General features: G+C 41.1%; 2 protein-coding genes across 3 annotated transcripts; one reads left to right on the top strand and one right to left on the bottom strand.

Moving 5' to 3' along the window:
• Nucleotides 1–5,950: 5,950 nt before the first annotated feature.
• On the bottom strand, nucleotides 5,951–67,081 carry gabrb1 (gamma-aminobutyric acid type A receptor subunit beta1). Of its 2 annotated transcripts, none has more exons than XM_071927378.1 (9): nucleotides 67,002–67,081; nucleotides 66,827–66,918; nucleotides 66,634–66,701; nucleotides 41,524–41,744; nucleotides 17,907–17,989; nucleotides 15,038–15,172; nucleotides 14,266–14,418; nucleotides 7,333–7,586; nucleotides 5,951–6,292 (listed from the first exon to the last, which is right to left on the bottom strand). In XM_071927378.1, exons 1-9 carry the CDS (start codon nucleotides 67,079–67,081, stop codon nucleotides 5,951–5,953), a joined length of 1,428 nt encoding a protein of 475 aa, XP_071783479.1. The 2 variants fall into 2 exon arrangements, with proteins under 2 accessions (XP_071783479.1, XP_071783480.1); XM_071927379.1 differs by having other exon boundaries at nucleotides 7,339–7,586; nucleotides 67,002–67,027.
• A 29,580-nt stretch (nucleotides 67,082–96,661) lies between these two features.
• Nucleotides 96,662–132,098, top strand: gabra2a (gamma-aminobutyric acid type A receptor subunit alpha2a). The gene is made up of 9 exons (XM_071927377.2): nucleotides 96,662–96,729; nucleotides 98,099–98,211; nucleotides 105,907–105,974; nucleotides 111,332–111,552; nucleotides 112,904–112,986; nucleotides 113,491–113,634; nucleotides 114,977–115,129; nucleotides 126,628–126,830; nucleotides 131,796–132,098. The coding sequence occupies exons 1-9, from the start codon at nucleotides 96,662–96,664 to the stop codon at nucleotides 132,096–132,098; spliced, it is 1,356 nt and encodes a 451-aa protein (XP_071783478.1).
• The last annotated feature ends 12,081 nt before the right edge of the window (nucleotides 132,099–144,179 follow it).

Genomic DNA, 144,179 nt, shown 5'->3' on the forward strand with positions numbered 1-144,179 from the left:
GCGCTGGTTTCCTCCTTGAGTATATACAAAACAGATGTTAAAAATAGACATTAAAAGTTCTACTTTGTTGTTAAAACCCACGTTGAACATCTCAGAAAGGGACAACTTCATGTCCAAGTTCTGAGGAAGTCCGGGCATCCCAGAACCGCCCCTCTCGACACCCAATCTCAACGCTATCAAAACTAGACTCATTTACGCTACCTTGTATACACTTTGGTCTCAACAATAATAGGTCTCAACAATAACAATAGGCCAAAGGGACGGTTGACACTTATGGGCACATATGGGCACATCTTGGGTCTTGGGTCTTGAGGCTCAGGTCATTCAATATAACAGACGACTCCACAATCTCCTACCACAATCAGTGGTGGCCAGCACACTGTTCTTTGCTGTTATGTGCTGGGGAGGTAACATCAAGGTGGGGGACGCCAACAAACTGGTAAAAAAAAAAGGCTGGAGGAAGTGGCAGATGGGAGGATGAGGTCCAAACTGAACAAATAGCCCACTCTCTCTCCAATGAGCTGACGCAGCTGCAGAGCACCTTTAGCCTCTCACTCATGCCCCCCAAGGTGAACCAAAGAGCACTTCAAGCACTCATTCGTGCCAGCTGCCATCTGGTTACACAATGCTTCCTGCCTCTACAGCCCCAGTGTCAGTCAAGTAGGAGGGTGCTGATGCCTGGTCACACTGCACCGCCTCTATGAACTGCTCTGGAGTGTTTTTCTTTGTTACTATGCCCTGGAATACTCTGTACATCTGGCCCATTTGCACAATTATGATCTGCATCTATGCATGTGATGGGTACAAAATCCTGTACATATCTGTATATGAGCTGATGCTTATTTCTGGACACATCTCTGTATGTATGCTACTTCCAGCAAGTGTGAATACTAACGATGCACATTTGCACATCCAGACTTTTCTCCATATACCTTACCTCTATCTGTAAAAGTGACAAGGTGATAGCTAACAGTGCACATATGCATATTCTGCACCAGTAAAATTGTAAATGCACATTTAACTCTGAAAGTGTTAAAATCAAGACTGCCAGTGTTTATGAGTCCAATCAATACTTAACACTCAACACTTGCTGTGCATATTTCGCTAAGTTACCTCCATCTGTAAATCTGATGTGACATCTGTTTCATGATGTGAGTTTTGAACAGTAAACATGAATATTTGATATGTTATGAGGTTATGCAAGGATGAAGTTGCAGAAAAACGGTGACACATCTTGTGTCACTGTACGACATATTGCCATTGTTGGGTCCCAATTTTGGTTTATTCTTATGTTTTAACTTTAATTGAAGCAAATCCTTCAAAAGTCCTACAATCCTTGGTCTTATGAAACCCATTCCAAACCCATTGGATAAACTAAAAAATGCATGGTGGACAAACTAAAAACAAGGCTGTTTCTCTTAATTCCTCAAAAGTTGACATTTTGGAGATACTGAGATATTCACACAATAACAGCAAGATGTTAGCATTGTGTTGATGTAACATACTGTTGTTATTAATGTGTTGTGCTTAAAATTATGACAAGGTGTGCTGATCCAAACTCATGCATGGATTGAAAATGACACATCCTTTTTAAAGGATAAGTTTGGTGATTTTGGACCTATATATAATTTGTCTCTTCTGGAACGCCAGGACCTCCTGTTGCTCATCATGGCTCTAATTCAATGGAACATCTGTGATGGGAAGAAACCCACTTGATAACCCTAATGACATATCAGCTGTCACCCACCTCTGAGATTTCTACATGCATACATGGCTCTCCAAAAATAGAGACAGAGACCAGGGATAGTGCCATCAGATCCTGTGTGCTGGTAAATGTTGAAACCATAATTATTCTAGGCTGGGTCCTTTCAGTGAAGGAGTGTTGGCAAACCAAGGATCCGTATCTCCACTCTTGACCGGCCCAGATATGAGCAGTGAGGAAATATTTTGTCAACTGTTCATTCAAATGAGATGCACATCGCTGTGCCCAGTTGGTAGAGATGTCAGTAATTTTATTTGAATTCTATTCTTTGAAGTCCTTACAATTTCAAACAAAGAATTTGTATTTTTGTGTCCTCTCCCTCTTACACGCGTACATATGCTCCCATTCGCGGCCCACATACACATTCGCGCGTCCATTCACGCATAGTCTCTCACGTTTGCTTGCAGACATCCCCAAGCAGAAAGACACACACACATACACACACACACACCCCATTATACATGAGAGCACATATAGAGCATGAGAGAAAAATTGTACAGTAATTTTACACAATAGAGTTCAGCACATGTCCTCTCCCCTCCAGAGCCTTCAGGGGAAACCAGTTGTTCAGGGCTTCCATTTGCTCCTCTGTCCGAAGAAAACGTGTCCCATCTGCTTTGGGAGTCTTTTGTTGTGAAGAAAGCCAAGCCGTTTTTTTTTTGTTTGTTTTTTTTTTTCACCTGTCCGTCCGTCCTGCTCCGCTCTGCCCGTAAACGGCAACGCCGACAGCGTGGAAACCAATCTCGCAGGAGATTTTTTCAGCATTAAATTCAAAGATTGTCATCGTAATGCTGGAATGTCTTACTACAATCTACTCTTAGATATGATACTTTACTTTTAGAGCCTCGGAAAAGATCTCAAGAGTCCGCCGCTGTTATGTTTCTTGTTCTTCTTTTTTCTTCGTCGTCTAAAAAAGTACAAGTCGATTTGTTTTAAATTCTACTCACTAGATATAAGTTAAGTTAAACCCTGTGAAAATATTGAGATTCTTGTTAAAGGCACAATATTCAGCCATGAGGAAAGAGCACACTGCTACTATTGTGTCCTGTAGAAGCCTATCTGGTTATGCTTTTTTTTTTTTTTTTGCTTTTTTTTTTTTTTTTGGTTAAGCCCTGATAACACAGGCGGTCCATATTCGTACTTGGCATCAAGCCACTATTACTACACCACAACATTTTTGGCATCCATTGGAGAATCATAGAGGAAGAGAAAATCAGGTACTTTACACAATCACATTGCATATATAATTCGGTTTCTTCATGATTGAAAATACTGGTAATAATTTGGGTACCACCTGTGCTGGTGGCCATATTTGTGGCATATCCGGCCATAAAGTGACTGTAATGAATGTCATAGTTGTGCTCATAGTTTAAGACAGTGGTTCTCAACGCGGGGTCCGGAGACTACCAGGGGTCCTTGAGGGGCTTCCAGGGGGTCCCCAGCAAATTGGTTAATCTCACCATTATTTCATTACACAACACAATTAGAGAATGTAGAAGAATTGCTATTTTGGTCTTAGTTTCACTGTTATCTCTCTACTTATAATACAGATAGTCATGGAATTCAGGACAAAATCATATCTAACAATAAAAATATTCTCAGATTTGGGTCCAAGAGACAAAATCTCATCATCTGTGGCTCTAATGTGGAGTAAATTTGGGGTCCTTGATATGAAAAAGGTTGAGAATCACTGGTTTAAGACAGCAATATGACATCATTATACACACTTGGAGGACATGTAGGCATTTTAAGCCCTGTTGGCAAGAGCAGAACTCAACTGTCGATCATACTGATATCCCATTGCATACACACACAAACAAAGTCCAATCCAGAAAATCCACACTGCATTTGGCAAATAGATGTCGATGTTCCTAAAGGGAGAAAAATGTTCTCATCAGATAATATTAGAAATGGACAATCATGGACTGTCACAGATTATGATAGTATGCAATGGGAAAGCAATGGGATTGTCTCTCTGTCAATATACATGAATTATGCTTCTACCTCTCTTACACTGTAATCAGCCAGTATGTAGGCGTGCCACCCCTTCCTCTTCATTTAGTTGTCCCATGCAGAAAAGCAAGCTCACTACACTTTGGTTTCTCAGAACTGTTCAAAGGCTTTTCCCCTTTCCTTCCAGCTACAGACCTAACTAGCAGAAAGTACATACACCTATTGTGACGCTAATTGTTGCTCTTTTGCCTTGGCAAAATTACAGCTTTACTACTCCAGCTGTCCTCACTACTTATTTGTCTTGATAAAATAATATATTAGAGACGGCTGTTTTAACAGTTAGGGAAGTTAGAGTTAGAGCCGGTGAAAATTATAGCGTGGGACTTATAATTGATCACCAGGCTTGACAACATAAGCATTAATAATAGGTAGTAGAAAGGCAATCTATTGAAATCCAACACTGCAAAAACTGACAGACTTGTTATTTTATCCTGTATCCAGACTTTATATATGATTTTAGGATTTTTTGTGTGAAATCGTCTTACTGCACTGCAGATAATTTTACCGGTTTCAACAAATTTGACTTTTTTTTTTCAGGATAATGTAACTTGTTTCAGGACATTTACTTGGTAAAAGTGAAATTGTCTTGGAGAAATTTTATTGTTACAAGATTTTCTTCATCGTTTTATGATGATTTCTTGAAAGAAGTCATTTTGGCATGTATCAAGTGAAATGTATTGAAACCAGCAAGATGATCTGCCAGTGCAGTGAGATAATTTGACAAAAAATATCACAAAATAAGCTTGATAGGTCTGGAAACAAGATAAAATCAGTGAAGCAGTGAAAGAAGGGGAAACTGACCTCCTTCCATATCTTGCCAACCGCTCTTTTATAAACTCAATCAGGTCAGCGAAGCTCTATGTAATGCTAACAGATGCCTCCTTGCAACAGTTTCATATAACTTCATTTATCCGACACCGATTCTGCAATAGTTTCTATAATTTCGGCCTGTTTCACAAGGATGCCCGCTCTCTCACTTTAAGCTGCACCAAAAGTTTCAACACCCACAGCGTGTATTATCAGGGCTTGAAATTTTAAATGTGGTTTTCGAAAGCATGGTGACATCATAGGTCATTCTTTACCTGATTTCTTTTAAAGAAAATTACATTTTACATGCTCACAGACGCTGTGAGAATATTGTAGATACAAATTTAGAAGAAATTTCGTTTTTGTGAGATTTGTCGAGATCCAATTAACATCTGTCCTGTACTTACCTTAAATGCAATGATTGTTCGAAAGCATACAGTATAATGATTATAATACAGGGAGGCTCAACAGAGCCCTGCAAAGCTTTTTACAGAAAGGAAAGAAAACAGACTTTGTTTTACAGTGCAGAAAGCAGGTAAATGCACATGCACTCAGCGTAATCCGAACAAAATCATGTCATTTATGAAGAGCAGTGTAAGCTGTTCTTCAGCATATAGAAGACTGTCAGAGGAGGGTTTGAACACAATGAACAACTGCCCACCTCCACAAGAATAAACTTAGTCATAGCATTGAGCTGAACCAAATGAGGACTACCATATTAGGATGGAATTCAACCAGATGTCTTCCCGTTAAGTCACCAGATGAGGTTTCATTCGGCAGAAACTGCTTCAATCGCAAGATCAGTTTGAACCAAGTGAAAACCGTTTTAGATACCCACTGTTTTTGCACTGGGCTTTTTTCTCTTCGTTGTTTTTTTTTTAACCTTATAAGCAAATAAAAGTTGTGTTCAGTTCACATGCAAAAAGTGAGATAAAATAAGGTGAGAAAAGGAGATACAATAAATGAAAGATCATTGCCTATAGTAATGTTGGAGTCACCAAAGTCCATTTGGCACAAAGTTCAGACTTAGAAATGCCATACCTTAACCGTGTCTTAAATTCCATATTAATTTTGTCTAGTTCTATTTTGTATGGATGAGTACAGCAAAAAGTGAGAGAATTTATTAAATTATACTTCTCTTTTATATATATATATATATATATATATATATATATATTTATTTATATGTTGTATATTAAATTGTATTTACATTGAAAAGACATCCAGGACTCCTCTCATTCCGCGATAGAATTTATACAAATGGGCTGAATAGAATGCCCTTCCATTGCCCTCACTGTACAAGACCTAGCTAGCTTGATAAACAAATTGCTAGCAGCGGTGTTGCCACGCAGGCTCGCTATCGCCGCCCTAGTGGACATAGTAAAGCCAGTAGACCAGGTTGAAGAAGGTGAACGTGATGGGAAAGATGACACGAGACCACTTGTCTATGGCATTGACGTCTGTGAGGTCGGGGATCTTGACTTTGAGCTGCGAGGCCCTCCTCCTCAAGCGGCCCTTCTTGTGGCCCATGGGGCGGTCGATGGCCGGCCGGCCGTACAGGTCTCGGCTGGTCATCGGCTTGCGGTACTGTATGCTGGCGCTGTCGTAGGAGAACATGGTGGCCCGGGGGTCGTTGAGAGCGCCCATCATATCCGCTCCGCTCATCTCATTGGTTAGGTTGGTCAGGAGGATGTTGCCGTGAGCGTCGACCTGAGAAGAGACGTGGTCAGATGTCAGCGAAACCCCAACAGACTGCAAACGTCAATACATCACCCGCACATTTCTAAACGCACTCAGCTTCACTGCGTGCTTAGCGTTATGCCAGTGGTTTTCAGTCATGTACCATCATGACCCAAGATGATGCAGGTTCCATTCCAACCAACCACTACAGCAGTGGATTTCACTGACTAACACGCCTTAATTAATCAGTGAAAACTGCCAGTGTTTCCCATACATAGACTCAACTGTAGTCCACAATATCGGCACAAAATCAAAACTTAGTCAATGTATAGAAATTGATCTAAATCAATCTATAATGTGCCTAATGTGCGCATCACATCATGTCTCCCTTTGTGAAAACGAAAGTGAAACTTAAAATTCCACAATTTACTCCAAACTCGCATGTGTTAGTAACAGGATTTGTAAACATACTTTTTAATCACACTACTCAAAGTTAACATGAGTGCAGTGCAGAGATTCATTGCATATTGCCTCTGATCACCAGTTGGATTCCACTGGACACACCGCTCTCACTGTAGGTAAAGACAAGTAATTCATCCTAAACAACCACCGTCAACCTGTGGGGAACACTGCTGCTGCTGTAGTGTTTGGTTGGAATTAAAACCTGTATACTCATGGGTCACAGTGACACATGATTGAGAACCACTGTACTATGCTAATCTAAATGTAATTTCCTTTATTTTCTTATTCGTGAAAGGCAGACGTTATAGAGAAAACAATTCCCTTGTTGAGATCACATTGGACATTGGTTGAGGATATCTCCAGCAGACACGAGTCTCCAGTTTATGGTTACATTTAGCCAAGTGATGCATTAACTGTCATGGTTATAGATATAATAATAAAGATTAATACATTCAACACTTAAATCATGCACAGCTGCAGAAGAATGTATTATTCGTACTTCCTCTTTCTTCTGTTTACCAGAATCTGTATTTTCTTCCCACACAAAAGTTGAGTTGGAGATTACTGAGATATATATATAGCAGTGTACCATAAAGCCCCTGTCCCACCTGCACTTTGTTGCTTTCCAATCTGCTCTTATTCTCATTGTTGGATTTAGCCGCCTTCTCCGCCACCTTCTTCTGCAAGTGAGGACCTCGACCGAAGAAGATGTAGTTGACGAAGGCGTACTCCAGCAAGGCCAGGAAGACGAAGACGAAGCAGCCCATGAGGTAAATGTCGATGGCCTTGACGTACGGGATCTTGGGTAGGGTCTCCCTCAGGTGGGTGTTGATGGTGGTCATGGTCAGCACCGTGGTTATACCTGAAGGAAGGGAAGAGAGAGGGAAGAAGTGGAAAGACAAGAGGGGAAAGTTAGAAGAAAGTCCTGAGCATTAACAACCGCATAGCAGAGGGAACACCATGTGAACTACTTCTTAGAGGTGCAATAAGTACGATTTTCCTGTCCCATAGCATGAATGACCATAATATAACTGCGGGGGATTGTTAGGGTTGTTGACCAATACCAATGACTCAACGATTACTTGGCCAGGTGCTGAGATTTCTGGCTTTCAAAACTCACTTTCCAGTATGTTCCATGTTCAACTGTTCACCGATGGAGGACGGTGCTACGAGCGAGTGACCAGCATCACAACACATTCCATTCTCAAGTAAATATATTATGTTCTTCACTAGACATTTTGGTTCGATCTCTGCTAATTAGCTGGCTTACTCGTCTCGATTGTGAAAATTTGACTTTATTATGTGAGACTTGATGTTGCAGTAGCCAGAACAAAATTCTCCATTCAAACCAACAATAGGCATTTCTTTCCACACTCATCACAGCTAATAGCAGTAATTTAGCTTTTACATAAATTTACAGATTTTAGATTGAATCACAGTGTTGTTATATAAGTTACGTAAGTTTATGATATCAGACTTTAGCAATTGCCAATGTCTAACAAACAAATTTTGTGGCATTTTAAGGCGTCATCACATAGCGTGCTTCTGTCTCTAGTGCAGTGATCGGTGAAATTGTCTGACCACTAGAGGGTGACAGAAACAGCAACACATTTGTAAAACTCATAGCAAAGCCACTTCACTACAGAGGCCAGCAAAGGACAAACACTGCAAACACTGGATGCCCCGGGAGGAGCTTCATTCAGGACCATAATTTGACAACAAGCTTTAGAAAAGAGGTGAAAACAGCAACACAGCTGGCTGCTGTGTGGATATTGGTTTATATCATTATGTCTCAATGAAATCTCTACATAGCACATGTTAGTTTCAGGACTGAAATTGTTTTAGAAATAGAAATAGTTTTTTTTGGAGAATATCATAGTCTTTTATTTATTATTCTTCATATTGTATGTTTATCCAGTGGATAAACCAGAAACAATCTGCACCGGTACCGAACAAAACTAGAGTAGCTGTGGACAACATGAATGTTTATGAGGAGTTTACCTTGGGGATTTACTTCTGGCACCAGCAGGGGGGAGTGATTATGTAGGCTCTCCCCTTCCCTATTGCTATGGTCTCAGGTCATAGATTACTTAATGCCCCTTTAATGTACCATTACTGCTACCACACATAGAGAACAACACAACGAAACACTGATCATTAAGTTAACAGATCTAGGGTCCAGTAGCAATAGTTCTTGAAGTAGTAGAATAAAACGTGCATTTTTCCTTTAAAACAAATTTAACGTGTTAATGTGTTATACAAGCTATAGATAGAAGCAACTGTAGTGCACTCTTGCTCACCTCTGCTTCACACACAGATGTGACCCGTGTAATGGAAGACTAATGGATATTATAAACACTGGAATGGACGGGCCATTGACTTGATATGCCTCTCTCGCCTCAATAATTCAGCTCCTTCCAGAGGGCTAGCTCATAGCTAATGCACTCTATTGCCTTTGCTGCGGAATGGAGACTAATGATCACTCTCCGACTTCAGCGCTGTGCCACATCTGTGCTTCATCTAAGGTTTTGTGACCGCAGGATGGCCACGTGGTTAGAGCAGGGCTGCGTAAAGTGGGGTACACAGACCAAATATGGCCCTCCAAAGGTGCCCAGATGGTGAAAATATAGGTTACTGTACATATGGACTCATTTAGTTTATGATTTTTATGTAAAAATCCTGCCAACTTATCACAAGGTGCGGCTGTAAAGTCAGAATAAGAGTTGGACTAAGGTTGGTCATTTTTCTTTCTTTTCACCACTCAGCTTTCTCTCACACTGCTTCTCATGAGACTTAGAGATATGATAATGTGAGCCTAGCTTTCATATGACCATGATTATGACTGCAGTATGACCAAACTAGGCAACCAACTGAGTTTTTTGAGCGAGAGAGAGAGAGAGAGAGAGAGAGAGAGAGAGAGAGAGAGAGAGAGAGAGAGAGAAATACACTGTTTTATAATGTAGTTTTAAAATTCAAATTAGGGGCGCACTCCAAAATTAGGTGCTCACTTCCCCTGCGGTGAGACCCCTATCCACGCCTGGAATTGCCAAGGTGGCTTTTGCATTATGACAAGGCGCTTTCTGCCTAATATCAGTGAGGATCAGTCAAGAGTCTTAGCTCAGCAACTATGCATTTCCCAAGGGCGTGTGGTATATACGATTCAGAAAGCACGAGGGGTTCACAACAAGGTTACTACATAGAGTAAAACACACACACATTTATGCTGTCACGCATATTCAATTTCACATGGACAACAACACATCATATTCTGCGCTTCTATCCAAGAATGCCATATACTGTTATAGAAGAAGTGTGGAGTTACACGCTCCAGTGGCGTAAAGCCCACCCCAGGCGTCGCACCATCACTGTTCCCCAGTAAAGTGTGATGGACTGCATAGCGTAAACACTGAGCATTAAACGTGACAGCAACAAAGGGCTAAATGTTTGGCAAATGCCATGAAAGCACACATCAGAACCCACATGAGCCATTTTGCTCTATACGGCTATATCATCAAAAGATGCTAGGCCCTTTACATGGCTGGCCGTACTTCCACAGGGTATAGCTCACCATTGCCAGCAATGTTAAAAAGCCCATAACTCTGGTTTTTGTCATTTTGTGTTTCAGCATAATAATACAGGTGTTGTCACTGACATATCTTTCTGTTTTTGTTGTCAGACGACTGCGCAAGTAACTGTGATTGAGGATGACAAAATGCTAACAGTACAAAAATTAGCATTAGCCTTGGTTAGCCAGTTAGCATTTTGTGACCCTCGATCAAATCACTTTTTTTTATAGTTGCGCAGTCGTCTGACAACAGAAACAGAAAGATAGGTCTGTGACAACACCTGTATTGTGTTATACATTGTGTTGAAACACAAAATAAGTGATAACAGACAGAGTTATGGGCGACAGAAAGTTGGCTTTTTAACATTGCTGGCAATGGTGAGAACCGAGCTATACCCTGCGGAAGTATGGCAGCCATGTTTGTGAAAAAGGTCTATATGGGTGTGTCTAAAACACTATAAAAATGTCTTTGTTTGCATTTGAGGAGATGACTTGTATGGAGAGATGTGAGAGAAATTGATGCAGCTCATTGAAGGCTCTGACCTCACGCTCAAGTTTGGGATGCACACCATGAATCAGAGGCCTCATCCGCTGGTAAAAAAGGATACGAGCTGCCTGAAGCCGAGGCCACATATTGAGGAGCACAAGGACGCTGAGGTGTGTGTGTGTTCATGCATACACACAAGCTCGCTCATGTTGGCATTACTACACTTGTGAGGGCATTCCACTGACCTAACCTATAACCTCTAACATTAAAAGAAAATTCCAACCTACAGCACTATAACACTGTTAAAAAAAACAGCTGTTGGTGATGTGCCTTGAATTCCTGGGTCCATTTTGTTGTTTGATGGTGTATTTTTCTTATTCCTGTGGATAAGCGGCCAGACATAGATAAAGTGAAGTCACGTCGAGACATTTCCAGTGCAGCTACAATGGGCTTCTTTCTAGAGCCGCCATTTTGCACCAATGTTCAACAGTCATACAGGGAGAAATCCATCGACATTGACTATGTATGATTATTCTTCTCTTCACCTACATGTAAAACCAACAGCTGGATGCAACACGTTCAGGCATGTTCTCTGGGGGTTGTTGAAAGGCATTTTGGGAAATGTAGGAATGCACTAACTGAAGTAGAACTAGACAAAGCAGGTTGAGGGAAAGTGTGTTCACCAACAAAGTAAACCACAACACTTCCTCACAAAATAATTCCTGGAATGCATTGAACATCACAGACTGATGATATGTAGCAGTGTAAGAGTATCCAAGGATGCGTTTTACCTTTGACATTACAACTACATGCCCGACTGTACTCTTAATCTAACCACAATATCCCTAGTGGCTTCAAGATGTCGCTGCGATTAATGTGGATTTACTTGGATCTTGAGTCCTAACGTGACCCATTCAGCAAAGCCTGACAACATGCTGTGCATCAAGAAGCAGCTGGTCAAAGACGGTTTTCTGTTCTGAGACATTCAGAGTTGATTTTAACAACAAAATCAAACTTTTAAGTGTTTATTTTTCACATCTATCCATACTGTATATACCCAAGGAGGGAGCCATCTCATCAGAACCCATCTCTGACCTGCTGCTTCTTGACACACAGGAGGTGGTCAAGATTTCTTCTAAGGTTTTGAATGGGTCATGTTCAGACTCAAGATGCAAGTAAATACAAATAAACTGCAGCAACATCTTGAGGCTGTTTGGGCTACTTTAACCCAATCCTTGAAATAGGCTTTTTCCCTTGAGAGGTCAAAATGTTTAAAATGGCACACCATGTTTCTTAAGTCATTTTGTAGCAAATGTACTATGTACTACTATATACTATACTATTCTATACTATACTATTCGCAGAAGATTCTACTTGTATATTATAGGATATAATGAGGTAAATATTTGACTTTTGGACCCACAGTGCAATCGTTTGGCAATAAAGCACCTGGATTATGCTGCATGAGCTGTTTGGAGAAATCTGATGGACATTTTCTGCTTTTTTTGGAGCTGTAAAAACGACCCAATTAACTTCAATAGTTGCCACTGACATGGGGTGAGCAGATAATGACTGAATTTTCATTTTGGGGTGAACTATTCCTTTCTATGTGGAGTTGACATGTTCTCCAGACTCTAAATTACACATAGGTACCAATGTGAGCGTGAGTGTGTTTGTCTGTGTGTGTTTGTCTGTCTGTTTGTCTGCCGTGTGATGGACTGGAGACCTGTCCAGGGTATTTCCTTGCCTTCTGCCCAATGCATGCTGGGAGAAGCTGCGAGAGAAGATTTTGTAAAGCATGTTTTTATCCAATTCATGTCCCAAGGACATGTTGCCAATTCAATCTTTGTGCACTATTGTTCTAAACGAAACACAATCAAAGGTGTACTGTGTTTAAAGGCAATGCTTCAGCAGAAAGACATGAGAAGTTGAAAAGTCCATGGCCCCGATTTGCCACCATTTTGATGGGGAGCACCAAAGAAACAAGGATTTGAATAAACTCATGCACAAATGGAGGCACGGCCAAAATCCTCACTGTGCACATCGATTAGTCCAACAACTCAAACATGCAGATCTCAATCCATGTAAAACCCATGTAACTTTACACAGTCTGAATTGGGCCCTTTGAGAATAAAATGTCCCACTACCACTCTTTATTTTTTAATATGTGAATTGTGATTTGGGGATTTCTTGGGAATTACTTTTTACAGTCGGTGTATGAAGGTGTGTGATAATGTCGATCCTCTGTACCCATCCAGAGTGGTGAGCGCTACATAACACTATCAAGGGGAATTCACTCTGCCTTGAGGGCGTTTGGTTGGTACACACTCTGCCCTGAGGGTGTGTGCAAATGAACATTCAGTCAAGGCAGGCAATGTTTACAAGTCAATACTCCCCCTAGAAGGCTGTGTGTGCATGTGCATTTGGAGGTGAGTGTACAGTAAGTGCCAAAGAGCTATGCGTAAGCATGTGATGGCTATAGGGACTGGAATGTGAATTGGGCATTTTGCTCAAACACCCCCGGAACTGTACATAAAGCAATATTCCACTTCGTTTTAACATGGGGGTTATTTGACACCTGACCACTATGAAAACCAGAACTACTCACCAAGATCACCCCAATGTTAAAACTAAGTGGAATATTGCTTAACAATGTGGTCTATGAGCCTTAAACACAGCACTATTATGTTGGTTGGCTGACGCAGAGAGTTTGCAAGAAGCAGAATCATCATCAGAATCATCTTCTAAAATGTATAAGCTTTAAAAATTCCACTTCAAGAACCAAAAAAACCCCCCAAAAAACAAGACAGTCCACATTTGTGTAATTGTAAACTCATAATGAACTGACTCCAGTTGTTTTTAACTTCAGTAGGTTTTCGCATAATTGTCCTATTCCCACCTATTCCTATTCAGGGTCACAGGGAAGGCAGGGAGACACCCTGGACAGGTCTCCAGTACAGATAGACAGACACTCACATCCCTACCTATGGGTCATTTAGAGTCTCCAGTCCAGCTGACTGTGGAAGGAAACCCAGGAGAACATGGGGCGATCGCGCAAATTCCACACAGAAAGGACCGGAGCTGGGAATCAAACCAGGGACCTTCTTGCCTTTTTTTTCTCATTTTGACACTTAAAAAATTGATGTTTTTCAATGAAATTTTCAACAGTTAGGTCAACATGGGTGTCAAAGCCATGCTCAGGAGGACTTCCTGGTGTTCCAAACCAAGTATTTTTTTTCTATTTAAGATGGGGGTGAGTAGATAAAGGTATATAAAGATGACAGTAGACGCTGATTGGGGACAATCACATTCAGATATTAGCTCTCAAATTGCCCCCTGCTCTTCCTCAAGAGGCCTTTTAACGCTTGCCAGGCCATTATTGGAAACAGATGTTTTTCCTTAATCGGCTGCCTAATTCAATGAAGATCAAGCCAACAAACAAAAAAATAGACTGATATCCCCGATTGAAGAATTTAAAAGGCCACTGACCCAAGGCCACTCTGGCAGCCGAGGCATCATAGTTGATCCAGAAGGAGACCCAGGACAGGATGGTGATCAGGGTGGAGGGCATGTAGGTTTGCAGAATGAAGTAACCGATGTTCCTCTTTAGCTTGAAGCTCAGCGACAACCGCGGATAGGAGCCTGTGAAAGGCAACACAAAGCACTGGACAGCTGAAGACGACTGGTCATGACTGAGCTCACTTCTACGGAAGAGGATTAGGGGCGACATGTGAAAAATGTATTTGAGTTCTGAGGTTAAAGTCAGAATTCTGAGTTTAAAGTCAGAAGTCTGACATTCTGTGATTGAAATTAGAATTCTGAGTTTATTCTCAGAATTCTGACTTTAAACTCAAATCTCAAATATATTTTTCACATGTGGCCCTAATCCTCTTCCGTACACTTCAGTCAATATACCAGTAGATTAACATTTCTGAGAATTGAAAAATGGATGTTTAACAGTCTATAATGATGAAGTAAGGCAAATTTGAAATTAACTTAAATTACTTAAAGGTATACCTTGGCATTTTCAATTTTAGTCTCTTTTTCTTAACCAGGAACTTGTCATATTAAGTTGAAAAATGTTCTGTATTGGCATTTCAGTGAAAAATAAAAATAAAAAATCACATCCAGGGCTACTAGCAGCAAGCTGGCCCAATTTAGAAACTTTCTCCTACATTGTGACAAGAGCCTGCGGGAAAAAAATGACTAAACTTCAAAATGTCAAAAGGATATGCCAAATGACACTGTAAGACACCGCTACCTGTCGCAAACACAGCTTTCTTGGAGAGGGTTTGGTAGTCTATGATGGAGAACTGTGGTAGCTCGATGTTCTCCACCCCGGTGACCGAGCTTCCTCCCTGCCAGTAGAACTCGATGTCATCGGTGGTGTATCCGTCTGGGGAGAGCAGGGAAACACAACGCATATGGCCTCAAATGGTAGCAGAGACAAGGATCCATGCATTTTTCACAATATAAGAGTTTTGACTTTATAGTGAAAATGTTTGTACATTTTTGCACAATTTGTTGGGCTTCAAAATGATTTTAAAATGAAATTATTTGAAATGTTTTGTCTGAATGAATTTTTTTCTGTCTGAATACAATGTTTTCTCTTACAAGTAATGAGAAAATTTTATATATTTTTATGAAGCTATAAAATTAAAATAAATGAAAAATAGGGTGTGCAAAAGTAAGTATGCTCTTTAAGCTAAATTGTGTCGCTGACAATATTTGATCACCATGTCATATCTTATGCTGCTCAGTTTTATTACCATTCAAAATTGTACTTATTCTGCCTTTTTAGCCAACAAAAGCTGATAACAGGTTTCAATGGAATCTCAATGGATTTTAGGGTGTGGGATGGATTCAATGTCAGAAAACATGAGTGGAATGTGGAATGTGAGGTTCACTCATGGATGGCATTGGGGTCCGGGTCTTCATGTTTCAAAGAAAAAAGAAAAAAAATATATAGAATAGAATTCAACCCACTTTTGTTGACTTATGATTGTCGGCTGAAATTCACTAACAAATCATGGCTCCGTCCTCAAAAGGGAACAAAAACTAGCATGACATTGGTAGTTGAAACCTTTTGAAAATAGGTCCAATACTAAATATAATAAAATCCCATGTCATGACTAATATCCTCCAAGTGTAAAAAGGGAAGAAATATTGGTAGATTCTTTCTCAGAAAATCATAATCTGGAGTAGGACAGTTTCTCTGTTGTCTGAGAGCATCTTCCATTTTCCCATTGGCTGAACTGGAACAGCAGTAAAGCATTCCCTTTACTGTTTTTTCTGGCTAGTCTCTGAGCTATGTCTACAGCCTGAACCAGTATGAAACAGGCCTTCGCTGCCCTTTCAGTAATTAGACCAACTTAATTGGACGGGGCTCGTCTTCCTCCCCTCAGTTCCCCATCTTATCTGAAGGGAGCTGCAGGATTTCAGGGAATTAGCTCCTTCTCATTACTGGATGGACTTCATCATGTTTTTGCCTTATTTTTTCTCATCCATTTAATGTACGTGTGAGAAGACCGCGCAGATATCAAATCAGCCAGCAAGCTGTGGAGAATGACTTGTGAATAGGAGGATACGCTTTGAATAGTGAGGTACACAATCATAATCGTGAGAGCTAGCAGTAATTTAGCTTTGGAAATGCTTTAAGATTAACTTCTTCCAAGGGGTTGTGTTAAAGGATAAGTTCGTCAATTTTGGACCTATATATAATTTGTCTCTTACATACCTGTAGTACTTGGACCCACAGAGAATACTGGCTCCAGAGTCAACTGTTGGTTGAAACAGCGAGCTTTGTTGCCTCTTGCTGCTAACAATGAGTCCAAAGGGGGTTGTCAAAATATCTCCAAGTACTACAGGTATGTAAGAGACAAATTATATATAGGACCAAAATTGCCGAACTTATCCTTTAAGAGGAAGACAAGACACCTTTTTCCCAATGTTCATAGAGTGTTGACTTGCAGAGAGCAGACATTGCACGTCACCATTCTTCAGATAGCCTATACTTTTGGTCAGTTGATCCTCAGGAAAAGACTACTGTAAATCCAGTGGGCACCAGGACAAAAACTCAAATTGCCTTGAAGCCTTCAATTTAAGGATTCCCTGCCCCCCATAATAATGGCTTTAATGTCCTAAACCGAGCAGGGACCAAACACACCTTGGATCTGCCTTGGGCCCTGGTAACCATGAAGAGGATAAGTAATAGCACACTGTGATGCAAAGAGTGACCTCGACACAACAAGTATTACACTCACTCATTACACACTAATCTCCCAATATATTATTGTTTTTATTATGAGTGCAATTACAGTTTAAGCTAAAAGAATGCACAGGTATTTCCCATGGTGTCTGTGAATACAACGTGATGTTTCATCACAATCTAGTCGTCCAGAGGGCACACAATACTTGAGTGTGTGTGTGTGTGTGTGTGTCTCGACTGTGCGGGGTTGATTTAACTATGCATGCAGGTAGTATCTATTATTCAACTGAGGCACTCCGGCCAAGTCTGATTGAACAAGAAATGCCAGTTTGCATTAGTTGGCGTAAAGTGCTACGTGACCTCAGCGTCTCCGAGTCTTTTCTGCAGAGACTTTGAGGAAAGCGTATTCTTCTTACCTGAAGTCACTGCTGTGCGGACGAGGACAATAGGTGGAATAGGTTCGTGGAAAGGCGGGATCATGTGAAGCTATTAAAACCTAGATGGAAAATTCCAACAACCCCCAGTGTGGCTGATTAAGTCTGCGCGCTTAAGCTGCGTGTTAATTAGTAATCATATTAAAATACAATGGGCCAATCAACGCGAGGCGTACAGTGTCACTGGCTTCGAGATAAACCTTCAGTGTGACGTCACCTCTCTCTCACTTTCTCACATACGCACGCACATACACACTTGCGGCACGGTGAAAATTCATATTAAAACAGCTCTGGTTTTGAACTGATGTCAGAAAGATATTTAGGTCTAAACTTTAATTTTTGGCGCTATATTTACACGGGTTTTCAATGTTGGTGGAGGACGTTACAGAATGTTTGGTGCTCAAGGCAAGAGTTTGGACTAGGACTATGGTTGTCCATGCACACACACGCACACATATGCATACTCACACACTCACACTTGCACTCACAGCTTTCTATTTCCAAGGTACAGTTCTGCTCATCCAGCGGATATCGGCGCAGGTCCATCATGCAGGCGGCCGTAGTCGTGATCCTGAGAAAGACAAAGGGTTCATGTTCAAGATCTGAAATACATCCCAATTCATCACACAGAAAATAACATTTCACAATTAAAGCAATATTCCACTTAGTTTCAACATGGGGGTTATTCGGTACTTGACCGCCATGAAAACCAGAATATAAACTACTCACCAAGATCAGATGCAGCTGGACGAGTTTGTAGCATTCAGCTTTTTACTTTTACTATATGAAAATAGACTGAAAACTGTCATTTAACACATTTGTGAACAGATTCAACAACACATCCCGCTACTGTGATTTTCAGTTGACTGTGCGTCCAATGTTTTAGAACATAATTTCACCAAATAGCATTTTTATTGATAGAAGAGAACATAGCGGAGGGATACCATTTAGGAGAGATAGTTCCTGTTTGGGAGACCAGATCTACTTTTATTCTTAAATACTAATTTTAGTGTAAACCAAGAATAAAAATGCAAAATGATGACGGACCCAGGACTGTTTTATTGTCTAAAATGTGAGATCTGTTGTTGAATCTGTTCACAAACGTGTTAAATGTCAGTTTTCTGGTTATTTTCGTGGCTCTTTCAAATGAATGGGAAGTAAAAATCTGAACGCTACAAACTCGTCCAGCTGCATCTAATCTTGGAGATTAGTTTATATTCTGGTTAAGATAAAACTGGTTATGTTATATGGTATAAATTCTGGTTATGTTAAAAGTAAGTGGAATATTGCTTTAAGTATGCCGTTAGATTACATCCAGAAGAAGTGTAACTAAATCATAACACGCACTATAATATAATACACACAATTCAGATGGACTGTAGGAGTAATTCAGTACACAACGTGACATCTCCAGCAATCAAGTTTCAAAATAGAAAGAAACACTCATTTCCTTGTGATTAGGGGAAAAAGGTTGACTTTGTAAAAGCAGGAAAAAATGAACAATACTGTCTAACCCCTCATACACACTCGTTGAATCCCAAAGCACACGTCGTACCTCCTCAGCCTTCAATCACCCAAATCCCTTTACGCCTCAACTGGAACCGAACTCTCTGTTTCTCTCCCATAATTGCCTTCGTACCGCTTAAGTCATGACTGTGCACCCCCCCCCCCCCCCCCCCCCCTTTTGAAATTCTCCATGTTTCTATCTTAATTACAACTACGAGTAATTAAGAATTAATGCTAAAATCCAGGCAATCGGACGACTGGCAAATCCGTGACTTCTCCACTTTGAGGTCTTACGTTTGAAGGAGCGCACTTCAATTTGACGATTTAGGATTGAATTAGCGGTTAGAGTGATTTCATTTTTTTTTTTTGCATTGGTGAAAGCCACCAACAGTTCCTGGCAAGGCATGAGAGGCTGTGGTCATGTACTATATCCCAGTGATTCTCAACCTTTTTCATATCAAGGACCCCACATTAGAGCCACAGACCCCCATTTGATGAGATTTTGTCTCTTGGACCCAAATCTGAGAATATTTTTATTGTTAGATATGATTTTGTCCAGAATTCCATGACTATCTGTATTGTAGGTAGAGAGATAACAGAGAAACTATGATCAAACAGTCATTCTTCTACATTCTCTAATTGTGTTAACTTCTTGTAAATGAAATAATGGTGAAATTTAACAATTCATCAGTTTGCTGGGGACATCCTGGAACCCCCTAAAGGACCCCTGGTGGTCCCCGGACCCCACATTGAGAACCACCGCTATATCCATCCCATTCATTTGGCCCCCCTGGACAGAATAAGCTCAAGGTTATGGCCACATACAGCTGCATGTGGATTATGGGTTTGTTGCATCGTGAGAGGGTCGGTCACATCCATCATCATTTGTTTAAAACAGCAAACACAATAAAACCTCATCCCCAGCTAATCACTGTGAATAACCCTTTGGGCATATTAACTTTAATGTGCAGTGATGGGAAAATATGTTCTAGTGTTTATGGACAAGGAATTTACTTGTTGACATGCAATTACAGGCATTTAAACTGCAAATTTGGCAGCACAGAGGATACAGAAACAAGTCTTTGCACATCCATCATACAATAAGAGATATGCATGCACACCAAAATGCTCTGTACAATTTACTTTGCAATGAAATCACAGGGAACTTTGACATGTGATCTTTTGCAGAACTGTTGGAATTTTATTTTCTATATTTGAGGTTCATCTGGGGCCACAGTGCAATATGTCACAATAGATGAAAGTGACATGAAAGATGGGAAAGAGAGAAGGGATGAACTGCAGTGAAGTACATAATCCTGATTTGAAACATCAGTGTCAGTGTGTACTATAAACTGTATCTTACATGTCTACATATTAATATAACTAGATCATAAATATCAATAGATTTGAATTAGAATAAACCCCTGCTCCAAATTTCCACCACCGTTCCAATTCCACGTTCTGACACTGCTGTAATTAAAGGGATATTAAGTGATATATGACTTTTAGCAACATCTAGTTTAGCCTACAATAACCTGTGATGGACAGAAATATTAAAGTCACATTTTCACAACAGAATATGCATATCACCATGCATAAATAGCACTGCTTTGACATTTGCTTTTTTTTTTGGCTTGAGAAAGAAATGTGTTGCGACGCCTAATTCTAAAATTAGAAAAGACCCCACACATGCACATAGGCACACACACATCCTATATATACAGAGGAAGAAGAGAAAGCTAATGAGTGTGTGTGTATGTGAGTTGTAGTCTACAATGAATTCCCCAAACCAGAACGGGACCCTCTAGCTGTTAGAAGCACTTCCAGGGATCCTCTGCACCTTTTCCCATTATTCGCTCACTTCCCCAGCCACAAAATGTCATGCCTCACTGAGCTCCAAAACATTCACTCAAGCTGTCACCTGTTTAATTTAGGCAAAGAGCCTCCCACTGCTCTACCTGGAAAGCGGACTACACAAGTCTGTTTAGGGTTACAAAATGCATGTAGCATCTCCCTCTGGCAGAGACCTGCAGTATCACTCGGAAGACAAAATGAGTAGTCTTGTGTTGCAACTGTTTGTTTCTTGAGAGGTCCGGGTGTTGCACTTGCTTTCTGGTAGAAGAGACAGGATGTCTTTAGCCCGCCAGTAACACTTATCAATTTAATATTCCAATTCTAAATGGAAAATAGAAAAATAGAAAATTGTGAGCACAAGTCTCAATTCGTCGCTCCATGGATTCATGCAAAATTGGGATTAATCGGGATTAGGGGCTCATTCACAACATGCCATGGTTGACTGGCATGGTAGGACCAAAGTGAGGGCTGGGAACATTTGCATAAAGCTAGTTTAAGACTAGTCTAAGCCTTAGACTGGTCTTAGATTCCCAGGTTGTACTAGGCTAATTAAGACTGTCTGTTACTTAAATATTACGATTGATTTATTTTGAGGTAGGAAAGTTAGCCCCTCCCCCCTGGCTAATGTTGAGAACTTTGTTGTTACGGCAATGAGTCGGCCTAACTGTCAGAGTGGGAAGTTTAAATACTGTAGCTATTTCATACAAGATAGCAAATCTTTGGTTTTGGAAAGAAGAGAGTAAGACTTTAGAGACAGAAACAACCCATTAGAGATCTACAGCAATCAAGAAGTAGTAGGAAGAGGAAAATATAAGTTTGACTTAGGGTCACATTTAAATCTAAGGCTAGGTCTATCTTTATGCAACTCGCCCCTGGACTTGTATCTTATTGGTCAGTGGGGCCAACTTCTTGTGCATCACTACCAGTCTCACACTTCATGATTCAGTCATGGTTGCTCACAGTAGCACTATTTACAAAATGTATACTATGGATGTATTTTGTTCTACTAAAAATGAATTGTATTATTTAGCTTGTGCGTCTCTGTTTACAGATCTGGACTTCTGGAAAGCCCTCAGTAATAAGAGTACAAGGCGATTCTACCATAACACAGGGTTTGTTATAAGACAAGGAGTCAATCACATAAATGTGACTCCAGTTATTTCAAAATGCCTTCAAAAAGCCATCAGACTCACAACTAGAACTATAAATATGAGTACATTACTTCTATGCTGTCATTCCTTCACTGGCCTCCTGTTAAATATAGCAGATTATAAAGTACTACTTCTAACATATAAATCACTGCATGAACCAGCTCCGACCTACATAGCTGATGTGCTGCACACCTACCAGCCCACACTAACATGAACGTCACAAGATTCTGGCGTACTATAATGTTAAATCAATGGGTGATCGGACACCTGTGTGTGAAGTGACCTTTAAATGCAGATATAATGATTAAAGGCCCAGTTCAGGCCTTTACTTAAGCAATACAAGGTCTCCAAGTTATGACAAGAGCAAACACAAACAGAAAGAGACATCATTTCCCTGGAAGCAGGCGTCACCTCTCGACAAAACAGAGCTTGTCTGTCTCCGGAGTTCACCCCGTCATTCCTCAGAGATGACCCTAAGCTGCACCGACGCTCACCCCCTGATGACCACAGATCAACATTCCACCAAAGAGACAGGAGGCAACTCAGTCCACCACACCACCAGCAACCACTACTGAAGTTCAACCCACCACCTCATTCAACTTTGCTCCTCGGACATTTGTTTCCCAGTTATAAAATCACACTAAAAATAGAACATCTACATAGTACTACCAGAACAAAAAAAAACAAAAAACAGAACACACACATAGCTACAGCCAGACAAATCAAGAGGGCTTAAAAGCGAGGCAATAAAAGTGAGTTAAAGTGAGTAAAAAAGAGTCAACGGAGATGGCAGATATTTGCCACCAAGAGATTTAGGGTTTCTTACAAAGTGCCAGCTGGAGTTTGGAGGGCAGAGCAAGTTTGACAATTGGCCAGAGACTTACTTGAGCTGGAAATCCACTTTCCTAAGTACCGTCACTGGCATAGACCTAAATACAAATGAAGAGATGAACCTATTCATCGAGTGGCTGGGCTAAAAGTCTGTGGAACATGCCAGAGGGATCAAAGCGGTGACACCCATCATCCGTCTGTGGGCCTGGGCGCGATCTACGGTGACCTTGTTCTTCGAGAAAGAAACATTTTCTGAGCTGTCCAGCAAGAAGTTCCATGAGCTGGGAGATCTGCTGCCTGAACTGGCAGCTGTGAAGCTGGTATGGATGTAACGAAAGTTCACACAAAATCACAAAATCTCGCTATACAAAAATTTGACAATATGCTGAGTAAGATTTCAGCTGCAGTCTAATGTCTAAGAAATGACATTCAGAATGGTGTTTTCTCTTTTGCATTGTTTGAGAGTGCAAGGGTAGCAAATTTTAGCTTGTGTCATCACACTTCCAGTAAGTGCAGCTGAGCTATGTAGATGACTTAATTCATCAAGATGAACTCAGGGGAATATGGAATTGAGGACAGTCCATTAAAGATGAACAACAGAGTTTTCGGCCACTAGTAGCGCTAGTGAGCAAAGTGGGTTGTCGTGGAACCCTTCAAGAACCACTTGGTGGACTGCTGTTGATTATGCTTTATTTTACGTGCACGGGAGAAGACCATTGCCGTAGCAACTAAATGAATCTCTCTCCCAACTCAAGGCGGAGGTATCTTCATCAGAATCAGTATCAGCTTTTACGAAGGCTAGACTGGGGTAAATGCCATTGTCGCCATTGTTCTGTTGTTTTTGTTTCTTGTCACATGCCACCACACCATTTTCTACCTTACTCAGTCCTTCTAATGTTTTACTGACCAACTTTTCGGCTTCTTCTCTTTTTCTATTAGCATTTCTACACTCTATCTCCACTTGCCATAACCTCAAGGCCAATTTTATTCCTTCCTCATCTTTTGCACTTAGCCTTTTTTCTTGCACTTCCCTTTTTAATGCTTTCAGTTTGTCATTATTAAAACTACCATCTGATGGCCAATACCCATTTGTCCACGCAGTCCATTGTGCCATGTATTTCACCGAAACCGCGCCATATTTATCCTCCATAAGCCTATATGGTGAGCCGACATGCGGCCCCTTGTGCGTAGGCCTGCTCTTTATCAACCCCATTGTCTACTACTACTCTAACCATGTGGGTGTTACAACCCCTACAGGCCGATAACTACGAGGTTCTTTTGTTCTAAAGAACCTACCTTTCCGGCGCACCACGCCAGCTCACCACAATACACTCAAACACACTAAACAACAAAACAACTATGGCAACCATACAAAGAATACCACTAGACAAACATGAATGACAAACAAAAGACAAATTGCTGATCTGTATAAGACCTAGTAATCCAATAATTCACACAGCCGGCTTCTCGTTGCTTCAGCGCAACTACAGTGGGACTCCCGGAGCCCACGACAATACCCCTATTATTGCTTCAAGCAACTGATGGCTCTGCCACCCATTATGCCTCCCGGAGACACAATGCGTCCTCAGCGACGGGTCCTCAGCGACCAGGGCATGTCTACGTACGTTTATATATTTTTTTTCAATTCAGTGCTCCTCAAGTGGAATTACTCATACAAATACAAACTGTAAAACTCCACAGAGGTAAAACAATGCTACCCCTATGACATGATCAGCGGTTAAACAGAATCGACAGCAGTATTTAATCATTTATCTCACCTCAATCAGAGATCCACCCGTCTTCTTCCCTTCAATCACTACAGAAAATGGGGAAGAGCGAATGGCTCTTACCTTGGTGTTTCAGTCGACAGTTTAAACCGCATTCTCTGCAGTGACGAAAAGGAGAGCCGGTTGGATCCTGCCGACAACGCCAAATATTGTCGTGGAACCCTTCAAGAACCACTCAATGGACTGCTGTTGATTATGCTTCATTTTACATGCACGGGAGAAGACCATTGCCGTAGCAACTAAATGAATCTCTCTCACCGGACGCTAGACACCGATCAGTATTTATACTTGCTCGGGGGTGGAGCTAGTAGAGGAAGTAGAATCTTACATACAACCAGCCTGCAGTGACACCTACAGGCAGAGTGGCGCACTGCATATATATACACACAATTCTTCCACAGGGTCCACATACAACAACAAAAGCACTTATCACATGGTTTTCAAGAACGCGCACAAGGACGTACAAACACGCTACGAGCACGGAGGTGACATAGTACACAATATTATGTGGAGAGGGAGGGCTTAGGTTGTTGTTCCTCTCTGCTCACTCAGTAGCCTAACCATGTCAGCAGCGGAAAGAGACACAACTGAGTTTGGGAGAGCAAAGAAACGGAAACCTGATCGTAATGTTGAGTGGAGAAAACCCATGGATACAATGAGACACCGTATTAATACTGGAGAAGCTTTTGATCGATGGAGAAAAGTTAGAGAAGTTAGAGAAAGCATTTTCTACCGATGCGGACATAGCATTCTTCTTACCTAATTGGTAAGTTAGCTTGCTAGCTAGTCTAGCTATGTTACTTGTGTTACAATCCAATATTGAGCTGGAAATTCTAGTAAATGATATGCTGAGGGGTGAAGTTGTTGGTATGGTTACTTGAAACGCAAATGAAGGAGTGGAAGCTTCCTCGCCAAGCTGCCGCACTGAGATCCAGATGTAAACATTGTAGCCTTGCAAACATTAAAAATTAAGACTTTCCAAACATCTTTGAAGGTAATGAATTATTCCAACATAGCCATTAGGGTCTAACAACATACTCTATGTCATAACTATGTCTGTACGAGTGAAATTATGAATGTAAAAAAATCCATGTTGTTTACATGGAAAAATCTGCATCTTTAAGTTTAAGGTCTGCTGTGTAGCAGGTTTTTAGGTTGCCAGTTAAGGAAGAAAATAGCAACTGACAAGACAAGGACTGTTTGCAAGTATAATAACAGAGCCTTGCCTTAAATGTTGTGTTTGAGTCTTAAATATGGTTTCATAGGTCTTCAAAACTTAACTGTTTCTCTTTGCACTAGTGAGTGAGAAATTTCCCTGGTTGAGCAGGTGTATACTGAACTGTTTTTTTTTTTAAATATTCAGGCATATTTGGGGATGAAATTGGTCTTAAATTTTATTTGAACTGCCATTATAAATGTCTTAAGTTTTAAATTGAACTTACAGAATCCTGCAGTCACCCTTAAGGCTGGGCATTGTTAGGATTTTACCGATTCTGGTGCCATTTTCGATTCTTATCTTATCAGCACTCTGACAATTTTGTGGTACAGTACGGATCCACCACAAAAGCTTCTCCCAAGAGGAAACTGATGTCCTTGTTCAGGAGGTGCTACAGGCAAATATACGGCACCTTCAATTAAATTAGACTGGGAGTAGATAACACATTTGGTTACTGTGTTGCTCTGGTCCTAGGAGAACCGTTGCCCAATGTAGGAAACGGTTCAATGATATTAGGTGAAGAGCCAAACAGAAGTTGGCAGCGAAGCACAGGGACAGTTTGGCTATGGGAGGGGGGCATCCACCAGTCGTCCCTGATATCCATAGAGGATGAAGCCACCTCCACAATCTCCACTCTGTGCATCATGACGCATACTATCAGTTATATGTCCTGCTTGAGGGGGTCAAATTGGCCAACATATAATCCACAGAAAGGGTTGGTAAGCTTTTGAATAGGATCTGTTCATGCAAGCATTGCTTGGTAAATCCACGAAAATAGCACATGAAAACGACTACGCCTTATGGCTTTTTGACCTGGTCTGAGAAGGCGGGCGGGGCAAGCGCAAATCAGGGTATTGTGTGAAACCAAAATTGCACACACACACACACACACACACACACACACACACTGTGCCTCTCCTCCCACTTCGGCAAGTCACCAAAATACCAAAGGGGCACAAGTGACAAAAAAACCTGTGTACGTCCAACAAAATGCCACTTTGCCAGCACAAAGCCCCACTATCCGCCATGCACCATCACGAAAAGAGAGCCCCTTATTTTTGGTGCATTGGAGATCACTGCAATGTGTACCAATGGTGGACAAACCAAAAGCAAAAGATGAAAACAGTGTTGTTCACTTCCATTTCCATTAAAACAGTGAAAACAGCAGCGCCACATTTGTTAACATGTAATTTACGTCCTCCAAGTTCTGGTGACATCAGTAAAAAATGAAAAAGAAAATTATCTTATCTATATCTGCAGAGATGCACCTGGGTTTTTTAAATGCTCCACACTTCCCACACTTGGAGCTTGGGAGCATACAATTGGGATGGTGCACCATCCAAGACTCTATGCTCCCAGAAGCTGGACACTAAAAGATGATTCATGAGGTCTTGAGGCAGATTTTTCCTGAAGAATTCCCCAATGGCAACATGTTCAAGAACCAGTAGAAGAGGGTTTGAGTTCTGCAAATTCCAGGATCAGTAGAGCAAAAAGTATCTCCACACACTCCAGTCATCAGAAATGGTAAAGCAAAAAACTGGATCTGAAAGAGGCAGATGTTCTGATGACGGACAATCAAGCAAGAAGAAACAGCTGGCTTGATGGGAGTCTTTGTTAAGGCTTCCAACAGAGATGGAGTGGTCATGCAAGAAGCCAAGATGAAAAGCTTTTCAAGGTTCATCTCAGAAGCTATTCTCCCCCTGTCCAATGAAAATTAGGAGATATAAGGCGAGTATGTCAAAAGGAAAAGAGTAGTGTGGTGTCAGGATTTTAATGCTCACAGAGAACTCTGGGGCAAGACTAGGAGGGCCCGTGTGCCTTAATGACAGTAATAGTACAAGGATTGATGTTGCAACAGGAAAATGAGTCAGCTCTGGATGCTACTCTTACCTCTAACACAATAGCAGGATTCTGTGAGTGGAAGGTATTGAGGGGGACAACAGTTGGGAGTGTTCATTACCCTATAGTGCGTTGTAGGTCTGAGGCTATCTCCATTAGAGAGAATGGGGAAGCAGATATTTGGGGGAGTAGACTGGGACGACTACCAAGTATTAGTGTGAACAGGAATTGGCTAGAGTTGATATCCGTAGAGATGTGGACAGTATAAATGAGAGCAGCAATAATTGGGGGAGCTTCAGATTCAATCCCTAAGAGCACAAGAAGGAGGAAAAGGAAGCCAGTGCTGTGGTGGACAGAAGAGTGGAGGCAGGCGGTGAGGAAAAGGAATGGGGCCTTCAGTTTTGTGAAAAGAACGTGTAACTTTCAGCACTTGATAGATTATAAGATGGCACAGGCAGTAGCAAGGAGGACCATCAGGCTTGCGAAAAGAGGCATGTCTGCAATTCTATTGGCAGATAGTCTCCTGTGGAAGAGGTGTGGGGGATAATTAAAAAGATGAATGGCATCAGACGGAAGTGGGACTATCCAGTGTTAGTGAGACAGGGGGATGTGGAGGTGACAGACAAGGAGAAACACAGAAATGATGGCCAAAACATTCGTTCAAGTACATAGAGAGGAGAGGAAAGGACCAAGGGAGAGGGGAAAGATGCACTGAGCACCCCCTTTACCTTATCAGAAATGAGGAGGGTGATCATTCTAGCTGAAACTGTAGGGAGCAAACAGTGTGAAATATTGAGCACCTGAGGTGATGAAGAGGCAGGTACAGGTGCAAGAGCTTCGAACTGTAAAAACTGTAAATCTTATGCTGAGGCAGGAAATAAGGCAAGGAATGAGAGCTGTGAACCGGTGATGGTATGGCAAGCACACAAAGGCACGGTATACATAGATGAAGAATAAACTTGTGACATTCATAAGAGGTGATAATAAATTCATCTGGGTGTTATGGGCTTTATCTCAATTCACCCAGATGAATTCACTGCCTGGGAGCAAGAGAAGCTTGGGGTGGATATGTGATTAAATAGAAAAAGAGATTAGGCTGGAAGGTATGGTGTTCAATTCAAAGGTTGTGGTACCAGTGAGGCCCCCATGGACTCTGGTGCAGCCAGATGTTGATCTTGAACTATTAAACTGAAAGGAAAGTAGTGAGGTGGATGAGAACAGTGTATAGGGGATATGTATAGATCAGGAATGGCCATAGAGATTGAACAGTAGAGGGGACATATCATAAATAATTCATATTCTGGCACGGAACCATATGGCAGCCATCCTACCTGAGGCCAGTTCTTAATTTGCTGTAATTGGAACCTATGGTGAAAGTGGCATATTAGTGCCTTAATAGTGCAAACATTTATTTTTTACCAACATGACTACTATTTTTAACGTGTGTAAGACAACTGTAACTGTAACTCTAAAAGGATTATGTTGGCAGCAACGGTATATCACAAAAACACATAATGATACACAGTCACAATGCTTTTCCTCTCATGGCACACTTGTTTTGCCTTTGCTTTGCTTTTTTTGCATATCATGCAGCTTGTAGGCTGCTAAACTTGTCTGGTAATGTTATCAAATGGGATTTGTCACTGACATTAACTTCTCTGAATTCGCCATCTCTGATGGTCAAATGTTAGCTAGTTGTTATAAAATCAGCTGTATACATACTGTTATGTACTGTGTGCTAATTGTTCTCAGAAACACCAGTGTTTCTATGCTAACAACATACGGTTTCAAAGCGGTTTGAAATCTAGCTTGGCAAATGACTACTAACAGCTAGCCATTTTGTAGTTGCCTCTGTTATAGGCTAGTATATAAAACAGTCTCTCCCATCTACTCTACTGATGTGTTGAAAGTGATGCCAGCCTCTCTGGTCACTTTGGTCCTTTTAGTGCAGTAGGTGCTGCACAAGTGGCAACCATAGTTGCTGCTCATAGTTCGCTGTTGTCGTCATAGGTAAACTGTACCCAGGTAAGATGGTGGACGGTTATCTCGCGGCCTTTGATTTAATGTCACCTCTACTGTTCTATATCTGTCGGGATAGGCAACCATATGTGCCATGGAGGGCCAAGAATATGCATGTTTTTATTCCAATCAAACATTACACCAGGTGATTTCGTTGTTCCTCCTCTCTGGTTGAAGGTGTGCGACTGTTGACCCTCCATAACACATGGTTGCCCATCCTTGGTATAAATATATACAGATGGATCAAAGGAGTGCCAGAGCTGGGGATCTTGGTCAGGAAAAGATTCAGAGACAATCCTGCTTTATTTACAGTGGAGCTGATGGCAACAGGCGTAGTGTTACAGTGGGTGGAAGAGAGACAGCCGTGTAGAGCGGTGATTTGTTCACACTCAAGTTCAGTTTTAAAATGATTAGAAACGTACACATCTTAAAGTAGGCAAGATGTACTGTGTGAAGTCCTGCAGTCACTCAGCCGAATATTACAGTTACAGAGTACAAGTGAGATTCACCTGGGTGCCAGCACATTCAGGGCGGTAGGGAAGGAAGATGTAGATGCTCTGGCCAAACAGGCACTGCAACGGGGAAAGTCAAAATTGAGGTACCATTAATTAAGACTGAGGCCAAAGCTATCATTTGGAAAGAGATGGCAGGAGAGATGGGAGATGGAGGAGAAGGCCAGACCGTTATATCATAATATTCAAAGGAGAGTTGAGCCAGGGAGAATAGCAGGGCAGAACAGATGGGAAGAGGCCATATACACCAGGCGGAGGGGAGAGCATAACTTAACAAGATGCTAACAAAATTCTATCTGTTATAAGGAAACATACCACAGAAAGATGTGATTTCTGAGAAGGAGATGGTAAGCTTGTGTTACTACAGTGTGCACCATATGAGGGGAGAGATAAAAAAAAAAAGAGAGTTTGAGGGAAAAGGAAATCAATAAGATCAATACAAATATTTTTTGCCAGGAGCATCATCTGATGCAATTGCAGGTGAAAATGTCGTTTTCACATTGGAAATGGAAAATTCACATGTTCATGGTCTTTCTCAATATACATTCTTGTCCTTTATGACACATTTGACGTGATATCTAACCACTCAAGTGCAATTCCTAAACAAAAGAATGCAGAGGACGGACAGCGGATCGATAAAGATCCTGGAAGTTTAATTGACCGATGAGAACAAATGGGAAACCCCAAGATTTATTGCAAAAACGTCACATCATGTCCTAACAGCACTATAGTCTTTGGCACAGAGCCGGTTTAAACAGCCCATTTCAAAACTATAAAAATGTTGTTCAGAAGTTCATTCTCTCCAAAACCACTTGAGAAGAATGTTCTTCACAAGAACGCAAGTATCACTTTGGCATTCTTGGATTTCATAATCACCTTAAATTAGGAAGAAAAAATGCTCTTTTCAACAGCATGACAGACCATTGTTTGTATTGTGAGGATAATCCATTGTCACTATGTTTCTGGACATTATGTCTAAGTTGTGGAGCTGTTCTTTAGTGCATTAATTTCATTGTTTAACTTTGTCAAAAACCTACCTGACATGCTTAACCTTTGTGCTTAACTGTTATACTTACTTGAATGTTACCTGTAAAGAAAGAAATGACATGTTAATTTATCTATCTCTAACACTCACCTGTGCAGAACCTAACTAACTGCTAAATTTACTTGCCTGCCAAAGTTCTTTCTGAGCTATAAACTCATGTTTTCAGGTTTTTACTGAACTGTATTTTTCCAGTTTTACGCTTCATAGCACTAAAAATAGCATTAAAAAGTGCCTGAGAGAACACTTGCCTGTTCCTTGGAGGCTAGTGTGATAAAGAATTTAGCTGGCTGCTAAAATTCATTGTAGTCACAAACATTTTTAGATATTATCTCTGGTAATATAACTTGTTTCTTGAACTCTTGTTTTCACTGACTATAAATGTGTGCTTGAAAGATATGCCTGCATGGGCCAGGAAGGGGGTGGAGGTGGGTCTGCAAATCAGTGCTGAGAATGGTGGAGGGGGAAGGTTGGAGATCTCTGAAAATCTCTTTGGGTAACTTTGGAAGCTGTGAGAAGGTCCACTAATGCTAGTCCCACTCCTTATCCTTGTGAAAACCATCCGTCTTCACTCTGCTGAGAGTGAGTGTCCAGTTATACCCACATCTGTCCATATTCAGCTGTTACAATGTTGAGACATAAAAACCCCTCAAGGCATTAATATTCATCATTTTCTTACCCTGCTGAATATTCTGGGACTGTCGACCCATGTCTTGGACACACTGAATGCATTAGGCAGCACTAGATGAATTATAAAGCAGGTGCAGAGAGCGTGGACGGACAGTGCGGGGGTAAAAATAGAGAGCGTCAGGCCTGTAACCTGTCATGAAGGGTTGGTACCCTGTTGCAGTCCTCTCCACCCATTCCATAATGTCAATCATCACTCCTGGATGCATATATGATGCATACATGGTTGAATAAACAATCAATAAATCAGTAGGATTGACCAAAGCAACCAGATTGAGGCAATCTGACATGACACAAAAAATGTTTTGTGCCCTAATTTTTTAGATGTTTCAACAAAAACTCAAACTAGGTCTAAACCTTTTACTGTGCAATAAACCTAGTTTTTTGCAGATTGGAGTTCTAGCTTTAGTTTTTAGGAATAGCTTGTCTGGAGGCAGAAATAATCTCATTGGTTGAGTTAAACCTCAATGAGCAGAGCCAAAGAACCACAGTTTTTCTGGCTAGGTAACGTTAGACCAGTGAAAAAGGCAAGGTAAGAGAGGAGGTGGCTAATATTATGAAGCCTAGAATTTTTGCTACTAACTGAAAATAATGCAGTCTAGCCAAACTAGTTATCTAGGTTAGCTAGTTTGCCTAGCTGCCCTTCCAAGTTCAAACTAGCCATACTAGCCTATCTAGGTAAGCTAGTTAGCTAGGCTGACGACCAAGGCCAGTTAGCAAAATTGGACTCTGAAAAAGTGTTTGGTTCCACCCATTGAGATTTAACCATAGGCTGTTTTTTTTTCTTGAGATGAGTTTAGCTAAGCTCTGTTTCTAAAAATAGCTGTTGATTTTATTTGTCCTGTGAAAATAAATGCATTGGAGCATATATGCTCCAAATCCAATTGACCTGTGAGACCTTCCTGAACTATATAGTTCAGGAAGGTCTCACAGGTCAATTGGATTTGCATCAACTCTTACTGTCCCTCTACCAGTGGTGACTTGGATCAGACATAGACTGTCATGGTCATTAGTATAAAACTATAATAATCAACCATGAAAGCAACAGTATCCTCTAAGCAGCATTGATCAGACTTAATGCAGACAATTATCTAGAGTGCCTATGCAGTACATCAGGTTTCAATTCCACAACAAACACCATTATGATATAATTTCCTGTGTCTGAGGGCCCTGTTACTGGCAACATGAGCCCTCTCTGAATCTGAATCCACTTTGGGCTCCTCCGTTTCTTTGCACAGGACTCGCGGAAAAAAAAAGGAGCAGCTAAATAAACTGTGCATCTGCAAGGGCCCAGCAGCACGGACTAAAGCCTGCCCCTCTGTCACCACTACTTTTTCATCCTTTCTTCCAATGAGGCCAACCATCCTCCATCAATCACTAGTGAGCAGAGCTAATGCTGCCCTGATGTGGAGCAGTGACTATAGAGAGAAGAGACCATATGTGTGTTCTTCGCTGAAGGAAGGTGTTGAACCACTAACAACCAACATGTGTACATGCCAGTCACTGGTGAGGTCACTTTAGGCAGCCTAAATATAGCCCCTCTGTCAGCAGCAAGCACACTGGATGAATAATTGTGGGAGTCTGCAGGGGATAATGATTCTGCAGCATGCCAGTGTGAAAGAAATCTTCCCAGCTCCGTGTGAAACTGTGAGAATCTGTCTGCAAAGTGGTGGAAGAAAGTGAAAAGTTGTCAAAATGGCATCAAAATTATTTTCAGGGCTGAGGGGAAATTGGATGGAGATTGGAAGGAAGAGAAAGCGGTATGCTCATTACACCTACTTAATGAATGCTCTCAAAATGTAATCGGTGACAGGTTATATACTAATTACCTGCTAAATTTTATCTGCAAATTTAGTGCACTGGACTACTCAAACTCAATAATGTAATCTGATTGTTGCTTTTGGAACATCATGCATCACGAATCAATACAATTTAAATCATAAGGATTAACACCAGTTCACAAACATGTTCATCAAAATGTGCGCAACCATTATGAGCATTTGTGATATTCAAATGTCTAAAATTATGCTTGGGTTTAATTTTTTTTATGAAAAACATACCTCTTTTAAGTAATCCAACAAGTACTTTTCATACTTTTTCCCCCCACAAAATCCATAATCTGATAGCTATGCTTTTAGTTTCCTATTTTTTTTTTAATCAGATTTCACTAATCCCATTACATGTAATCCATTGCTACCTATTCCTTCACACATGTACCACTGCCATATAAATATAGATATAGATGGATATTGCTGTAAAAGAGAGTGGCACTGAACAACATCATATAACAGTTCTATGCAAATGACACACTGTTGCTACACCCCAGGGCATTAAAAGTACTTAACACAAGTGTAATTGGGATAGTCATGTTCATATCAGTCATAACCGTTTTAAGCAGGAGACTCAAGGTCAAAGAAAATGACAGAGCCAATAGCTAGAATCACAAATAGCAGAACATGAAGTGTCATGAAAAAGAGCATAATTCAGTTTTATATTCATGAACAATGCTGTATGGATCAGAACATGTCGGCACGTCATGGGTGTCACTGGAAATGACACGACCCTGCTCTGTCATGATTTGTTAGGCAGAGATATACTGTAGATGGATAGCATCAAGCAGACAATGAACCCAAAAAGGCAAGTGGAATTCAGCATTGACAGGGATGCTGCATGCTTTCTGCATTCTCATCACTATAATGTTCTCTCCCCATTTGGGAACAGCCTCCTCAGTGGAATGAAAATTCAAGGGCAGCGTTATTGCGAAAAAAACATATCGGCTGTGTGCGTGTGGAGGAGGGTGGGGTGGGGTGGGGTGGGGTGGGGGGGGGGGTGGGGGGTCAGACCGACAGAAAGAGAAAAATAGAGAGAGATTTGGAAGAGGCATAGGGGATATGCTGTGTGCGAACTGACTTAGGGGGAATAAGCTCCTGGTTAAATGGACACACAGAGAAGTGTTTACCTTGGAGGAGTCGGGGAATGATGAGGACAGCCCAAAAGGCCTGTGTCCACTCAGCCGTGAAGGCAGGGAAAGCCAGTGTTGTTTTTGGACAAATCTAGGCAGTGCTCCCTGTCCTTTTCAGCATGTTCTTTCCTGTTTGGTGCCTAAATGGAACGCACCTCAGATCTGGTATATTGCTCTGTGTGTATGTGTGTGTGTGTGTGTGTGTGTGTGCCCGGGCTGAGCTCGTCTGGTGAAGACTGGCTCTTAGCTGCCACTTTCAGCAGGGTGACTCACCTGATCCTTACAGCCATGTAGCTCTCACCAGGGCAATACCAACCCAGTACCAACCTATAATACCACATATAGGGCAATACCAACCTAGTACAACTTAAAATACCACATATAGGGCCAGCAACTTAATTACCATTACATTTTACTATTACCATTTTATTTTTTTTTTTTTTAACTTTTTGATCACCTTACTGTTGTGCCATGAGAAGTCCATTTCACCTCTGCGTATCCAGTATTTATGTAGTGTGCCATGATGTATTTGTAACACACTACACACTACATATATTTAGTTGAAAATACAAGCTATCTTAGCATCAGGAAAAAGCATAATCGTACATAAAATAGGCTACTAAACATACAGAGGTGAAATCACATCTAATCTTCTCATTGCACAAACACATGCTGGGCAAAGAGCTGATTTGCCAAACAAAAAAAAGAAAAAAAAAGGCGGCATTAGTCCTTTAATCAAAGTGTTTTTGACCCATGGGGTCTCACTCTATGTTTGTCCTACCTTGTCAGGAGCCTAATTAAAACTTTCAGCTATGTTTTCTGTGAGGAACCGTAGGGCATAAGCAACATCATTAAAATTAGAGATACAGTCGTTTGATGCTGAATCATATTGGCAAAAACACTAATCCAGGGATCAAGTATTTGTATTTCAACCATTTTTGGAGTACTATTTCAAGAAGCTAATTTATTTTCATAATTTTGAGATGTTATGACAATTTGGGTGATAATATCGGATGTGTTGGAAAATATACTTTAAAAAAAAAAGATAATTTTGGTTTGTCCATTGTTAAATTCATTATCCAAAAAATATTTTTAGAAAAAAAATGTGTCTCCCATTAAAATCCACTACTCACATCCTGACCAGTATATCAATTTATGGGGCTATTATACAAATATATGGGCACTGGGCCTTTAAATGTTTAAACAGTTTGGAGGGTATGTGCACTAGTACTTGACCTCTAAGAATCATTACATTATACACAAGTATGCAGAATATGATATCACTTATGATATCCATATCTGTGGTCCAAATAATAATCTATTGCACCCTCTCTACCCTAGAGTTATAATTTTCTGTCCTAAGATGCTGTGACAGGTGTTGTATGGAGTAGTATTCACAGTCACCACAGTGTCTCATTCTAAATCGAGCGTTGCCATGATAATCAAGCCTGTATTGTTTTTGTGCCGGTAAACTATCGGAGGCATGCTGCTCAGCCACCTGCCACACAATAACCAAATCCTGTGGATCGTGATGGTGCTGACCAAGGCAAGCCAAAACCAGCAAAATATTCAACACAGACTGTTCATGTTTACCAAAAATAGATAGGCCTACTGAAACACAAATACAGAGGGCTTTCTGGTGACACACAATTCTAAACATACAATTTGGCCATCTCAACAAAATTCAATAAACATGGTTAATTTTTGTGCTGTTTTTGACTGGACGTGGATAATTTTCCGCTGATAAATGTGACTGATTTTGCATTTAGATTATGTCAGCAAGTTACCTAGGCAAACATAGTATCTGGTCAGCTAATCATCACTGGGACATATTTACAAAGCACTTGCGGTGGCACTACATGTGCATAAAAAGTGCCATTTCTAATCTGCTAGCCTGTGTGCACAAGCATGTTGCATGTGGAAATGTGGTAGGCTATACACCTGCAGGAGACTTTTAGTGCACTTGACCCAATTAATATATACAGTACATGGCCAAAAGTAATTAGTGGATTCGGCTATTTCAGCCACACCCATTGCTGACAGGTACTGCATATGAAATCACGCACACAGCCATGCAATCTCCATAGACAAACATTGGCAGTAGAATGGGCCGTACTGAAGAGCTCAGTGACTTTCAGCATGGCACTGTCATAGGATGCCACCTTTCAAACAAGTCAGTTCGTCAAATCTCTGCCCTGCTAGAGCTGCCCTGGTCAACTGTAAGTGCTGAAGTGGAAACTTCTAGGAGCAACAACAGCTCAAGCGCGAAGTGTTAGGCCACACAAGCCCTCAGAACGGGACTGCCGAGTGCTGAAGCGCGTAGTGCGAACAAATCATCTGTCCGCGGTTGCAACACTCAGTACTGAGTTCCAAACTGCCTCTGGAAGCAACGTCAGCTCAAGGACTGTTCGTCGGGAGCTTTGTAAAAAGGGTTTCCATGGGCGAGCAGCTGCACACAAGCCTAAGATCACCATGTGCAATGCCAAGCATCAGCTGGAGTGGTGGAAAGATTGCTGCCATCGGACTCTGCAGCAGTGGAAGCGTGTTCTCTGGAGTGATGAATCACACCATCTGGCGGTCCGACGGGCAAATCTGGGTTTGGCGGATGCCAGGGAACGCTACCTGCACGAATGTATAGTGCCAACTGTAAACAGAGCCCTGACCTCAACCCCATCCAACACCTTTGGGATGAATTAGAACACTGACTGGCCTAATCTCCCAACATCAGTGCTCAACCTCACTAATGTTCTTGTGGCTGAATGGAAGCAAATCCCTGCAGTAATGTTCCACCATCTAGTGGAAAGCCTATCCAGAATGTTCCAGAGCGTTATAGCAACAAAGGGGGGGTTCAAATCCATGTTAATGCCCATGATTTTGGAATAAGATGTTCGACAAGCAGGTGTCCACATACTTTTGGCCATGTAGTGAATTTTGAGGAGTGGCAATGTAAGGGCATAAAAATGGAGGAGGAAATTACTGAAATTGATCACTCCCTTCAATGAACTAAACTAAAACACACATAAATGCACATGGTATTTAACAGTCAGAGGAAGCATGTCCTAACTTCTCACACTGAGAAATGGTTGCTGTAAAGGCACATTAGGCAGAGGGGACAACAAATAAGAGAGGGTGTTCCATGTGAGAATTATCCTCTTTCAAATGTCGGAGGATGAGATTAAAATTATTACAAATTATAGATCGCCAAGTCATATAATAATAATAATATTTATAGTATTTTTTCACTGCTTCATGAAAAAAAAAAAATGAACTGGAACGTCAGACCAAGAGGAGTCACGCCATGCCCATATTGACAAAACTGGCAACCTGTTATCATGGCCTATGGCTCAGCTACAGTGGGGAATTACAGTCCATTCTATCACCTGTGCAATGTTAAAACTGCTTGCCATTCATTTTTGATCTGGTAGACATACACACTCGTACATCTCTGGTATTCTAATTGGAAAATTGTGACTGACTTGATTTGCATAAGTGGTCTTAATAAATCATGTGCTAAACTGGAGAAAGCACAGCTTTCTCTAGTTTTTCTTCAGAGTTTTTGCGCACAGTAGTAATTACCTTGCCTGTTAGTCTTGTTGTAAACACATCTGACTTGCGCATACATATCTAGTAGAAGCTTACTGTTAGCAGTGGCTAGCATTAACAATGGCTGCTTTGCTACATAAGCTTGCGGGCTAGTTAGCTAGCTAATAAAGCCAATAAAGTTTATTATTATTTATTGTGTCATAGTAGCCTACAAACAAATCTAGCTTATCTGACTTTTCACTTTTACTCATAACATCACTGAATGGATCTACAGCCCCACCACAATAACCTTTTGCAGATATTTCTCTTTTTCTAGCCTGGTTATATATTTAGACATTAACAGCCAACTCTCCAGTGGACCTCCGTAATGGAGCCAGACATGGTTGCTGGGAGAGCTGTGACACAATAACTGCAAAGCCTCTATTAACTTGAGCACATAAAGCAGTAACATTTCCCAAGTGTGGACATTAGACTCCTACGCACATGCAAACATGCTCTTAGCCACAATTAGCGATGTCCAAACCTACTGCATCCCTCCACAAGGACAGCAGCAATAACGAATCAGCCTTACCCAACCATTGTCAAATCACATGCTACTGTTGCTAATGAGCTTGTTTGCTTAGCTATCATCAGCCTCTGCTGTGGTGTAACTTAGCCCCAGACCTGGAGACAGCTGTTGGCTCCAGATGTTAGCCTCAGAGCAAATGGCTAGGTTGCAGATTTAGCACCACTCTGTTCGATAGAGTCAATGCCATCGCTGTAAATCCTTATTGGTTACGTTGTGAAAGTGACTCATGACTTCCTGAGTGTGGGCGATAAAATGCATAGAAATGTCAAAGTAGAGTAAACTTAGACGTGTGGGTGAGAATGCCGAGAGTGTGTCCTCCGTTTAACGATGCCATTTTGCCTGAGCGTTTGAGCCAGATGTGCTAAAGGTAACACTCTAGCCATTAGTCCAGGAAGGTAATGAGCCAAAACCACTATCAAAATGAACAGCATTTATGCATCTCATTCCTCACTCTCATTTGGCAAATGGGGAAACTCATTTAATATTTCTGAGTCAAGATATAAACGCCTTAACTACACAGTAAATCCTTTTGATTGTAACTACTGCACGTTACATTCATTAATTCATTTTCTTTACCCGCTTATTCCTGTTCAGGGTCAGGGGAGGCTGGAGTCTATCCCAGCATGCATTTGGTGGAAGGCAGAGACCCCCTGGACAGGTCTCCAGTCCATCACAGGGCCAACACAGATAGACAAACACTTACATACATTACACTTACATTCATACCTATGTGTAATTTAGAGTCTCTAATCCACCTGACTTGCATTGTTTGGACTGTGGCAAACATGCAAACTCCACACAGAAAGGACCGGGAATCAAACCCACAACCTTACTGTAAGGTGACAGTGCTAAACTAAACTGGGATACCATGTTACAGTGTTTAGAAATATCATGATCAGGTGCCAATCCAGGACAAACCTTGCCGCACTGCAATGTGAGCACCTTATCAAAATGTGCAGCTTTGCCTCAAAGCAAAAAAAAAAAAAAAAGTGTCTCTCAGCTGAAAACTGTCAAGTCATCATTCCTCTCCCACCAAAGCGTAGAATCCCTTTGAACTGGGAAAGCTGCATTATTGACAGTGACCAGCCCACAGTTTCCTTAGTTAGCTCAGCGCAACTCACTTCATCACAGCTTTGCTCTGCTGCAGAGGCCACGGCCGTGTGTACACTGCACCGACGGGCCAGGAGAGGCTCCATAAATGATTCACCACCTGGTTCTCCCTTGTACGCTCCAGAGAGCCGGCAGAAAGAGCGATGCTGACTGGCTGATGGAAGCCTTTGAGAAATGTTCTCCATGCAAATCATGTACTACAAAGTGATTTCCATGATGTTTTTCTATGCAAGCATGGCCAACTGACATACTCAAATTAGGGTTGATTGGTGTTGAGAAAATAGGACTAGAAAAGCGACGCACACACACGTCAAGTGGGAAATAATGGTCTGTCATTGCCACTGGTCTGTCATTTGGACAAGCCAATAAGCTTTAAAATGTTCAGCAATCCTTATGTGATTAATGAGGCAAATGTGTTTGCTGGATCTGTGATTTAATATTGTTGCTTGAAAGCAAGTCACTACATTTTAGGATTTACTGTTCATTATTTAAAAATAAAAACAACAGCAATTTCAATGTTTCAGAAGAGCTTCATGCAGAGTGTGCAGAATAGGTGGGATTACAGATGTACCACTCGACAGTTTGAAAGTTGAAAGTCATCATCAGGAGCTTTTGAATAATGAACATTGGGTTGTCATGCAGAGCTCTTTGCACTTCACTATGCCCTATATGCAATTTTAAAGGGAAGGGTTAGGATTTTTATTCCCCATGGAGTCGCTCTAGCATTGCTAAAAAACATAACAGGCTCACCTGAGTACAAAACATACCTGATGCCCACTCATAAATGTAAGTAATGATAATCTGTGACATTTTCACATAAATGTCACAGATTATCCCCGGGAAACATCTTTCCCGGGGAAAAATCCTCTGGTTCACAGGAAGATTTATGTTTCCGCTTTATTTGGAAAAAATAGAAGAAGAACTGGGTAGTTAGCATGAGCAGTGATAGCCACCATGGCTGAACGGACAAAGAAAAGAGCGCCACCTACAGAAACGCAAACTGCATCGACGGAAAATCCAAGGAAAAAGAGTCACAATAGCGGCAACACTGATTGACACCACAGCAATGATCACTTAGATGGAGACAAAATAAAAAAAAAACCAAAGCAATGAGCACTTAGTACCAAAGATAGAGACAAAATAAAACAAGAGGCACTTGAGTCACCTTATGTCCCGCCATAATCACCATGATATATTAAACATAATGAGTTATGCCAACATGGTCATTTATTAAGCTAATTAATGCATTAATTCATCATCTGCTCTATAGAGGGAACCTGTGGTGTCAGTATGAAGTTTCTATCATGGATGAGTTACTGTGTTCACAAGAATGTGTCTGCACACAGACAAAATAAGACATAATGTCCCACATACATGTACCATGTACCAATTACATACTTGTCCCCAGGTTACAGTACCTGGGGACACCTGGGAACCACCTGAAAGATGTGACGGTAAAAAGTGAAAACCCCTCTCACCTGAGACCATACAGCACAGTTCCGTCCGGGTGCAGTCGGATCATTCGGTTCTTGACCGTCACCCCGTGGACGAAGGACTTCTTGTCATTAATGAAGTAGGTGTCGGGGACCCACAGTTGGTCCGCCACCCGGTTGTCCAGGGTCAGATTGAGAGGAATGCCGGTGTAGGAGAGGCGCTTGTCCCGCCATGACTGCTGGAAGTACATGGTGATAGTGTAGTCCTGCGGGAAAGGCAGAGAGGAAGGTTAGCCGCACGACATCAACCTCAACATGGATCGGGCATTCGGCTTTGTTTGCATGACTCATGGATTGCTCTTGCCCTGTGCAATTTCCTGCGCATGCAAGCATGTTCGTGGACTTCTGTCCTTGTGAGAACCGGTTTGAGTTTTTGACCTTCGAAGTGAGGTCATTTTGGTCGCTCCTCACTTCAAGGGGTTAGTTTAGAATTTGGATTGGGTTTAGGTTAAGGTAAAGATTAAGGTTCAGGTTAGTTGCTTACTTGGGTTTAGGGTTAGGTTTAGACTCAGGATTAGGTTTAGGTTACCCTTACTTTACTGGTTTGGTTAGGGTTAGGGTTAAGGTTGCGGTTAACCATGACAGATTTTTGAACAGTCCCGCCCTTCCACCCCTCCCATCAAATAAAACTGCCTTTCTCTACCTGACTGATATTCCATTGGTTTATACTTTTCAATGATCCTTCCTTGTGTTATGTCCCTCCCGAACATCCTGTTTCAACAGGATATACATCAAATCAAGGAAGTAAAGATGCCGTTTCACGGGGTCTTCAAGGGTTTGGGAATGAATTTCGTCAATGAAAGGTCTTCACAAGTATAGTAAGACAAGTGTGTGTGTGTGTGTGTGTGTGTGCGTTGCTTTGTGATTGTGCATGAATCTTTATCAAAGGGCACATGGGTTTGACCGTGTAAGTGTGTGTGAGTGAGGGGGAACAGCGAGGAGGAGGAGAGAGAGAGAGAGAGAGAGAGAGAGAGAGAGAGAATGCATGTGTACAGACAAGTTGTAAACCGTGATTCAGAGTCTCGGCTGTCGGAGGGGCCGCTGCCACCTTTTCAAAAATAACTCGGCACAACCACAGCCTCGGCAATAAAGCCACATACTGCTGAGGTGGATTATGTTGCGTAACGTCAGTTCTTATTAAGCAGCGGGAACGAGTCGCTCGCCTGTTCGCTCCACTTCTTCTCCGCTCGTCCTCGGAGAGGTTGAGCTCGTGCCTTCACCTGCCCTGCAAGACGCTCCTGTCACGCCATCAGGCCTTTACCCTTCAACGCCACCTCCTCTCCCTCCCACTTTTTTCTGCTGTATCCCTATGGTCAGCAATTCCACGCCAATCCCGAACTCCTCTTTGAACTTCTTGCTCCTCCTCCTCCATCTTAATCTCTTTAATAATTTACACAGCACATGCCATGAGCAGACAAGGGATTTGGCATTAGCATCTTATGGACTTTTTCCAGTCCTTATGTCTTCTGCCTTTACCATTTTTTAATTTAGTACTCGTGACAGTGACAGCTGTCTTCTGTTTGCACAACATGCGTCATCAAACTACAACCACTAATCAGAAATGCATGGATATATATGAATGTTGTCCACTTTATAAATTCAACAAACATGTGACATGTTAAAAATTGAAACACCACTGATTTGTCTCATTCTTCCCAAAATAACCATATTTGTATATTTACAAAGCAAGCAAATAAACATGTATGTATTTTACTATGATGTCATGATGATTATCAGGATGATGTTGATGGTGGTGATGATGATGATGATGTTAATAGTGTCATTGCTGTTAATAATGATGATGAAGGAAGGTTAGGTTGGATTGCCTATGTATATAAATACTTTACCAAGAGCTTAAAGCATTTGTATTTGAGAGTAGTAATATAATCCATAATAACCCTCACCCCCAGGTACTGTAGCGGTGCTAAATTGCATTGCATGTGTCACATTCCACAACCATGGCAATAGCATCCTTACAGTAACAATCCACAACATTTGCATATAAAGTGTCAATTTTACTACTCTTCTATCCGATCGATACAGCACAAGAGTGATTCAACCTACTTCCAGTTCATGAAAGCTTTTACATTTCCTGTTCTAAACAGCCGGTGTCTGGTAGCTCTTTCCAGGGAAAAATCCTCTGCCGCACAGCGAGTGATGCACTTTCTGTTTCCGCTTTGTTTGCAATAAAAAGAACTGGGTAGTTAGCATGAGCAGCGATAGCCACCATGGCTGAACAGACAAAGAAAAGAGCGCCACCTACAGAAACTCAAACTGCATCAACAGAAAGTCCAAGCTCCGCCCACACTGTTTGATTGACAGGTGATCTCTGGGAAGTGCAGTGCAGAAACACCACAGTAATGAGCGCTTGGCACCAAAGATGGAGACTAAATATGAATAAGGATCTTGAGGACCACTTAAACATGTTGAATTTTTTTTTGTGCTTATTTATATTATCAGTCTATCCATTCTATTTTCTCCCTTTTGTCCTAATGCTAGCTGATGTGTGATGTCGGAGCCTTGCGGGGTCATGTATTTCTGCTGCTGTCCCTTGGGCTTGTGAGACATGCAAACAATTTATCCGCTTCAGTCCAACAATAACATTGTATAGTATAAAATACACTGTGTCACAGCAGATTAGGATGCCTTGCATACGCTCAACATCATGGATCCACATCAAGTGCATGCTTTCTCTCTCTCTCTCTCTTCCCAGTCCTTCTCCACCCCACATTGTCCAATAAAGGAATTCTTGTGATGTTCCATGCACTTCCCACAATTACAATGCCTTGCCAGTTTATTGGCTGTATAGTACTGTTATAGTAATAGTGTATTATGATGTTCCAATCGGAAACCCAGAGATGAATTTAGATCTGAGAAGTAAACTGTACTTTTGATCATAGCCTGGAAAAGGGCCTTTTTTACTAAGTTTTTGTACCAACTAATGACTCAGGTTATTTCACAAATGTATAGGTGCCAGCAAATGTTTTTTCTTACATTCAGTGTACAAAGACTAATGGTGAAGGGCATACATATGGTGGTCTAGAGGTGAAGCTAAGCAGCTAGTAAAGTCGTGGTGTGAACAGGCTCTCTCAGCTCTCTCGTATTCCCCAGGACCAGGGACATGATCCAAACAGCAAACTAAATCACAATTTTTCCATTTTTGAGGCTCATACTTATGACTATGAAGCTTGCGACGCCTCTCTTCAATCAGTCTGTGGTACATAACACTGTCCACGGCAAAGGGTGGAAAAGGTGGATCCAGTTGATCAGTCAGAGATAGATGGCTAGATCCAAGGTGCAATGAGAAGACCTATGATTTTCAGCGTCAGCCCGTAAGCACACTGTCCAATATCCCAGGCTGACTTCCCTTGCATATCGATCGGTTTGGATCAGGGTGTAAGAGAGGAAGAGAGGTGTAGAATAGCAATAGCAAAGCTGATCATTAGCTAACAGAACTGGTTGCCAAGGTAGTCGAGGTCTTCAAAATCCGCTCAAGGTCATTGGGAAAAAGATAGACAACAAATCGATTCGGGAAACGTGAACATTCTAGACTTATTTCTGCGAACATTTTAATTCCAGATGTACTCTTTACTTTTCGTTAACGTCTACAGAACTGTATAGCTCTTTTTCAAAGTTAATTATGTACATAATAATCTACAATTCCCTTTGATGGTAATAATAGTAATTTATTATAAGTTATTATAGTTCACTCTTTTTCGATGTGTTATGTGATGTCAAGTGAGAGGGGTTCCCCAGGGCACGCTCCTCAGCTGTCTTTAGTTTCGCCGCCTTCTGATACCATACTGCGGTTTGATTCAAATGACAGCACTGCGGCATCTTTTTTTCCCCTCTTCTCCAACTTAAAGACTTGAGAAGTAAGCAAAAAACAAGAGACAAACAAAAAACAACCAAAGAATTAAAAATGAATGGAGATCATTTACTGTATATCAGCCGTCCCCCCCGAAAGCCTCGCAGGCATTTTGATGAACCGCTCTTCAAAACGCTTCACTTGACTGCTGGTAACCTTCTCGGAGAGAGCGAGAGAGAGAGAGAGAGGGCTGGCAGGGGAAGGTTGCACCGCTGCCGCTCTATCGGGCTAATCTGAGTTGCAAAGCTGCAGTTAAGATTCCACTCACAGCGCCCTGGCTTTCCAGCATTCGTTGCAGTTTGCAAAGATGCTTATGCGTGCATTTCCGCACACGCTGGAGGGAAATAAACTTTCTGGAAAAAAAAGGGCAGGCTGTATTTGAGGTACATTTTTAATGTTTTCCTTTTGTAGAACAATAGGGTGACAAAGACAAGGTGGCCGCCTTTAGATACTTATTTAGCCAGATGGAATTTAAAAGGTTATATGATATTTACCAATATGGGGACAATCAAAGCCTTTGTCTTAAATCAAGGAGGGCAGATTAGACATTTGGCCACAGATTTTCAGATTCTGAATCACCTGAATTCACAAGTGTGGAAGTTGGGAGTGGACATTCCGGCCTCTCCTTTGCCCTCTGGACTTAAACCCTTATTCCATGTTGATGGCATTGTATGCTATACACTTGTTTATCTCTGTTCCTTAATGTGATTATTTACACTTTACACTACGTATTTTTCATTTGGAATACATGTGAAACTCTGTAGGACCGTGTCAGAAAAGGACCTGCTTATCGCAAAAAGAAAAAGCTGAAAAAGACTCGGGCCTCCAAATCCAATAAGTCCTCGCAGTAACAGTCGGAAGACAAGTTGGATCCAAGCGGTCTCGCTCTCTGTACAGTAGCGGTGGGGCACTGAATAATAAGACAGCAGGATTAGCCATTTAGCCAGCCACTGGAACTGTTAGTGGCCAATATTAAACCGGAGATGACATCGCTCCGAGTGAGAAACTGCAGCCTCATAAAACTGGGAACAGCGGAGAGGAGGAAGGGGGACGACGCAAGTGTGTGTGTGTGTGTGTGGCGGTTGGTGGGGTGTAGGTGGTGGGGGGGGTTGGTTGCAGCCTCATTGGGGGATGAACGCTTTCCTCGGAGCCTATTATTAGAAACAGCTGTCCCCCCTCGATGCCCGCTTCACCGTCATCGCTGTGGCACCTCAGCGTTTTCCACGGCGGAAAGGTGGCCTTAACGTGAGCCGAATACCGTTATGCATATGAGCTGCGCTAAAGCATGAACGCCAGGCTGAGAGGCTTCGGCGCCGCTGCTGCTGCAGCAGCAGCACACTGCACCGCGCTCTCCACATGCGGACAGAAGGGAAACAGGGGCAGGCGATGCCCTTGGCTTTGTTTTCCTTTTTTCCCTCCAATTTTCTTTGTTGATGTGCGATAGGCGATCTCCACTCTGCCGCTATTCTCCCCCCTTACGTCTTTGTGTCTTCTCTCTCTCTCTTTCTCTCTGCCTCTCTCTCTCTCTCTCTCACTCCCGCTCTCTCTATCTAACTATCTATCTCTCTCTCCATATTTTACTGCAGCAAACAAGCGAGCAGCGCGACAAAACGTGGGCACCTACGCACGCCGGCGCCATGCTAGCCCCCACTGCAGTGTGCTGCTGCCTGACCTAATTCTTCCCCCGATCCATAGCCATCTATGGGTGCAGCCTCGAAGACATCATAGGACGGAGGGAGGGAGGGAGGGAAGGAGGGAGGGGGAGGAGGAGGAGGAGGGGGGGGTAGCAGTGCAGTCCTTCTCCAGCCTAGTTAAACTTCTGATCTGAGGAAATCGCAGGCAGCAGTCAGGTTTGCGGTGCTCCGCCACTGACTGGGCTATTTTGTGGAGATTGCCTGAACACATGCTTGCAACCTGAAATGACTGAGCAAAATACATATTATGTATGTGTGCGTGCATACACACACAGTCAAACAAAATTCCTCTAAAATTCCTTCAAAAGAGCATTCCCTTTAGTCTGTGCTATATCGTTTCTGAAGCAAGTGTGTGTGTGTGTGTGAGTGTGTGCATGCGCATCCATCTGTCCAGTCAGAGTGTGTTTATGTGGCAATTTTTAGATACCAAGACTAGTTTGCCTCAAACGTTGCACCAGTAAAACTGCAAAGCAAGTGGGATCATTTTCCTTTTTTCTTCCTTCATTCTGTTTACTTCCAGGCCAAAGTGTTTAGATGAGCTTACACCGCTTTGTTTGCTTGAATGTCTGACAAATTGATACAGCAATGAGACATTAGATGACAGTAAGACAAGATGGGAGATCAAGAGGTCGGGGTCTTTAAAAAGCTAACATGGTTTCAATGTACAGCGCAACCATGAGTCAGAGCTCAGCCAAAGACAATGTGAAGGGTTGAAGAACAGAAATCAAGGGAGAGACACATTTTATCACTTGACAGTGAAAGGAATCCCACACTGCTGATTTCAAAGTGGCTTTAATAAACATCAAGATCACACACTGGTAAGTCTGTTCTTAATAGTTTGACAAACCCTGAGTCAGATCTGCTCTTACTTTGAATCGTACGCAAAACTGTGCTCATGAACTTGCAGGCCGTAGCTTCTCATCCATTTAATGCATGTTCAGAAAACCTGTTTTGGCGTAAACATATAGAAGTCTTACTTCAATAACAATTAGTGAGACAGATGGAAAATGAAAAATTTATTAATTCTTGCTTGCAGTAAGGTGTACAGAAAACAGATTATAAAAATAAAAATAAATAAATTATAAACATAAAAAGATCACTTTTGTACACGTGAAACAAGTACAAAAATATAAAGATGAAAAAGAAATTAAGAATGTAATTTTAAGAAGTATTTGTACATATAAGATTACTAAGAATAAGTGTAGCACAGACTATATTTTAAACATGATTAAGCCTTTAGGGAACTGTTCTAAAGGAGGAAAAAAAACACAATTGTGTATGTAGAACAGCAGATTAATTGGATGGACAAAACTGTGTATATAATTGTACAGTTTTGTGTGTGTAAGCACAAGATGAAGATCAAATTTCTCTCAACCTAAAACAATTGAGGAATTTCATTGGTCAAGAGGCTTGTAGCAAATGATAACTACTGGATAATGTAATAACATGGGAAAATGAAATGTCCCGCTGAATGAGTCGTAATAAAACCTGTTAATGTGATAGAATCCAGTATTATGCAATAACATCACAATATTACATTAATCAGAAATGATTTTAAGGGATGTAACATATTTTCCGCTGATAATGTAATATTATATGTAATAATAATGTATTAACTCTTAAGAACACAGATGCTTGTCCTCCGCCAATCAGGCCTTTCTCTCCGGTTCCTCCTTCTGATGCCAAACCAACCGCCACGCTCCCATCCCTCCCCTTGTTTCCATGCCAACCCACTCGCATACAGGTAAGAAAGTGACAATTCAATACAAGTCAAGGTGCTGGCAGGGATGTGCGGCAAGACAAGAGGGATGACTCTCTTTCTCTCTTTCTCTCTCTAACTCTCTTCCCCTGTTCCTTTAATGGGATTTTATTACATTGTCTGGGAATTTGTTACATTAACAGGCTTTATTACATTTTCAAGTCATTCAGAGGGATATTTTATTACATTTTCACATGTTATTACATTATCCAGTCGTCCTCCTGACCATTTCAATTCCTCAATTGTTTTAAGTTGAGAGGAATTTGATCTCCATCTTGCACTTATACACACAATACTGTACAATTACATATAGCTGGAAAAGCTTGTTTTTATTATTCTTATTCAAGGAATTATTCTTATACAATTTTATCAATCCCCTCCACTCCAACTCCCTGTGCAATTATTCTGCTGTTCCACATTTGAAATTATATTTATTATAATTCTGTTGAATGAATTTGCCATTTGACTTGTGATACTCTGAAGTAAGACCTCTGTCTGATTACGGCAACACAGGTTTTGTGAATATGCATCTAAAATGGATGGAGGTTAAAATTCAAATGAGTGTATAACACCTAAAGGGTAAATTTAGAGCAATGTTGCACAAAGCCCACGATGCAATGATTAAAACAGAGTGAGCAAGCTGCTAGTTAATATGAGCACAATTTTGCGTATGATTCAAAGTAAGAGCAGATCTGACTCAAGGTTTGTCACACCATTAAGAACAGATGTACCAGTAAGCGATCTTGATGCTTGAAATAAGCAGTTTGTGGGATTCTTTTCACTGTCAGGAGATAAAACGCATCTCTCCCTCCATTACTCTTACCAGCCGAAACACGTCGACTTTTAATATTAAAGCTTTGTCAGTTGTTCTGCTGCATTCTTTTCATTCTTTGGTTCTTTTTGATTCATGCACCTTGCAGGAGCTGCAACGTTGCGACAGATTTTTTTTTTTTGGTGGATTCCCACAGAGAGCAGGAGAGCATTCACTGTCAGCGCTGCCTGGCCGGCTGGCTAACCCCCAACCCGGGTCAGCCCCGCTCCTCATCTCTCTTCTAGGAAATGCCATCATTGGCCACGTGATCGGATGGAGCTCCATTAACCTCCTGTCTAATGGCCCTGTCTGTCTGGACGAGCTAACGACTGGGAGTCAGAGATGTTAAAAGGCCCGAGCAAGACTAGCCGCTCCCAGATGGGAGACAAACTGCTGGCTGGCACATTTCAACCAGTAAACCCAAGCCTAAAGTGCTGCTAAAAAGAAAGAAACCTTGCAACGTCCGTTAACGTTTCTTTAAATCATGTTTTCTACATTTGTTTTGAATGTAAAAATTCTGTTACTCTTGGAGAGCAATTTATGAAGCTTTAATATTAAAGGTCCCATATTCTATACTTTCCAGTGTTTTATTTTATGATTGAGGTCCATTCAAAGCTGTGTGTGTGGTGTTATGTACCAAAAACACTCTCAATCCATTTTTACATGTTCATTTTCCAGCATCTCTCTGAGCCTTACCAAGAACAGGCTGTTTCTGTCACCGTGTCTTTAAGGCTCATTAATATTAACGACCCCTCTGTTCTGATTGGCTAACCGTTTCAAGAGTGAAACGTGAGACACCGCAGCCCGGCAGCTACAGGTAGGGAAAACTCTCCGGTAATAAACAATGACAACCGCTCAACCGCTTTGAAAAAAACACTTTGTTAGTCTATTATTTCTTACAAATATGATAATGAGTGAACCTTTGTGACGCCACAAAGTTACAGAAGTCCAAACGGCTCGTTTAGAGGCTCGCTTTTCTAATGTGGATTGTGTGGATTTAGTTGGCGACCGTGCATTTTGATACTTTCACCATGTTTAGATAGCACATCCAACTCCTTTATGATCACAGAGGCAAGGGAAATCCTGTTTTACACCATATGGGACCTTTAAAAACCAGTGCCTTTTGGCTGCAATAGTAACCTTGACAAAGAATATTGCAGCCGAAACATGTTGGTTTTTAATATTAAATCTTTGTCATTTGATCGCCAAGAGTAGCTGAATTTTTTCACTGCTTCGGTTCTATTTGATTTGGAAGAACTGCAAGGTTGCGATCCAATTTTTTTGCTTTTTCCATATTGAAACACTAAACAACACCAGCCTGGAATCCCAATTTAAAAGGCAACCTGAGGAAAAAAGCCAGACTAGGTTGTAAAAGTGAAAAAAAACCCACTAAAGTGGTTTGGCTGAGGACACAGCAAGGGTTAAGCAAATGAAAGATCCCGCTTTAGATTCATCTCACAATGCTCTTAGCGCACGACTGTCCTCACTCATCTCTCTTCTCTTTTTTCCTCCAGCCGTGAATGGTGAGCAAACACAAAGAGAGACAGCAGCTTCATTGCTGCAGTGCTCCTTCTGTTGGAAAGAGGTATAGGGGATGGGGAGGTCACATGGCCTGGCCTTCGACATACATATTGCTGAAACCCCCAGCACACTGGAACACCACCACCCATGACAAAGAATATGAATTTGTGGCTGTTGAAAAAAATTAATGACATAGCTCTCCTGGAGACAGAAGGACTTGGAAATCTGCAGAGGATGTATGATTGGTGCAAACCTTTCAAAGTGACAATGTAGTACCTTGACTGCATATATTTGTTGCATTTACCCTAACTGATCACAAGCAAACAAGACTACTGTAAAATGATGGTCATACACAAAGTACACTCATACCCACCAAATATTTCCAACTTCAAGTTCAAGTTTCAACTTTATTCGTTCCAATGGGCAACTGATTTTGCAGCAAGTATTAAAAACATCATATAAAAACATAAGAAAACTTGAAAACTTCTGCGCCAAAATGAAAGTTGAGACGACGTCCGTAGTCGTCCATAGCTGCTACCTGCATCAGGACCTAAATATCTTTGTAAGATCACTTCAAAACAGTCTCCAAAGCTGTTTAATATCATTTTCTACTGTGCCATAATATCATAGTGTGATAATTTTGTGCTCGTTTTGGTTGAAGTTGAACCATGCACATCATGTAAACCCTAAGGGGGTTGAACTTGAACTTCCTACACATCACTGCGGTCCGTCAAATGCTTGTTGGTAAGTCTAAATGAAGGTGTTACACTTGTAAACATGCAGTCTGTGCCCTTTCTCGTCCTCTGTCGGCATTTGTAAAAGCAGTGTGCTCCAGAAGCTCATATCTCCTTGTTGTGGATCTGAGCGGAACTGAAGCACGTGAAACTGTACAACACACAGCATCTGGGCACAATACTTTTGTTCAATATTACAGCTTTGTCTGTTCATCTGCAGTTATTTAATTCCATCTTCATTCACGAAAATACAATTGCTTAGGGTAATTCCATATTATTGTTTATCGTCTTTCAGTGGAATCGTATCGTGATGATATGGTGATTTTGGGATATCGTGCCACAATTCTGCTGTCTAAATTACTGATAAAAGGCAAATTTTATGTAAAAACTGACAGAATGAGGTGTGGTCAGAATATTATTTGAAAATTTCAGTTTTGTTTGACATCACACCTAGAACGTTACCCTTGGGTTCAATGGGATGAACATAAATTGTATTATTTAAAATGTGATTTTGCATACGTGAGCCATATCATGTATATATATTGATATCGAAAAAAATCATGATGATTATGGTGATATTGATTTCAACCATATCGCCCATGAACAAACATGACTTTGACTCTAGCTGCTCCAGCAACTGGTGGAAACGTGTCACTTCAATGCAGAGTGTCTTGTTCATTTGGTCTCAAACTTTTCCAATGCAAATGATGTCAAGCCGCAAGTCAAACACCCAAGTGTAAGGTTTGTAGAGGCCTATAGCATAATAACTGCCAACAATGTAAGAAAAGTAATAATAATAATATAATAGCACTCTGAAATCTCTTTAAATGTCTTTTCCACATCAAATAAGAATCAGAATATTCACAGTAACATTCAATTGGACTAATGTTTCTATTTAGAGAAAACAACCTGATATTCGCTCTACTGTTCTAAAATGGGCTGCATATGACTTTTTCTCTTTGCTAAGAAAAGGTTTCTTACATCAACAAACCATCATCCAGTTCATCTTGGCTGATGTCAAAAAGTTATCACCGTTAATGTAATTCTATTACGTTATTGCTGCAAGTTTTTATGACATTATTGGCTTTTCATTACGTCACAGGCTTTGCTACATTTAGTTTTATTACATTATTGGCATTTGTGACAGTATAGGCAGTTCTAGGCCTCGACAAAGTTAAACTGTCCATATTTCTGTGCTGCATTAGAGCTTTGTGATAGCTCGACGGACAATGCTCCCCAGGTCTAAATGAGTTGTTTGAAACCAGAACGTATCATGACACCTTGATCTTTTCTCAGCGCTGAGATGAAGCGCTATCGGCCGAGCCTCACATAAATCCTAATCCTAAGGAGGTGCCGGACACATCACTCTCCCGGGGCAATCAATAGCCCCTGACCACCAGCCGCTATGAGGGCTTCATAAGGCGCTCAATACTACAGCTGCCGGGAAGACACACACAACACATGCAAGTTCGCAATATATCCCTGAGAGAGTTTTTTCAAATACAGTACTGTGCAAAAGTCTTAGGGACATGTAAACAAATCCATAGATTCTAAGATGCTTTCCAAAATAATGAAATGAAAAGTTGCTAAATATCAAAAAACACACTCATGCAGAAAACAAATAAATAAACATCTAAGACAAAATTTATATAAAAAATCTAGGTTGCCTAAGACTTTTGCACAGTACTGTATAAGTCCCTAAAATTTCAAGATTCAAATGCCTCCATCAATATTCTGTTGCCAAACCCTTCCCAAGTCTGTGCAAAATAAGATAGAGTGAATAAAATGCTGCAGGATAACAAGTTAACTGTCTAACACAATAGCCTGTAAAATTTGTGTTAATTTGAGAAAAATAATACTATCATTTGTCTCCTGTGGAAAAGTTTAATAACCACTGTGCTAAAGCATTCACATGGTAGTTGCTAGCTGTTATTACACTGGATTAAATGACTGCTAATAGACAAAGCTATCAAATCCATTGACTAGCATGTAATCTGATTAGTTTGCTGGCCAGCGTAATGCACAGATACATGTTGATGGGAGTGAGGGCGGTGCACGCATTTTCATTAACAGCTGATGAGCTACTTATTGCCTGTCTGCTGATGCTGTCGATTGATTCTGGCAGCAGCAAGCGTTTCAGAGCCTCGGGGAAAGGGTTTCCTATGAGAAGAAGGCTTACATCATTATGTCACATACGTGGCTTTGTGCTTTATTTACATTGTTAAAGCGCAATTATGCATTTGCGTAGAGCACCATCATGCAAAGATGGTGTGAACGTTGAGATGAATGTGCGTTCATACAAAGAGAAAGAAGAGGGAGAAGGAGAGAGAGTCTAACCTTGAGAAACGGCACTGCTGCTTTCAAATGTGCGCAGAAATCACCAAGGAAATACATTGTGACACTGAGTCAAAGCAATTTCATTGTGGTTGCCATGATAACAAAACTGCTTTTGCACATCACCAGCAAAGCACAACTTAAATTTGCCATCTGGACAGCGGCAACTATCACCAACATCTGTACTAGCAGCAATGTGTGAGCTCAGAGAGTACACCCATAAGTAGGCCCCAAAGCAACGGACTGGGCAGGGCTGTGTAGGAAGGGGGGGTCAGAAAAGACAGAGACAAATTCCCAGACCAGTTCATTCTGGTGTATGAAGAAGGTGTAAGAAGGCCAAGCCAGCCACCAGGATGGAGTGACCTGCTATTTTCGTTAAGCCCCATACAGAGTCTTAAAGTAGAACGCCGGGTTCCTGAAATCTCCCTGATGATGCAGTCCCGAAGAAATCGCACCTTCAAATTGTCTAGAGAGTAGAGACAGGACCAGCACCATTTTGTCCAGTAGAAAAGAAGTCTATTTTTTTCTCCAGTAAAAAACATAAACTCAAAATAGAATTCAGATATACTATTGCTGTGATCTTGGATATTATAGTCAAGTTTTGTGTAAAAACCTCTTGAAGTCTTTCCTAAAGCTAGAAACAAGAGAGCAGAAACAAGGTTCTTATTTCTGATGTCATTAAGCAAGCAATTTCTGGAGCTGCCCAAGGGAAATAAATACAAGACTGCTAAAAAAAAAAGTACTTTCTATCACCGATTGCTATAACACAGTAGTGATTCAACCTATAGCCAGTTCATGAAAGCTTTTCCATTTGCTGTTCTAAACACCTGGTATCTGGTAGGTCTTTTACGGGAAAAATCCTCTTGTGCACAGGAAATGATGCGTTTTACATTTGTGGTGTGTTTGAAATAAACAGAAGAAGAACTGGGTAGTTAGCATGAGCAGCAATAGCCACCATGGCTGAACAGACAAAGAAAAGAGCGCCACCTACAGAAACTCAAACGTCATCAGCAGAAGATCCAAGAAAAAAAGACGTCACAGCACTGGACACACTGTTTGACCAAGTGATCTCTAGGAAGTGCAGTGCAGAAACACCACAGCAATGAGCGCTGAGTACCAAAGATGGAGATAAAATAAAAGATGGATTTTGCAGATTACCACTTTAATCAAACCTATGTCGATGCATATTAGCTTATGCAAATGGTTATGCCATATCTGAGGAAACATCACGGTGCCATTTGGCCCGCTGCGAGAACGGCTTTAATCGGCCCATCTTTAGATGAGTCTGATCCAGAGCGTGCTGGGATAGTACATGGACGAACTACTGCTGCACTGCCAGCGTTTGACATCCGCAAGACAAACAACAATGTATCTCCAGACACGAATACATGCAGTAGCCCTTTTTGCAATGAGTGCTGTGCATCACTCAGGCAGAAACGTCGCCACAGCCGATCACTCAGCATGGCGAAAGGGAGAATAGGAGTTGAACCCCGGCGACCAAGCGGCAAAGCCTCACGTCGCATCACTGTCGCCTTGCCTCACCAGCTGCTTGCCTCTGACAGCACAGCATGTCTGATGACTAAGGCCAGTACGGGCCTGACAATGATCTGAAATCTCCCTGTAATCTGCTCGCTAACTGCCAAGTTCACTAGCGCCTCACGAGCATACAGGCCCCGTCTGCCAGCCTCGTGTCAATGTCAAACACAAGGTCGGATGATTTGTCGCCAAAGTGACATGGGAAATCTCCTCGGAGAAGTCTAAAGGAGGCCGCTTGTCCCATCTGACTCTTTGTCCGTGTTTTAACAGGTAGAAGCTAACGTTCTCAGGGACATCTCAAGCAATCAACTTGTTTGCAGCATGGTATTGTGGGAACATGACGTTGTCGGTTTACATTCTTTGGAAATCTTTTTTTAAAGGTGCTACATGCATTTTACCTTGGTATAATTACCATAAACAAATCAGACCATGGTGGAGACGATTGGTAGCCTCTATCTCACCCCAGTGGGACTGGTGTGAGACCCCACTGCTTCCTGTCCCCCCGACCTCTCCCTGGCATCTATGACTTTACTGAAGAGGATCAAGAGGTTCATGTTGGAAATTATTTTTTCATCAGCCTTTCTCTCCTTCCACCATCTACCATCGCCAGAAACTCTGAAAGCTTTAGCTCTGTTTGCTCTAGAAGAACAACGCTCTCTTCCTGCTTTGTGCTGTAAAGCAATCCAGCAGATTTACCACCAAAATCCGACCCTGTGGCTCACAATGTAAAATGTAGCATAGAAGCCGGTAGAGGCTGACCATCTTCACAGCGATGGTCTCATTTGTTTACAGTAATTATACTAATGTCTCAAGATTAATGTGGTGATGATTTATTGATGTTAAAATGCTCCACGTAGCACCTTTAATCTTGGAGGATTGTCAGAGGTCTGAGTCAGTTTAAATGCACATTAATATTCTGAACATGAGCCTTATAAGGTCTTGTGGGCTTATTCCGGTTATTGTAAACAGGATATGGAGTCTACAAGTACCAACTCATAAATGGAAGATTTGAGTATCCCAAATACATACACTCATTTTGTATTATGAAAAGGCTTAGGAATGAGGTAGCTTTTTGATCTAATATCTAGTATATCTGATACAAAGATGGGACACTACTGACAGAGAGTTGGAGGTTGGATGGTCCTACAGTGTATAGAGAATAAAGTTCTGCATGTGCAGAGGAAACATTACAAAGATAAACTTACATAATGAAAAAGTTTTAAATGAGGCTGACCTATTAGGCCTTGTGGTACAACTCGGCCACTAATTCCGCAAATTTTCTATCAGTAATGTCGCTAGTGACAGTAACCGATCGCAACCGGGTGACTAGTTTTGATGTTCCTTCCACCGCTTGGACATGACCAAAGTAGAGTGCTGGCAGAGCCGGGGGAGCAGCTTCAGCTCCGGAGCCCGAGCACTAATCTAATGGGTTGTGAAGTCTGTCTGCTGATATTGGACAAACATGAAGGAAGGAGGCTTTCATTTGAAAGAACATCCTCTGTGACTGTGCCTTCATTTTCATAGCACCTCCAAAACTCCACCAGTCCTCCACCACTTAGAACATCACAGAAAGACCAGCTGATAAAGAACCCAGAAAAATGGATCTGCTTTTGGCTACGTTCGCACTGCAGCTGAAAGTGTCCCAATTCAGATTTTTCCCTTCACATAACCAGTGACATTTTTTTTCAATTCCGATCTAGACCACATGGATATGTGTCACAAAATCGTATCCCGAGGCATGCAAGCTACATGTAACTTGTATTTAAATGCTCAAATCAGAATTTGTCAGCGCTGCCACGACAATAAGTAAATCTGATGTCATTCACGCGAGACAACTGTCATAATTTTGGCCCCATGGTAGCTTCGCTGAGCCAGCATTTCCATGGAGGACAACAAGACACAAGAAAGAGCCAACTTGATTGGTATTTGGGGAGACGCCTCAATTCAGTCAACAGTTGAAGGCACATGCCATAACTTGAAATGTGTTGGAAACACATTTGTGACGTCTTATTCTGGTTGACATTTATGGCATCAGAGACCAGTAAGAAGGTAACACTACAGCCCATCATGTTACCCACAAGCTCTTCCTTCCAAACCTTTTGTTGTCAGAAAGATTGTGCATTTCATCACCTCTACTGGACCGCTGAAGCAGGCAGCCAAAGCCCATGTCCCATGGCCATGTTACTAATAGCACAGTATCTGACCTCCAAGTCAACTCCCTGTCAGAAGCATGACACACCCTGTGAGAGGCGAGCGAGAAAGATCGGTCCTCGGGTCAGAACAGAGGGAAGGGAGCGAGGAGAGCCGAGTCAGTTTGTCAGGTGAGTGAGTTAGTCATGTTTTCTTGTATATGATAAAGGTGCTATGAACTGAGCAGGAATTGTGTGAGGGCGATGGAAACACAGCTTCTCCAGTCGGAGGTGAGGAGAATGAAGTGTACCCCATCAAAGGAGGAGTGTAAAGAAAGGTGAGAAAAAATGATTGCGGCGTGTCCTACTAGATGCGAGGGGACTGAGAAACGGCCTATCACGGGACAGATAACGGAAGACTGTCCTGTCTGGGATCTCCAGTTAGAGGAGACGTAGGAGCAGAAGGGAGGGAGATGCCAGCCGATCTCTCTGGATCCCACATGACCTACAAACGCTCTTCCATTAACTTCACAAAGCATGCGTCTCTTTTGACGATAGAAAAATCATTCTACAATCCACAGTCACGTCTGTCTTTGATTATCGAGACGTTTGCACATGCTGCCTCTTCTACTCTGAAGCCATTGGACGCAGTTCACCACAGTGCCTTGCGTTTTATTACAGGAGATAAATTTTACGCTCGCCATTGTGATCAATATGAGAAAATTGGCTGGTCTTTAACACTATAAAGGCAAATGTATTTTGGCACTCTAAGAGAAGACCAAGAAACTGTCAATTTAAGGGAGTACATATATTATAGCTATTATTTCCTTGCATGATTTTGGAAATCTAACCACACTGGTTTGTACAGAAAATGGGTGTTGGAAAAGTCATGGAGGGACATTTTGAAAATTTAGATATTTCAGTTCTAAAACACAAAGCGGCAGTCAATTGACTGTCGTTTTACCTTATTACTGTTAACAGCAAGAACGGAAATGCATTATATTATATTTATCCAGAAGGCTTAATGTACCTCATATCTAGTCTATAAATGTTCTTACTTCTAAATCCAGTAAATATGCTATCAGATCACAGGACCAACCCAGTCTCGTTAAATTTTGTGAAATGAGCACGAACTCTGAAATGCAAATTATGTGTTGTGGAAAGAAATTCTGTGAACATTATGTTCCTAGCCCACATACTGAATTATGTGACAATAGCACTAATTAGCACAAAGTAAAACAACTTTGGTTAAGGTTATGGTTAAGGTTAGGCAACTAAATCAGTTTGGCTAAGGGTAAGGTTTTGGTCATGGTTAAATAAGAAAAACGCTGAAAATGAAGGCTTCACTCTGTAGAAATCCTCTTCACGAGTTGGGAATTGAAGATTTCTCACACTTTTCGTGCATGTATTTGTATTTTATGAGATCATGCTCCTTTCATGACATTGCAGGAGATCAGGCTCACAGGACCGGTTAGTTTAGTTAGATGATTTCTGCTATGATGCACCTTAGAATTTCTTGTCCCCCTCAATAATTTTAAAACAATTCTCATTTTCTTTGAAGTCTGCAATTACTTTTCATAATGTTTGTCCCTGTATGTTGCTGACTGTTGCTGACACTGTACTGAAAATTAACATGTCATGTTCCATCAATACCAAATTGTATTTTCTTGGGTAATTTTCGGAATATTTTTCGCTCTCTCGATAAGGAGATTATCTAAATGAGAATACCTGATTAAATAAAGGATAAATTAAAATAGCTGAAAAATTATCTAATGTACTCCATTTTAAATAGTTCCATTTGTCAAACAAATAATAACCTGTATATATCTAAAGTACTTTGTGTCAAAGATAACATAACTTAAAAATATAAACAGTGCTACACTGTTCTGTTCGTTGCTTGCTTTTGTCTACAAGGTGAAGAATAGAAATGAGACTCCTTTTACAGAGAAATCAGCTGTTCTGCCCCTCTGCCCTGCTGCATCTCTCTGTGCTGTCAGTCTCACCTGTATCTTTACATCTTTACATTGAGGGAGCAAACATTCAGAGTCAGAGTTAAAAAGTTAATATTAACGTTATCAGTCCACTCAGTGGATACTGACTAGCAGCTAGGCTATACAGCGTGCTAATCTCGGAAACTCAGCTGTATTCCGAGTAACATTAACTGGTAGTTCTTCTTTTCGGGAATTCAGTCGGCCGTCTTCTTGGCATGGAAAAAAAATATCCCTCACGTGTGTGCAGTGGGAGGCGAACAGACGGGTCCGGTGAGAAAGCGAGTGAGCGAGAGAGAGAGAGAGAGAGAGAAAGAAAGAGAGAGAGCGAGAGAGAGAGGTCGCGTGGAGCAATTAGGGGCTGAGCGAATCAATGCGCTACACGCAGTTTTACGATTATGTAGTTTCATATAAAGTTTTCTGTGTGTGGGAAACCCTGGAGGGGTAACTTAGAGTGAGGGGAGATTGTCCACTAGTTAATCGATCGCGGATGGCGTCGTTCTCTCGGACGGATAAAAAAATAAAAATAAAAAATGCTAAAATGGGTCGCCAAATATACTTTGGCGGCCGTTAATATACCTGAGCGGCCCGCCCAAGTAAAGTCTATGTGTGGGAAACACTGTAAACATTTAGCATTTCACAGATACAAATTGAAAAACATATTAGAAATAGGAGGGATATAAGTTCACAATTCAATATATTTGGCCCATTATTGCTAGCTAAGTCTAACGTATGCATAGTAGCTTACTAACTAGCTAACTAACTTTATTGCTCGCTAATTTGATAACTGTTCGGTCAATCTGAAGTCCTCACTTGTGTGTTGAAGTAACGCTAGTTTTATATATATGCCAATCTTCCCAGGTATATGTTTTCCATCCATTTCCCAGTGTTCAATGGCCTCTGTGTGAATAAGGTCAATACTGACAATCTTCTGGGCCTTTTGTGTTCATGTGCCTCATGGCATGTAGCCAGCATGCCCACATGCTAATCTATGCTTGCATTTGGGCCAGAGGTTTTACAGATAATGACTGGTGCCTTTAAGCCAGAGATACAAATTAATTTCAAAAGTAATGTAAGGACTGCTCACATTACAAGACTTCATTGTTCTCATTGTTGCTAAGATGTAAGGACGGCTGCCCATTGAAACAAGTTTTGGTCATAATGTCAGTTTCTATGCTCTTTTCAGCCAATGAGAAGCCAGTGAACTTGTGAAAACAACAATTTAAGTGTGTGATTTGTGTTACAAATTAAATAATTAAATCAACTAAAGCAAACTTAAAACTTAAAGCAACTTCGCATGTTGGGGATCCCAAATGGCAGCAAGGTGTTTTAAAAATTTGAAATTCATTATCCAGAAATCCTGTAAGGTGACGTCAGTAAACTGCACACATCACGCTCATGTTTACCAGCCTGGAGGTTCTGTGATGCTTTGTACCAAAGGGATGAGAGAGGAAAAGATCTAGTGAGTCCAGCTTTCTCTGGATGGAGCGCTCGCTCACTGCTGTTTAGGAGACAGTTTTGGATTTCACTCCTATGTGTGTGATGACGATTCCCCCCCAGTGAGCATACACCAGATACATGACACCAGAACTAAATCTGAACAAATAGGGTGAATCTAAAGCATCTCAACTAGTTGGGGATGGAATTGTCTTCTCTGTTGCAGCCCCACTTTGTGATTTAGGCCGATAAGACGGCTGGATATTTACACAAAAATCTTGCCTAGTGCAGCTTTAAATTTGAGTGAAAAAGATAAAACCCTGTTTTTTAACAAAAGTCTTACTTATTAATATACATCCTGAGAACCATTCGGGCTATTGGCTCCGCTTGGCTCTTCCTCCACCGGCATCTTGTGCCAAGAGTTTCCATCAAACAGAGCAATAACTAGCCCTCCCCATCCTTGTCCTCATTAAGATGCGAAAACAGAGAGAGGGCACCAAGGCCCAATCAATGGCCCATCCAGGCAGCCATGGATAACACAGTCCAATCAGATCGGCGCTGGGCTCCTTCCATTTCCCCCAGGAGCTTTTGTCAGCTGGAAGCCAAGCTAATAAACAATTCATAACCTGGGCTCACAATGACAGCACATCATTAACTCCGCAAACGCTGTCTATATTTACTCAGGAAAATTCAGTATCTCATGTGAAAATGACTTATGTATGAATGCTATGAATGTAAATAATGTAGAAGGCTTTGTCCTGATACAGGCCTGTGACTTCCAATTTATAATTCAATAAAGCCATTTGCAGACCAAGAATAAAGTTGCCATTTCAAAAGTCAGGGCTACCCTGCACTCAGCTTCCCTAGAATGCACTCTCTTCTAATTTCCTAGAATACATTCTATGCCATTCTATTCTATTCTGATAGGTTACTTACTGCCCCTTTAAGTGTTAAGATGACCATAACAGTTATTTCATCATAAATTAGGTTGTTGTCAAGCTTGATTCCTTTGACTGTTGAACATTGATGACTATAGCTTTCTTTAACTATTTAACATTGATATTATTATTATTAGTAGGATCCCCATTGGCTGATGCCTCGGCGACTGCTAGTCTTCCTGGGGTCCAAAAGAATATGACTTGAGCAAAAGCACTGCAATATTTGACGATTTGATAACCATCACGTTTGGGGCGTTTCAGTGGTTTCGAACCCCAAGTGGCACAAGATAACTGTTTGAACTTTTGAAATTTTGAAGGACCTAATTACCTTGAAACCCTGTGTGGTGACGTCAGTAAACTAAATGTCTTCTTCATGTGTGGGTGGGTGGGTGGAGGTGGTGAAGAGGTTCAGCCTCTAGACCCTAGAATTTAATTTGGACAAGTAGGGTGAATCGACACTGTCTCAGTTATGGGTTGGACACTCCATCCCACTTTGTGATAAGACTGATTAGATGGATTTTTACATTAAAATCCTTTCTAGTGCAGCTTTAAACTATTAAGTCGCTTCAAGAAAACATTTTGGATAATAATAGAGAAGGCAATGCTCTAGTGGCTTTTTTGGTGGTGGAATTTTGGTATTATGTGGAGAGGGAAGGGGAGGGCATTTCACTACATCACATCACTATCAGTTGCATATCCAAGACATAAAGTATTATAAAAATGAACAAGTGTTTAGTGAAAGCATTCATTTTATACTACATACCTGCCCTAGGTCAAATTTTAACCTTGGTGTACTTTTCAGGACATCCTTTGAACTTTTAGTATTTATTTTTGTGTTTTGTGGTTCAAACTAGGGTTAGACCATATATTGGCCGTTTATTAAAAATTGGATATCGGCCCATCAGTGTCGTCCTATGATATCCTCCCTGACCACAGCTAGTGAATATGTTTTAATTATTATTTTTAGATCAGATGGCGGACCAGGGAAATCATTCCAGTGTGGTGTGGGAGGATTTATCTCAACAGCTTCATGAAGCCTGCCTCACCCTGTCTCAAGGAGCTGCTAACCCACCTAAAAGAATTTCATTAGTGGTTTATTATTGCCTTTCAATGGAGAGTTTTAGTGTCCCATGGTGTCAATAAAATGCTGTTTCGGAGTCTTTTCCACCCTGACAAGAATGAAATTCTGGGTGGAACACTGAATTCTTGTCATTTTTTGGCATGAAAATGGTCAAATTTAAAGAACTAAATATTCGCTATCATGGTATTGGTACCAGTAGAGGCCTTCAAAAACCTATATCGGTCAAATCCTAGTTGAAACTCGCTGGCCCTGTGTAAAGAATGTGACGCTTAATGTTAAACAGTGTCACATCCATCGTTCTGCCAAGTCCTGCCACAGGGAAGCTGGTTTGCTGCCCAGCTAAAGTGAAGAACGACTGACTATCATACTGGCCTCAATGCACATAGCTGGCCTGGCCTCTGAAACACACAAAAACACACACACATACACGCACACAGAGCACACTTTGACTTCCTCCACTTGTCAGAGAAACGTGAGAAACTCCAGCACACGTTAACGTTCAGTGACTCAACTCCAGTATGGCCATTCTGCATGCTGAATGGCACAAGTTGTCACTGTGTGTGTCTGTGTGTGTGTGTGTTTGTATGTGTGTGTAGGTGTGCACGTGCATGTGTACATGTGTACGTGTGTGTGCACTATTCTACCCTGAATGTGTATAGTAAGAACACACCATGCAAACCACTGGGAGTTTGTTAAGCGCCTTATAACATCTGTTTTGAAAAGTGCTATATAATATAAAGTTGTTATTAATATTAAAGTATAGCACTGCATAAGTGTCTACAATGGTGAAGAGTGAAACCACTGAAGAGTGAAATAGTCATCCTTACACATTCTCTCATTGTGAGAACCTCTAGTGAATGAAATTAAACTATTCCTCATATGCTGGGGACCCCCTGGAACCCCTTCAAGGAATCACCTAAAGGACGAGTAGAATTCCCTCAAGGATTCCTGAGACCCCCTTAAGGACACCTAGAACCACCTCAAGGACTCCTGAAATCCCCTCAAAGACTAATAGAACTCCCTCAAGAATTCCTGGAACCCAGTCAAGAATTCCTAAAACCCCCTCAAGCACCACTGGAACCAAGAATTCCTGGAACCCACTCAAGGACTCCTAGAACTCACTCAAGGACCCCTGGAACCACCTCAAGGACTCCTAGAACTCCCTCTAGGATTCCTGAAAGTCCTTCAAGGACCCCTGGAACTCCCTCAAGTACCCCTGTGGCCACCTCAAACATGACTACTAGAACTTCGTCAAGGACCCCTGGAACCCCCTCAAGGACTCTTGGAACCACCTCAAGGACTACTAGAACTCCCTCAAGAATTGCTGGAACCCACTCAAGGACTCCTGGAACCACCTCAAGGACTACAAGAGCTCCCTTGAGGATTCCTGAAAGTCCATCAAGGACCCTGGTACCACCTCATGGATTCCTGTAACCTCCTCAAGGACCCCTGGAACTCCCTCAAGAATTCCTGTAACCTCCTCAAGGACCCCTGGAACCAACTCAAGCACAACTACAACTCCCTCAAGGACCACTGAACTCACCTCAAGGACCACTAGAACCCACCCAAGGATTCCTGGAGGTCCCTGGATCCCAATTTTGGGGCCCACTAGGTTGTACACTCACCGGCCACTTTATTAGGTACAACTGCTCGTTAACACAAATAGCCTGCTCCTCCACACAGCGAATCATGTGGCAGCAACTCAATATATAAAGCAAGCAGACCTGGTGAAGTGGCTTAGTTTATTGTTCGACCAAACATTAGAATGGGCAAGATGCGTGATCTAAGCAACTTTGACCATGGTATGACTGTAGGTGCCAGACATGGTGGTTCTTGGGAATTTCACGCACCACAGTCTCTAGAGTTTACAGAGAATGGTGCGATAAACAAAAAAATCCAATGAGCGGCAGTTCTGTGGCCGAAAACAGTTTGTCAATGAGAGAGGTCAGAGGAGAATGAGCAGACTGGGTGAAGCTAACGGAAAGGCTCACAAACGCTCAAATAACAGCTCTGTACAACAGTGGTGTGCAGAAGGGCATCTCACAACACACAAGTTTTTGGCCCTTATGATAAATAGATGACCAACCGGTACTAGATAGGCTGGGAATTCAGGTATGCTATAGACTAGTAAGCGTCTTCTAAGTTCCCCAGTATCTAAACTCTATAAAATTGCATCAGAATAGACATTATGTGGAAACCTGCAGCCAAGCAATAAATATGTGTCAATAACGTGTGTTCTGTTTCTCTCTCTCTCTCTCTCTCTCTCTCTCTCACACACACACTTTTCTTTGCACGTGCAGCCCACACACACATGCACGCTGACCTCACACAGGCCTAGTTCTGCTGTTACGACAAGCTCGGAGGGACCGACGCTGATTCACGATGTAGCCCCCCTCGGCACCTTGACAGCGGCTGCATTGATAACGCTGCACTAAGTGGTCAAATCATATTCCTGCCACCACTGCTGGGCTTTTTTTCTGGGCCTCCTTCCCTCCTCGTTGAGTCACTGACAACGTTATGTAATTACTGCGCCGGGGCCAAAAAAAAAAAAAAGAAACGGCCGAAACATGCACACAAGCGGCCCCTGTCTTTTCCAGCCTTTTCCCTCTATCTGCCCCCCCCCACCCCTCTCCATCCTCAGATACTGTAGGCTGAGGCTTTTCTCCGACACCGAGTTCTCCACGCCATTCTGGGGCTGCGGACGCGTGTACGGAATAACTAAACAGTGGTAAAACATCCTCTCTTTCTCTCTCCCTCTCCCTCTCTCTCTGTCATCCTCTATGTCCCCCCCACCCCCCCTCTCTCTCGTTAATTCTCAGCCTCTACCGGTTGTGACACCGTGGGGAAGTAGTTGATGCATACGGATTGGCTTTGACACATTGCGGATCTCTCCATGGTGCTGAAAGGAGAAGGAGGAGGGTGGGAGGAGGAGGGAGGGAGGGGGGTGAATCTTTTTAGTTTCCTTCAGGAGCAGCGCTGCACCAAGCAAAAGGGAGAGGGGGAGAGGAGAGGGGGAGGAGGGGGGGGGGGGAGGGGGCGAAACGGACTGGAATGGATTTCTAGCATCTCCACATCTGATGGAGAGTGTGGTGAGAGGGGGATGAGAGGGGGAAAAGGGGGGAAAACTAGCCCGCACAACTCACATGTCACGTGTTTGTTGTTTTTTTTCCCACTACTTGTGCCAGTCCGCTGTACCGTACTGTATCCCAGGCTGCTGTATATGTGACAGTGACACACCAGAGAATGTGCAAGGTATTAAACTTACCATGTTGACTTCAGACACCATGTCAATACTGGCGATGTCTATGCTCATGCCGACGTCCACGGGGGCACCTTGGAAATCCAACATGAGAGCGTTACTAAGCATTTCAGCAGCCGGCTAACAGTATATAAAGCATTAGGTGTTAGGCATGAACACAGCCGACAGTGTTTTGGCTTCGCTCCCAAAACGTGTTTACCTCCGAAATCAGGCCGCAGACGAATATCATAGCCCTTTAGCAGCTTGTCCACGGTGGCTTTCACATAGGACATGTTGCTAGGCTCGTTGGCGCTGAGGACAGAACATGTATAGATTCAGACTAAGGACGTACGGGCCTGGTTGAAATAAGGCACAGTGTTATGATGGGATCTCACCTTTGCGCCCCGCAGACCATGGCCACCACCAGGGACAGACAGCAAACCTCCCAGCGTCCGCGGTCCAGAGTAGTCCACATCACTCACCCGGATCCAGCCGATGACTTTGACACACGATCTCAGGGATGCAACTTAGTCTGCCCAATTATTCCAAGACCAACGCATGCGCGTCGTTTTACCCACATCAAAGCGTCGTGGCAGGGGGGGGGGGGGGGGAATGAAGCGAATTTGGATTCGAATGTAATCGAGTGAGTTGGATTCGGGGAAAAAACAGCCAAGGTGTAGGCGCTTCACCTGGAAAGTCGAGGTTGGCGCAGGAGGCGGCGTGGATGCATGCAGTCGCCCAAACCCCTATCAATATCAATATGCTCCGTAGATCCACCCCTCCTCCTCCTCCGCCTCCTCCTCCTCCTCCTTCAGGCTTCTTCCAGCAGCAGTTTCAGCAGACACAGCAGTGTCCGGAGCACATTTGCGTCAAGGCTCGCGGTCCTTCCCCGTGTGTTCCTGCTCGACTCGGGAGACGTTGAGAAAATGAAGCATGGGAGTGCGGCTCGCTCTCGCTCTCTCTCGCTCTCTCGCTCTCTCTCTCTCTCTCTCTCTCTCACTCTCACTCTCTCTCTCTCTCGCTCTGTCTCTCTTTCTCTCTCTCTCTCTCTCTTCCCCCACGATCACCTTTAGCAGCAGCAGTGTGCTGGGAGAAGAGGGGCATCGCGCAACACAAGCACGTCCGAGGAGCTGCGCATTTTCTGGGCTCTGCCGGGCCAGCGGATCCCGTTCGGCACGCATCGCGGGGGCTGCACGGCAGCTTAATTGTTTAAAAAAAAAAAAAACGCATTAAAAACGCAACGCACGAATAATTAATGAAAGAGAAGATGGGAGCTGAAATGATTCCTGCAGAAAGGAACAGGGAATCTGCAATTAACTGATAATATTGGCAGAATTTTCACTAATTATACAAATTTTAACAAATTGAATTCAGTTGCTCTGATGCACCAAATACCAGGCCAATTACAAGCAGTGGCCATTTGAGGTGGTGATTTAACTAGATGAAGTAGCCAGAACATACTGAATCCAGTTCAGTTCAAATGTTGAACAAACTTCAGTGTGTGTATGTGTGTGTGTGTGTGTGTGTGTGTGTCAAATGGCAGCATTGTTGAGTCAGTGGGTGGAAAAACACTTTTCACCTGTCCAATTCGTCTCCTGGTTGAATTTTCAGATTGTCTCTAAGGGAAAATAAACGGCAAGGCAGTAAAAGAGGCTGTAGATGTATGAGAGGGCAAGACTGTTAAAAGATTAATGTCCTCTGGCGGTTAGAAAGCCACTGGATCAGCTGGAATCTATTCACTATATGGAGTGAAAACAGGTATTTTCTTTAAGCGTTGCCTCAAGTTTGGTGCTACAGTCTTTGTTGTTTTGCCAGTCTAAGCTCAGCTCAATACAAATGACCAAGTGAGCAGCAGCCTGGTTAGCAGTTAGGATGCTCATGGTGCTGAAATAAAGCAGCTCTGATGGCAGCAGTTTCCCACAAGGCAGCAGTTCTTCCTGTTTGGAAGCTGTCTGAGCAGCTGAAAGTATAGGTAGCACTCACTGAGAGAGTTTAGGCACTGTCCATGCTGCTAAATGAAGAAAATAGTGCTAATAGTGTGATAGGTTTTGTTTAGCACTCTAACACTTTGGTTTGAGGTCTCAGGTCTGCTTTGTAAAATGAAAACCCCATTAAAACCCCATTAATAAGCCCATTCATTTAATCAACTCAGAGCATTTCTGGTAAAATCCTCATTCATGAATATCAATGGACTGTAGTCATTTCCCTGGAAGGCTGGGTGGGGGCAACATGAATGTTGGGAAGTTTCGATTTGATTTGATTTGATTTATTTAATTCGATCATGTACCGTTACACAAACATACAAATATACTGCGGTGTTCATTTTATTTTGCCTCCATCTTTGGTGCTCAGCGCTCATTGCTGTGGTGTTTCTGCACTGCACGTCCCAGAGATCACCTGTCAATCAACAGTGTGTCCAGTACTGTGACGTCTTTTACTTTGGATTTTCCTGTTGATGCAGTTTGAGTTTCTCTTTTCTTTGTCTGTTCAGCGATGGTGGCTATCACTGTTCATGCTAACTACCCAGTTCTTCTTCTGTTTCTGTTTATTGTGATGTATAAATCGGTGATAGAGAGTAGCAGAACAAACATTTATTAATATGAAAAGTCACTGCTGGCTTTTAACCTAACCAATGTCAAGTTTAAATTCACTCTAACATTTGGGGCATCACAGTGTCTCAGTGTTTAGCACTGCGGCCTCACAGCCAGATGGTTGGGGGTTCGACAGGTGGATTGGAGACTCTAAGTTACTCATAGGTATGAAGTGACTCGGAGTAGGAATAAGTGGGTAGAGAAAATGAATGAATGTCCTTTCATACACTAAACAAAACAGAAGATTTCTTTTTCATTTGAGCTGAAAAGCTTGCAGTGGAAGTTTTTCATTTTCTGTTGTCCTGGAACAGTTAAATTAGTATAAGTGAACCTTCAGTACCCTGTAGGCAGAAACCAGATACAAGAGTTTGCCCCACGCCTCCATCTGCGACATTACACTGATGTACAGCTCCATTGAGAATGAATTGGATAAGATTGAAAAGTTGCCTGTAACAATTAACACCCACGAGTTCAGGTTACCATAAAAATAAAGATTATTTGGATGTAGAAACCCAAATGAAGATGTTCCCAAAGCTATTGAATGCATTCATATGAAAACCTATATCCACTTAATATCAAGTGCAAGCATCATTTCTCATTCACAATAACCTAAATATGATACCCAGGATACACTGACAGTAGCTGAGAAACTGGATTTTTGTACACACATTTGCTCATTTGCTATCGAGTGTTTCCTATTTTTATCCCCTCATTATGTATTTCACTATTCTTCTTTTTATGCCAATCAATGTCAATAAAACCCCTTTCGGCTGTACATTTTGATGACATTACCGTGTTAAGTGTTGATTTTCTGGTTTGTGTTGCGTATAGTAGGGGAGAGCAGGGCAAGTTGTCACATGGGTAAGTTGTCTTAGTGGCTTTATTTCTGAAACGAAATATTTTAGAGCCAAAAGTCCAATTACAAAAATGTTTACATTCTTAATAAGAGGTTACCTATCTTGAATACAACAGTCTGAGTCAAAACACTCTAACATAAAAGCAATTTGTATACCTGAAAGTAAATAATGAAAATCTTAGTGTTTTTCTTCTCATTTTTTATTTTCTTATAAAGGAATGAAAATAATTATACATTGTGACACATAAAAACTTGTCTATGTGACAACATGCCCTGTCATGTGTGGGTTGCCCTGACATGGGGTAAGTTGTCACAAGTTCATCAGTAATAACCTTTTCTTCCCGTAAATTATTCAAAATGTAAAAATTTTTTTTAGAGAAGATCTTAATCTAGCTAGAAAAATATATATCATATCTCAGTAGTAAGGCACTGCTGAGAAATACACCAATGAGTAAAAAGTGTGACAAAATGCCCTGCTCTCCCCTATTTTATAGTATAATATGTCTTCCCTCCTCTCCCTTCCCCCACTCCCTCTACCTCTCCCCTCCATCTCACCCCCCGGGCACCCAGAGGTGTCACCCGCATGACCAAATAACACCAGCTGCCACTTCTCCAGTCCTATCCCTCCCCTCTGCCCTCCTTCTATTCCTCCTTCTGTCCTCCTGTTTTTCCTCCATCTGCCCTCCTCACCCTCCCGATCCCTTTCCTCCTTCTGCTCCTCCCTCTGCCCGCAACCACGCCGATGCTGCCTTCAAGTGCTCCTCGTAAGATCCGGGATTGGAAGTCATAAATATGACTTGACATGCATTTATGAAAACAGGTGTATATTTGTTTATTTAAAACAAATATACACTACCAGTCAAAAGTTTGGATACACCTGATTGAATATACTATGTTTTTCATTCTCTTAAAGACATTTTGACCTAAAGGCTTATCCGTAAATGCTTGAAATTCGTTTCTTAGATAATTATAAATAGTGAAGTTGATCCTATGTATGAATTTCTTTCCAAAGCCTTTGCCTTCCCATCAAGGCAAAGGGCGGCTATTTTAAAGAATCTAAAATATAAGATAGTTTTGATTTGTTTAACACTTTTTTGGTCACTGTATAATTCCATTTGTGTTATGTCATAGTTTTGATGTCTTTACTATTATTCTAAAATGTGGAAAATAGTAAAAATAAAGAAAAATGTGGTGTGTCCAAACTTTTGATTGGTAGTGTACATAGAACTAAAAGTTAAACAAAGAGTGAAAATAGAAGGATACAGAACTAATTATTTAGAGAGGATACCAAGCAACAACATGGCTTACATGCTCTCCACCCCCTAACTTGGGTCTTATAGAAAATTGTGATGTTACCAGTGGTATGTTTACCGCTTTGTTGGGTCGTTCATGTGCGGTCAACTCGTCGTTATGATATTTCTGACAGCACTTGAAGGCAGGGTTCCGCCTCTTCCTTCTTCCTCTACCTTGCATCTTTTCCGTCTTCCTTCCCCATCTCCCATTCCTGCTTATCTACCCCTGTGCTCTCCTTTCTACACCAGACCACCACCGCCATGGTACTAAAATCAACCCAAAAACAGTGACTGATGCTATTTTGACATTTAAGTCCATTGCAAACTGTTACATGAGGTCAGAAGGTAGGGAGCCTGGGCGTCCTGGAGGCTCAGTTGGCTGGTGTGCATACCATGTAACCTCAATGTCCTGGGTTCAAATCTGGCCCGAGACCTTTATCACGTGTCAGCCTTGCTGCCTCTCCCCACTGCAACCTATCCCCTAAAGCAGAAATGCCATAAACACAACCTTTCTAAAAATAGGTAAAGTGATAGCTGAAGGTAAAACTCCCTGCGTTTGGAGACAGAGATTAAACCAACAAATCCTCTGGTTATTGGTTAGCCTCAGTACCTCTCAGCCAATTTGCTGTCCCCAAATTTTAGCGCCTGCCTAATTTCTTCCATATCTATGCAGTTCTTGCAGAGTAGTCTGTTAACTGGCAGATAAGATAAGATAAGATAAGATAAGATGAGATAAGATAAACTACCGGTGGAAGTAACATATGTACAGGAATGTACATATGTTACTAGGTAGCTAGTAACATATGTACATGTACTAGCTAATGATGCTAGCTGTAATGCACATGATGCACATGTAAATTAGCTCATTACCCAGTGAGCAAATATGCACCATTAGCTAGTCACAGTATCAGGTTTACACTGTAGATGGAAGTAAGATATGTGCAGAAATGTTCTAGAAATATGTCCAGGCCCATGTGCGGAGATATACAGAAATATGTACAGTTTGTCTGTAGGGTGCAGAGTCGTAATGTCATCTGCAGCCAGTATCAACTCATATTTCAATATGTATGCACATTAATGTGTATAATCTCAAAAAAAAGAACAAGCAATCAAATTTTTTCAAAAGTATCTGTAAACTAAGTATTGTGCTTTTTTACAGCAGCTGTAATGGGTTACAATTACTATTTTTGTTATCAGATTACTATAATCCCATTACATGTCATACTGCTTTTAAGTTATTTCACAGGGGACAGTGAATACATGACTCTGGACTGTCCTACAATTTTTTTAGTGCATTCTGCCATATGTTTTTGATTGCAATGTAGAGAATGATCAAAGTATTGAGAGCTATTAAAAAGCAACTGTGTCACCCTTTAGGTGTTACAATATCTGTAGACATTTACAAGGCCTTTTGAGTAAATAACCCATTATGAATACCCCATGGGTTTTTAGGAAGGCCATTTAGTGTGTGTGCAGTTTGATAAGTGAGTGATTGGATAAAGAAGAGCATGTTTAATGTGTCTTTCCTTTTTTTGTGAATGAGGTTATACTGTATATTTTCCACTGTGGCAGGGCTCTGCTGCTGCTGAGTGTAATTATGATTATGTGCATTATTTGCTCTGCTAGGTCCCCACAATGTGACAAGTGTAACACAACTGACAACTGATGTGCCCATTGTTGAAAAGGCTAACATAATTTAATCATTCAGTCATCAGTGTTATATTTTGCCATTATGCTTTATTCCTCTCAGCACCGACTGACACAGATAGACAGTATTATACAAATCAAATGCTATGTTACTGCTATATTATCAGTTGTACTCGGGCGATTAGCAAGACAACTTCTATATTTATATATGTTATACAGACTTTGCACTTGTAACATTTAACCCTGTTAGGTCAAATTGTTCAGACAACAGTCAACAGCATTTTTACATTGCCCAAATCATTTCCAAGTTTTTGTGACTCAACAGTTCATGTCATGTTTATTAACACCTTGCACCTTTAGTTCAGTTTTGTTTTTGTTCCTGCACATGAAAATTGAATTTGTCCTTAGGACATTAATTGGATAAAAACATAATAAGATACAGTTACAACCTCTGAAATAATTTAGGCTATTCTGCAGTTTTGCCTATAAGAAATCAGTGAAGTGAGTTTTATATCAAAAATAAGTATATCAAAAATAAGTTTAATGTCTGCTTTCTACTCAACTCACCGACAACCCACTCCCAAATGGCACTGTCATTAGGAGATGGAGGCCTGAGATTGAGCTGGAGTAACATGTTACCTGGAGTAACACAGAGGGATGTGAGCTGGAGTAACATGTTACCTGGAATAACACGGAGGGATGTGAGCTGGAGTAACATGTTACCTGGAATAACACGGAGGGATGTGAGCTGGAGTAACATGTTACCTGCAGTAATAGGGAGGGATGTGAGCTGGAGTAACATGTTACCTGGAATAACACCGAGGAATGTGAGCTGGAGTAACATGTTACCTGGAATAACACGGAGGGATGTGACCTGGAGTAACATGTTACCTGCAGTAATAGGGAGGGATGTGAGCTGGAGTAACATGTTACCTGGAATAACACGGAGGGATGTGAGCTGGAGTAACATGTTACCTGGAATAACACGGAGGGATGTGACCTGGAGTAACATGTTACCTGCAGTAATAGGGAGGGATGTGAGCTGGAGTAACATGTTACCTGGAATAACACGGAGGGATGTGAGCTGGAGTAACATGTTACCTGGAATAACACGGAGGGATGTGAGCTGGAGTAACATGTTACCTGGAATAACACGGAGGGATGTGAGCTGGAGTAACATGTTACCTGCAGTAATAGGGAGGGATGTGAGCTGGAGTAACATGTTACCTGGAATAACACGGAGGGATGTGAGCTGGAGTAACATGTTACCTGCAGTAATAGGGAGGGATGTGAGCTGGAGTAACATGTTACCTGGAATAACACCGAGGAATGTGAGCTGGAGTAACATGTTACCTGGAATAACACGGAGGGATGTGAGCTGGAGTAACATGTTACCTGCAGTAATAGGGAGGGATGTGAGCTGGAGTAACATGTTACCTGGAATAACACGGAGGGATGTGAGCTGGAGTAACATGTTACCTGCAGTAATAGGGAGGGATGTGAGCTGGAGTAACATGTTACCTGGAATAACATGTTACCTGGAATAACACGGAGGGATGTGAGCTAGAGTAACATGTTACCTGGAATAACACGGAGGGATGTGAGCTGGAGTAACATGTTACCTGCAGTAATAGGGAGGGATGTGAGCTGGAGTAACATGTTACCTGGAATAACACGGAGGGATGTGAGCTGGAGTAACATGTTACCTGCAGTAATAGGGAGGGATGTGAGCTGGAGTAACATGTTACCTGGAATAACACGGAGGGATGTGAGCTGGAGTAACATGTTACCTGCAGTAATAGGGAGGGATGTGAGCTCGAGTAACATGTTACCTGGAATAACACGGAGGGATGTGAGCTGGAGTAACATGTTACCTGGAATAACACGGAGGGATGTGACCTGGAGTAACATGTTACCTGCAGTAATAGGGAGGGATGTGAGCTGGAGTAACATGTTACCTGGAATAACACGGAGGGATGTGACCTGGAGTAACATGTTACCTGCAGTAATAGGGAGGGATGTGAGCTGGAGTAACATGTTACCTGGAATAACACGGAGGGATGTGAGCTGGAGTAACATGTTACCTGGAATAACACGGAGGGATGTGAGCTGGAGTAACATGTTACCTGCAGTAATAGGGAGGGATGTGAGCTGGAGTAACATGTTACCTGGAATAACACGGAGGGATGTGAGCTGGAGTAACATGTTACCTGGAATAACACGGAGGGATGTGAGCTGGAGTAACATGTTACCTGGAATAACACGGAGGGATGTGAGCTGGAGTAACATGTTACCTGCAGTAATAGGGAGGGATGTGAGCTGGAGTAACATGTTACCTGGAATAACACGGAGGGATGTGAGCTGGAGTAACATGTTACCTGCAGTAATAGGGAGGGATGTGAGCTGGAGTAACATGTTACCTGGAATAACACGGAGGGATGTGAGCTGGAGTAACATGTTACCTGGAATAACACGGAGGGATGTGAGCTGGAGTAACATGTTACCTGCAGTAATAGGGAGGGATGTGAGCTGGAGTAACATGTTACCTGGAATAACACGGAGGGATGTGAGCTGGAGTAACATGTTACCTGGAATAACACGGAGGGATGTGAGCTGGAGTAACATGTTACCTGGAATAACACAGAGGGATGTGAGCTGGAGTAACATGTTACCTGCAGTAATAGGGAGGGATGTGTGCTCGAGTAACATGTTACATGCAGTAATAGGGAGGGATGTGAGCTGGATTAACATGTTACCTGGAATAACATGGAGGGATGTGAGCTGGAGTAACATGTTACCTGCAGTAACAGGGAGGGATGTGAGCTGGAGTAACATGTTTCCTGGAATAACATGGAGGGATGTGAGCTGGAGTAACATGTTACCTGCAGTAATAGGGAGGGATGTGAGCTGGAGTAACATGTTACCTGGAATAGCACGGAGGGATGTGAGCTGGAGTAACATGTTACCTGGAATAACACGGAGGGATGTGACCTGGAGTAACATGTTACCTGCAGTAATAGGGAGGGATGTGAGCTGGAGTAACATGTTACCTGCAGTAATAGGGAGGGGTGTGAGCTGGAGTAACATGTTACCTGGAATAACACGGAGGGATGTGAGCTGGAGTAACATGTTTCCTGGAATAACATGGAGGGATGTGAGCTGGAGTAACATGTTACCTGGAATAACATGGAGGGATGTGAGCTGGAGTAACATGTTACCTGCAGTAATAGGGAGGGATGTGAGCTGGAGTATCATGTTACCTGGAATAGCACGGAGGGATGTGAGCTGGAGTAACATGTTACACCAGCTAGTAGTAACAGGGAGGGATGTGGGCTAGAGTAACCTGGTGGGATGTGGGTTTGTGTAACATGGAGGGATATGGGCTGGAGTAACATGTTACGTGAAGTAACATGAAGGTATGTCAGCTGTGTGATCTGGCTCTACACATCATTGTTCAAATGATCCTGGCCCTATTCATATATAAACACTGGATGCACTGGGTGTCTGTTAAAATGATTTTTAAACAATTTCTTGGCTCCCTCCAATGCGCCCCAGTAACACCGTCTACTTTGATGAGCCCTTAAATACTCAAGCACATAAGTGGCAGGACACATCTTGTTTGCTTAGCTGTGGAGAGTTGTCAAATTGCTTTGAAATACCTTTCAAATTGTTCAGAGACCAATCAGCAGCATTTATACTGCCGAATTCATTTCCAAATTTTTGTGACTCAACAATTCATATCCTATTTGATGTCTGGTGTTCGTTAGTGTGCAGGTTTCTTATTTTATATCTGGAAATAAAATCGTAGGGTTTCAGGTGCATAAGGTCCAGTTGCATTGTTCAGTTTGCATTATGACAATTTCAAGTCACCTGTTCTGTGTACATATTGGTCTTACATTTGGTCTTGCATTGGCAGTCTTACAAGGGGGAGAATAAGTGACAAATGGTGATGTAAAGCACTAACACTAAGGAACACAAGGGGTCACCAAGGTCGAGTGTCAAATCTACTGGTAGTAGCTTTAATAATAGTAATAGTTTTAGTTGTCGAGCACACACACACACACACACACACACACACACCTGCCTCCTAGTTTGAACTTCCTATAAATCATTTCATGTTGCATGTTTGTAGTTTCGTTTGATGTTTGAATCAGCTGAGTACACCATTATTTTTGCTAACTTTCATTGATTTTTTAATGTGAAGGAATACCACTGTGCTACAGTGTTTCTTATTCAAGTTTTGGCAATGTCTTTTCCTCAGATCCTTGAAGAAACTACCGTGTGTGAACTTTTTCAAAGATTTGCTCCTGTCTATGTCTTTAAACAACCAGCCTTGGGCATGCCCTGTTCCTGTGAAATACACTGACAACATGAAAAAACATCAGTTAAATAAATCTGTTATTCAACATTAGAAACTTTGAGATAGGGCTGTTGCTGGTGTCTAAGTCTATAGCATACCAAATACCTAACAGCATGGCTTTGAATCCATGTGGTCTCTCTCCCTGCAAACTTGATTTTGTTCCACCATTGTAACTAACACTAAAATGTATACATTTGTAGATGGAGTGCCCCCAACCTCCCACTTTCAGCTTCAGTTGAAAAAGAAAGGAGAAACACAAGAGGTGTTCATGATAGTTACATTCCACACATTGTTGAACAATTGAATTGAATTAACAGTCAGTCAGTGTGCTACACAAGACAGTATTAAGATGCTGAATGGGTAAAGCGAGGGACCTGTGCTGCAGAAAATAGAGATAGTTGCTGCCTTTTCTACAGCTATAACGTGAAATATCAAAATGTACTGTCATCTAGTGGTAAATGATGTACATGACGGGATAAAATACTGCAGGCCTATGTAATATCCTAATCTGTGGCTCATGAAGTTCCTCCTTTTCTCCCTGGCTCTTATTAAGGTAACTGAGGTAACTCTTTGAAAACTGTTTGAACTTCAGTATCCAGAAATCCTGTAGTGTGACGTCAGTAAACTGCACACAGCACGCTCATGTTTACCAACCCGGACGGTCTGTGATGCTTTATGCTTTATGCCAAAGGATACCAAAGGGACGAGAGAGGCAACAGATCTAACACTGGTGAGTCCGGCTTTCTCTGGATGGAGCGCTCACTCACTGCTGTTTAGGAGACAGTTTGGATTTCACTCTTAAGTTTCAATTCGTCACTTCCAGTTCCTGTGGGCGGAAAAGTGTTCAGAGTTTAATGTGGGCAAACACAATGAATCTATAGCGTCCCGTTAGTGGGGAGGGATGGTCTTCTCTGTTGCAGCCCCACTTTGTGATTCAGGCTGATAAGACAGCTGGGTTTTTACATTCAAATCTTAAGGAGAGTGGATCGGCACCTTTGTCACTGGATGGATATTAGACAGTGCTTAAGTACTGCGAAACCTTTACGAGTTACCCCACCATCAGCACAAAAGGTTGGTTAAAAAAATACTCACAGAATGATATAGAGACCAAGAGAATCACATGGGTTGCTAACAGCCAATGATCACCACAAGACTGTGATAGACAAGTGTGTCCAATGGATGATGTGACAAAAATCAAATGGCATACCTACAATGGACTATCAATAACAGAGTAAATGGACATCAGTACATCTAAGAGTACAGACATGAAATTGGTTAAATATAATACAATTACTCATCAGTTGTAGAAACTCAGTCATAAATAACCTCCCGTTACCTAAAAATGACAACAATCTCGTAAAGGGATATACAACAATGAAGTAAATATATGGGGTAGAGACCAAAATACAAGATAGAAGTTCCAAGAAGCAGGTGAGGTCAATCTCTTCAATCCATGGGGATTCAAGGTGTACATGTAGAAAATCCAGTGTGTTTCACACCGGAGTAGGTGTTCTTTCTCATCGCCCGAGGCTGGACAAGATGCGGTCAATTCCGATGACTTTCGACTCACTGACTTCATGATGTGCAGTGGAGAAATGTTCAGTTCAGCAGTAGGAGACTTAAGATCATTCCTGTGGATAGCACTACGATGTTCACTGACTTGTTGATGGTATACCCTTTCTTAGGCGCAGACCGGACAAACTTGTTGGTTTTCCATGCAGTTGCGACATGGAAAAAAGCCTCTGGCATCATCCAGTCGGGGGGGTTTCGGAGGTCCTCGAGTATCACCAGCATGTCTTTGAGATTGCATGACCTAGAGTGGGTAAAGAGAGGAGGGTTTCTGAAAAGTTAGGCCCCTACTGGGTCAGTATTTAGAACATGCCAATGCTTCTTGATTATCTCCTTTATGTGTTGAATGTTGGGGGTATAGGTGGTGTAAAACATAACACAATAATCTTTTTTGTTTCATGTCCTTGTTGGGTGAGCTTCAGCAAGGACAGAATTGACTTCGTCCAGTGCTCTGCATATCCTTCTGACCCATAAAAACTGTCTGTAGGGCAGGCCGTCCCAACTTTTCAAAGGAAAAATCCCCCCTCTACTCTTACACTGTTACATATCAATCTGTAATTCCAGGAGCTATTTTGTGATGAAGTGTAATAACTGCTAATAATAATTGCACCCTCAACCTGCCTTGTCTGCTTCTACTTCAAGTTAGTGATTTCCTGTGTTTCCAAAATGCCTTTCGACAACCTCCAGAGAATGAATTTGTTCTATTTACTGTAGCTGTGAGTTGTACGTGACTGGAGTAAAGTCACAAATGTGGTTTTACTTGTTTGCTTTTCAAGTTGAAGTTGGAAAAACGGTAACACTTTATTTGGATAGGCCAATGTTGATACTCCACCATCAGTTGGCAAAAAGTAGATGTTCAACAAAATGTCACTTGCCTATTTAGTGCATCTCCACAGACTATGTAACTCCTCCTGAACTCTTCTCCTGAACTTAGCCTAACCCTAAACCCAAGCCTAACCCTGACCCCATCTGTAAACCTGAATCCAACCCTAACCTGATCCTAATTCTAACATTAACCCTAGCCCAGACACTGAATATTATTTATACACAATTATGAGTATCTCACTAGACTTTTTAGTGACACATTATTGGATTTCTCCCTCAGTGTGATGTCACATTGTTTACATTTGGCCAGTTAAACACTGGAATAAGAAAAATACACCACCAAACAACAAAATAGGCCCAGAAATGCAGGGTACATCGCCAATAGTTGTTTTTAACAGCACACATTTTTTAGGGTGGATTTTTCCTTTAATCTCAGATGTTGACTGTTCATGGAGTCATGTTGAGGTGAGCATGCTGCAAAATGAAAATGTCCCAAAGTGTGAGATATTGCTTTAAGGTCATCCAACTAATCAAATGTAACCTTCACACTGCAGCGACTCCACTCTCTCTTAACAGTCTCCCCAGGTGCAAGCCCATCGCTTCACATCTGTAATTTATTGGAGCTTCCCACTGGGAGAACCACTCCATCTGCATTCCCATCCCCTCATTCTGCCAGTTGAAGAAGTCAGCTGGAGGTTACTGTGGGTCAGAGTAGTTTTCATTACCATATTATCTTATCAAAGGACTTGATCCAGGTGTCAGCGGGTGCATGAAGCTCAGAAAAAAAGCCATTATTGTTAGTTCAACATGAGTAAATTCAACATTTAAGGCAATTTCAGTCCCTGGAAGGTTGTCCAGGGGGTGAGGAAGTAAATCACAGTTTTGAATAATTTAATTACATATTACAATAATTTAATTGCAACCCAGAGAATGTTATCGTACAAGCTGCTGGTTCACAACAGTGCAAAACACCTGGCAGAAACAATCTAGCTGCTCTTTTGTTTCTAACCCATGTTATACTACTAGCACTGTACTGTACACTACCATTATACTGCATTACTGTCTTCTGTGCTCTAGTGCTATCTAGTGGTATAAAGAGTTTCCTACAGTTTTATCACAATGACAGACCAAATGTAACCAGACTTTTGACCACTTTTTATATTCTGTGTACTTGTATGCAAATGACTTAAAGGGTCCCTTTTATAGGAATTCAGATTTTGATAAGTTTGTTTGTTCAAATTTGATTTAGTTTGAGTGGTTAAATTTAAAGTCATTTTCAACAGGCAGTTTCAGACTAATTCCAACAAACAACTAGACTTGGTCCTGATTGGCCCCCCTCATTAAAGAGTTACTGAATTCCTTCCAATCAGGCCAGTTTGCAGCGGGTGTTATCGGCCAATCAGTGTCCAGTACGGTGAGGACTTACTCTTCAAATTCATTCAATAAATATCCTTTTAACTAAACTACATTTATTTGCAGAACATTGTGAAGAACAACTCTAAACTAACTGATACCAATCAAGACAAAGCAAGGAGACATACACACAATAGTGTGTGATTTCTGTCATAATATACATCTGCTTGTATTTAATTTATAGTAAAAACCTACAAGGATTCAATGTGGTCTTCCAACTAGGCACAGTTCTAAGATCAAGTTTAAACCTGTGAAGCCTGTGGGTTCTTTGGTCATTTCCCCCAGTGGTGGAAAAAGTACTCAAATCCTTTACTTAAGTAAAAGTAACAATAACATAATGGAAAAACACTTCATTAAAAGTAAACGTTCTGCATTCAAAGGTTTAGGTAAGTAAAAGTATAGAAATATTAGCAGTAAAATGTGCTTAAGTATCAAAAGTAAAAGTCTTCATTCTTTCAGAGTGTTAAATTATTGAAGCATTAACCTGTAAGAAGTATTTTAATGTTGTAGGTCTAACTTCTCCATATACAGCTGCTGTAGTGATTGGTTGGACTGAAAACCTGCAGACTCTTGGTCCATGATGGTACATGATTGACATACATCTAATTCATGAGGAACTTTGGTTTAATAAAAATCTGAGGTTCATGAAAAAAAAAAGTGTGATCGGTTACAACAAAAGATGTGTATATATAAAAGTAATTTTCATTGCAATATATGAATAAATAAAATAAATGAAATCAAGAATATTTAATTTCTGGCATGTCTGGCTGTCTTCTGATGTTTCCCTGTATTAATCTGAATTATCTTGAGGTTTCACCCTTCAAATGATGATGATATTGAGGATGAGGTATAGTTTGTGATCTCTCTCTCCTCATGTGGACATGTGATTGTGCATATAGTAAACAACAAACTCTGGTTTCTGTTGACTGTTTCCTGATCAGAGGATGTGTTGAACTATAACACTAAATGTGTAGGAGTAGTTGTGTAGAAGCGTATGTACATGTATCCATGTAGATATGAACATAGATGTGTGCTCCTGCTCCATATGTGAGTAGGCATTGGATAATAATAATATGACAGTAATAAACTTTATTTATGTAGTACTTTTCTAAAAGTTTACAGTTTACAAAGTGCTTTGCAGTCTATAAAAAGACAAGACAATAAAACAAATAGTAGATAAAAATCAACACAATAAAGCAAAAAAATAAAATAAAGCAATAATATAAAATATATATGCTGTATATATATAATATCTTTATTGGATAACATTACCTTTTTTGTCTACTATGTTCATATTTTAAGTAGTTTTTCGTCTTTTCTCTCTCATTCCCATACTCAACATAGAAGATGTGTAATATCACATTTTCCTGTCTTAGTTTTTTTTTATTACAAAGATCATATGAAACAAAGTTGTTGTTGGTTTTTTTTAAGTAACTCAGTAACTTTTAGTACTATTTTTTAAATGAGTATCTTTTTACTTTCCATAATTAGATTTTTACACCTGTACTTCCACTTAAGTAAAATTCAAGTACTTTTACTTGACTAGAATATTTTTTCCACCCATTATCTTTCCCCCCTGCATATACGTTTTTTTGAAAGTTCTGTTAGGCAGTAATGTGAAAGGGATCAAAGTCATCTCTAAATGTGTTGTTATATGTGTTGTGTATTCCCATTCAATCCCAGTAGTAGAGCGTGACTGGGAGAGCAGAGTGTGGAGTCTTCCTGATCCCAACATACACACTGACTGCCATCTGGGATTAGTGTTAATGTCTGAGGCTGGTCTGAGTCCTACAGACAGCCATTCTCCACACAGACAAACACAGACATGCAGACACACGCATGCACACCCATACACATGAATACATACACACACACACACCCGCACACACCACACACTGCCTATATATAGAACACAAACACTGATGCATTACGCCCACAGCAAACACACAAAACATGTCTATTAATTGTAGTCATGCACACATGCATGCACCCCCCCCCCCCCCCCCCCCCCCCCCCCCCCACACACACACACACACACACACACACACTCTTTCGTCTGTACAGAGCCCAAGCCTTGTCTGTACAAAGCACATCTTTTATTATTTACTTATCCTTTATATATCCAGGTAAGTCCCATTGACATCTAAAAGGCACATATGGACTGGACTGCTGAACAGAGCTGGGTCAATGTCATTTATTAATTGTTTAGGTTGCTTTAAAGCTGCAGTAAGTGATTTTCTGACCACTAGAGGGTGACAGAAACCGCAACACATTTGTAAATAAACCACAGCAAAGTTACTGCACTATGGAGGCCCCAAAGGACAAACCTAGCGAAGGACTGTGCATAAATGATAATAGCTAAGATAAACGTACCTACAGAGAAGTGTCGCCGGTTACGGGTCTCACTTTGCCAGATTTTTCTCCCGCTGAAGGTTACATGTCCCACAATGACAAGTGAAGAGGCAGGTAGCAAGTTTACTAGTTTAACAAGTTTACTCGCTTGTATCATTGATTCCGCCATTACGAGATTTCTTTTCAAGAATGGGAGGGGGAGAGCGCCGCTTTCAAACAGCGAGGGAGGAGACAAGCTAGCGGGGGGTTGTGATGGTCTAACAGCCAAAAGTCTTTTTGTGAATTCACCCCTGCGTGTTATCTTTTGGTACTGAAATGTGCTAGTAATAAAGATCCATATTTAGCTACGGCAACAGACATTGGAACCAGCTTTATGGAAGAAGTTTGTTTAATCCTGTCAAGTTTTACTCAACCTCCTAGGCCTTGCCCTGCTTATAGCAATCCAAGTTTACAAGGAATCCCAGTTGTATTTGACTTGTGGATGGAGACTGGTCACATTTTTATAGTCTGTGCACTGTTCTGACAGGTGTACTTGTGGTAACTGTCAGAAGATGCCCACAGAAGCAGAGAACATGTGCTGCCGGGAGACTCCAAAGGTGCAGTTGCTGTGCAGGCTGACAAGTATCAGCCTTAGACATGCAATGAATAAATACTCTTTCAAGACGTGAATGTGTCCAGGCACATAAAAACGCAGTCTTCCCAGATAAATAAAAAATAAACAGGAAGTACCTTGAATGCAATAACTGTAGGTTTACTAATGCTACATGAGTGCACAAATCACAAATGCACATAAGTGAGCAAGGGACGAACACAAAAAAGGCTTATACATGCAGCTATGCTAACTTTGCTTTTGTTCATTTTTGTGCTTATATGTAGCATTAATAAACTTTCACTTTTTGCATTCAAGGTACTTCCTATATCACAAAAATGTGATCGTTTAATCTTCTGTAATCTAATCCTACCTTCTGCATCCAATAGGTCATGAGGAGATATAACCAGCCCCCTGAGCCACTTACCTGTATGGTGGACCACCCTGTCCTTCATCCCTATTCCCTACAAAATGCCCGAAACATTTATAGCACAGACTATGGTCCCTTGTGTCTCAGGATAATGGAAAAGTAAGTCAAATGTTTTAACAGCTAACAGAGCTACTTGTAATGTGTAAAATTTGTGAATAGGCTAGGCTAAAGTTGTGAAATGAGCATGAACTCTGAAACACGATTTGAATGCTGTGGACACAAGTTATGTGAAAATTATGTTCCGCCACAAAGAATTCAATTCTGTGACAATAACATGACTTGGCTTCTGTGGCAACAGTAACAATTGGACACGGCATGTTCAGCTAAAGTTTGGCTAACGGTTAAGTTTAGGCAAGTAAAACAACTTTGGTTAAGGTTTGGGTTAAGGCAATGGTTAAGCAACTAAAACAACTTGGTTAAGGTTAGGGAAAGGCTTTGGCTATGGTTAAGTAAGAAAAAGTTTAACAAAAATTTTCAATTAATTTCCTTTGTAGAAGCTGGGAATTGAACTCCGGGCACCGCTAATGTAGGCAAACACGTATGCCCATACACCACCCCACAACACCCTTACTTTCGACCACGCTACTTCAATGTGACTATACTTACTGTTTATAGTCGTGGCTATTTCATGTAAACGTTCCGTGCTGGGAAAACAGAATTTTAACACTTTTCGTGCCACCGACACGTAATTTTGTGTTAACAAGTCGTGCTCATTTCACTTATTTGTGTGAGATCAGGTTGTGCGAAGCCCTGTTATGCAAGTGGTGTTGGATTTACCGTCTGAACGAGTTTCTGACCAGGAAGTGCCACATGAACACCTTATTATGTTGGATGATCAAGTCAGAGAAATTGGGATTGTAGAGTTTTACGTGAAAGTAAGAAATTTCATACAATAAAGGTGAAAATTAACCACAAGTACAAATTTAAAAGACATGGATATTCCTTAATAACTATAATGCTACCGCAATCAATTTCCTGTGGTATTTACTTGCATAATCCCTTGAAATCCCTGAAAGCTCGATTGCTAACTTTAGCCTAGAAGGCTGGCAATGTGTGTAAACAGTTGAGGAAAAGCCAAAAATTAACCACAAGTACAAATTTAAAAGACATGTTTATAGTGCTACGGCAATCATTTTCCTGCGGTATTATAATCGAAGGTTTGATAGGCTATCACTAGCTCAATCGCTAACATTAGCCTAGAAGGCTGCCAATGTGTGTCAAATTTGAGGAAACGTTCTCCAAGAGAAAAGTACAACCCGACATTACTTGAATGCAGGGTTATTAGCTTACTACCACTCAACATAGTATATGTTAAACTGTGTTAGCATGGAGCCTATCACTCAACATAGTGTATGCCAAAGTGTTAGCATGGAGCACTGGAGCCAATGATTTACCGGAGACACATACGTAGATGATTTTGGTGATTGGCCGTTCCATTCATAAGAGCATCATGCTATCTCTCTTCTCCCGCTCCATCTCTACAATAAACATGTGAAGATGCCACCACTCTCTTATGAACAAGCACACACACACACACACACACACACACACACACACACTCAGGGAGAAACGGTGAGAGAGAGAGACAGATGACACTGCCACATGTTCATATGAAAGCTGACATCTCCAATGGCAGATCTCCCAGTCTCAGTGTGTTGCCTGTCACCATGGCAACTACTCTGACACCAGGCAACACATGAGTCACTCTGGAGAGAGAGGGGTGTGTGTGTGTGTGTGTGTGTGTTCGCATACACAATGAGGAGGAGAATAGAAGCCAAAGAATGAGGAGTCAATCATCACCACACTCAATAACTGCAATGAATTTTGTATTTGCTGGTTGTGAACCTATCGGTTTGCTACTACTTGTCCCCATTTTTCATTTATCCTTTATTTAATCAGGTAGTCTCATTGAGATTGAGATCTGAAAACAATTTTTTTTTTAAATGCCACAGAAAACACAGTTTAATAAACATTTGTAAACATCATAGAAAGTGTGAGAGTTCATTTAAAATCTTTTCTACTTTAAAATCACTGAGGGGCGAGAAATTCTAACGTGCTTCGCAGTCTGTTCCATTAATAAGGTCCATGTAATGTACAAGCATAATTACTGGATTTAATAGACAGAAATGTGAGGTACAGGGTGACTTAATTGGTAAAAAAAAAAGAAAAAGAAGAAGAAAAAAAAGATTTTTTAACACTAGAAAGGCCAATGTATTTTGGGGGAGTAAGAGCAGGCCAACATGCCTTCTGATTAATTATATACACACATTATATTTACCCCCCAAAGGGCATAAATATTATATATAATGTATAATATAATGCATCCGCTCAGTATAGTTTGTTATGATCACCACAAGTCCCATCACTAGAGTACTACTGCAGTTCCATATAACTTTGCTCTTCCGTATTTCACCATAAGATGGCGTACTAAGTTTGCTTATTTTCCTCCATGTCCCCTAAAACAGTGGTTCTCAACGTGGGGTCCGGGGACCACCAGGGGTCTTTGAGGGGGTTCCATGGGGGTTCCCAGGAAATTGATGAATTGTTAAACTTCACCATTACTTAATTTACAAGAAGTGAACACAATTAGAGAATGTAGAAGAATGACTGTTTTGATCATAGTTTCACTGTTATCTCTCTAGCTACAATACAGATAGTCATGGGATTCTGGACAAAATCATATCTAACAGTAAAAATATTCTCAGATTTGGGTCAGAGAGAAAAAATCTCATCAAATGGGGGTCTGTGGCCCTAATGTGGACTAAATTAGGGGTCCTTGATATGAAAAAGGTTGAGAATCACTGCCCTAAAACACTGTAGTCTTGGCTGTAAAATTGACTGACAAGTTTTTGGATATTTTTCAAAAATATGTCAGATACATGAGAGTGGAAATACGAGCTGTACCCTGCATCACAGACAAGTAATGCCCTTGGAGGATGGAATTAGGAGTTGATTTGCCCATTGATTAGAAGTAGCAGATTATTGTATTGATTATTTGGTAAATTGATCGGCTGTTCATAATGACTGTGCACCTCTCATTATTGCTTTGAATGTGAATAATGCACAACTAAATAGGCCAAAGGGAACCCATACTACAGGAGTGTCTCATCTTGACAAATCCATGGCCTGTGTTCAATAAAATATCATTATTGGAGAAATGGTCTCTAAACTGTATTGTAGTCCATTATGATCTGTTGTGGACTGGCAAAGGTGGATACTGTAGACAGCATTAAAGCTACAATCTGTGATATGTGCCCGTGATTGACAAGTGATCTCTGGGAAGCGCAGTACAAATACCACAGCAATGAGCACTTAGCACCAAAGATGGAGACAAAATTAAAAAAAAACAGGATATTGCCTATTAACACGTTAAATAAATTCGGAAAATGAGGCGAAACCCAATTATTCAAAACCCCTGGTAAATTGCATATTTAACTGTGTAATCTTAACAAAAAAATCCACCAAGCCAAAAAACCTTGAGACCTCTTAGCACTGTCGCTTTGGAGAGATGTCTCATTTAATGTTGACCTCTTTGCCACACTTGTCCTATTTATGTAACACATAAATCACAGAGCATGAGTCTCCCATTAACATCAGTCATTCCCCTCCTTAGCGTTTCACGGCACTGAGCTCAGTCAGGCAGGTGAAGTATCACACAGCCACTAACCCTCATAATTCCTCAGTTTCAAAGCCATTACAACCAGCGTACTTGTTTTACTGGTCCCAGTCCAGCCATCTGTCAATAGATATTCTGTCCAGCCAGGAGGGGGAGGCCCGCTTAGGATGGAAAGCCCAGATAATTAAAGAACAAATGTCTTTTTTTCAGCCAATCTGATGTAGTTCATTTGGCCCTTCCAGGCACTCGGGGATTTGACAATAGCTCATTTTGAGTCACATGGGAGAACCAAGTTGATAATATCAGGGTCTAAATTGACTGTTGGAGAGGGGAATTCATCTTTACATTCGACACAATGACAGTACACATGTGCTTCTACTGGAACAAAGGAACTCATACATGGGGAGATTATTTTGTGTAAAGTTTCAATACTGCATCATGTTTTTTTGTACTTCATACTGTACGTCTGTAAAATTTCAACGTTGGGTTTCAGAAACTATGGCTGAAAAAATCCTCCAGAGATGGAAAAGTAAATAGTAGTCATACCATTCTAACAGACTTGCTGCCAGGCCAGTAGTGGAGGTACAATTGTGAATTGTACAGACATTTAGGCAGGTTGTGAATTAGAGGAAATCTAGGAAAATTCATATGTAATAAATGGTATACAGCTGACAACAACAGACCAGTTTCATGCCCCATGCTCTATGCTGGCAGTCATTAAGCTGCAATGTCAAAGAGGAGCTGTCACTACCGCCCACCTTAATTTGTCTGAAGTCAGAAGTCCCCCCCCCCCACACACACACACACACACACACAAGCCAGTGTGTCTAGCTGTCAGGATTTCTTAGTATCCCAATCACTTGCCCATAGATAGCTACATCTGACTATCTGCTGTAAATGTTATTAGACATAAAATGTCAAAAAATGTCACATAGAATAATAAAACAAAGTTATGTCTCCCCTGCCGTCCACCTTCAACCCTAAAATCATATTACGGTAAGGTATGTAAAAAAAAGAGAAGTGGGAAAACAAGCACCTTCATCTTTGCAAATATGAATAAATGTGTTATAAATTAGATATACTTCATAAGAATCAAGTCCCATGTGTCACATAATTTTTGTAGGCAGGCCTTATAGACAAACAGCAGGCTGTGCTGCTTTCTTCAGGCAAGTGATTCCCAGTTTCCCATGTAACAGACGATGGTGGCCACATGCTACACCCCTGCACTGAAAACGCAGGTCAGTGATAAACCACCAAAGTCCTTCAAGGGATAGTTCGGTTTCTGGGGGATTTAGCTATTTTTCCTATTTACCCAGAGTCAGACAAATTTGTGGGTGCCATTTTTATGTCTCTGCACACAGTTTGAAGGTATGGGAACAGGGGGTCATCCCTATGTTCCTTCAGCCCTATGTGTTTAGGCAAGGAGCTCGTATGGTTGAGGTTAGGGGTTCCAGGACAAATGAGGTGGTTGGGTTGAGGCATGAGGTCACTGAGGTTAAGGTTAGAGCAAGCTTGCGGTCAAGGCTGTCAGAAGGTAAGTTGGGATAGGGTTGAGGGAACATAGGGCTGAGGGAACATAGACACGCTCCTGGGAACGGTTAGCTTAGCGCTACAGCGCTCTGCCACGGCGACGTCATGGTCCACGTCATATTTCTGCTTCTTAACTAGAAGTCAGACAAGCACCTTGCGCCTTGGGCCTTGGGCTAAGCGCCAATGGTGCAAATGGCTTATTTTCCACCTTCCAACACAAATGCTAACACCAACCCAGTGATTTTAACACCCGATGAGGTTCCCAGGACAGTTTATCCTCTGTCCGGACTGACTGCCCTTCATTCATCTACAGCATTTCTATGGTAGATCTGGGAAGAGAAGCTTCCAGCTACACAGATCTACTCTGAGCCTTAAATGTGCTTTAAGCTTTAAGCTTTTGGATTGTGGCAGTTATCTAACTCGATAGAGTGAGAGTGAAATCCTAAAGTGTCTCCTAAACCAACCTGACCTCACAGAAAACCATGAAATGAACACGACTTGTAAACACCAAATTAAGTGTCGGTGGTACGTAAAGTGTTAAAATTACGTATTCCCAGCACGAAACGGTTACGTGAAGAACACACAACTATAAACAGTAAGTAATGTCATATTGAAGTAGCACTGTGGAAAGTAAGGGTGTTGTGGTCGGGGTGGTGGATGGGCATATGTGTTTACCTTTGATGCCGGCGACCGGGGTTCAAGTACATTTCTACCGTGAGTCACATTTTCATTTTTAGTGAACAGTTTTTCTTATTAACCATGACCAAATCCTTTCCCTTAACCAAGTTACAGTAACAAGTTACATCACTTCTTATTGTGTTATATCAACCGGCAATAGAGAGTAGCAAAACAGATATTTATTTACATGAAAATGTCACAGCTTATCACTTCAAGGCTTATAAAGGCTTTTACAAAGACTCCATGAACCTCTCGTAGTGTGGTAAAATGTATTATGGCAGGAGTGGGAAGCCAGTTATTCCCTAATGGTTCCACCCAGTCCTCTCCCACATGGATAATGGGAGTAGTGCTGTTGTTATTTGAGAAGGGAATAGGGGATTTGAACTGCACAAGAAGAATCACTTTCACTTTCTAAGTACTGCAATTTGTATGTTGACAGCTTTATGGATGGGAACCTCAGTCTGCCGTTTTCAAGCTTCTCAATGAACAAATATTGTTCTGGGTTGGCTGAAGAAGCCCCTTGACTTTTTCACTGATTATGATCCAAAAGTTCAAAAGGATCTCAGATCACGGCTCCTCGTCTTGCTGGTCCTCCTCTTCATATGCTCAAGTGACTGCAGGTATCAAAAGCGTTGCTTAATAATTGCTTAACTTCTTCACTGTCATTCTCCGTATTATGCCACAATGGTAGGCTGTGCAGACATTGGTAAATGAGGGACACATTCTCTATTTTAAGACTGACATTTATTGTTTTCCACCATGTGGCGTAGATTCTGAAGATTTGTTAAGCTGCAGTACAGCTGTCCATGTATTCTCTCTTGAGTATTAATATTGGTTTATATGAGAAAAATTAATCCTTCCAAACAGAGACAATGAATATTTCATGGACATTGATACTGTATTCAACATTATGTGAATGTGTGAGTCTTCTAATGGTGATGATAGTTTGTAGAGGTGTGACAAGGGAAAATAATGATGATGAATTTGCAGTGCCGTAAGAATAGTGAGGAAACAGGATGGAATGTCTTGGTTGGCCAATGGAAGCTCATGAACCAAAGCTGCATTGTAATGGACCAATAATACGGCTCTACAGACGGATTAAATGAGAAGCCAAATAGCAACCTTTGAGTTAGTTTGAGTGAGGGCAAACCCTGATAATGTCAAGATGGTTTCCTTGTCAAATATACAGCAGCTCCACTGTGGCAATAGGTCTAACCCTAACCCCAAGGGCTGATTTATGCTTGATCCGGCAGCCTCCGTACAGAGGGGCTGTATGGTAGCCTGGAGGGAAATCTGGACCATATCTGTGTTTTTGCACATTTTGGTCCATTTAGTGCACACTCACGCAGTGGTCTATTGAGTAGTGGAAAGCATTCATAGGGTCAGATGAGTAATTCCTCAGTCTCTGGTCACCAAATGAGGCCTTCCACCCCAAGTTCTTGTTTCTCACGTTGAAGGGTTCTGCCAGCTCTGTTATGGTGTGGAGGGCATTTTCCTAGCATGATTTAGGATCACTGAACCCCTTAGATACAAATCCATTCTGAGTGATCACATTCATCCTTTGATGAAACTTTTCTATCTTGATGAGAGCGTAATCTTCAATGATGACAATGCCTCCATTCACAGGGCACAAGTGGTCACTGAATAATTCTATAAGCATGAATAAAACATACCACGTCCATCCCAGTCACCACATCTAAACCCAATTGAATGCGTATGAAGCAGAGCCCGAGACAGTGTTTTCACTCATCCAAACACCAAATGACAGAATTTCTCGTGGAATATTAGTGTTGCATTCCTCCACTGGAGTTCCAGACACTTATAAAATCTATGCCAAGATGAACTGAAGATGTTGCGGTAGCCCAACACTCTATTAAAAGACTTTATAATGGTGTTTACCATTAGTAAACAACAGTAGTTTTCAATGATAAATAATAGAAGGCAATCCTCAAATAGAAGACAACGTTCAAAGTTAACTCAAATATGACAGGATCTTGTCTAAAGCTAAACTATGAATCTCAGCTGTTGAACAATTCACCATTATTCTTTACCCACATAAGATTGCCCAGTATCTGAAGGACAAATGGAATGGTCAGAGCTCGGTGAACTTTACAAGCATTTATCGATTACAAATGGACATGGTTAATGATTGAGAGACCTGGGTCCTAGCAAAACTCTCACCATTCTGCCACACCTATGTTCCCCCTCACTTTACCAAGTCTCAGTGGTGGCAGCATCTCTGAGTAATAGATTAAAGCTGCAATAATCTATTTTTCCAACCACTAGGGGGCGAAAAAAAACTGCAACACATTTGTAAATATCACACAGCAAAGCCACTGCACTACAGAGGCCTACGAAGGACAAATGGAAGGCTAAATGTTAACAGCTAAGCTAAACGTACCTGTTGAGAAGTCTCCCGGGTTACGAGTCTCACTTTGCCAGAACTTTCTCCCGCTGAAGGTTACATGTCCCACAATGAGAAGTGAAAAGGTAGGTAGCAAGTTTACTACTTTAACAAGTTTACTCGCTCGCTTCATCGATTCCGCCATTATGAGAATTTGTTTCAGGAATGGGAGGGGGAGAGCACCGCTTTTAAACAGAGAGGGAGGAGCCAAGCTAGTTTTTTAAAAAAATTAAAAGCTAATGAATGGGCAGGGGGAGGAGCTTTGTTTCCGGAGCGGAATTTGACAACAAGCTTTAGAAAAGAGGTGAAAACAGCAACACAGCCAGCTGCTGTGTGGATATTGGTTTATATCATTATGTCTCAATGAAATCTCCACATAGCATACATTAGTTTCAGGATTGGTTATAAGGTCTGACATCACTTATCACTAACTCTAACCCTACAGTATATTTTTATGTACTAAGTCATAGACAAGACTATCCACCCCTCTTGTGTCACTAAGCCAGCCTGCTAGAAGCTTCAAGGGTCAGGCAGATCTCAAGATGGAGGTCTCCGTAGCCTCAGGAGGAATTTTTATACTGGACTGAACCCGTCACAACTCATCTGGCTGCCACCTTCAGATACAGGGAGGGCACCGTGGCTTGTGTTGGGTCTGATGAAAGGACAGTATTTCACAAAATGTCTTGGATGTACCGCAAAATACCCTTTGGAACAACCATCTAAGGACCTGGCTGGTGCTTGATGCAGATTTGATGTGATTCTAGTCATTATCTGGTTTGGGAAAGTATTTCAAGAAAAAGGTTGTCTATGTGAGTTGTACTGTGGTCACTGTGACCAAGCATTCACACTTGATGCCTGGATCCACACGATGACCCCTTGACAAGAGCTCAGATCTAACAAAGCCAGGGAACATGCTCTCCGGTGTGCTAACAGCCATCGGTGCCAGCATGAAACAGCACATGAGTCCTTCCAACCAAGATATGTTCTGCCATGCCCACCACTACATGTGTTTGTGTGTTGACACAGCATGCATATTTGGCATGTTACTGCGAGTTGCCATTCGTTGCTTCGTTTCTTTTTAAGCTAATTTCCCACAAATTTCCCATGAAATTTCAAAGACAGCTGGTACAAGGTTTTGATCTGACAGCAGCAAATTGTGTTTTTCACTGCAGCCACCTCCTGACATATGTCAGCATCAGAACTCAGGCACCGATGCCTTGCTAGCAGGAAACTGCTGCACCAACAAAGTGCTTTATAGTTATTGTGTCTTTTCAAACAGTTGCAGATGCTCCTTCCTTGTTCGTGAAGGTTGTTGCTGTCACTGATTATTACTTGAGACATCATGACCTTTACTGGCTTGTGCCTCTGCAGCTCATGTCCTGCTGTTTTTCTCCTCTCTTACGGTGTGTTGACACTATTCCGCTTTTTGTTGTAGAAAAAGCAGCTGCTTTCCATTCGCCTTGCGGCCGCTCCCTTTTCCCTTTCTTGTAAAAAAGACAGTGGCAGTGGCCACTCCACTGAGGTAACATTTAATAACCCTCTTTGTGTCAATAGCCCCCCACCCCCAACACACACACACTTTTAGAAATGTTACAAGTGCCTATCAGATTCATTATTGCCACCAGTGTCAAATCACATTATAATGTTACAAAGATGATTACGAACGAGAGACAACATCAAAGCAGTTGTGAAGTTTCTCTGTCCAGTGGTATCTATGGCTGTGAAGATTCTTGCGGATAGAATAGCGTGTGCAGTATTTGCCCTCCTTCTCCAGTATTGTTCAATATGCCAGCTGAGTGAGTCTGAGTGCCAACTCAACTAATTTTGAAAAGATGAATCAATTCCCTTGTGCCTACCAACAATTTACATGTTGTGTCAACCGAGCAAGTTCTTATCGCAGCGGCATGGGTTCAAATCCGGCCCTTGCCCTTTGCTGCATGATGATTGACGGGCGGGTGGTTTGATATCTTGCGGGCCCACTCCAGAACGACGTTGCTCAATGAAAACCAGCAAGCTTTTAGGGGGCCCCAAGTAACAGGGGGCCCTTCTGACTGGCAAGGTGGTAATGTACTAAATTAGATGCACATATTCTCAGGAACCTAGAATTCCTAGCAGCGCCCCTGGATCCTGTTGTCCTGAGTTTGCCTCCTACCACCTCTTGGACCCTTTTGGACACTCGCATACACTTCAGTTATGTCTGTCATGTATGACAAGTGATGTCATGCCACCTTGGAGTGCAATAGTGATGCCTGTGTCCATGTCCACCCATTGCTCACTCATGCACCCATGTGAGGTGTTAAGAATCAAAGTCGCTCACAGTGTTATCTTGATTTTCCAGCAACTTTTATTTTGATGTTAATATTTGGAGCCACGGAGTGGGAGCAAAAACCACTTCCAGGGGATGGGATTCTATTGTGGCATATGATAGCACACATTTTGACTAGTGCACAAGATACATATTATTTCCTCATTTTGCTTAATTCCAACCCTCATTTTCAGTATTTCATGAATAAAATGTGTTAACATTTTTAAAACTTGCTTGATTTAGCTTATTCAGAAAGTTTCAAACTGATTTCACCGATTGGCCATAATTAGTTGCAGTAGTTGATTGCATTGACTTATTTTGTGTAAACAGCCTAATATTCTGTTGAATAAAGATTTATTTGGTTGAATCAGGGTTTTGATAAAGAGTAAAGGATAGAGATTCGCCACCAAGTTTTACTTAAGACAGAAAGTCAGGTGGTGAGTTAGTAAGGCCTGCTGACAAGCTTGCAAGGCAAGGTGTTATTTTTAGTAAGAAACTACTGACAAGAATAATGAGAGCTGATGGGCTCTACTGTTGTCAATGTGCAGACCGGAGGGATGTTATCAGGGATGGAGTGGAGGATAAACCCACCGAAACTCAGTTTACACCATTTTCACATAATGAAATGAAATTCAGAATATAGGCTATATAGTAGTAGTATCAAAATTATGTAAGTTGCAGGGTCTATTAGGACAAAAAGGATCAGCCTAATTAATGTTTTTCTGACATAATTGATTTTCATACATAGCCTATTATTGTGGTTGTTTGCCTTATGATGCGTTTAGCGACCATTTTATTTAAAACTATAAAAAAAAACTGGATGTTACAGACTTTATAGTCAATCACTTGAAGCTGTCCAGCACCACTTCAGACAAGGGTTCTATACAGACTAACTTATTACGTGCGCTCCTTTATATAGCCTATTTGCACGCTTTTTATGCATGTTGAGCGCAGGATTGATACATCGTGCGCTCATGGAAGCATGTCGCGCGCATTAATGAATACTTCATCACCACGAATTCCACGTTTCCCTACAGCTCGGCCACTCCCAGCTCCGTATTAATCCGTGGCTGTGCTTGATTTTAGGACTCCCCTTCACACTTTGGTGTGAGGTTAGTGTTTGGATCAGATGTATGGGGGGACTCCCTGTTGAAAGAGCTGACAGGATGGTCGGACTGTAACCGCACTTGGCTTTCTCTTTCTGGATACTACTCCCGTTTTAGACCCTACCTGTAAAAGGCTCATCTACGACTGGCAACTGTGTTCAGTTAGTGTCACTTGGCTTCGGGAAACCAAAGGACACCTGTCGCCGTTCAGGTAGGTATAGCCTGCCAACTGCCTCATTAATGCTTTCGACGAATTGCACTTGCTAGACACAATGTACAAATGAAAGCTCCGCAAAAAGCTCAGCCTATGCAATTTATAGTTAGTTTGGCTGCTGGTCTTTTTGATTAACTGAACATTCGACCGTTGTAATGTCTTTGTCTATTAAAACAACTAGGCTGTGGGCTCTATTTGCTCTTAACATCTGTACAGTATGTCATGCTGTAGTGTAATTACGCTCACTGAAAGGTTTCCTCGTCTTGTAGGTTTCAGCAATGAGAGGACAATGGGGCTCACATTTCATAGCGGTTTTCATCTCTTTCTTCGCACTGTGGCAGACACGGTAAGTTTGGATCCGTGATGTAGGCTATGTTTTAGGAAACCTGGGCTATAACAGAAAAATGACCGCTTGGACGGCAGATTCTCTACGCGCATCACTGTTGCACGCGGGTCTCCGGTTCTCCTATCTATTGAACGAGTTTATTGGTAAAACAATGGGCTACAACCGATGCACACACCTATTTTATCATTGGCAATTGTCATGAACTGTGTTATTATGAAGATTAATAACAATAGATCCTTGTTGGACATGCTTTGTGCGCGCGAAGACATTGGTTTGTAGCGCCGATACGTTCCGCTCTCTTGTATGGAGAGCGCGCAACGCCAGACTCTGTTCAAAAACCTGACAATTTAGTGATTCTTTGCTTCTCGGAAAAACTCACCTCGTAGAACAGGACTTAAGACCTTTCAAGAATTGTTATGGCCTTGTGGTAAATTCGGCATATCCATAATTCACCAAAAATAATTTTATCTCAATAAAATCTCAACTTTTAGAATTAGTTCACACTGGTCGTTACCGCCCATTGGTGGAAGAAGAGTGTGGGAGTAACAAGCGAACCAATTCTAAAAGTTGAAATCTTATTAAAATTAGGGCTGCTTGGTGGGTCATATGCATGCCGAATTAAAGAGTGGATCCTAACTATTCGTAAAAGGTCTTAACTCATGTAGGTATGTAAGCCTACCTTTGCCGATAGGTAAAGCAACATCAAATTGTAAGATTTGTGAACGGAGTTTGACGTTTTTTGTGTGCAAATCTCTGTTAAGTCCAACTAAACAGTATAATGGTGTCCGAATGTAAACCTGCCAACTTGTAAAATATTTAGGCTATATTTGCATTTATTCCAATGATAAAAAACTAATTAATTAGAGCCAGCTGTGGCTTAGTTAGCCTGTCAAAGTTTATGGGTTTAGGAGAATTGCAAAATAAACCTGAACTAAGAGTGTAAAAAGTAGCGTAATAATAATCATTATCTGTCATCTTCACCATCCCGATGAGGTTGCGTCTTGCAATACGCTATCAATTTTAATTTCAATTACATAAAGGAAATTATTTGCATGAAATTTGAAATATGAACCACATTTTAAGTACCAAAATAATGTATATTTAATGGCCATTCAAAATGAAATAATGTTATTGGAAAAATGTAATAGCTACCGTAGGTGTAGATCAGATTTGACAAGATGTATGTATGCAGTAATAAGTTATTAAAACATCACAGCTGTGGGTAGGAGTGAGAGGAAAACTCACTAAACACTAAAAGTACTTCACATACAATGCTCAGGGGAAAAGTATATTTTCTTTGTAACTGACATGTACGGTCCTCATCTCTCTTTTTCTGTTTATTACAATCACACATTTGTCCCACATTTAGGTCAAAAGCAGAATCCAATCCAACAAACGCCTTCAAAAACATCACAACCTTCACCAGGATCCTGGACAGTCTTCTGGATGGCTATGACAACAGACTGAGACCCGGCCTGGGAGGTGAGACGCTCTGTTTTGTCAATTAGCGTCTTTTAGGGTTTGACCAATACGGGTTTGTGAAGGCTAATACCAGTATCTTTGTATTGGGGCTGCTGATAATGCCGACATTCAATATATTTAAATTTGACCATTTTCATGCCAAAAAATGTGATTGTTCCAGTGTTTTCCCCAGAGTTTTATTCTTGTCAGGGTGGAAAAGCCTCTGCAGCATTTAGACCATCATGTGACACTAAAACTCTCCACTGAAACCCAGACTGATGAAATTCTAATAATTCTAATAAAACGTGCAAAGAAAATCAAATGTCTTGCAGGTTTTCCACACTGTTTTGTTTTTCTGCAGCTGTGGTCAGGGTGGAACCTCCATCATATCAGACCAGCCAATATGTGATATTTAATAAAAGACCAATATCGGCCTCAGATATCGCTCTAACCCTAGTATCTTTGTTATAAATATACATATAGTGATTTTTGTGGTAGTCACGTATGATTATTGCCAGGGTTTTGTCACCATTAAAGGGAGAATTATATTCCATTTGAAGGCAACACAATCTGGATTGTATAAAATAGACTGTATATAAGCCATCCATCTAAAATGCATGCAGACGCATTGAAAATCAAATCTGAACCAAAACCCCTTTTTCCAGAGGCAACTTGTATCTTGATTTGCAACATCAGTGCAGGTATAAATGAACATCATATCTACCATTACCATATTCTGTTATGTAAATCCTCATCAAGCCATCGCTACTACCAAACAAGAACAGCAGTGCAATCACATTAATGATAATATGCAGTAATGACACATCATAATACAGTACACAGATTTGAGAAGGGATTTTACATTCGCCGCTGCATAGTTGTAATGGTGTTTTCCTGCTGTGTGTAAAAAGAATACAGCTACATTCAATTTTAATGTTCCTTCACCAGACAATTGTCACTTCAATAAAGTTCACAACATCCAGGTATTTGAACAGTTCACTGCCAAAACTAAAAAAAATAAAATCATTCCTTTCAGTTCATCAGTCAATATCTCTCAAATACAGAGGATCCAAGCTGTAAAAATGAATTAAATTCGACTAAAGCCAAAAAAAGAGCCAGTTATTTTGAATTTCATTTTGTGAGAGTAGGTGTTTTTCCCAAATGGTGAAAATCTAATTTTGGAGGGAAACTCTTAATTTGTTAGCATTTAATGGGCATATACCAGCCTTATATGTATAGAATTATGTCAGCTCTCTGATGTGGAGTTAGGTCTACTGTCTTTTTATTAATGCTGCTTTACACTGTTAATTTCTTTGCACTATACATGAGATTCTGTGAATTAGTCCCTCTTAACATATCCATAACTACAGTATCTAAGCAATATGTACCCACCAAATCCAATTTCTTGTGCATGCAATACATTTATAAAGGTAGATAACGGCGACAGGGATCCTGATTTGGTGGAGCTCAGAGGGCTTGGCCAGTCTGCTTGAGTTGGGCTTGACATCAAAGCTGGGTGCTTTGTCAATACACCACTGTAAAAAACAGGGCAGATAGGGAGCTGTTGGCTGCAGAATACAGGTCAGAGGAGAAACTCCCATTTCATGCAGGGTGCCTGGCAGCAAATATTCCCAACCAGCTACCAAAGAGGTATTGTTCTGCCTACACTGCTAGCCAGTCCATTGAAGTATAGTACCACTGTCACAGCAGGATTTGACTCGTACATTTGTTTGGAGATGGTTGAAGTGTTCTTTTATACGTGTTCATTATGCATGATTCATTGAGCTGAAGCTTGTTTGAGATCGAGTCAGTGCTGTCAAAATGAATTTTTTTGCTTATGTGTGTATTCTGCTTTGCAACTTTGCAACAACTACTATTTGAATAACCAAAGGTGTTCTAAGGAGAATTATTCAGGAATGGTGCATGCACTAAGGTTCTCTTTGTGTTTGATTTTCCATCATTGGGAAACGTAGTTTAACCCGAACAGCTTCGCTTTTAAACCAGGATGCGTGTGGGTTTTTTTCTTTCCCGCCTCTAGACATTTCAGTCAGACTCTTCTATTTCAATAGGACTGATGAAGTGTCAACCAGAGCCACTTTAACTGGTTGTGATTGATGGTTGTCACAGATCCAACATCACAGCTAAACTACATGCTGATAAGGAGAGAGAAATGTGGCTGTTGATGGCGGCATCTCTTTCTTCTACAATATCCCTTATACAATTTCAGAGTGCTAATTTAGAAGTAGTTTCATAATTGCGCCATCACAAGCTTGACGTCCCCTTTTTTTTTCGAAGTATTCATCATTTGTCCATTTAAAAAAAAAAAAAAAATGACATCTTAAAGTCTCTTAAAGTTAGAGTGAAATCGAAGGAGGAAAAATTATTCATATGGCAGTCAACAATTTTGTATAAATTGATGGTTATACCGAATGACATATGGTCATACTGAAGACATTTTGCCAGATATTTTGCCACTCAAAAACTTACAAAGTGTGCCCCTTGTTTCTCATCTAGTCCTGTAGGTGTGGACACTTATGATTTTTTGAATGAATATTCTTGTGAAACATGAATAGAACTCAACTCAGTATGATGGAGATGCAAAAAATGTCTTGCATACAATTGTCTTACATAAAATATCACAATTGACACAACATTGTGTGTCCAAAAGTCAGTTCTCAGGGAATTGAGATTGAGATTGAGATTTATTTTCTTCATCTTGACCATACGTATTTGCTATTTGCTTAATGATGCCTATTTTCATCACCCATATTTTACTGCAAGCAACATAGTTTGATACTACGGGGCAGAAAAGCTTCTCCATTGCAGGGTCTTTACTGCGATTCAGGCTATTTTGGCCGAGCAGTGGAGTGTCATTGTTATTATATAAGAATCTCATGTTAAACACCGGTAATCATTGGCCAATAAGCCCAAATTATGTTTGTTTTTAATATTTCTTTATTTGTTGATGAGCTATATAAGTGAAAAATATCACGCCTCCGGGTCACATTCTAAATGAGCATTGGAAGAAGATTTACCTCTGCGGTCCCTCATTTATATTCCTTGACATTCAAGATCAGATTCAACGAAATTACAGTGTAAGTCACTTATTGTCATTTGTGTGTTTGTTTCCTGCTTCTCAGTAAGTATGCGGTCTGATTGAAGGAATACAGTGAGTTTTTTGGTAGATTGTCCCATTGCTCATAACCGGTGATGAGAACATAGACACCAAAATAATCCATGTGTCCCCAGTAGATCACTGGCTCTGGTGCTTCATGCTAACGCTTGAAGGGGGGGGGGGGGGGGGGGGTAGAGCTGATTATATGAGCTCTCCATTCATTGTTGCTGAGTTTGTTTTTAAGTTAGTGGCCTGTCTATTTTGACTAGCTAACACTTTTTCACTTGTAAAAGGACTTAAGTTATACTTAGCTGCACATAAGATGCCATAATTTTGATTGAAAACTGCGTAGAGTATGCTGAAGTGTTAGTATGGAGCACCGGAGCCAACGATCTAACAGGGACCTATGGATGACCAACAGGCCAAATCCCCAAAACACGGTGTAGGCTATTCCTTTAAGATTCCCTGATTGTACATGAATGATTGTGACAGATGTTGCAGGCTAAGTGGGAACTGACAGTTACACTTACTTACTAAAAACCAATTGAGGAAGACAATTTACTTTGAAGTGGCCTGTTTTCAGTTTGTAGCAGGTACACTTCCCAGTGACTGAGGTCAGATGTGTATGATTTTTGGTTTTTGTACACTACATGTATTTTGCTCCTTTATAATAGACCTTATTCAGCTCAGTTGTTTGAAGAATAAATAGCGTCTGGAGGGCCAAAGGGGCCAGGCTGCAGAGATTTCAGCGTCTGGTTCAGTGATAGTTCAAAGATCCAGCTGGCCCAGCCATTTCTCTCTGTTCTGCTCTGACCAAGGGGGCAGAAGCTCTAGTGTGCTTGTTAAGCCTGACATTTGCATTGGCAGTAGGGCAGTGTTGTGTCATTTGCTAGCAGGTTGGAGTTTTAGTTACACAAACATTTCTTGGAGGCAGAGCTGCTGTGGAGTGAGAAATAATCTCTTTGGTTGAGTTAAACCTCAATAGATGGAGCCAAAGAACACAGTTTTTTGGAGCGCAAGTTAGCTAACTAGCAAACTTGAATGGCAAAGAAGAAACTGGTTAAAATATCAATAAAAAATATAAATGGCAATGACGGCTTTTTTCATTCAGTCATCACCATGGCGTTCGTGATGTTAGAAGGTCAGCAGCTAGCTAACTAGCTTACCTAGATAGCTATAGGCTAGTATGGTTAGTTTGAACTTGGAAGGTCAGCTAGGCTAACTAGCTAACCTAGATAATTTAGTATGGCTAGATTGGATTTTTTCAAATATTAACAAGAGCACTAGGCTTCATAATATTAGCTTCCTCCTCTCTTAGCCCTTACCTTTTTCATTGGGCTTCAGTCTAACTTTACTTAGAAACCTGTGGTTCTTTGGCTTCGCCCACTGAGGTTTACTTAAACCAATGAGATTATTTCTGCCTCCAAGAAATGTTTGTATTTACTAAAACTCCAATCTACTCCTTTGGCGCCTTTATGGATTTCATGTAGTTTTAATAATGATACTTTTAAAACCTGGTATGCTAAGGGTATTAGGGAAGTTCTCCATCTCTTTTACAATGACATATTTTCATTTTTGTAAGAGTTATGAGACAAATATTCACTGCCTAATACTCATCTTTTCTGGGGTTTTTTGTAAGACAGATGCTACAATCAATACAAGGCTCTTTAGTGGAACCAAAACTCGAAGATAGACACTCTTATTGCCCTGGAAATAATCCCAAAAACTATTTCCAAGATATATAAAGAACTACTTGCTCATATGCTTTTCAAAACAGATGTGAAAAAAAAATGGGAGCAGGATCTAGACACAGAAATAAACAATAAAGAGTGAGCCCAAATTTGTTAAAAAGTCCACATCTGTTAGTATAATCTCAGGCATACAATTGCCTGTTTTTTTAAACTGGTGTATTGAGTTTGTTTCACTCCGGATAGGTTACATAAGATGCATGCTGAAACTTTCTTTGCTGGAGATGCAAAAAACAAAAAGGCACTTTCCTTCATATGTTTTGGACCTGTCCCTAGCCATTACTAATAAATACTAATAATTACTTCATGAAGGATTGAGTTAAAGTAATCAACTTGTCACAAAACTTGCAATCTTAAAATAAACTCCTGACTCTAGCAACATTTTGTGATTCATGATAGTCCTGATAGTCCACTAGAGGGCAGGTGTGGTACAAAGACTCTGCATTAAAATAATAGTAATGATTAGTAATAAATAGTAATGACTGCTGCCATATGATTGATGAGAATCATGTGGCGGGCAGTGGCGGTGGCAGTCTGCTGCTAAATGAATGTAGTGTACCTGTGTCACATGAGACAGGATGCAGCTGAAAGATGTGCAAGTTTCTACACACTACCGATAATTGGCCTCTTCATATAAAGTTGTGTAGACTTAAAATTCAGTCATAAGCATATCAATTTTAAAGGATAAATATTAAAGGAAAAATCCAACCTCTTATACTCCTGCACTGTTGGATAACATCAATCTGTAATGTAATGAAGTTGAGTTTTTTGGTGCACCCACTCCCTCAACCTGCCTCGTCTACTTCTACTTCAGTTAGTGATTTTCTATGTTTCCCAGAATGCCTTTCAACAACCCCTAGAGAAGGGGTGTGAACTTGTTGCATGCAGCTGTTTGTTGTACATGTCAGGAGAAGACAAGCGATAGTGGTGAAGAGGAGACGAGATTGAAGTTGCGCCCCTTACTCAAAACACAACATGTCTTGTGGCTGCATTGCATTCTGGTCTATTGAAGCTACTGTGGGTGGAGAAATTGGTCTCTCTCCTCTTCTACGATGGATTTCTCCCTGTATGATTGTTGAACGTCTCTTGGTGCAAAATGGCGGCTCTAGAAAGAAGCCCTCGCTGTTTGATTCTGAGGGACTGACACCAAAACCTGACGTTTACCGTTGATATTTTAGATCGCTGAAACATTTTCTGCTATCAAACTCCATTGTCCACAGTCCTGCAATACCTCTGCTTACCAGCAGGAAATTTGAGAAATAATTACTTGTCATGATTTTCTGCATACGCTACCGGGTGCCCTTTCTAGAAATGAGGCCTCTGGTCTTTGGTGGTCAGTGGTTCTAGATGGGTATAACACATAGCTCTTTGCACTTGGCTAAGGCTTCTAGAGTATCTCATCAATTTCCTGGTGAGTTCAATTTAGCTGCATTGATACCAGAGGTTGTGAGTCAGCCCCACTTTGTAAGCTAGTAAATCTTAGATCCTTCAGTCAGATCTTGTGAGCAGGTTTTGAAGATGCAGTAGCGTCTATGGAACACTGTCTATCAAGCTGACATTTATATTGCATTACAGTAATATTTATGACACATCAAGTGCAAGTGCTAGGCTATATGATGGTTGTCTGCAAACATGGCCAGCTAAGTGATGGATTTATTATACCTTTTGAGTTATTAGTTTGGATAATTTGGAGTTATTTATTTGGATTATGGTTTATTATGTATTGTATCTATTATCATGTCCATATCGGCAATATATATTCTCATCCTTCATGCTTGTGTAATGCATTGTAGATGCAGGCCTTGTTAGAAAGTAAGATTCTATAGAATGTTGCTTTTAGCTAAAAGGACTGAACGATAACAAATTCTAGATTCACCCTGCCCACCACTTCAATTATCTCTTACATTTAAAAAGATTTAGAAGTAGATAAGTGTGACTAAGCCCTTTTTATATCTCCTTTCACTTATCCCTTCAGCACCCATGGCAGGATTGAAAATGTTAAATGGGATGCTTTAAATGAGAACTTAGTGTTGTGTTAGCTTCTCGCAGCCTCCTAGAATAGCCAAAGGCATTTTTTGAAAAAGGATTTTTTGGGGGGAGTTTGGGATTTGTTAGGGCTTTACAGTGGTGTTCTTTTGTCAAGGCAACTATCGATGTTTATCAAGAACTGTGGGAAACCCTGAGAGACTTAATTGCACTGGGCAACATTTTAAATAACCAAATATCAAGGTCATTTAAACCTGCAGTAAGCAATATCAAACCTTAAAACAAATCCTGAACCTAATGTATGCTATGTGGAGATTTCATTGAGACATAATGATATATTATATTGTGTCAGACACTGATGAAGGCCAGAGGGCCAAAAACGTTGTCCATTATGAAATAAAATACGTGCTTAACAAAGTAATTATCCATTGTGTGCGACCCCATCCTTTCAACTTACAGTATATGATCTAAAAACTGGATACTGCACCGAACAGCCTGAAAGCAGTGCCCGTACTACGATTACATGTGTTACATTATAGGCAGCACGTCCTAGTCATAGACTCTTAACAGTTGTTACAGATGGAATTAATCTGTGTGTGTGTGTGTGTGTGTGTGTGCGCATGTAGAAAGTTTGAGATGGATAAAAATTAGGGAAATGCAGCCCTGTGAACAAAGCGTTGCCATGACAGCTGATTCCTCCTTGTTTAGAATGATATAAAATGAGCTTTCAGTCTTCCCACAGTTTAAAGGTCACATCTTTCATCCCAAGCGCATGTTCTAGAACAATTCATTTTTAGCTCCTCTGTGACTTGTCTTCTTTTTGTGTTATTCTTTTTGTATGATTTGTTCTACTGTTTGTTTTCACAGACCGGGTAACGGAGGTCAAGACTGACATCTATGTCACCAGCTTTGGTCCAGTATCTGACACAGATATGGTATGTCTCATTCTTATGCTCCATACAATAGTGCATCATCGTCTCAGGTACCAAGATTTCCACAATGGAACACCAAAGGTTTTACTCTTCATGGACAAATTTCCCTCATACGATGAAATCAAACTTTAGGGTTTTAGCTATGGATGTGCACAAGGAACAACCTCTCTTTAATATGCGGGAGCAACCAACTTCAAAGCAACAACTGAACGATAAGAAATTCCAAACATGTTTCTGAGAGAATAAATAAATGAGGTGGTTAGAGTTTGTTTAGCTAGACAATCGAATCCCTCCGCTACTCCGGAGGAAATGCAGGGGATGTTTTCAACCGAGCAGGCAGTGAGGAAAGATTCATATCAATAGCAAATTGACCAAGTCATTGTGGTTGCGCTGTCAGTCAGTCGATTCTGATGATGAGGGTTTTTATGGTTTTGACACCTCATGAATGTTTACAATCACTGGCAAGTTACCGAAACGCTAAAAATCCCATAACTGTGTATACAAATCATAGAGTTCATTAACTGAGGCCAGGGAAACAAAGACTGCTCAGAGAGATCCTTAGAGCGAATTCATACCAAGCGTGTTTGCAGCGGTTTCTTTGAACTCGGGAACGTTTACCCCTTTTAGTTCATTTCGTTTGACCAGGTGAGAACAATGCCATTTGAACTCGGGTGCCGCCAAATAACTGCACCAAGACGCTTGAAAATGACAGTCTCACCATGCGTCCAGACTGCGGGCGACAAGATCAACAAGTCACCAGAAGTCCATTCATTTCCATAGAGGTGAAGGAAACCAGGGAAACTCGGCCCGATGTGTGGCCGCTCGACAAGCTTGTTGCCACGGCTGAACTTTTCACAGGCATCAGCTGTCAACAGCCAAATCTAATTTCCAGATTTGTGAATGCAGTTAGTTCGAGTGAACTTACTTATCAGAACTTCCTTATGAGTGAGAATGTAATCTGAACCAACTACAGCAAACAACCTCAAAACACAAAGTTTTATGGGTATAAGGAGACGGATGTTTGAAAGTGAGTGGTCTTTGTTTGTGAAGGTAGATTGATTTAGCAAACACACGATCATTGACAGTGGTTCTGTGGCTCACTGTAGTCTATACTTTGATAAGTTACAGAAGCCACTTGTCTCAGTGCCTAGGCTTGAAAGAGAGTGGGCAGGGAGAAAGGCAACTAGCCGAACATAGGGTGGTCCAGTGATGACGTTTTTTTGTAGGCCAACCCGGAAGTTAGCTCCGCCATGGTTCGTTGGCCGCAGCCCCAGTATAACTCTAATGGGTTTTTCAATGTGGTTTTGGACTGATGCTGAAAATAAGCTCTGTGTTTAATGCAGGCTCGTGATATTCATACAATTTGTTATATGAGACAATTTTGACAAATCAACACTGCTGTCATGATTTTGAAAGCATAATTGTAACCCATATTAGTAAAAACCTGTGAAAGGCTAGGCTAGGCGAACCTGTGAAAAAAATTACCTACAGTCGAGATCGCATTCCTCCAATGTCACAAACACTCAAAACTTCAACTTCAGGCAAGCTAGCATGCTAGCAAATTCAAAAACCTACAATTTTAAAAAACTACTATCTATACTACTATATACTATAAAAATCTATAAATTGGTAAATCTACAATCTAAATTGAAAGGAGTACGAGTACTACAGTTCAGAGGTTTTATGGTGGACTATTCTGCGTAATGACGTGTTATTGTGCGACAAACCCATTGTAGTTCAATTTCTAAGACAGCCATTTGTTAGCAACTTACTTTAGGGCGCATAGAACCTTCAAAAGTCACAATTGGGGTGTTTAATGGTTTATTTTATCTCATGGAGCAAAACACTTTAAGCTTGTCTTAGTCATAGACCTTATCTTAAGGCTTTTAACCAAAATCCCATTCAAATCGTAATCACTTTTCAGCTGAGGGAACCCATGGCTCAAAAATGCTAACTCACTTCCGAGTTTTAGGACTCCAAACTGGACCGCTCTATTGGAAGAACTGCTGGTGAACTTGATCAGTGAGCTTTGATGGAAACTCGGAGTGGGAGGAACCACATACCATTGCAGATTCGGTATGTTTTGAGCTCGGGAATGAGCTGTTCAAAATTATTTGTTCCTTCTTTTTTGCCCAGCACTAAACTCTGTTTCTTCTCTGAGCAAGTAGTAGCGTTGGATCTTTCATCAGACAACCAGACAACCTGTGCAGACAACCAGTATTATTGTTCATGTAGTTATATTGTTCATCACAGCTAAGCTAACAAGTAAAAATATCACTCTTAACAGATAATGTATAACTCTATATGGAGTTAAATAGCAGCAGAGTTGTTTTCATTTAACACTACAAAGAGTAAATGATCATTATGCATTGTTAAATTTAAACACTGAATTGAGTAAAATTAACTTTGAGACTTTTCCATCCTGACAAGAATAACATTCTGGGGGATAACACTGAATATGTTTTTTTTTTTACTTGAAAATGGTCAAATATAAATATCCGTATTGGTATCAGCCTTCAAAACTCAGTTGAATCAGTCAGTCAGGAATCAGTTGATCCCTAGTCACTGTGGGTCAGCTTTAAGGGAAACCCCTAATCTCAAATCCTCCATACTCTTTGGCACACACACACACACACACACACAAATTAATGCACTTGTGCACACACACACACACACACACACACACAGACACCTCTCCCGCTTTGTTTCCATCTTCCTATTAGACCCTCTCCTCTCGTCTCCTCACATCTCCTTCTGTCCACTCCTTCCTACCTTAAAAGCTTTTCACAGTTGTTCCATCACACTCTTAGCCACCCCGCCACCTAGGGCTCCTCTCAAATATTTAAGCACTATAGAAACACAGGGGCGCAGGGGCGATAGAGCGCGGGGATAGAAGCGCCCTTGATCGAGACAGCGCCTTCAAAAGAAAGAAAAAAGAGAGAGATGGTCCCATGTATAATTCATGCCATGTCTCCATCAAACTTGCAGCAGATAATTTCACTCCACGACTGTGTCTATCTCGTTCTCTGCTTTTGATAGCCTGGCTCTGATACTACTGCTCCCACCCCCCACACGCGCACACACACGCACACACACACACACACACACACACACACACACACACACCTTTCCCTTTTCCTTTGCTGATAGATTGGGCAACCCCCCCACTGCTCCCTCTGCCTTGTTGTTTATGGAGGTTTCTCACCGGTGGAGTGTAATATGTCCTGTCTATATGGTTCTCAAACAAATATTGTGGAAAGCAGGCATGCACAAAGTGAAATGCTCAGAAAACCTGATACATCAAATTATTTATCACACGACTCAATTCTGATTGGCCAATGAAGACATTCTGTTTCACATCCAATCATATGACTCCACAGTCAAGACATCTGGTTGTTTTTAACTGGTGACACTTTGCGGCAAAAAGACGTGAGGGGAGAACGGGGTAAAATGAGACACTTGTTTCATGTATATTCATGTGTATTTACTTAAAACTATCGTGATGTATACTACATTTTCTGTAGTTAATAAAGTTTGAGAAGTACAGCACATGAAAAAAATGATCTTGTGGTACAACTTACCCTAGGGTAGGGATAAGTTGAGCACTGTGGGGGTAAAATGTTACACAACTTAAAGCAGTCCTTTCACTAGGGCCTTTCCAGCCACTACGGGGCCAATTATCTGTCTCTCCATTCTCTCGTCTGAGAAACAGAACTGATGTTTACTTCAAATAACATGGTGATTTCTCTTATTTAGGAAAGGATAACAATGCACAACTTGGCACAACACAGTGTGTGTGTGTGTGTGTGTGTGTGTGTGTGTGTTTGTCATAACCTTTTCATGGTACTTACAGTATATATAGATATATACAGTATATATCTCTTTAGTGTCACTCCTCTGTTCGACTACCTTGTCTGCTCTTTTGATCCTTCAAGGAGGCTGAACCCCTGCTGTTTTGTGTTTGTAGTCTCATGGCATAATATCTACTCTGTAATATTAGAAAATCCTGTAACCACATGATTCATTTTGTGTATGGTTGCCTAGAAAGAAGGGGTGATTCATCTCAACTACAGGCTCAACTTACCCCGTTCTCCCCTACTCCTTGGTTAGAGCAGACAGTCACGCTGGACTAGTTTTTGTCAGACACTTGTGAGTTAATTTAGCTTGTAACAAAATTTAAAATCAGTATTTAATGTCAAATGATAAATATCTTTGGTAAGTAGCCGTGAAATAAGTCAGATAATATACAGCGAGCCTCTGCTTCGCATCGAGATCTTGACTGACCCTGTCGGGGCTTATTCTGCGATAATGACTGACTCACTCTACATTTTCCCTTACTTATATCAACCATACTAAAACATTATTTTTCTGCACATAAACAAACTGTTGCTTGTAACACCAGAATCACAGAAACCTGGAAAGGATGGACACACACACACATACAGTCATGTACTATCCTGTATTACTCTATGTGATGCCTCGTATTACGGTTTGCATGTATACCCTGGAGTAATGAGAGAGAGTGAGAGAGAGTGAGGGAGAGATGTACGAGCGAGATGTTTCCACTTGGCTAGAGGGACTGAGGGACTAAGTGGTGTTGATGTAAACCATGGCTGACACTAGCCTTGGGGAGCAGCTGTCCCGGAGACTGACAGACAGATCCAAGCCCAGCCAGGTGTCAAGCGTTTGCCAAGCCCCGATTCCACGACAAACTCTATCTCAGGCCGGGGACGCACCAGGGGCCTGTCGCAAGAAGCCAGCTCAACATAGTCAAGGGTGTCTTTGCGATAACTGGCTTCCCAAAAGCAAACAATGGCGATCCCAGCTAACCGGTCTCACGAAGGTGGTTATCAACTGGCTCTGTCAACCCAGGATTTTCCAATCCAGCTATGAGCGTGTTCACATAAAAGCGGTAGGGTTTTTAACAAATAGTCAATCACATACAACGTGGATGTGAGATGATCCTGATACAGCACTGACATCACAACATTAATGTAATGTGCATTAAAAAAAACAAAGAAAAGATAGGCACAACAACTGTTCCAGTGCACAAAGCAAGGCCCATACAGAAATGGTTTATCGAGATCGGTGTGGAAGAACTTGACTGGCCTGCACAGAGCCCTGACCTCAACCCCAACTAACACCTTTGGGATGAACTGGAACGCTGACTGTGAGCCAGGCCTAATTGCCCAACATCAGTGCTCGACCTCACTAATGCTCTTGTGGCTGAATGGAAGCATCTCATGTTATTTTGCAGCATAAAAATGCATTTGAAAGACCCCTGGAACACAAGGTAATATTGGTACTGCTTTCTGTTCTCTCTCTCTCTTTCTCTCCCTCTCTCCCTCTCCCCTGCCCAGGAGTACACTGTAGATGTTTTCTTCCGTCAGAGCTGGAAGGACGAGAGGCTGAAGTTCCATGGACCAATGAACATTCTGCCTCTCAACAACCTGATGGCCAGTAAGATCTGGACGCCCGACACCTTCTTCCACAACGGCAAGAAGTCTGTGGCCCACAACATGACCATGCCCAACAAGCTGCTGAGGATCATGGAGGATGGAACTTTGCTCTACACCATGAGGTACCTGTTTGATCATAATTTAAAGTAATAATCTCTAACATTTTCATTTGACTAAACGTCCATTTGGCTACACGCTGTTGCCAAGAGCATGAATTGACACGCCATTTTCTCCTGTTGGTCACGTGAAAAGGTTAGCTAACGGTTAAGTTGGTAACTAAAACAGTTTGGTTAAGGTTGTGGTAAGGTTTTGGTCATGGTTAAATAAGAGAGAGATCTGTTGTTTTCTAGCCTGATTGTTATATATTTAGACATTACTTGTACACAGCCAATTCTTCAATGGACCTCCATGATGGAGCCAGACCAGTGGCCTCATTTATAAAACATTGCGTCTGCACAAAAAGTGCTCTTTATAAAAACAAACTTACCGCGAGAATGTGTGTGCCACTACGGAAACTTCGACCCATGTGTGCGCACATTTTGCAGACAGTGGAAAATGCCGACTTCAATGGAAAACTAGTGAAATAAAGTAAAAATGACCTTTACACTCAGTTCATTTCCAGGCCTACTCCACATCAAATTAGAAAGCCCTCTAATAATAATATCCTGTTGCCTATCGTTTATCCAAAATTCATTATAGGCTCATATGCTGTGAATTACTCTCAATTAAGTGCACCACAGTCTTGTAGCAGAACCCCAATTTGTCCCAAATAATTGCGACAAATTCAAGGTGTTAAGCAATTGGACTGGATGTCAAAAGGTTAGAAATAACGACGCACAATGGTTTCGTGGCGCATTGGAGGCGCCGGTGCTGGGTACACAGCCGTCCTCTTCACCACCAGTTGCACCCACTGTCTGATACCCCGAGTCAGAAAATTAAAATAAAAAACTGCTCTTAAGTTTTTTAATTCAATTCAGTGTGAATGCATGGTCCACTCTTTCCAAAAACAAAGGCACATTTAGGATACCTGGGTCAGTCGCAGCAGTCTCATCTTCCTATAATGTCATGTCGGTGTCGCACTGTTTTTCTAACACAATGCCACTAAATAGGGTTTCCCCTGTCTCGAGGCGAGACATCAGTCAACAGGAGGGAGCTCCGGTGTCTCCTTGCCCTGCTAGTGGCACTGACAGTGACACTCTGTCGCTGCACAGCAATGCGCTTCTTGGAAATGTTTTTTTGGTTGGTGATAAATGAACTGAGGCCTCCGGGGAAATTTATTTTTTCCGTCTTGCTCTGAATTGCTCATCTGAGCTGAGAGAGAAAGAAAGAAAGAAAGAAAGAAAGAAAGAAAGAAAATGTACCTTGTGCTTTGTATGCATGCAGCTTGTGTGGTTGTTACTCAAACAAATTACTCTGTGTGTGTGTGTGTGTGTGTGTGTGTGTGCGTGTGTATGTGTGTGTGTTTAATGCCAGGCTAACGGTTCAAGCGGAGTGTCCCATGCACCTTGAAGACTTTCCCATGGACTCGCACTCATGTCCTCTCAAGTTTGGCAGCTGTAAGTGTGAGCAAGTTCAAAACACACACACACACACACAGTATTTTCCACATTTCAAAGAAACTATCCAGCTGGAGGCAGTATTTGATACTGGAATTGCCCTCTACAAAAAGCCAGCTGTGAACTTCTACATTCTGTCACATTTCTTTCTGATGATTCTCGCTGTTTTGAACTAGAATCTCTTTTTCTATCCAGAGTGGATTTCCCCTTTTCTCTCCGTGTACCAGCCACAAAGACCTTGTGTTGATTGCTAGTGTCTAGATAATATACCCACAACAATGAGATTGCATTGTGGGTGTGATGCTCTGCTGCCCTTAAGCGTAATTATGGTTCTCTTTATGTCAGGGAATGGAGGATGGGTGGGCATCTGATCTATTATACAGGCTACTTTACATTGTGAAACTAGGAGTTTTTGTAGGAGAATGGGCCAAGAATATTGTATAGGGATTTGTGTTGTGGATTGGTCTGGTGATTCTCAGTGTCTCTCTGCCTTCCTTGAGTCAGATGCCTACACCAAGACAGAGGTCACCTACATCTGGACTCGTAACGCCTCCCAGTCAGTGGATGTAGCAGCCGATGGATCCAGACTCAATCAGTACGACTTGGTGGGCCAAACCGTGGGGAAGGAGACCATTAAGTCCAGCACCGGTGAGCATCATGGCCTATGTTCAGCAGCTCAAATCCCATTTTTTCACAAATCTAATATGAGTTGGACAAACACAGAGGAGAACTAGCAACAGAATTCTGGTGCCTGGACAAAGGAAAATTGTTTGTTACAGAAAATGTGCCTTTGGTCAGCATACACACAACTGTGTCGTTACTATGATAACCAATGTCCTAATGACAGCAAATGATTCAACTGTCTCAAATCTGATCTGGTCCCTCATATTTAACATATATTGGATTTGCCTGTTGTCTGAACATATAGCCCTAACCCCATTTGCTACCATCTACATTTACCTCACAAATTTGATTGTTTTTGTTGGTCTACGCACTTCAAAAGAGGGAGTTTTGAGCCACATTTCAGCATCTGTGTCAGTTTCAGAGTGGCTTCTCCTGTTGTTCAATAAGAGTGCAAACTTGATTTTCAGCACCACTGTGCTTACTTTATCTCTGTGTTGTGGTATTAAGTCAAAGTCCACTCAGTTCATACCGCTTTGAAGTTTTATTCTCAGCCTCAAGGAGATCACAGTAGGAAAGGGAAGATGGGTGGGGCAGCAACTCCCTAAGTTTATACCATCACGGGGCATCACAGGGACAAAAACATAGTCAAGCAAGTGAATTTTACACAAAGTAACTCCATTATTCTTCCCACAAAGATAGCATGTGTTTAAAGCAGCACACTCTTAAGTGATCAAAGCAAATTTTGACAGGCTTCTGCAACACAGTATATGCATCTTGAGACGCTGTCTGTCTTAAAATACAATGCCAGATGTATATTTAGATTGTCCTATCGCACTAGGCACTGCTATGATGGTAAATAAATCATAATGGGTTTATTCTCCATACTGGACTATAAAGAAATGTCAAAAGAGATCTGAAGATGTCTTTTGATATGTTGAATACATTATATATGAATACAGTATTGTGCACATCTGTCATTTATGGATCTTTTTATAAACCTGGTTGTACTTTGCACAACTGTGACTATGCAACTGCTGCTACACTGGAATAAGTCTTGGGCTTTCAGTGTATACTTGCTTGTGTTCGTTTAGTCTACTGTCATACAGTATGTCTTGTCTGTACTACATGTGGAGTCACATTTTGTCCTGGATCCTGTATTGTGTAACTGTCTTAAGTGTCAGCATCAGTTAATCAGTGCAAATTCATTGTGCACCAATTGTACTTGGTGAATTAAAGCAGTTCTGATTCTGATTACAGTATATCTGTCTGACCATTCTCAGTTATTACGTCAAGGTGGCACAAATGAAAGTCCCATTAATGAAGAGCACTGAGTGAGCAGTCGTACATTTTCTCCCTTCGTCCACAGGTGAATACACAGTCATGACAGCCCACTTCCATCTGAAGAGGAAGATTGGCTACTTTGTGATCCAGACTTACCTACCGTGTATCATGACTGTCATCCTCTCCCAAGTCTCCTTCTGGCTTAACCGAGAGTCCGTGCCAGCCAGAACGGTCTTTGGTGAGCCTTTTCATTTTAACATATCAAACGCTACTTAAATTTATTTAAACTTAACACTTACAAATGTAGAGTTTCATTCCAAAATGACCATTTGAAAAATACGGTTGGCTACTCTTATGATAGCTGGCAGAACAGTAAAATCCATTATGGAGTATAATTGAAGTTATTAGCTATTGTGTATTTCTTTACAAAATGGTGACATTTGAGAAAGGCAATAATGCAGATATTTGTGAAACATACCCTTTCCTGATTGGAGAGGTTTCATTTAAAAATGTTAAGCTTTTAGAAAGCCTTGTGTTCAACCACGTACTTTGAATATTCCCAGTTAAGTGACAAGTAACAGAAAATGATATTAAAATTACACAAAATTTCACTTTGGCTCAACCTCTGACAGCTATTCCGGAGATCTACAGTCACCAATATGTAGGTTTCTAGGCGTCCAGTTATGGATAATTGCAAACAGGCAAATAAATTATTAAAAAGTAGGACAATGAACAAAGAAGAAATATATATGTTAGTGCTACGCTCCAGATTGCTGCTGTTTGAATTTGTGTTAGCAATGTTATTTTTAGAAAACATTTTCAAGATGAAAGCAAGTGAACAGTGGTGACTATAGATCCTCAGGACAGCAGGTATTGTTGGTTGATTACATCTCGTCTCTTCAGAGATGTTCTCTGTTAATTAGGTCTGCTTGTGTGTGTGTGTGTGTATCTTCACAACCATACTAGTTTGAGCTAACAAACAAGAATACCCAGAATGACCTTACCCTAATTGGTCTGATGGGGTGCAATAATGACATGGCCTATCACACAATTGGCCATAACTCCACAACAATTTGTCCAAGCTTTGGTACATACTGTATATTGAGTAAGATACTATATCTGCAAGGACATTTTAAAATTGGTCAATATGGGACAAAGTAAATACCGAAATTTGTATCTCTTTCTCTGGTCAATCAAATGTCATGACATTTAGTACATACAATTTGGGGCCATTTGTCAAACTGATTATTTGTCAGTAAGGTTTGGCTTTGATTTATGCATGTGGCTGAGGGCATCACCTAAACCCATAGCAGTTTGTTTCATAATTAAGCCTGGCTTGCTGATGAATGGGGTATCTGACCATGGAGCATAGGCCTATCCCTCAGAAGCTTTAATACCATTGTGTCTTTGATTGATTGGTTGGCAATTGTGGCATTTGCATCAGGGGATGGCCACATTCAAACCATAACCCTCATGATACCCTCAACCCACCTTCAGAACTAATTCTGGGAGAGGATAATAATCACTTTATTTATCCTCAAAGAGAAATTCTCTCCTCGTAGGGAAGTTCTTTTCTCTTGCCCCCCTCCACATGGAGGTCAGAGGTCGGGGTCAGATAGGGAGCTGGTAGGGTGGTAGCTGGTCTGTGACTTGCTTAAGGACACTTCAGCAGGGTATTTGGCTGCCGACACAGAGCGTGACTCCAGGTTATCCAGTTGGAAGAATGATCTCTGTAACCACAAGGCCACCCTGCTGGCCATGATGATAAATCATCTGTTCTGCTTGAGAGCAGGTTTCTGCATAATGCAAGAGGCCATGGCAAGCTGAATAATCTCCACTATTTAGTGATTCCCCGGCCAATGACCAGCTCTGGAGGGCTTTCAGGTGACGTAACCCACCCTCTGGCAGTCATAGTGGCGATCCTCAACAACAGTGGCTGTGAACAGCTGATTGCATTTCTAAACTTACAACTTTGTTGTCTCAACAGAATTTAATACAATTGTTAATTCCTGTGCTGTTTTTGACTGGGACTGATCATTTCACCACTAATGCATCTGATTTTCGATCTTACGTTAATAGATAATGTCATCTTGTTAGCTAGAAAATCATAGTATCTTTGACTTGTTAACATCTGATTTGCACATTAGCTAGCATATGTAGTATAAGCTGGCTAGTAGTACTGTTAACATTGGTTGCTTTACTGTTTTAGCTTACTGGCTAGTTAGTGAGCTAACAATGCCAAAAGCCAGTTGTTTGTTTTATGGTAACTGAGCTGACTCTTCTCAAGCTAAGTGTTTTGGTGTAGAGACTAGGGCAAAAGACAAGACACAAATGAATGGTCTAAACCTAAACTTAAAGACAAGCTTGAAATGCTTCCACCCCTTCAGGAGGTGTGCCCTGAAAGAAACAGCATCAGAGACAGTCTAATGAAAGAGATGTTCAGAGTGGGAGTCAGCATGTTCTTTGCTTGGTTTATTCTAAAGCTTAGAGTTGTCAGATACTTCCAGAGTATCCAGAGTCTTGTGCTCTAGCACCCCCATTCAGTCTTTGAAGCTAATTGTCAATGTATTGTGCATAGGCAGATATTACATCTACTAAGCAGTGCTACTAAGCCACCATGGTGCATTCCTTAAACACTCAAGTACTCAGAGAGAGGCCATGAGAGATCATGTATTGTAGATGCTGCCGTGCAAGGTAGGGCAGAAACATTCTGAGAATACATTAGGATGTAAAAACATGCATTCAAGTTGATGGATGTAAACTAGTTGCAGATCTTAATGGGCCAATGTGAGGCAGCATTCTTGACTTCATAACTCCAGGATGAGGTTGGCTAACAGCTTCCTGGAGCTAAAGATTTCTTCGACCAAGGTCCCTTGTTTTGGGGTAAGGGCTGACTTTGACTAATGGGTTGAGCAGACACCTAAGGGTCTTAAAGGCTGGTTTAGCAAAAGATTCAGGACAACCAGAAGAGGTGTCAGATTGTGTCTTGCACATAGAGCTTCTCTCTCTCTCTCTCTCGTTTCTCTTCTTCACATTGCCTCTATATGGTGGCATCAGCAATGCCAAAGAAGCCCCAAGGATTGGCTCTGTCTTCCAGGTTTTCACTCTTTTCCTTGTCATACAGGCCTGAAAGGTTGAGCCACTGCACTCTTTTCCTGGGTGAGGATTGTGCTCATATTAGGGATGTCAATGGTTAACCGTTAATCGGTTAACCCCCTGGCGACTTTATTTCTCAAAAGCGACTAGCGACAAATCTGGCGACTTTTTCTGACCATGGGAAGCAATGTTAAAGTGTTGAATCCCAAAGCATTTGGCAATAAATTGGTTCGGCTGATGCTACTTGCTTGTCATAGCGCTTCCACACAGCGTAGCTCCCTCCCTCCGCTGAGAGTAGGGACTGTAGGATAGGGTCCACTTGTAATTGCTACCGGCGTACGCCGAAACTGGCCCGGGTGGGCGGAGTCAGCACTTAATATTAAAACGGGCTACGCCGCGGCATGCATAACAAGTGCAGATATTTATATGCAAATTACAGCAAATGGCTTCGAAATGCGGCGCCAAAGCTCATCTATCCACTAAAGCAAGGAATCTCTGTCTGTCTATGAGTCTGTCTGTGAGTGAGTGTGTTAGTGTGTGTGTCCTTCGCATATCTCGAGAACCGTTCGTCCGATCTATTTCACACTTGGCAGGTGTATTGCTGGGGACCAACGACGTGCAGTGTCGGATTTGATGCAATTTGGACACGCGACACGTTCATTATTAATAAACTTTGAATAAACAAGCGAACAGCGCTCTGTGCAGCAGCGGGGTGAATGGGCACTGCACTAGTTGAGTCAATGGAGTGCCGGACTAAAAGGAAAGCGCCACTTTCTTGTATTTCACGTCATTTTGCGTTTTTTCTTAAAAATTAACCGGTTAGTTACCGGTTAATGGGTGTCGGCCTATCAAAAGCAAAATTAACCGAAACTGACATCCCTAGCTCATATGGTTAGGTGCATGCATCCCTTGGTGATTACATAGATTTCTTCCAACAGCTCAGCCCTGGGGCATCTGCTCCTGTACCATGGCTTGGTTTGCCTGGAGTAGAAAGGAGGTATTCAGGGTCACTGACCTGTAGGATTTCTCCATCACTGAAGACTTCAGGGAGTCTGCCTTAGAGTGCAGGATGGGGCCATAGACAACATCTGGTTAGGGTGCAGTTAAAGAGGCCACCAGTTGGTGTGTAGATACATAAATTGAATGTTGAGCTTGTTAGCAGCACATAAAATGCAATTCATTCCACAGGCTCATGGATGTGGTGCCCCACCATCCTACTCAGCTTCAGACATTGGTCCCTGGATGAAAGAAACAAAAATACATTATTGTTGAAAGGTGTTAACGTTATACAGCTAACCATACGTTTATATTTATTCTAACATATTTGTTTATGACCTTGATTCTAGCGGCTAGTGTGAACTACCATAATCTAAGCAAAGTAGCTAATTGCTAATGTCTATGCTAAATTACCACAAGCAGACTAACTGGCCCATTTAGCCAAAAGTACATTGTCAATAACGAAATACTTAATGTGAATACACTGGTAGCATTTAAGGCATAGTCCCTTGTGAAGCGACCAAGGTTGTTGGTAACAATGGGGGAAACTTCCTACCATTGCATGAATCATCTCCAGTGGTGCGCAACATAGTGCTCCCTGGTGAAGAACGGTATGGTATAGCTGAGGGAACAGAGGGTTGGGCACAGAAGCTTCTCCCCAGCCTCAGCTCCTGCCCCAGGCCCTTCAGGAGGCAGTGGTCAGGTGGCAGATAAGGTCCAACCCTCATATAGTGAATTAGATGAGGATGAGCAGATTGACATTCTCAAGCGGGTCCCCTCAGAAGAGGAGGATTTTCTTCTATTGGGACAACAGGTAGCAGCATTGGGAGAGAGAGAGGACAAACAGGTGCTGCCATTGCGCCTCCTTCAGAAAATCATTGGCAGGGCAGCCAGGGGACTGGAAACTGACCTGCCAGCTGATCAGGGTCCTGCCCCCTCCCGCTTTGATGATGAGGCTGGGGGTTGTCCTGCCTTTCTTAGTGCCCCTCCTCTCTAACTTGGAAGAGGTGGTTCGTAAGCAGCTGGAGAAGCCTTCAGGTTGAATCATAAGAGAGGATTGTGGGCCGTTGCCTCCTGTGGATCAGGCCATAGGTTACAGGTGCTATCCTGGCACTCTATCAGCGCCATCTGGCACGGGAGTGACGGACAAACCTCAGACCTGACCAGGGAACTAAAGCAGGTCTCCTCACTCCTGCCCAAGCTAATGAAGGAAGAGGCGAAATGTTTATTCCATCTGCCATGTTTGTCCCTGATGCCAGCAGGATGTTGCAGCAGGCCCAGTAAGCTTGCCGCTGTGCTCGGGAGGTGTTGGGTGCACTGAGGCAGAGCTGTGAGTGGTGTTGACCGGCAGCTGCTCAGACAGCCTCAGCAACCCAACTGGGGCTCAGGTGATCTGAGGGTACGGCTCAATGCAGCACCATGAGACAAAGCGGGGGAGGCCAAGGCCTGGGGCCTCGGAGTTTACCAGCAAAATGCAATTGCATTCTCCTCACTAATCACTAGCTTGTCGTCTTATTCTTCTAAGTTGGATTCAGGAGGTGATGTTGCTGTGTTCATCTGAAGGTCAGATGTATCACAGGGAACATGCAAATGGCTTTCATTATTGTTTCTCATTGTCAGGTCAAAGGGTCATCTTTGTTCATTTCAATCAGCTCTTTCCACACCTGGGCTATTAGAATACACTGCTTGGTCTCCACTACTGTGTTTGTCTTTCATCTTTTATCTGTGTTTGTCCATTAAACTGATGAAATGTATCATTGCTTAGTATCCGTAATTATCTTTAAATGATTTGAGCTTGTTCCTCCAGTCATATGTCAAACACTTCGCTTGTAATCACGGGCTATTTTGGTAAATGAGCAGTGCAGCAGACCTTCATATGTCCAGATGTCGGAAACCAATTTATTGACAAGACAACCAGTTTGAATCCGATAAAACAGGGTATCTGCAAGTTCCAGAAAGCCAAACTTTTCAATGGTGACTAGAATTGGATTTAAGACCAATTTAACAACCAAAAACCCCCCCAAAAAACAGACTATTTGCAATTGAACATAGCTAATGAAAGTTCTACAACTGTAAATGGGCAGTTTAAGAAAAAGGACACCAGGGAAATTATGTCCTATTATGTCTATTAAAGCAAATGTGATGAAAATAAAACATGTTTGGCATATTGTATTAACCCTGTTTATGCCCCATGTATGTGGGGCAAACCTAATTACCCTTACTTTCCAACCATGCCTTGACTTAATATCACTGAATGTAAAGAATCTCTCAATACCTCCAATTTTATAGTGGTGAAAGAAATAAGGCCTTTATTTACTGTGTTGGAGATATTTTAATACGTTTTAAGGCCTTAAATTTCGAAAAAGACTGTCAGGCTGTAAAATCAATTTTTTTTCTATTCTGGTCACATTCATCAACCCCGACACCCTGGCCAGGATTCTCTAGCTGTGGCACCCCACCCCCACCCCCCACATCACCACCCCACCCCAAAACCTACAAGGCTGTGCCCAGGTTTGCACTCTTGATTGTAAACAGACGTGTTCATGCTGACGGGCGAACATTTTATCGGGGCGTTGCAGGCAGGCCGGCAGATGAGGGTCATGCTGGGATGAGACCTTGCCCTGCTTATCTGCCCCGGGACAGTCGACCCACACCCACACTCTGATTTCCCATTTGGTAAAATGTCAGGGACCTGTCTGGGGGGGGGGGGGGGGGGGGGGGGGTGATATCATGCACTCTCTCCATTTACCTCATGCAGTATAATCAGGATTAATAAACCGACTCTCATACATCTCAATATGGATTATCTAATGTCCAGTTGAAGGCAGCGGCAGGAGACAAACAGGGCAGAAAGGAATGGTCATGTTAAAGGACATTTTGTGAGTTTTAAGCAGTTACTGCATGTTGTCAGCGACTGAAATTTATTTAAATCGATGCCAGAGGCAAATTTGAGGCCCAGCTTCGCTAAAGGTTTATGCAGGGAAGAGTGCGCTATGTCACTAAAATGACCAAATCAGAAAGCCATGCTATTCACTAACCATGCTCAATGAGTGGAAAGGTGTGTAACAGCGCTTGTCAAAAAATAGACTCTTTGTGCCTGTCATGGTCAAGGAATATGTAAATTACATGTAAATCTCATTATTTTTCCTACGTAATAGTCATTTGTAGGCTAAGGTAAGGTTAAAAATTACTGTAGGACATATAACTGTACTGTAGGACAATTACTGTCGGACATACAAGATCCTTTGACAGGTGGAGTTTGTCCATTCAGAATGGCTGCTATCATCCACATCATCACCAGCAAGTCAGACAGCAATGCAGAGTGTCTTCCATCCTAGAAGCTCACATCAGATCAGAGAACGCTCCAATTATAAAGGGGCTTTAGGACAGAAAGGGTGCCAGCCTCGGTGGATTAGTCTTACAGCTGAAGCTATTTGTACTTACAAATGGTGATGAAGGGGGATATTTGCTTGGGCAGCGCTCTTTTCGAGGGCTTGTTTGCACCACAACTTGATTTGCATACATTTCTTAGTGAATAAGATGAAAACATTAGGACATTATGAATGACTCATAATAATAATAAACGACCCATCAGGAGTGGTGCAAAAGAGGCCCTCATGGATGGTCCCACTATAGAAATGATTTGAAATATTTCATAGTTACAACAAATAGTTATGTAGGTATAAAATCAAGGACTATTACAACAAAAACACAAAAAATACTGCTTAATAATTAAGTTTTAAAGGACCATACCAGTGTGTGAAACTTTATTTGCTGTCTTTTGAAAACACGTCGCTTGTACTTGCACTTTGCTGTTGTCCCCACTGATTAATTATTAATTCAGCCATTAGTCCCAGCCTCCAGAAGCCTTTCCCATCCAAGTTTCAACCTCTTATCTGCTCAGCCTTACTTTCACTCTTTGACTGATATGGTTTGATGTAGAATAACATACTCTCTGATAGCGTTTCAAGGAAAAAAGACAGGTGCAAATATTCTTTCATCTTGAGGATTGTCTTAGTTGAAGGAAGCAATAATTTTGTCTGTCATGTCGGGTCTGTGTGCTCAGCAAAGGATTTGCTAAGCAAAGGCATTTGGAGAATTCACCTAAAATCTGTCAACTTTGACTGTACAGTACACACATTTGGAGCTTTACATGCTCTGTATAGGAGGGCACTGCACCGCCTGGCAGCCATATTGGAGCTCCAATGGTCTTGGGCAACAATGGCTGTGAATAGCTGATTGCATTTCTAAACATACAACTCAACAGTAATAAATGAGCCTGCTGGCTAGTTAGCTAGCTAACAGTTTGTTCAGGTTAACTGAGCTGACTCTAATCAAGCTACAACTCAGAGTGTTTTGGAGTAGAGACTAGGGCTAAAGACAAGACAGTTTACTGTGTCACAGTAACCTACATTTAGAAAAAAATCTACCATGTCAGACTATTCCCTTACTTATAATGTTACTGAATGGATCTACAGCCACAATAATCTTTTAGGTATCTTTTTCTAGTCTGGATATTTAGACATCATTTGCATGTTATTTAGACATAATTTGCATACAGCCAATTTTCCACTGGACCTCCATGATGGAGCCAGACAGGAGATTTGTGATGCAACTGCAAAGCCTCTATAGCAGTTAATTCAGTGTCTTGGTTGATATACGAATGACAGCGAGATCAAAGGTAAGACGTTGACAGAGTGATTTACATTTGCTCTAAATGAGAACAAACAATACAAAGGGAGACACAATGCTGGCCCTGAAGGAGGAAATATGGAATATATAAGTGGAAGAGGTGTGTTTGCATGTGTTTGTGCATGTGTGTGTGCATATGTGTCTGAGCAATGCAAACATCAAAAGGAAAACATTATCCTCTCACAGTGTGGGAGTGATGTGTTCAGCGTGTGATAGGGTGGGATTTCAGTATGACCTGCAGCACCAGTGTGTGTGTGTGTGTGTGTGTGGGGGGGGGGGGGGGGGGGCTCATATCAATGGAGGCTAATACTTCAAGCCAAAATTCCTTCATGAGCCTGTCTTTAAGATGACAGAATACCTCTCGTTACAGTGTGAAAGTCAATGACGACACCTCTTTTCCCCATTGTCTGCCTACACACATTAAAAGACTCCTCCCTCTCATTCGTATTCATGCCGTACATTACAAAGATAACATGAACTCTCTCTTCAACCTCAGGAAATGAGACTGACAGCAGCAGTCTCTTTTCAGACACTCCATATTAAAATCATATAAATATAGCTGGCAAAGTCTCCTACAGTCTTTGACGACTTGTGGAAAGCATTCCTTCTATGTTTTATATGTATTACACGCCTTTGCATTTCAAGTGCTTTAATTCTGAATATGAAACCCGATGCCTTATTGAGGATCACCGAATTTAAGTGCTTGAACATTACGTGTGAGCGTAGAAAAAGGTAAAAAAAAAAAAGTTTATTATCCACTTGTGTGAATGAAAATGTACATTTCTAAATTGTAACACAATTGTAACACAATCCAGCTAATATTCAGGCTGCTGTAGTGTTTCAGCTGATGCATGTAAACACCATATTCTGTTTACAATAAGGTGGATAAGCTCAGCCAATGATTCAAAGTGGCCAATTATTTTAATTTATGGGTCTGTTTCCCTCTATTTTTGCATGAAATTGGGCTGGCTGCTTTCTGCATTGCCTACCCTACCAGAGAAATGACATTAAATAGGTGGTAGCCTGGATAAATAATGCCTGCGTGGCTTGTTTCATTTCAATAGATGGCCCCGAAAAAATCTGTTTCTGTGTGGAGGAAAATGGAGGAAAAAGCTATAAGCTAAGCACCTTCATATGAAAAAACATTGCTGACACCCTCAGTCAAAACAGGTAAATACAGCATGCTGTAGAGTAGCAAGAGTAGCAGAGCAGTGTGCCTATTTCTGAATCTATGTATAAGTAAGTTATGATACAGTTTTCCCTTTAAATAGAACCAAGTTCATAGGCATTTCCATGTGTATTTTAGGAGCACCTCTATAAGAGCCGGGCTCTGCGTGTGCATTCGTTTGTTGGTTTGTTTGTGTGTTTGTGTGTTTGTGTGTAAAGCTTTTTGCAATGTGCAATGCTTAGGGGAATTGTGGTATGCACTGTTTAGGTGGCACAGAATCCCCTAGATCCCTGCATAAGGGAAATGCAGTGTGCACTCATACACCAGGTAGTACGGTAGAAGTCAAACAAGCATCAACCAACTGGAGACTGGTGTATTGCACATTCACAAAAGTAGCTCAGTGATTTTCTAACTGTGATCTTCTAACCAAGCACCTAAAAAGGGCATGCACACTTGTTGAACAATAGATAGGCTACTACGCATTGAGAAAAACTGAAAGTTGACACCTGAATCCTGCACATGGAACAGCCCTGTTTTGGTGAAACCCAAACAGCTGCCCGATAGGTCTGAGAACTGAATACTGATGCAAGCACTTTTGGATTTAAATCCCACTGCATGGATGTATTGCAAGTTTGAACTGCAGCCACAGGGCATACGCAAGATGACAGTCACACTAAAGGATTCATTAAAAGCAGCCACTCAATCAGAAACTGAGCTATCATCCTGCTGATGGGCCAGTGACATCACTGAGTACACAATTAATTGAACACATATCGAAATCGCATCATTGACTATTGCAATTTCCAAAATGCAAGGGACAATTTTTTCATAGAGGAAAAGGTGTTTCAGACAGATTCCTAAACACTGTATTCTTGTGCTGCACAGAATCCATATTCAACCAATCAATTTACATCAAAACCCGTCACTTTGTTAAAACTAAACAAACTCTTAGCATTAGTACCTCACGTCCCCCGAACACTTTTTAAAGCAGCGCTTGGCAACTTAGCACACTGGCGACCGCAAATGTCAGTGAGACGTCTGTGGACAATCCCCATTAGTCATGCAACGTAAAGTTAAACTGTGCACTCCCTGGACCTAAATCTAAAATAGGGGGAATCTACAGCATTTCAATTAGTGGGGATGGGTCGTTCTTCTCTGTTGCAACCGTTCCTTGTGATTTAGGCTAAGACGGGTGTATTTTTACACAAAAATCTTGCCTTATACAGCTTTAAGTGCTGAAATAGAAGTAATGTGTAAAAAAGCTGTATCTGCATGTATTGCAATCAATATCTTGCAGACCTAATTCTAACTTCAGTTTCTGCCAAGAGAAAGTATTCTCAAGACTGCTCTCCTTTAAATCATAAAACAGCAACACTAACGAGTCTCATGATTGTCTAGCATCATAGAATCATGTTGTGTTTTGAGTAAGGAGTGCAACTTCTTCTTGACTGGAAAAAAACTTCTTGCTATCATTATTGCTCTTTCCTCCTAGACCTACTGTATAACCCACAGCTGAAGGCAACAAGTTCACACCCGTTCTCTGGGGATTGTTTAAAGGCTTTCTGGGAAACGTAGTAGAAGTAGACGAGGCAGGTTGAGGGAAAGTGGGTACAGCAAAACAGTAAATTACAATACTTCAACATTAAATAACTGATTTTTCCTTAAAGTTAAACAGCAGTTCCTGACACAGTGCTTTACATACTTTGGTAAACCAGATTGGGTGAGGTCTTCTCTCCTACTGAATATAATAACTTTTTGTGTATCCTTTTTCCCCCTCTGTCCAGGTGTAACTACAGTGCTTACCATGACGACCCTGAGTATCAGCGCCCGCAATTCACTGCCCAAGGTGGCCTACGCTACGGCCATGGACTGGTTCATTGCCGTCTGCTACGCCTTTGTGTTCTCCGCACTCATTGAATTTGCCACTGTCAACTACTTCACCAAGCGCGGCTGGGCCTGGGACGGAAAGAGCGTGGTCAACGACAAGGTAAAGTCGCGTCATGAAATGTATTGTTCATGACGCGAAGCCAAGCTGTCACACATCCGCCATCATTATGCCCAATACAGTCAGATAGGGACAGTGTGGAGGATCATCATCTGAACAGTGTGGTTATAAGTGAAATAAATAACGTGCACAAAAGTATAAAAATGCTGCAAGCAACATAATCATTTCAGCATTTTATCAGAACATGGTTTACCAGTTTAGTTCACTGGCCCCTTTTAAATCCAGTCATGTCTTAAACGGCAATTTAGACAACCAAGCCCAGACTGATTTCTGTAATTTAACAAACATTCAAAGCAATATGTAATAGATCACATAATAGATTATACTTCTCAAACGTCATATTGTATCTAAGGGCCTGATTCATAACTTGGCTTAAGAGTGGGAGAGCCTGGTGATTTGGGTAGGCTAGTCACACAAACACTCATCTGCTATTATTATCTATTATCTACTATACTATTATAAAAAAATATATATTTTTCAACTATAGTGACTCAATTGAATATATAACCTTATAGACTGTGTGTTTAAGTTACTAGGCTATATTACCTGTTTGTATGTCTTACCTGTCCTAGATTACCATCGCCTATTCAAATCATTGTCAAAAACAACAATGGCCCAGATTTGGACAGCTTTCTAAATTCAAAATTGAAAAAAGGGAAACTAAATGGATAGGCTGTATTTGAGAAAATGACCAAAAGAGATTTGCTTGATCATTTATTCAAGTAGAAAAATGTAGGAAGTACAAAAATGTATGCAAAATTTAAAATATACACCAAAACTATCGTTTGATATCATTGATAATTTGGAGAGAGCAGAGTTGGAGGTCAAATTACGCAAGAAGGTCAAAATCTAAGTCTACAGCAACTGGACTGAAGGGAACATCCATGATGTTGAAGATGAAACCTGCTCACACTAGTGGTTCACCTGTCCATAAATACTATGTTGTTAATGTTATACTTATCTCCAAACCAACTAGGTCAAACTCTCATGAATTATCCACCTTACGAGCCTTTATCGTTAGTATTAATAATTTGCTAACATTATGCTTCATATCCTTAATGGTGCTTCTTGACAGTCAAATTGTTAATGCTAGCAGTGACTGCTAGCTGGCATTACCGTAAAAAGACTTTGAATTGACCTTTACCCTTTCATTAGAATTAAATTAAATTAAATTAAATTAGGCCAAGGTGGTTTGGAGATAAAGACCAACAACATGAAGTAGCTGACTGCTAACATTATGGAACGTTATGGATCAACATCATTCCAGTTGCTGTAGTCTTTGATTTGGACCTTCTCCTCATCACTCCCCATAACCATTGATAATTTCGGTATATATATTTTATTCACTTTGTCCCAAGAACGGCTGAGTTTGCCTCTGCTTACATCTACGTCACAGTTTTCCGGGTTGTGTTTCCCACCCTAGTATGACATTCAGTAAATCAAATATGGCAGCCATGTGAATTAAGCAAATAGCTCCCCCATAGTCTCAGGCTAGGCTATTAGAAGGCAAGTTAGCTCCAATTTTTTACAGTCCACCTTCATCTTAAGTAGATGGCAACAGACTGTTTGCCATAGTTTCCCACTGATAACGTAAATCCTCTAATAGTGGCCTGTAGTCAATTAAAAGCCGGGTCTCCGATAATGGCCGGGGGCGTGGTCGACACGAACAAATAAAGGCCGGCCTCAAATACAGGCCGGGGAAATAACAAAGGAAACAAGACTAGCCCTCGGCGCACCGAAACCTCCAACGGCGATATGATATAACTGTATAGATTCTATTCTCAGCTTCAGTTAGCTTCAGCTTACATACCGGTAAACTCCTGGCGCCTGTTTGTAACTGTAGTTTGTAGTAATGTACAAGTGCCACAAGATGGCTCGGCCGGCGGAAGTCTCTGGAGCATGCTGTCGTCGATTACCGTAATTATCGTAATGCATTGCAGTAACAAAAAAACGGCTACCTAACGTACCCCAACAGAAGCAGATCAGAAAACAAGGAGGCTTCGTACTAAAATATGAGCAAATATACTTATCAAACAGAGGGAATTAGAAATAAAGGCCTGTCTCTAATATAGGCCTGCTTCCAATAAAGGCCTGGTACCCTCTGCAGTTGAGGTAAATAAAGGCCCAGGCCAATATTAGAGGATTTACGGTAGTCCAACTTCCTTGTAGACCTCCTGCACAGGTGACGGACCGCTTGTAGTGGTGTGAGATGATTACCAGGCATTTGCACAGGCAATTCTGCCGCTAGACACGCAACAAATAGAGAGTCATGTCAGGCTTTCTCAGGCTTTCCTCCTAGGTCGTGAGGTGAGTCAGAGCTGGATTACTTTAACCTTCCTTCTCTCTGGCTTGACGTCTTTGCACAGAATCAAACCCACATCAGCTCCAACATTAACCCAGTTTAAATGCTCTGTGTAAAGAGCAGCTTAAACATGAGGATCCCAATCTGCGCAAGACCAGCATAAGTCTGAATAGGGCCCTAAGTGAATTCGGGATGGTCATCAAGAATATCTATACCTACACTATTATATAAACAGAAAATTCAATTATCTGCTAAGTTATACCAGCCAGAATTTTTAGATTCAGACAGTTTCTTCGGGTTTGGGTCACAGTGATTAGCATTGCACTGTAAAGTTATCACTGCATTATCATTATCACCAAAGATAACTCAAGTAAATCTGACAACACTTTAATGTGTATTTAAAGCAACCTTCTTTCTTTTTTCTTACAAGTGTATGCGTTGAATGAAATATTCTGTCAAATATTGATACAATGAACAGTTAGAATTCATGCAGCTTTATAATCAATATCTTTATACTGCTGGCTGTAAAACTGTCAAGGATTCTTGTCTCTGTAACCGTAGCCTACAGCCCTTGGAGTGAGCCGCTTTGTAACACAAAGACACTCATCACAATGAAACCACAAGGGTCAGATACAACATCTGCAATGTAGGAATACACCAAGTTTTTGGGAGATTGTCCTATCGGTCAACTTAACTGTCAAGTAATAAGAACATAGACACCGAAACCATCCATGTGTCTCCGGTAGATAATTGGCTCCAATGCTCCATGCTAACACTTTAGCATACACTATGTTGAGTGATAGTAGGTTCCATGCTAACACTTTAGCATACACTATGTTGAGTGATAGTAGGCTCCATGCTAACACTTTAGCATACACTATGTTGAGTGATAGTAGGCTCCATGCTAACACTTTAGCATACACTATGTTGAGTGATAGTAGGCTCCATGCTAACACTTTAGCATACACTATGTTGAGTGATAGTAGGTTCCATGCTAACAATTCCTTTAGAATTGATTTTAAAGTTCTTTTACTTGTATACAAAGCTCTTAATGGCTTTGGACCGGCCTACATTATAGAATCCCTGCTGTTCTACATTCCATCAAGAGCCCTCAGGTCTTCTACTGCTGGTTTGTTAGAAGTACAAAACCCCACTCAAAAGAAGATTGGGGATGCAGCCTTTTTTAACTATGCTCCTAAACTGTGGAACACCCTCCCAAAGAATATTAGAGAGGCGGGCTCTGTAAGCATTTTCAAACGACTGCTAAAAACTTATCTTTTCAGCTTAGCTTTTAAGTAGCCTTCATTTTAACTGTTTCTGTTCAGGATCCCAACAGAGCTGACACAGGCAAGTACGAATTTTCATTCGTCTTGTCCGGGTAATGCTTACTTGCACGAGTGAACACTATATGTGGGGGGGACAGAGCTTTACCCTGTATGATTCTCATCCATCTGTGGATGGTGAGGTTTTTGACCAAGAGGAGAATCTATGATTCTCATCTGCCTGAGGCAGTGAGATCTGACGTAAATATCAGATCAAGAGTAGAATCAGGAAAACATATGGGTTCACTCACAATGTGCATCTAAAAGTGGGAGTATTTGTTGTGTTCTTTTATCTTTCTATTTTACTTGATTTGATTCTTTTAATGCAATGCATCTTGCTTGTTCTTTTATATGAATTTTATCTTTTTATCTGTCTTTTATCTGCCTTTTATTGATGTAAAGCACTTTGAGCTGCATGTTGTGTATGAAAGGTGCTATACAAATAAAGGTTATTATTATTATTATTATTATTAACACTTTAGCATACACTATGTTGAGTGATAGGCTCCATGCTAACATTTACACTATGTGATATGGGGAATGAAAGTCAGCATGTTCCCCTCTCCTGGGTTTATTCAAAGCTCAGTGAGAGAGTCTTACCTTACCATAGGGAATTTGGTACAAAATACTAAGGCAAATTGAATTAAACTAGTACTATTATAAAAGTGGCTAAACTACACCTTAAGAGAGTCAAATCTGTGGTAGTAAAGGAACAAAGTGGTTTGAGTGATGTTGGTCATAAAATCTACAAAAATCCACTGATTTTACATTATGAAAGTTTTTTTTTTTTTTCAGACATTGCTCTCTATTGACAGGGTATCTTCAAGCCAGATTTAACATGCTTAAGACCTTTTTAATGCTAACTAGAATTGAATTTAAGACCAATTAAAAATAAAATAAAAATAAAGACAAAGCTGGAAAAAACAGCGTATTTCTGATTGAACATAGCTACTGAAAGTTATTAAACTATAAATAAGAAATAATAAGAAATATGAAAAAGGACACCAGGACATCAACTATTGTGGGACCTGAAGACCCAACTGTGTGTAGTAAAGCAGATATGATGCATATTGTACTACTAATCCTGTTCTGTATTAATCATGCAGCACAAAGAAATCTGCCACTGCATGGAGAAAAAAAATAACACCTGTAACTGGATTTAAGACTTTTATACATTTTAAGGCTTTGAATCTAGACTTTTTAAGAACCATTTGATACCCTGACTGAGTGAATTTTAGCTGCACTACACCACTGGGTTTGGGCATGGCTAGGTAGCAGTGTCTGCTTTAAAGGCCTCTAACCCTGATCCCTCTTTCCCTACAGAAAAAGGAAGCGGCCATCATGAAGAAGAACAACGCCTATGCCGTGGCCGTGGCTAACTACGCCCCCAATATCACAAAAGACTCAACATTGCCCACCATCTCCAAGTCTGCCGCCACCGACCCCAACAAGACCACAGCGGATGGCAAGCCCGAGCAGGGCAAGAAAACCTTCAACAGCGTCAGCAAGATCGACCGCATGTCCCGCATCATGTTCCCCGTGCTGTTCGGCAGCTTCAACCTGGTCTACTGGGCCACCTATCTGAACAGAGAGCCAGTAATCAAAGATCTGGATCCTGCCAAATGAACAGCGAGGGACTCGCTCCAAACACACAGCCCATTCAGGACTTCATAGATCTGTTGTTCGTTTTTGTGAGTCAAAGACTACGTTTACGTGCACGGAGAATTCAGTACAGTAACCTGGTTTTGGGTTGATGCATGTAAACGTCATGACTGGGTTAGGAAAATGCGTTTAAGCTCATTCTCCGATTATGAGAATCCTGGCTAACTCCCATATTAAACTGGTTACTGTGGCATGGAAACATCTTACTTTTTTCACTTTTTCTTTCTGTTTGCCCAAACTCAGTCTTGCACAGGGTTATGGGTACATTTTGATGTCAAAAACTATTGGAACCACCATTTCATTTCTCTGTATTAGAAGTAAGGTAGTGTTACCGAACCTTTTCAGACCTTTTTCCTGGTGAATATTCTGTTGACGGGTTTGTTCATGGCAACAGGGAGACTCAATTGCAGGGTATCAAAGGTTCATGTAAACAACTTAACATGAATAAGACTTTAACCAGAGTATGACCAGTAGCCTCATTACTCTGTGCATGTAAATGTAACCTGTGTTCATATGGAGCCCATGACTGGACTTTGTGCGAGTGCTTTCTTTCACAGGGGATTGATTACAAGGAAGAAAAAGAGGACAGGGATTACAATATTTTCCCTTTGTCTTTTTTAATTCATGACTTTACCTGACTATCCCATTGAAATATATGCATCACTCAAAGGACGTTTTATACCAAGCTTTGTCCCTTGTAATGAATGTAACCTGTAAAAGAAAAACTAATGTCCAGTTTTGTAGCAACTGTCACGAACTTCACCATGCTTCCTCGCAATTACTCTACATATCTTAAAACACTTCCTTTCGATCTGGACATTTCGCATGAGTTTAGGTCACATCAAATACGTCCCCACGCATGCGTACATTCACACAGACAGACATACACTCATCTCCTGTACAAGAGATGTATCTCCTGTATCCAGTCGTATATAACCCAGCAGGCATTTGACAGACAGCGACATACAGGAGGAGGCCAAGTCCAATCTCTGATCATGCGTTCACACTGTGAGCAACACGATCAACAAATCTGTTCATTTCTTGTAAAGCTGAGAAACAAGGGAAACTCAACTGATGTGTGGACGATCAGCAGACTTGTCAGCTGAGAAAAGTTGGCCACAGCTGAACTTTTCATGGCCATCGGCCTTCAACAGCCAATCAGATTTCTGTGCTTCCTTGTTTCCCTACCAATGTGACTTTGTTTCATGAACAATAGCTCCGCCTGGCAAGTGCAAAATGGACAAGAAGTTGATTCCATCCAGTGAAAGCTTCCCAGTTCTCTACAACTTTTATTTGAAGGTCTACTCAAAAACGATGCTTAGAGAACGGTTGAATCCATCGTTAGGGTCGATGGTAAGCTCTGAAGTCATTTTATTGAGTTTTTTCTGTTTATTTTTGATTAATGCCACATAATAAGTGCTTGTAAGCTAGCTATGATAAAGGAGAAATCCCACGCTAAAACACTTTAAACGTCAGGTTTTGGTGTCAGTCCCTCAGAATCAAAGAGCAAGGGCTTCTTTCTGGAGCCGCCATTTTGTACTGATGTTCAACAATCATACAGGGAGAAATCCATCGTAGAAGAGGCAGAGAGACCAATTCCTCCACCCACAGTAGCCTCAAAAGACCAGAATGCATTGCAACCACAGGATATGTTGTGTTTTGAGTAAGGGGCACGACTCCTACTTTTTCTTGAGCAGAAAAGCTGACTCTTGCACTTCCTATGCAATCGCTATCACTATCCCCACGGCTGCAACAAGTTCACACCCGATCTCTGGGGGTTGTCGAAAAGCATTCTGGGAAAGGTAGGAAATCACTAACAAAGCAGAAGTAGGATAAAGGAAAGTGGGTACAAAAAAGTACACTTCATCACAAAATAACTCCTGGAATGCATTGAGCATCACGGATTGATGATATATAACAGTGGAAGAGGGCGAAATGTTTCTCATCAAAATGAAACATGAATTATTTGCCTGGTCAAACCTTTGTAGCTGCAGACCAAGACGTAGATGCAATCGGAGATTCTCGTACCACCCTCGGTCATAATAGAGTGGCACATCAACCAAGTCGCTCGCAGTGTGAACGCATTGTTAGGTTTACATGAAGTGCAGGTACAATGTCAACCCAAGCACAAAACTTTCGCAAAATTCATATTAAATACTGTTTGAACTGATATCAGCAAAATATTTAGGTATTTAGACGACTACGGACGTCGTCTCAGCTTTCATTTTGGCGCCATATTTACACGGGTTTACAGGCTGTTGTCTCAGCATATACAATGTTTGCTGAGAACTTTGACCCATCCACATTCAGGGCTAGATGGAGGTTTGCTGCTCTCGCTGTAGCTTTTATACTGCTTTCTAGACTGGACACGTTCACTCTGCTCACCCTAGATGGACTCAAATACACTGTGAAAGATGCTCGCGACTGGACTTGGACATATGAGAGAATGTACGTCAGTGCGTATGAAATGTTAACCAAGTCTTCAAGTGTTGTGTTTAAATGTCTATTTATATGTTTATTTAAATGAACGTGTTTTCCTGTAGCCCTTTTATATGCAACCTAGCCGGAGCAAAGGACCTACATACTTAAGAGCTACAACCTACGTCTACGTAAGAGGTGGACATTGTGGAAAAAGAACTGGGATGGGGGGGTTATTTATAAAAATGTATTTCATCTTTACCTTGACAACTTTTTCAGGTAGTGCAAACATATTTTTAAATGAGGGGAATGAGTGTGCGTCTTATATGGAAACATAAGTACCAAAAGAATTAGTCATACATGAAGGAGTTTCAGTTTCTTACTCTGAAATAGGCTTGGGGCGTTATCCAACATTTTATATTGCGATACTGTCCCGCCAAAATATCGCGATATACGATATTATCTCTGTTTAGTCTGGTTCTTTTTTGGGTTCTGTTGGTTTTTTCTGGGTTTTTTATTGTATTTCTTCCATATTACTCAAATTTCTAGGCTATAATTTTAATTATTATTATTAACAGCCTAGAAATTTGATCTTACTATTCAAGCATAGGAGGAAACGACTATTTGGTATAATTTGCTCATTCCCGCTATTTCCAGAAAAACAGGCTGATTGTGGAAAAGGGAACCCACTTGAATTAAAAAGACCAGTTTTTCACTTCAAGTATGATTATTTTTGGACTTTATGATTATTTTACTATCCTACCACTAGTAGATTATAGGTTTAAAAGTTTAAAAGCTTGTACAATTGTGATCTAAGCAACACATGGTGCCATGGCCGGGAGGGGTGGGGAACGTTTCGGGGGGTGAAATTTGATATTGCGGGAAATATCGTGATATTCACTAAATATCGCAATATTCGATAATATTGAATATCGGCCCTAGCCTATTCTGAATAGAGGAAGGCTTCTCAAATTGAAATATAGCAAATACTGTTTGCTTGCATGCTTCACATATAAAACCTCCTAAATCTGCTGTGCATTGACACTGCTACTGGGAAAGGTGAATTCATTAGGTCAAATTGAGACTTTATTGTGTGAAATTCCAGGTTTTTGAACTTCAGATCTTTTTTTCTCTTTGGCAGAGTTCAAAAGTCAAATCTGATCAAATGTACTTGCTATAAATAAACTTTTTCTTACTTTACCATTGATCTCTTTGAGACGACAATTGTTCTTAGAAATCAATGTCTTTTTATGCTTGCACTATTTGATCCTTTTCCTTGTTTCCTCTTAAGACGAGGAAAAGGCTAGTGTGGATAAGCTCTTCCTAATTCATATAGAAACGTGTGAGATATTTGCATCGTTCACAGCACTTTGTCTCCATTTCTGTCTGTTTTCAGCTGGGACCGGACCACGATGCTGTAGCTTTGTTTGTAAAACTCAGTTTAGCGGGGTTTGTTACTGTGTTGTGCATTGAATATGTATGTTGAAACATATGGCATAAAAACATTATATGGAATAATTTATTATAGCACACTCCGAAAATTCTATGTTGTTCTCTTGAAGTCACTCGTTACTCTTAAACTTTTTCTTTGTGTTATTATTGTGAAAGTCACACTCCACTATTTTTAAATAAAACTATACACAACCAGATCTGAATAAGTTCCTGCCATCTATTTTTTTGTCCCGTTACTTGACAGACAGCCAGACCAAACTGTGGATAGTATCACCACACACTGTTGGTTATGGAACTCTTTACATTGCATGGCAGTGATTACAGTGAACAGTTGCACAAAATAAATCTTTTATAATATTATTCCTCAAAATTACAGAGGAGTTGTAAAATTTTCGGTGAATCCTTCAATTTCTCACTTCCAAACAAAACACACAGCTAGTATTGGAAATTTGCATCAAACAAAGACTGTCGATCCAGACAGTGCTAGAACTGACAGAGGACAAGGCAGTTTGCTGAAAAACACTGGTGTTGTGGACAGATTAGTATTACAGGATAGTGTGGATAATGTAATTCTTTACATTGCATATCAAAGAAACATCCACATGGGATAAATCCTTTTTCTCCAAACTACTGAAGGAATGTTTCACTTTCAGAAATGGGTCATGCATTACCTGCCTACAGCTTTTCAACTTTTTTTTTTTTATGCCTATCTCAACAACAACTGTGGCCCTCAGGTGGATACATCAAGCTGGGTGAAATGTGTTCTATTGCATGTTTTGCCCAGAAAAACAAGCATTTTATGCCTGCAAACATAAATTCATATGCAAGGTATGTTTTGATAATAACCCCCTCTTTTTTTGTTTGTCATTTTCCTCAGCATTAGAAAATCTGCCGTGCTCTTAATGGAAAAATGACATTTTCAACAGTAAATGAAGCGAGGGTATGATCACTGAAAGATGATGGAATACAAATTGTGGCTTAAATGCTGGTATCATTGGGCTGTCCTGGGGGTTCAGTCTGTGAATGCAAATAACACAAATGAACTGTAATAACAACCATTACAATGTTGTTTATGGCATACTGCCATAATCTTCTCTACTGCTTTTAACGTAACTTGACAGCAGAGGGATTTCCTTTCTCAGGGAATTGATCCTGAGAAATCCTAAACTGAACCATATGAAACAACCAAACAGATAACTGGTACTGCTGTTTTGAACAATGACAATGTTTTTTATAGTATTAGAATGTATCATCATATCTAATTTCAAAGCAATGTGGAAAAAATCTTGACATATATCTGCAGCAGTTTAGCTTCAGGCAGTAGCCTAAAGGTTAGAGGAGCGGGCTAGCAACCCAGACAAAGGACAAATGGAAGGAAAAATGCTAATAGCTAAGCTAAACGTACCTGCTAATCGTAAACGCTTTTCCAGAACTTTCTCCCGCTGAAGGTTACATGTACCACAATGACAAGTGAAGAGGTAGGAAGTTTACAAGTTTAACAAGTTTACTCGCTCGCGTCATCGATTCCGCCATTACGAGAATTGTTTTAGGGATGGGAGGGGGAGAGCGCCGCTTTTAAACAGCGAGAGAGGAGACAAGCTAGTTTTAAAAGAAATGAAAAGCTACTGAATGGAGCGGGAGGAGTTTCGTTCCGGAGCGGAATTTGACAACAAGCTTTAGAAAAGAGGTGAAAACAGCAACACAGCTGCTGCTGTGTGGATATTGGTTTATATCATTATGTCTCAATGAAATCTCCACATACCACACATTAGATTCAGGATTGGTTATAAGGTCTGATATCACTTATTGCAGGTTTATCTTCATTTGGGCAAATAGGGCAAATCTTCAGCATCTCAATTAGTGGGGACGAGACACTCTTCTCTGTTGTGATTTAGGCTAATAAGACAGGTGTATTTTTTCTTGCCTGGAGCAACTTTAAACCAATCACTTTGGAGGATTGAGATTCAGTCTGGTTAGCCCATGTAAAGGTGTCAAGATATCTTTAATATTTTGGGACACAGGCGCACACACACACACACACACACACACATACCCATCCATACACACAAACACTCACCCACACGAGTCAGCAGGACATGTGGCGTCCAAATCCTAACAGTGCTTAGATCCACAGCATTGCTGAGAGTGGAGCCCTGCTGAATGGCGAGTGTTGCTGAAACGGCTATAACCAAGTCCCAGCCAAGGCATCCACAGTCCATCAGCACATTTACCTTTCTGTCTGCACTTTACCTTCTGCTCGCCTTTAATCTACAGCAGCGCCGCCTTATCCCTCTCACTGCTGGCTATCGCTCGAATGGCTGTCATCTGCCAACTGCGGCTGATACCGAACCCCTAGAAGCTTCTCCGACATCCGCTATGGAAGCAATAGAAACCAAGTCAAGATGCATGTTATTATATCGTTTCATAACTCAACTGTTCCGCTCTTTTGAGCAAAAACTGCATTGAAAAGAGGCAGTGAAACAATTTCAACAACTTTCTGATATATAAATGATATTACAACTAAGTGATAAGGGCAGTGTATGCATGTATATAGTGTAATGGATTAAGGAATGGTACTTTCACGTAGTACAATGTAATGCAATGCATTCCGGAATGATGCAGCTCCATGGAAGCTGTGGCAAAGGATGTAAACATGGTATATATCTTTGCTTTTGTCACAAAAACACACACAAGTACGCACATACACACACACACACACACACACACACACACACACACTAAGCCTCGTCACATAAACACACCATTACTTCAGTTGTCAGTATAGCTCAGATCAGTTAACAACACACACACACACACACACACACACACACACACACACACACACACAGAACAAGTCCATCTGTCCTTTAGGGGAGTCTTGATCTCTAAGGTGGAGTAGCCTTCTGAGGGCCCGTCCATGGCCAGAGGCCAGAACTGTCCACAGTCATCCCAGTTCTCATCACAGCAAACCCCCCTTCCACTGACCCCCACTTATCCCCTACCCCCCACCACCAGCCCCCACCCCCCCAACCCCGCCTCCACGCCTCCCTCGCTGCAGCTCCGGCTGGTCAGCCCGCTGCTGTCAGCACGTCAGGAGAGCTAGGCCTCAACTCTTGTTACACAAGCTAAACAGCAAAGTAAGGTGAGGGCAGACTCATGTGGCTGTGGGGTTCAGTGGAGATTACACTTCTGACAGGCTATCTGCAGGTTCCAGAAAACCAAGCTCAAGACCTTTTTAAGACCTTTTTAAAGGGGTCAGAAACACTAAACATGCTTTTTTTTAGAGATGTTAACTGATATCTAGGTGTTTGAGACAGATGACAAAAATACTAGGTGTTACCTGCGTCATCCTTCCTTTTTCAGAGGTTAAAAATCCAAAGTAGGTGAACGTCTTTGGATGTTTCGAAGTGTCTTACTTTAGTTCGACTCTACGTAATCATGTTGACCCCCTCCCCCCCTCTCTCTCTCTCTGTCCACTGCTGTTTTCCGCGCTACCTGGATTTTAAGACCAATTTAAAAGCTTAAATAAAGAAACAAAGCTTGCAAAAGCAGCCTATTTCTGATTGAAAAGAGCTCATGAAAGTTCTTAAACCATAAATGCAGAGCAGAGTCAGCAGAGTAAGAAAAAGGAATAGGAAATAAATTGTTAAAGGTGCTACATGGATCAACATATCAATATATCATTGTCAATTTAATTATGATACCTCAGTATAATTACTGTAAACAAATGAGAGCATGGTCCAGAGGATTGCTCTCCTCTATTTCACACCACTGGTATTGTTAGTGCTAGTGTTAGTGCTAGACCACCTATCCCATAAACCCCATTGCCTCCTGCACCCCCACCCCCCCCAAGAAGATCAATATGTTGGAAGTGATTTTTCCATTGGCCTTTCACTCCTTCCACCATCTGCTGCCAGGAACTCTTTAGCTATAATGTTGAATTAATAAGAGTACTGCACACCTACTTACTAACAATATACCAGCTATTGGTACTGTAAATTAAAGGAGACTATCCTCAGTTTACTGACCTTTTAACTTGCAGAAATTTGTAGTATACATCATAGTAAGTCATATCAAACTAATATAACGAGGATAGAGTCTTTTAAGGAAAAAAAAAACATGAATTGATGCTTTTCTGAAATTATAAATGATGTTGGTTTTATCAGTGGTTTCTTGTCTTATAGTGATCACTGACTGACAGTCATAGCTTACCCTTCTTTTTAATATTTACCACCACATCACTGGGTTCCACATAATAATAATAATAATAATAATAATAATAATAATAATAATAATAATAATAAACTTTATTTATAAAGCACTTTTCAAAACCAAAGTTACAAAGTGCTTCACAACAAAGAACAAGTACAATGAAGAAAACAGTGAAATTAAACTGAAGGTCCTGATAAAATAAGCAAAGCAAAGAGATAAAAAAAAGAAGACAAACAAATGACAACAAATAAAATAAAAGACAAACAAATGACAGTCAATAACACAAAATCTTATAGGAAATTTAAAAAAATCAATAATGAACGAGGCAAACTTGGTTAAAATCAGACCAGGATTAAAGGTAAGCTTTCCGATAAAAGTATGTTTTTAGGAGTGATACACACATATATTAATACAATACACATTAATTACCGAGTGGTTTTTTTAGAACTTGACAAAATAATTGCCATGAATTACTTTGTCTTACTGCATACTTACCTACAACACCTATTCACCGTGCTGTAAAAATAAAATGCTACCCAGCAACCCACTGATGAGCTGTATGCCCAGATGCACTGCGTAACACCTCTCCCATCTAAAATGTAATTACAGCAACAGCATCAGCCTTCAGAAGGAGGGATTCTGTTGAGAATGGTTTTGTTATGTATGCATAATCCACCTCGCTCTTTCCTCTCGCCCCTCTAGGCCGTCTACAGCCTGAGTCAGCAAGGAGGGACTGAGCACTCGATCCACAAATAAGCTCTAAGTCTGTAAACAGAATTTATTATCTCACGGTGTAATCTGATGCTCGATGTGATCAATGTGAAATATGTCAATATATCTTATGTCAATACAACATGAGTCTGATTTTTTACGTTATTGCTTCTTTAGAGTTTGTTTATCTTTTTTTGTTATCTTTTATCGTGCTATTTATTATTTTATTATTATGACAACCGCATGGGTGTTAGGTTCGGTTACTCAAAAAAAAGAAATATTTTACTCATTACTAATTTCAAAAGAAAATATATGACTTTACTTATTACTTGCTGAGAGGAGTAATTTGTACTTGTTTATACTACTTGTATTATTGCTTCTCCGTTACACCCCCAAAATAGGCGATTGCATCCCCTCATATCTTCAAAATTCTAAATAACTGCCTCAGCTCTGTGTTTCTATACGAGTGATCAGAGAAAACAAAAAGCATTGGTGTCTAATGTTCTTGCCATTTCACTTAAAATAAAATCAAACTAGTGGGAATACTTCTGCCCACAGAAAGCTTGCCACTTTTCTTCCATTTCTCATCTAAACTAACTTTGTGTGCCCATAACAACAAAGAGGATGAAAACTAATTATGATGAGAATGGATCAAGGGATGGGGTGGGATTTAGTTTTGGGGTAATTCAACTTCAATCTGATATTTAGAGTGGCAACAAAAGACAAAACTTATTTTATTACTCCTCTTTATTGCTCCTCTTCTTTTTGATATCCAAACTACTTTATTCTATAGGAAACTTTGGGAGAGAGACTTTTGTCTTGGTATATAGTGTTATATTTGAAATCTTCTATCTAATCTAATCTAATCAAATCAAATGGCAACCATATATCCGGTTTTGTAATGTAATTAATAAACTTGAATTTGAAAAAATCTTTTTAATCAAATCAAATCAAATTTAATGTTACTGGTCCACCACTAGTAGAAATGTCTTTATGACTGTACACAGACTGAGACAAGAAACATCTTGCCTTGCCTGCTATGAGCCCCGAAAATAAGTGTTTTTTAAGTGCTTTTTGATGTTTTGTGTTCTTTGTTGTCCTGTTGGGAAAATACATTGTAAATGTATAATATATAAATGTACATGTTATTTTGGCCAGTGGTGGCGATGGATTACATGAAAATGAATTACAGCTATCTGATTGCAAAAAATGATCTATAATTTGTCACCGGTATAATAGAAAAACAGTTGAAAAGGTAGGTTTCTGGAATACCCAGAAACGTGTGATGGAACTACAGTACATTTAAAATGTGTGTCAATGATGGTTATAGCACTATTCAAATTAGTCTGTAAATTGAAATTGTCTGTTAAATTGTAAATAAGAAGACTGCATTACTGGGCTTGGATTACACTTTTGTGAAAGTAATCAGCAATCTGTAATTGATTATATTTTGAAAGCATCCTTCCTAAAACTGTATTTAGCCACACAAGTAAGCTGCTTCACAGTTGCTGCAGCCCATTTTTGTACACATAAAAAAAAAAGGAATGCTCCTTTATTTCCACCACTGAACATGATGCAAGCTCTGCCAGCCATTCCTACTGTCCACATCAGCATGAGCACACACGGCTGGTCCGCCACAGCGCTCATGGTGGTGGACACGCCATCAGCGTTGGATAGTGTGATTCATTCGGGACAAGAGACCTACCAAGTACAATCAACCGCCCGCTGTGCTGAGGGAGACAAGACTCAATAGACGCAACATGAGTAACCTTGGCTTAGAAGAAAGAAGGCAAGCACGCACATTACTTCATCTCCTCTGCCTCTGGCATGTGTATGTGCTTCTATTTTGGTACGATGAAAAAAAAAAAAAAATCAACATATGTATTATCTATATGCAAATACATGCATACTCACTCTAGATGTATTCTGAAGTGTTTGCTTCATTTGTTGGTCAAGGTTGTTCTGAAATGTATATGTTTCGATTCATGCTAATTAGTGCCTGAAGTTGTTTTTCATGTGGGCAAGGACTGATTCTCTCTGTTACTATGTGTTCCTCCTTGTAGCTATACCACTGAATGTACTATGAATGTATTTTTGAATGTAATTATGAATGAATGTGCTTTTCCTCAAATGTGAACCACTGCACTGGTTTTCTTGGTTAAAGTAAATATTAAAGTTACAATATATAACTTTTTTGACATTAAAATGAATATATAAACAGGATGTATTAAACCGTATCAGTCTGTGTCTGTCGTCCATTTGCCTGAAATTGGCTTTTCAATGATGTTGGAGACGTTTTGAGGCGTATACTATTTGCTATAGGCATGCAGGACTAATAATGCAGTTCCTGTAGGCAAAAAGTTGCATAATGTCGCTTAAAGGGCTCAATTCATGTCTTGATCCATGCAGAATCTCCCATTCCATTTCCGTCTCCCATTACATCATTTAAATGTGCTGAATTTCACAGTGTGTTCAGCATTTCCATGGGTAGGACCTCATTCACATCCCCCTATGTTACTCTAGCCCACATCCCTCCATCTTACTCCAGCACACATCCCTCCATGGTACTCCAGCTCACATCCCTCCATGTTAAACCAGGTAATATGTCATTCCAGCTCACATCCCTCCATGTTACTCCGGGTAACATGTTACTACAGCCCACATCCTTCCATGTTACTCCGGGTAACATGTTACTACAGCCCACATCCTTCCATGTTACTCCGGGTAACATGTTACTACAGCCCACATCCTTCCATGTTACTCCGGGTAACATGTTACTCCAGCACACATCCCTCCATGTTAAACCGGGTAACATGTTACTACAACCCACATCCTTCCATGTTACTCCGGGTAACATGTTACTCCAGCCCATATCCTTCCATGTTACTCCAGGTAACATGTTACTCCAGGTAACATGTTACTCCAGCACACATCCTTCCATGTTACTCCATGTAACATGTTACTCCGGCCCACATCCCTTCATGTTACTCCAGCTCACATCCCTCCATGTTACTTCATGTAATATGTGTGCTATGGGTGTAAATATGGGTGTTCATGTTGTTGGAAAATCTCAGGCCTCTGTTTCCTGCTGCCTGGTGTGGTTCTTGATGGAAATGAACAGAAACACCAACAAATATGGAGCATATTAGCCAGAAACTGACATGCAAAGACACACAATCAAGGACAGGTCAATCATGTTGCTTTTCAAATGTCATCATGTGGCACAGGGTGCACAAGAACAAATATAGAGGA

The sequence above is a fragment of the Centroberyx gerrardi genome, chromosome 17 (genome assembly GCF_048128805.1).
Source record: "Centroberyx gerrardi isolate f3 chromosome 17, fCenGer3.hap1.cur.20231027, whole genome shotgun sequence".
In the NCBI taxonomy this organism is placed as follows: domain Eukaryota; kingdom Metazoa; phylum Chordata; class Actinopteri; order Beryciformes; family Berycidae; genus Centroberyx; species Centroberyx gerrardi.

Excerpts from the sequence above, each read along its gene's own strand:
- gabrb1 (XM_071927378.1), bottom strand. The coding sequence starts at position 67,081 with ATGTGGACTACTCTGGACCGCGGACGCTGGGAGGTTTGCTGTCTGTCC. Across the intron at positions 66,919-67,001 it reads ATGGTCTGCGGGGCGCAAAG|CGCCAACGAGCCTAGCAACA; the intron begins GTGAGATCCCAT and ends TTCTGTCCTCAG. Across the intron at positions 7,587-14,265 it reads GGCTGCCAGAGTGGCCTTGG|GTATAACCACGGTGCTGACC; the intron begins GTCAGTGGCCTT and ends CCCTTCCTTCAG.
- gabra2a (XM_071927377.2), top strand. The coding sequence starts at position 96,662 with ATGAGAGGACAATGGGGCTCACATTTCATAGCGGTTTTCATCTCTTTC. Across the intron at positions 111,553-112,903 it reads ACTTTGCTCTACACCATGAG|GCTAACGGTTCAAGCGGAGT; the intron begins GTACCTGTTTGA and ends GTTTAATGCCAG. Across the intron at positions 126,831-131,795 it reads AGAGCGTGGTCAACGACAAG|AAAAAGGAAGCGGCCATCAT; the intron begins GTAAAGTCGCGT and ends CTTTCCCTACAG.